Raw genomic sequence first — 121896 nt, 5'->3', positions numbered from 1 at the left:
CGAGAGCGCCGGAGCGCACATTGGGCTCAACGTCATAAAGCGACCGAGTAATTTGATTGGACAAGAGGCGTTCCACGAGTGCTGGTCGGATTTCCTGAGCGTATTTACGAACGCACCCCCAAACACTTCAGACAGTAGTCAGGAAAGGTGAACACACGCACACAATCGCGTTTGTGACCACCGTCGCAATTCACCTGTGTTTATCTGAATCCCTGCACGCGACCCACAATCCAACAGCAAACAACAATACAACCCATACCTGGCGCCTACAAGGAGTATGAAGGAGGAGGAGGAGGAGATAGGAGGGGTTGAAAGAGAGGTGATGGAGGCCCAAGAAGAGGGGGAAGGAGTGGAAGCATTGGAGGAGGTGGAAGGAGAGGACGAGCCAAAATATGGCTGGGCTTATCTCCCGGACTTGTGTCTTCTCCAGGTGTTCAGGTGTCTGAGGGACATGGACCGGACACGGGCCACCTTGGTCTGCCGCCAGTGGCACCACATCATGCGTTCCCCGTCCCTCTGGAGGGCCCGGACCTTCAGTTTCTCCGGCCGCATCTCCACGAGGGGCCGCTCCGAGCTGGATTCGGCCGTCTGCTACGCCAGTGTTTACGGCCGCTATCTGGAACACCTGGAGGTCCGTTTCTCCCACTCACTCTCCCTTGTTCTTGTCCAACTCCCCCACACCCTACGCCTCCAGCAGACCATGCAGGCGTTCCTGGCTGCTCTCCGCAAGACGGGCGGACGCCTGCGCTCGCTCACCATCCTCCACATGGAGCTGGGCAGTTCGGGCTGGGGCCGGAGCGTCCGGACCGGCATGGTCCGGAGCCTGACCTTCTACCTGCGGAGGGAGGGCTCTCACCTGGGGCACCTGAGCCTGCGAGGGGCATGTCTCAACCTGCTCCAGGGCCTGGAGGTTCTGGAGGCGATGGCGGCTGCCCAGCAGCATGTCCATCTGGGTCGGAGGCCCGGGATCACCACCCTCAACCTGGAGGAGTTCTTCTCACAGCCGCTGGCGGTGTATAGTAGTCCGGGCTTCACACAGGTCATCAACAAGTAGGTGTGTGTGTGTGTGTGTGTGTGTGTGTGTGTGTGTGTGTGTGTGTGTTTTTGAGTGGCTCCTACATACTCTTGTTTATTAGCTACTCTTTTTTGGCTTGTGTGTGTGCAACTGTGCATATGTGCCTGCAAACACACACATACTTTAAAACGCACCTTGATTTGATTTTGACCAGGTTCCGGGGCCTCTCCACCCTCACCCTCGACTACAGCTGTCTGTCCAACGAGCTCCTCGCCGGCCTGGCCGTGTCGTGCCGTAGCCTCTGCGGCGGCGGCTCCCTCCGCTCCTTCACCTTGCGCTGCCACATCCACGAGCCGCACGTCCAGGTGATCTGGGGCAACTCCTGGTCTCACCTGGCCCGGCGCTGCCCAGACATGCAGGTCCAGATCTCTGTGGAACGGATCCTGAACCTGGGCCCTCTGGGTGGGATCCTGCTCAGAGAGATCCCTCTGAGGTCACTCAGTCTCACCAGCTGCTACTTCAGTCAACAGAACTGTAAGCCAGCTCTGATCAGCTTGGTGCCCTGGTACAGCAACTGTCTACAGGTAAGGGGATTGGGAAGGGCTCCATAGAAATAGAATGAGTAGAATACTCATAATGATAATACTGCTAGACTTTGTTAGACTTTGATTGCTGCTTTTATGACATGGTTTTATGTATTTGTTTTGCTGTTGTTGTTGTTGTTGTTGTTGTTTTTTAAAGCGCTTTATAAATGTCATCAATTATAAGCATTATTATTATTCTTAGAATGGACATGGTCCCTCTAACCGACAAGGCATTGTTATATATAGTTGCTAGGGTAACCATTATTGCTGCAGGTGTAGAACACAGAGAGAAGTTAATTCAGAGGCGGGACTAATAGCAAGCGTCATTTTACTGAACATTCCGATGTCAGTTGAGTTTAGTTGGTTGTTAATAAGGCTGTGAGATAAAACTTCCAAATGATGACCACAAGATGGCCGCCACTACACCCACCATGGAATGTTGATTTGAATGAGGATGTTTCTTGTACTATATGGTATGCTCTGCTCTGTCAATACACAGTAGCAGTCAGCAGTGGAGTGTTGATAATGCTATAGGGGTGTTATTGAATATGTGAGCTCATTGTAATGAGGAACATGGGTTGTATACCATTCATTGTAATTCATGGAATGGAATGAGGACTGGTGTTTGATACCATTCCTCATTTTGTTCCATGCATTACAATGAGCCCGATTTCTACCTCCACTAGCCTCCCCTGATGTCCCTTTCCTGTTCAGGCTCCTAGGCGTCCTAGAAATCTATTTAATGTAGTGGTGTCCTTGATGTGGTTGTTTTCCCTCCCTTCAGAAGCTGACCCTGGACCTGAAAAACAGCCATGAGTCGGTGGACGAGGAGCTGCTGGCGCTGGTTCTGATGTGCTCCAAGCTCACCTACCTCAAGGTCTGGGCTTTCCTAGACATCAGCTTCCTGGACCAGCTGCTGCAGAAACGCCTGGACAAGAAGACCATACTCAGAACCATCAAGGTGGGTCAGACCGCAGCTTGGCCTGGGGGGTATTCCACCAACGTCGCTAAAGGAAAATCCAGGCTTATTTTTGATGAGTCTGGCGAGACCAGGGTCAGTGGTCTAGCGTCCGCCCTGAACACCCAGCCAGGAATGTCATCATAAGCTGTTATAAGTTATATTCTTAATCAATAGCTATATATAATTAATCTAAAAGTCTAACATTTGTTGTACCAATCCCTGATTGCCCCTTTAATGTAAAAACAGGCAAACTCAAACGTGATCTGAATCATTGCAGAATGTCACTGTGGGTTAAAACAACTGAGGACATTTGATGTGTTTGGAATATGTTTTATTGAGCAACGTCTGCCATGGTTTATACACTGCATGTGTATTAATGTAACCAGCCCAGGAGTCAGCTTCCTAAAGTAGTACTTTATCTCTTTTGACAATCCAGAGCCACTTCTCTCCTAGACCAGAGTTGTTAATTTAATCCATTTCGTTGGTTTCAGACAGAAGATTGACCTGCAATTGTTACTCTCTTATTATGGTGTTGTACTACTTGTGAAACTGACCTCAGTGTGGTTTATAAAACGCATGTGTAACAATGTGAAGTTGAACAGTCCAGTGTGGTTCATAAAATGCATACGTGCAATAATGTGACCAGTTCAGGGTGGTTTATAAACTGTGTACGTGTGTTCCAGGTGAGGATCTACAACGACAACTACGACACACAGCATGAGGACCAACAGCTGGAGGACATCTATTCTCGTTACTGTGAGCTCATCACCTCGGAGCTCAACTACTCTGCTGCCATGTCTTTCCCCATGGTCTGAACGCACAGAACACACTTGTGCTGCTTCATAGAATCCTCCACATTGCTTTTACAATCCTTAAAAAACGTATTGTATTAAAGTTGCTATAAATATTGCAAAATGAACTCCAGGTGCCTCATTTATAGAAAGTAGCCTACTTTGGATCAAATTTGATCTTACCCGTGTCGTACGTAGAAAACCACGTCAATATAGTGATTTATACAATTTCAACGTGAATCAATTTGACCGTGGAAACGATCGTACTGTAGTGCCGGAGGAAAAAGGAAAGACGTAGGCAACGTAATGATAACTGTTTAATCAAAATAACAACTTGTACACTCCGTACAGGACCAGGAAATCGATCACCAAAACTCTTGTATCTAAACAGGAAGTTGCAACGTTAATAATCCTCCCCTCTGCCCCTAGTGCCAGAACTGGTTCCCTCCCACTACACAACCAACAGTAAGAGGAGAACATGAACCCATAATGTAGTCACTACACCAGCCCCCCCAGTGTTCACCTCAATATTGGAAATCCTCACGGCGAGGAGGGCGTATGGCCCGGCCCCTACGATCGTAGGTAAAGTCAGGAGGTGCGGGAGGAGGTGTGACATCGCCCATCACGTCCTCCTGCAGGGAAGGACGGGGGGCAGTGACGACCGGGGGCTCGCGAGCTGCGGGGGGTTGTCGGGGTCGGAGGGGGGAATGGCCAGGGCGCTGCAGGGGAGGTAGGACTGGAGGCCGGCCTCTGCGCGGTGGCAGGGCCAAGTCCAGGGGCAGTTCAAGGTCCAAGTGGGCCGGTTTGAGGCGATCAACGGACACACACTCAGGCCTACCCCCCATGTCAACCATGAAGTTCTTGGCTCCGGCCTCGATGACACGGAAAGGCCCGTCATAAGGAGGACGTAGTGGAGTCCTGTGGCCATCATGACGAATGAAAACGAACCTCGCCGAGTGCAGCTCCGGGGGCACCCTCGAAGTAGGGACACCATGCTGCGTAGTCGGGACCGGGACGAAGGTCCTGGCGCTGTCCAGCAGGGAGGCGCGCTGAGCGGCGGCGGACCAGGGCTCCGTTGACTTGGGAATGAAGTCACCGGGGACCCGCAGCGGCTGTCCAAACACCAGCTCAGCGGACGACGACTGGAGGTCCTCCTTAGGCGCTGTCCTGAGCCCCAGCATGACCCACGGCAGCTTGTCAAGCCAGTTGCTGTCCGTGAGGCTGGCTCGAAGGGCGGCCTTCATGGATCGATGGAAACGCTCACAGAGCCCGTTCGCCTGCGGGTGATAGGCGGTTGTGCGGTGGAGCTTGACCCCCAGATTCTCCGCCACCGCTGCCCACAGCTCTGAAGTAAACTGTGAGCCACGGTCAGAGGAGAGATCAGCAGGGGTGCCGTAGCGGGAGACCCACACCGCGATGAACGCCCGGGCCAGGTCGGGGGCTGTCGTTGAGGAGAGCGGAACTGCCTCCGGCCAGCGAGTCGTCCTGTCCACCATGGTAAAGAGATAGGTGTATCCGTGCGAGCTCACACTTCGCCGGATTGACAATCAGCCCATGTTGGCTGAGCCGTGTGAAAAGGGCCCGGAGGTGGGACAGGTGCTCCTCCTCCGTGGTGCTTGCGACGAGGATGTCATCCAAGTAGACGAAGAGGAATGGTAGGTCCCGGAGCACCGAGTGCATGAGGCGTTGGAAGGTCTGCGCCGCGTTCTTCAGGCCGAACGGCATCCGCAGAAACTCGAAGAGTCCAAATGGCGTGATTACGGCCGTCTTAGGGACATCCTCGGGGTGCACCGGCACCTGATGGTACCCCCGTACCAGGTCCACTTTGGAGAAGAAGCGTTTGCCTGCCAGGTTCGCTGAAAAGTCCTGGACATGTGGGACCGGGTAGCGGTCAGGCTTGGACGCGTCGTTGAGGCGGCGGTAGTCCCCACATGGGCGCCACCCGCCGTCTGACTTAGGGACGATGTGCAGGGGAGACGCCCAGGGGCTGCTCGAGCGCCGAACGATGCCCACCTGCTCCATATGCGCAAACTCCGCCCTGGCGATGGCCAGCTTCTCCGGGTTGAGGCGCCTGGCCCTGGCGTGGAGGGGAGGCCCCTCGGTCTCGATGTGGTGCTCCACTCCGTGTTTCACCGTGGGCGCGGAGAAGGTGGGCTTGGTAAGGTCGGGGAATTCGGCGAGCAGCCGAAGGTACTGGTCACTTTCGGCGAGCGTATTGGACCACCCGCTGTAGACCGCCTCCCCCTGCGTACAGGCGAAGGAAGCGAAAGTCTGTGAGTTGACCAGGCGCCTGTTCCCCACGTCCACCAACAGGTTGTGGGCGCACAGAAAATCCGCACCAAGGAGGGGAAATGTGACAGCCGCTATGACAAAATCCCACGAAAAGCATTGTCCTCCGAAGCACACGTCCACCGCCCTAGTGCCATAAGAGCAGATAGGTGTGCCGTCCGCGCCTGCCAACTGCGGACCACGCTCCTCCTTCGCCACATCCGATCTCTCTGCCGGAATGATGCTCCACTGGGCACCTGTGTCACAAAGAAAACTGCGACCAGAGGCGGTGTCTTGTATGAAGAGCAGCCTGTTGGTGACGCCAGCGCTCAGGGCCACTACTGAGTGCCGGCCCCGCCGTTTCCCGTCGGTCCGAAGGTGCAGGGTGAGCGGCACCGTTTGGCCTTGGCGCCAAAAGTGGCGTGGTAGAAACAATGGCCCGCAGCGTTACCCTGCTGGCCAGAAGGTCTGGCGTCATCCTTCGCTCTCCTGCGACGGTCGGGTGGCGGGGCGGCCGCGGGAGCGAGCAGGTCGGGGGACCGTTGAGGCATGGCCAAGACGAACCGGTCCGCCTCCCTGGCCAGGGCGCGGGGCTCCATGATGGCGGTGTTGGCCAGCGCCATCCTAACTTGAGCTGGCAATGTGCGCATGAACAGCTCTGTGAAGAGGATCATGGGGTCTTCTGTACCGAGCAGGTTTAGCATCCTCTCCATGCGCGCAGAAGGCCTCTCGTCACCCAAGTCCGACATGGCAAATAGGCGACGCACCCTCTCCGCAGTGGACAGTTCAAATGTCTCTAGAAGCAGGGCCTTGAGGCGCTCATATTTGTTCGTCGTCGGGGGAGCAGACAAAAAACCTACCACTCGAGCTGCGGTGGAGCTGCCCAACATTGCCACAGCATGGTTGTACCGGTCGTCGTCGTCATCGATGTCACTTTTGTTAAAATGTGCCTCTACAATAGCAAACCATGCAGCAGGCGTTGCGTCCCAGAACTCTGGTAGCTTGAGAGTGGGAGTGTGCGCACCACGCGTTACCCTGACAGGGGATGGTGATGGCTGCCGCTGGTTTGAACGTCTTCCTCGCCCGGACATTTTGCAGGATTGTAATGTTCGCTCGCTGGTTTTTGTACACAATCACGTTAACAAAAATCCACGTCGGGGGTCACCAGTGTAGTGCCGGAGGAAAAAGGAAAGACGTAGGCAACGTAATGATAACTGTTTAATCAAAATAACAACTTGTACACTCCGTACAGGACCAGGAAATCGATCACCAAAACTCTTGTATCTAAACAGGAAGTTGCAACGTTAATAATCCTCCCCTCTGCCCCTAGTGCCAGAACTGGTTCCCTCCCACTACACAACCAACAGTAAGAGGAGAACATGAACCCATAATGTAGTCACTACACCACGCACATTACCTACTGGTTATGCAGAGTTATTACAGGCATGTGAGCCGCACTGCCTACTGTAATTCATGCAAGTGGCTCGTGTAGTGGACAATTATGGGCTGTCCCTTACCAAGTTCCCACCATTCTGCAGGCTGGGAAAGGGAGGAGGGGCCAAGCCTCCTGCCGGGATCCATCCCTCTGAGGGAGTGTCAAGCAGGGAACAGACAAAGCACATCTTCTAGGCCCACATGAGATTGACATGACAACAAATTTGAGCATGCTATACAGTACAAGCACATAATTGTAGTTATGGTTGTCTCATCACAGCTTAAATACACTTAGAAAGTATGGCGTAATTAAAACGTATACAATGTATAGTCTATTATATCTGATGATCTACACATTGTTGCAACAATGATGCCTTGTAAATCAACATTATAATGTTTCACATCAGTGTGCCTTAGCATTGTGGATAGGCATGGGAAGCTCTCCCTAGTTTCTAATTCAGACCTCTTGAGGTTTCAACCATTTCAACAGTCTGTGGCGCCACCTACAGGCATTTCTGAATGTTTTTTCTTTTTTTCTATTCAGCTAAGCTATGAACATCTAACTGCATGTTTAACACAATCACACCTGAGAGAACATCAACATGGTAAAAACACATAACTACACATAATTAGATGATCACACAGTCCTTGCTTTTGAACACGTCCTAAAACCTAAGTTTGTTTATAAACCGTGTATCATACGAAACAGGACAGCAGCGATACAGTGAATCCAATTCACTAAGTATTTATAGTGGGGGGGCAATCTATGGGTAAATTGTTGTTTTCATTTCAAATGTGTGCTAAAGTTTGTTTTTCACTTCTAAGTTGAAGATAATAGTTACCCTCTTGGCTGTGGTCTGAGCTACCAGGGTAAAGAACCTTATTTCTTGAGTATGTGTGGCAGTGTTGAACCTGTAAAAAGAGTGGAGACAAATATGACAGCTCCTCAAGGATCGCATGCTACCAAACCTTTTAGTGTGTTGGTGGATTTGTCGTCAGAGTATGACTGACTTTGTAAGCAGTAATGAGCTTGGCTTTTCCATTTGCAAATCGGTGCAGTCAAGTATTGCAAATGTATTTGGGTGGTCTTCCTTGTATTTATCTGGCATGTTTGCAGTGATGATATCTCTATGGGGCCATATTGCTTAAGAACCAAGCTTGTTATACATATAATCAACCCATGCTCCAAAAAGTCTGCTAACATTAGGTGTGTCGATATCAAACTTGAAGGCAAGGTCTTTCAGGTCCCAGTTGTTGCGTAACTTCATGAGGACCATCAGTAACTGTTGACGCAGAGGAATTGCACATATGTGGCAGTTTGTCTTTCTGTATGTCAGAGGGATATTTGTTTGTGGGCATACACTATTGTTAGGGATCTCAAAAAAAGAACAGAAAATAATAATAATAATAACAATAATAACTTTTATTTGTACAGTATAGCCTGGAGAGGGGGAACAGCTACGCGAGACTGCTCTTTGTGGACTTCAGCTCCGCCTTCAACACCATCCTTCCAGACAGGCTAGTGACCAAACTACTAGACCTGGGTCTATCACACTCTATATGTGCGTGGATCAAGGACTTCCTGACCGACCGCCCCCACACCTCCACAGCCCTCAGCCTCAGCACTGGGTCCCCCCAGGGCTGCGTGCTAAGCCCCATCCTCTACAACCTCTACACCCACGACTTCACCCCCGTCCACCCCAGCAACTACATCGTAAAGTTTGCAGACGACACCACCGTGGTGGGATGTATCTCGGGGGGGGACGAGGCGGCGTACAGGGATGAGGTAGAGCAACTGAGCAAGCTGTGCAAGGTTAACAACCTGCTGCTGAACAAGTCAAAGACCCAGGAATTCATCGTAGACTTCAGGAGGAAAAAGTCCGAGATCCAGCCCCTGCTCATCGACGGAGAGAGCGTGGAGAGAGTCTCAACCCTCCGATTCCTGGGACATCACATGCGGGATGACCTGACCTGGAAGGACAACACAAAAGGCACCATCAAGAGGGCACAACAGCGGCTATACACCCTGAGATGCCTCAGGAAAGAACACAACAAGCAGGAGATACTGGTGGCCTTCTACCGCGGCGCAGTGGAGAGCATCCTCACCTACGGCATCTGCAACTGGTTCTACAGCTGCACAACAGCGGAGAGAAATGCGCTACAGAGAGTCGTGAGAACAGCACAGAAGATCACCGGCGCCCCCCTCCCCTCTCTGGAAGAGCTGTACAACACACGCTGTCTCAGGAAGGCCTCCAAGATCTCCAGGGACCCGACCCAACCTGGGCACGTACACTTTATCAGGCTGCCCTCGAAAAGGAGGTACAGGACCCCGGCCGCTAAGACAAACAGACTGAAGAACTGCTTCTACCACAGGGCCGTCCAGGCCCTGAACACAGCAAAGACCTAAGTTCTGGGCCCTGGACAGTCTGGACGGATTGTATGGCAGCTGCTGGACTGAAAAAATCAGGTGTAGTGCTGAGGCACAAACATGTACATTTCAAGCCTGCAAACTGTGACACTTTAAATAACGTGAAAAAATACTATTGTGCAATATGACAACCCTAGTTGACTATCTGTGCAGTATAGTACAGTCGATTGTGTACACAGCCTTTATTTATGTAAACCAGCTCCTTCCCTTCTTGTGATTTTATTCTTTTTCTAAAAGTTTTTTTTTTTTTCCTTTCCTAACACCAGGGGAGCCACCCCTCCTAAATTTCGTTGTTTGGTACCTGTACTGTAGCAATGACAATAAAGTCCATTCATTCATTCATTCATTCATAGTGCTTTTCCTGCAAATGTTGCAGCTCAAAGTGCTCCAACAGACAGGACAGATCATTGTACTGTCCATATGTAAAACCTGTACAATACACAAAGTAGTTGGGTACTTTGCTTTCCTTGACTGACTCAGAGGTTAAGTAATTATGTGGATTTTAGTTTTTCTCAAGATCTCTAATGCGCTTTTTTGAGAGCCTCAATTTCTTTGTTGAAAGATAGATTCTGTTCAGTCTCCAACAGGGTGTTGCTTTCATGGTCTCCACGTCTCTCCAAGAATTGGTTGTCCTTTTACAATTCTGTGAATAAAACACAAGATCGTGTTAGGTATGCTTTTTTTTGTTACCGTTTATGCTCACTGACCTTCTTTTACAGGTCCCTCTACTTGACCAGTCATCCCCACAAACTGCAACAGCAGCAGCAGCATGTTGTGGAGATCGGAATATTCAATATCAAAATAACTAATTACAGTATCAGTCTGTGCTCCATTCACACTTATAATAATAATACATTAGACTTATATACATCTTTTCTAGACACTCAAAGACGCTTTACAAGCTGAAAAGTTCGAGTAGTAACATAAAAAGAAACAAAAAAAAGAAAAGAAAGTATAGGGGTCTAATACATTTTTTTATTACTAAATCTAAATCTAAGTGTCTTTGTAGGACAATCTACTCTGCATACTGCAATTACACCTAGATTTCGGGCGGAGAAGCGGCAGACAAGCAACGCCAGCGTCCTCTCTTGAACTTGAACTTGAACTTGAACTTGAAGAAGTCCAGCAGATACAGAGGGAAACATCAGCACAAACCAACAGTGACAAGTGACACCAAGAAAGAGAGGGGGGGGGGGGGAATAACCACATGAAGATTTGTAATGAAAAAGTAATGAATAGGAAACACAACTCAGAGAAGTTTTGTAAAGTCTGTGCACAGCCCAAGTCCATTCACATCTGAATCATCTACAAGGTATGGCTGTACCAACGAGGCTGTGGCAAAAAAAATATGCCGGTAGATGTGGGACTTTAATCGTGATGTTGTGGGTTCGTTTTGTGCACTTGTATCTTGAGATTTGCACTTGTAAAATAAATATTTGCACTTGTATCTTGAAAGTTGCACTTGCAGATTTGATTTGAGAACTTGTATCTTGAAAGTTGCACTTGTAAAATAAACATTTGCACTTGCAGATTCGATTTGAGAACTTGTACAATAAATATTTGCAGTTGTATCTTGAAAGTAGCACTTGCAGATTCGATTTGAGAACTTGTACAATAAATATGTGCAGTTGTATCTTGAAAATTGCTCTGGCAGATTCGCGACTTTCGCTGCTCGAGTTAAGTCCCATTTCTTGCAGTCGGTATGGGACAAAACAAATCTGTGACTTGTGTAAAGCAATGCGAGAGCGCAGGGAAGGGCGGGCATGCAATGATTGATTGACCAATGACAAGAGAGCATTTTCGAGCGGGCATTGAGTGATTGACTGCAGTGATTGACCAATCACAGAACATTTGAGAGAATTTCAGCACGAGGGGAGTGGTCTCATGCAATGATTTCTTGACCAATGACAAGAGAGCATTTGAGAGAATTTCAGCTGGTCTCATTACAAGACAAGATGGATGACCAGCAATCGCACACCCCTCAGGTAAGTGTAGCTAGATAGCTATATTTAGAAGAAAAAAAGTTTGTTAACTCTTAAACCTTATCAGTATTATGCTTCACTTGTTTTCTTTCATCGAAATACATGTGGAAGAGTCCCTCTGAATGGTCACTTAAGTAGTTTATGCTAGCTAACTCATGACCATCATGTAAGCTAGCTAGCTAGCATGGGTTGATTATGATTGCGCTAAGTTAGCTAGCGTAGAGCTACTGTTGTTTAACCCGATAAGCTTTTTTTAAACTTATTTGATCTATTTTCACTTACCTATTTTACTTTTATGCAACAAACAACAATACAACCCATACCTGGCGCCTACAAGGAGTATGAAGAGGAGGAGGAGCAGCAGATAGGAGAGGATGAAAGAGAAGTGATGGAGGCCCAAGAAGAGGGGGAAGGAGAGGAAGCATTGGAGGAGGTGGAAGAAGAGGACGAGCCAAAATATGGCTGGGCTTGTCTCCCGGACTTTTGTCTTCTCCAGGTGTTCAGGTGTCTGAGGGACAAGGACCGGGCACGGGCCACCTTGGTCTGCCGCCAGTGGCACCACGCCATGCGTTCCCCGTCCCTCTGGAGGGCCCGGACCTTCAGTTTCTCCGGCCTTATCTCCACGAGGGGCTGCTCCGAGCTGGATTCGGCCGTCTGCTACGCCAGTGTTTACGGCCGCTACCTGGAACACCTGGAGGTCCGTTTCTCCCACACACACAACTCCCTTATGTCACGACGCCTCCAGCAGACCATGCAGGCGTTCCTGGCTGCTCTCCGCAAGACGGGCGGACACCTGCGCTCGCTCACCATCCTCCACATGGAGCTGGACCGTCCGGGCTGGTGCCGGAGCGTCCGGACCGCCATGGTCCGGAGCCTGACCTTCTACCTGCGGAGGGAGGGCTCTCACCTGGGGCACCTGAGCCTGCGAGGGGCATGTCTCAACCTGCTCCAGGGCCTGGAGGTTCTGGAGGCGGTGGCGGCTGCCCAGCAGCATGTCCATCTGGGTCGGAGGCCCGGGATCACCACCCTCAACCTGGAGGAGTTCTTCTCACAGCCGCTGGCGGTGTATAGTAGTCCGGGCTTCACACAGGTCATCAACAAGTAGGTGTGGGTGTGTGTGTGTGTGTGTGTGTGTGTGTGTGTGTGTGTGTGTGTGTGTTAGTGTTGTCACGATACCAATATTTTACCCTGCGATACTATACCAGCCCAAGTATCACGATACTGAGTAGTATCGCGATACCGCGGCACTTTTGTAACACTTTTTATTTTTATGAACATGCAATGTATTTATACAAGTTACAATAACTTGAAGGGCCGGTTTCACAGACAAGGCTTAAGCCTAATCCTAGACTAAAAAACATCTTCAATGGAGATTTTACATTGAAAGTGTGATTTAGTCCAGGACTAGGCTTAAGCCTTGTCTCTGAAACCGGCCCAATGAGTGGTGCATGAATAACATGCATTTAATGCATTACACTGTAACTCTACAGGTAAGTAAAAGTACTGAAACCGATATTTTTGTGAATAACATGTTTATTAATAAGTAGTTTGAAACATCAAACAGACCAACTGGCCTTTTGCAAGAGTATAGCAAAGTAGGTGTGTGTGTGTGTGTGTGTGTGTGTGTGTGTGTGTGTGTGTGTGTGTGTGTGTGTCTGTGTGTGTGTGTCTGTGTCTGTCTGTCTGTCTTTCTGTGTCTGTATGTCTGTCCGTCTGTGGGGTCTTTTTCACGAACTTGAAAAGTAAAAGCAAACACTGGCATATCAAAAAAATAGAGGGCTACTTCCAAACTGTAGCTCAAGACTTAACTCAACTTAAGAAAACTCAGTGGTTTTAATTTTCTAGTTAATGCCCACTGAGCTCGCAGGAACCATAGGAACAACGTTTGAGGTTGCTAACCTGTTAGCCGACAAAGCTAACGCGATGGGTAGTCGCGAAAAAGGCTGCGTTCGTCAATTTGCTCTGGAAATCTGACCCGCACTCGCGGAACGCCTCTCGTCCAATCAAACGAATCGGTCGCTCTGTGACGTTGCACCCAGTGTGCGCTCCGGCGCTCTCGGAGCGAACTGACGAACGCAGCCGAAAGTGTTATGAGTTGCCCCGCTGGTACCGTGTTCAACACGGTAGTATAGTATTCCACGGTAGTACCGTTGTATAAAGCTTATGGTATAGTAGGCACCGTGACATTTTGGCACCGCGGTATGTCGTTGGTACCGGTATATCGTGGAACACTAGTGTGTGTGTGTGTGTGTGTGTGTGTGTGTGTGTGTGTGTGTGTGTGTGTGTGAGTGGCTCCTACATACTCTTGTTTAGTAGCTACTATTTTTTGGCGTGTGTGTGCAACTGTGCATATGTGCCTGCAAACACACACATACTTTAAAACGCACCTTGATTTGATTTTGACCAGGTTCCGGGGCCTCTCCACCCTCACCCTCGACTACAGCTGTCTGTCCAATGAGCTCCTCGCCGGCCTGGCCGTGTCGTGCCGTAGCCTCTGCAGCGGTGGCTCCCTCCGCTCCTTCACCTTGCGCTGCCACATCCACGAGCCGTACGTCCAGGTGATCTGGGGCGACTCCTGGTCTCACCTGGCCCGGCGCTGCCCAGACATGCAGGTCCAGATCTCTGTGGAACGGATCCTGTACCTGGGCCCTCTAGGTGGGATCCTGCTCAGAGAGATCCCTCTGAGGTCACTCAGTCTCACCAGCTGCTACTTCAGTCACTGGAGCGCTAAGCCAGCTCTGAGCAGCTTGGTGCCCTGGTACAGCAACTGTCTACAGGTAAGGGGATTGGGAAGGGCTCCATAGAAATAGAATGAGTAGAATACTCATAATGATAATACTGCTAGACTTTGTTAGACTTTGATTGCTGCTTTTATGACATGGTTTTATGTTTTGCTTTTGTTGTTGTTGTTTTTTTATTTTTTTTAAAAGCACTTTATAAATGTAATCAATTATAAGCATTATTATTATTCTTAGAATGGACATGGTCCCTCAAACCGACAAGGCATTGTTATATATAGTTGCTAGGGTAACCATTATTGCTGCAGGTGTAGAACACAGAGAGAAGTTAATTCAGAGGCGGGACTAATAGCAAGCCTCATTTTACTGAACATTCCGATGTCAGTTGAGTTTAGTTGGTTGTTAATAAGGCTGTGAGATAAAACTTCCAAATGATGACCACAAGATGGCCGCCACTACACCCACCATGGAATGTTGATTTGAATGAGGATGTTTCTTGTACTATATGGTATGCTCTGCTCTGTCAATACACAGTAGCAGCAGTGGAGTGTTGATAATGCTATAGGGGCATGGGCGTCACCACCATATATTTGGGGGGGGACGTGTCCCCCCCACCTTTGAAACAAGGTCGTTTGGACCCCCCCACATTTGCCATCAAAAATGTTCATGAGCATGACTGTTCAGCGTTATTTTCATTGCTTCACAATCAAATCCGTTCCACTTTATGAGTAGGGGATTGCCCATATCCAGAAGTCCACTCCGCGTTTTACTTCTGTTTTTAACACGGCAGTAGCAGCATCAGACACGCACGCAGATTCAAAACATTCAGACTGAGGCAAGACGATATTTAGATCATCCACCAAGATGGATATAAGGAAAAAAAATTCTAAGAAGAGAAAAGTAAGTCAAAGTCATCCAAGTTTTCCCGTGAGTGGCCAAACAGCAACATTGCGTTCTCCCAAGGTCAAACACAGCCAGCTTTTCTGATAAGAATGTTAGCACCTTATGAGACATTCTCTGTATTAGCAATAGAATTAGCATAGCCTACTAGCAACCAAATACGAGCTAGATCAGCTATATGGCACTAGCAGTTTTGTTAGGCATTACTAGTGCGGTTAGACATGTTTAAATGCAGAACAGACACAGGCGAAATGTCATCAAAAGCACAGAATGGCGACAAACACCTCACAGTGCTTACCTGTCCTGTCATTATTGCATCTCCTGCTCCTGTTCATTGCCCTGAGCATTTGCACTATTTAATTTGGCCATTGCACCCACCCAAAGAATCAATTTTGCATCTGATTGCTTGAGCTAGGGTTAAAAAATAAGAAGAAAACACCTGTTCCATTTATTTTTCTATTTCTAAAATGCTTGTGATTGTATTTTTTGTATTGATGATTGTATTTCTATGTCAAATGTTCTATTAGAGAAAAACAATATGAACAAGTGCTCAATGCATCCCCATTTCTCCTGATATAGGTGGTTGAGAGTGAGAGTGAGTCAGAGGCAGGGGCAGCAGGCAGGGGCAGTGGAGACAGCTCTAATTCACTCTTTGATTTTTTTTTTTGTTATAGTTGTATGTTCTGCAATGCACTGAAGAGGGCTAAGTTTGATTGTAATAGGCTCTGAGTAGCCTAGGTACATATTTTATGTTTCCTCATAACTTTTTATTCAATTTGTTGACTCAAAGTTACCTCATTCTTTTCTAATTCACTCTTTGATTCTTTTTGAATCTTCATATTTAATAAAGTACCTAAAAAGTGCCACGTGTCAGTGTCAGGCCTCTGTGAGTTAAACCAAAACATAATAGTAGTCAGTAATTGCAGACCATGCCAGCTCCAAGGAAAAACAAAGAAAGAGGGAGATTATTTTGGGTGTAAAACGCACCAGAATGCAGGAAATTGAATCTACTACTATTTAAAAAATTTCGGGGGGGGGACCCCCAGACCCCCCGAAAAATAAGTGTCCCCCCCACATTCAAAAAGCTGCTGACGCCCATGTATAGGGGTGTTATTGAATATGTGAGCTCATTGTAATGAGGAACATGCTTTGTATACCATTCATTGTAATTCATGGAATGGAATGAGGACTGGTGTTTGATACCATTCCTCATTTTGTTCCATGCATTACAATGAGCCCGATTTCTACCTCCACTAGCCTCCCCTGATGTCCCTTTCCTGTTCAGGCTCCTAGGGGTCCTAGAAATCTATTTAATGTAGTGGTGTCCTTGATGTGGTTGTTTTCCCTCCCTTCAGAAGCTGACCCTGGACCTGAACAACAGCCATGAGTCGGTGGACGAGGAGCTGCTGGCGCTGGTTCTGATGTGCTCCAAGCTCACCTACCTCAAGGTCTGGGCTTTCCTAGACATCAGCTTCCTGGACCAGCTGCTGCAGAAACGCCTGGACAAGAAGACCATACTCAGAACCATCAAGGTGGGTCAGACCGCAGCTTGGCCTGGGGGGTATTCCACCAACGTCGCTAAAGGAAAATCCAGGCTTATTTTTGATGAGTCTGGCGAGACCAGGGTCAGTGGTCTAGCGTCCGCCCTGAACACCCAGCCAGGAATGCCATCATAAGCTGTTATAAGTTATATTCTTAATCAATAGCTATATATAATTAATCTAAAAGTCTAACATTTGTTGTACCAATCCCTGATTGCCCCTTTAATGTAAAAACAGGCAAACTCAAACGTGATCTGAATCATTGCAGAATGTCACTGTGGGTTAAAACAACTGAGGACATTTGATGTGTTTGGAATATGTTTTATTGAGCAACGTCTGCCATGGTTTATACACTGCATGTGTATTAATGTAACCAGCCCAGGAGTCAGCTTCCTAAAGTAGTACTTTATCTCTTTTGACAATCCAGAGCCACTTCTCTCCTAGACCAGAGTTGTTAATTTAATCCATTTCGTTGGTTTACGCACAGAAGATTGACCTGCAATTGTTACTCTCTTATTATGGTTTTGTACTACTTGTGAAACTGACCTCAGTGTGGTTTATAAAACGCATGTGTAACAATGTGAAGTTGAACAGTCCAGTGTGGTTCATAAAATGCATACGTGCAATAATGTGACCCGTTCAGGGTGGTTTATAAACTGTGTACGTGTGTTCCAGGTGAGGATCTACAACAACAACTACGACACACAGCATGAGGACCAACAGCTGGAGGACATCTATTCTCGTTACTGTGAGCTCATCACCTCGGAGCTCAATTACTCTGCCATGTCTTTCCCCTTGGTTGTATTGTATTAAAGTTGCTATAAATATTGCAAAATGAACTCCAGGTGCCTCATTTATAGAAAGTAGCCTACTTTGGATCAAATTTGATCTTACCCGTGTCGTACGTAGAAAACCACGTCAACATAGTGATTTATACAATTTCAACGTGAATCAATTTGACCGTGGAAACGATTGTACGCACATTACCTACTGGTTATGCAGAGTTATTACAGGCATGTGAGCCGCACTGCCTACTGTAATTCATGCAAGTGGCTCGTGTAGTGCACAATTATGGGCTGTCCCTTACCAAGTTCCCACCATTCTGCAGGCTGGGAAAGGGAGGAGGGGCCAAGCCTCCTGCCGGGATCCATCCCTCTGAGGGAGTGTCAAGCAGGGAACAGACAAAGCACATCTTCTAGGCCCACGTGAGATTGACATGACAACAAATTTGAGCATGCTATACAGTACAAGCACATAATTGTAGTTATGGTTGTCTCATCACAGCTTAAATACACTTAGAAAGTATGGCGTAATTAAAACGTATACAATGTATAGTCTATTATATCTGATGATCTACACATTGTTGCAACAATGATGCCTTGTAAATCAACATTATAATGTTTCACATCAGTGTGCCTTAGCATTGTGGATAGGCATGGGAAGCTTTCTAATTCAGACCTCTTGAGGTTTCAACCATTTCAACAGTCTGTGGCGCCACCTACAGGCATTTCTGAATGTTTTTTCTTTTTTTCTATTCAGCTAAGCTATGAACATCTAACTGCATGTTTAACACAATCACACCTGAGAGAACATCAACATGGTAAAAACACATAACTACACATAATTAGATGATCACACAGTCCTTGCTTTTGAACACGTCCTAAAACCTAAGTTTGTTTATAAACCGTGTATCATACGAAACAGGACAGCAGCGATACAGTGAATCCAATTCACTAAGTATTTATAGTGGGGGGGGCAATCTATGGGTAAATTGTTGTTTTCATTTCAAATGTGTGCTAAAGTTTGTTTTTCACTTCTAAGTTGAAGATAATAGTTACCCTCTTGGCTGTGGTCTGAGCTACCAGGGTAAAGAACCTTATTTCTTGAGTATGTGTGGCAGTGTTGAACCTGTAAAAAGAGTGGAGACAAATATGACAGCTCCTCAAGGATCGCATGCTACCAAACCTTTTAGTGTGTTGGTGGATTTGTCGTCAGAGTATGACTGACTTTGTAAGCAGTAATGAGCTTGGCTTTTCCATTTTCAAATCGGTGCAGTCAAGTATTGCAAATGTATTTGGGTGGTCTTCCTTGTATTTATCTGGCATGTTTGCAGTGATGATATCTCTATGGGGCCATATTGCTTAAGAACCAAGCTTGTTATACATATAATCAACCCATGCTCCAAAAAGTCTGCTAACATTAGGTGTGTCGATATCAAACTTGAAGGCAAGGTCTTTCAGGTCCCAGTTGTTGCGTAACTTCATGAGGACCATCAGTAACTGTTGACGCAGAGGAATTGCACATATGTGGCAGTTTGTCTTTCTGTATGTCAGAGGGATATTTGTTTGTGGGCATACACTATTGTTAGGGATCTCAAAAAAAGAACAGAAAATAATAATAATAATAATAATAATAACTTTTATTTGTACAGTATAGCCTGGAGAGGGGGAACAGCTACGCGAGACTGCTCTTCGTGGACTTCAGCTCCGCCTTCAACACCATCCTTCCAGACAGGCTAGTGACCAAACTACTAGACCTGGGTCTATCACACTCTATATGTGCGTGGATCAAGGACTTCCTGACCGACCGCCCCCAGAGGGTGCGGGTGGGCCCCCACACCTCCACAGCCCTCAGCCTCAGCACTGGGTCCCCCCAGGGCTGCGTGCTAAGCCCCATCCTCTACAACCTCTACACCCACGACTTCACCCCCGTCCACCCCAGCAACTACATCGTAAAGTTTGCAGACGACACCACCGTGGTGGGATGTATCTCGGGGGGGGACGAGGCGGCGTACAGGGATGAGGTAGAGCAACTGAGCAAGCTGTGCAAGGTTAACAACCTGCTGCTGAACAAGTCAAAGACCCAGGAATTCATCGTAGACTTCAGGAGGAAAAAGTCCGAGATCCAGCCCCTGCTCATCGACGGAGAGAGCGTGGAGAGAGTCTCAACGCTCCGATTCCTGGGACATCACATGCGGGATGACCTGACCTGGAAGGACAACACAAAAGGCACCATCAAGAGGGCACAACAGCGGCTATACACCCTGAGATGCCTCAGGAAAGAACACAACAAGCAGGAGATACTGGTGGCCTTCTACCGCGGCGCAGTGGAGAGCATCCTCACCTACGGCATCTGCAACTGGTTCTACAGCTGCACAACAGCGGAGAGAAATGCGCTACAGAGAGTCGTGAGAACAGCACAGAAGACCACCGGCGACCCCCTCCCCTCTCTGGAAGAGCTGTACAACACACGCTGTCTCAGGAAGGCCTCCAAGATCTCCAGGGACCCGACCCACCCTGGGCACGTACACTTTATCAGGCTGCCCTCGAAAAGGAGGTACAGGACCCCGGCCGCTAAGACAAACAGACTGAAGAACTGCTTCTACCACAGGGCCGTCCAGGCCCTGAACACAGCAAAGACCTAAGTTCTGGGCCCTGGACAGTCTGGACGGATTGTATGGCAGCTGCTGGACTGAAAAAATCAGGTGTAGTGCTGAGGCACAAACATGTACATTTCAAGCCTGCAAACTGTGACACTTTAAATAACGTGAAAAAATACTATTGTGCAATATGACAACCCTAGTTGACTATCTGTGCAGTATAGTACAGTGGATTGTGTACATAGCCTTTATTTATGTAAACCAGCTCCTTCCCTTCTTGTGATTTTATTCTTTTTTTCTTTTCCCTTTCCTAACACCAGGGGAGCCACCCCTCCTAAATTTCGTTGTTTGGTACCTGTACTGTAGCAATGACAATAAAGTCCATTCATTCATTCATTCATTCATAGTGCTTTTCCTGCAAATGTTGCAGCTCAAAGTGCTCCAACAGACAGGACAGATCATTGTACTGTCCATATGTAAAACCTGTACAATACACAAAGTAGTTGGGTACTTTGCTTTCATTGACTGACTCAGAGGTTAAGTAATTATGTGGATTTTAGTTTTTCTCAAGATCTCTAATGCGCTTTTTTGAGAGCCTCAATTTCTTTGTTGAAAGATAGATTCTGTTCAGTCTCCAACAGGGTGTTGCTTTCATGGTCTCCACGTCTCTCCAAGAATTGGTTGTCCTTTTACAATTCTGTGAATAAAACACAAGATCGTGTTAGGTATGCTTTTTTTTGTTACCGTTTATGCTCACTGACCTTCTTTTACAGGTCCCTCTACTTGACCAGTCATCCCCACAAACTGCAACAGCAGCAGCAGCATGTTGTGGAGATCGGAATATTCAATATCAAAATAACTAATTACAGTATCAGTCTGTGCTCCATTCACACTTATAATAATAATACATTAGACTTATATACATCTTTTCTAGACACTCAAAGACGCTTTACAAGCTGAAAAGTTCGAGTAGTAACATAAAAAGAAACAAAAAAAAGAAAAGAAAGTATAGGGGTCTAATACATTTTTTTATTACTAAATCTAAATCTAAGTGTCTTTGTAGGACAATCTACTCTGCATACTGCAATTACACCTAGATTTCGGGCGGAGAAGCGGCAGACAAGCAACGCCAGCGTCCTCTCTTGAACTTGAACTTGAACTTGAACTTGAAGAAGTCCAGCAGATACAGAGGGAAACATCAGCACAAACCAACAGTGACAAGTGACACCAAGAAAGAGAGGGGGGGGGGGGGGGGGGGGGAATAACCACATGAAGATTTGTAATGAAAAAGTAATGAATAGGAAACACAACTCAGAGAAGTTTTGTAAAGTCAGTGCACAGCCCAAGTCCATTCACATCTGAATCATCTACAAAGTATGGCTGTACCAACGAGGCTGTGGCAAAAAAAATATGCCGGTAGATGTGGGACTTTAATCGTGATGTTGTGGGTTCGTTTTGTGCACTTGTATCTTGAGATTTGCACTTGTAAAATAAATATTTGCACTTGTATCTTGAAAGTTGCACTTGCAGATTTGATTTGAGAACTTGTATCTTGAAAGTTGCACTTGTAAAATAAACATTTGCACTTGCAGATTCGATTTGAGAACTTGTACAATAAATATTTGCAGTTGTATCTTGAAAGTAGCACTTGCAGATTCGATTTGAGAACTTGTACAATAAATATGTGCAGTTGTATCTTGAAAATTGCTCTGGCAGATTCGCGACTTTCGCTGCTCGAGTTAAGTCCCATTTCTTGCAGTCGGTATGGGACAAAACAAATCTGTGACTTGTGTAAAGCAATGCGAGAGCGCAGGGAAGGGCGGGCATGCAATGATTGATTGACCAATGACAAGAGAGCATTTTCGAGCGGGCATTGAGTGATTGACTGCAGTGATTGACCAATCACAGAACATTTGAGAGAATTTCAGCACGAGGGGAGTGGTCTCATGCAATGATTTCTTGACCAATGACAAGAGAGCATTTGAGAGAATTTCAGCTGGTCTCATTACAAGACAAGATGGATGACCAGCAATCGCACACCCCTCAGGTAAGTGTAGCTAGATAGCTATATTTAGAAGAAAAAAAGTTTGTTAACTCTTAAACCTTATCAGTATTATGCTTCACTTGTTTTCTTTCATCGAAATACATGTGGAAGAGTCCCTCTGAATGGTCACTTAAGTAGTTTATGCTAGCTAACTCATGACCATCATGTAAGCTAGCTAGCTAGCATGGGTTGATTATGATTGCACTAAGTTAGCTAGCGTAGAGCTACTGTTGTTTAACCCGATAAGCTTTTTTTAAACTTATTTGATCTATTTTCACTTACCTATTTTACTTTTATGCAACAAACAACAATACAACCCATACCTGGCGCCTACAAGGAGTATGAAGAGGAGGAGGAGCAGCAGATAGGAGAGGATGAAAGAGAAGTGATGGAGGCCCAAGAAGAGGGGGAAGGAGAGGAAGCATTGGAGGAGGTGGAAGAAGAGGACGAGCCAAAATATGGCTGGGCTTATCTCCCAGACGTGTGTCTTCTCCAGGTGTTCAGGTGTCTGAGGGACAAGGACCGGGCACGGGCCACCTTGGTCTGCCGCCAGTGGCACCACATCATGCGTTCCCCATCCCTCTGGAGGGCCCGGACCTTCAGTTTCTCCTGCCGCATCTCCACGAGGGGCTGCTCCGAGCTGGATTCGGCCGTCTGCTACGCCAGTGTTTACGGCCGCTACCTGGAACACCTGGAGGTCCGTTTCTCCCACTCACTCAACTCCCTTGTTCTTGTCCAAGTCTCCCACACCCTACGCCTCCAGCTGCAGACCATGCAGGCGTTCCTGTCTGCTCTCCGCAAGACGGGCGGATGCCTGCGCTCGCTCACCATCCTCCACATGGAGCTGGACCATTGGGGCTTGTGCCGGAGCGTCCGGACCTGCATGGTCCGGAGCCTGACCTTCTACCTGCGGTGGGAGGGCTCTCACCTGGGGCACCTGAGCCTGCGAGGGGCATGTCTCAACCTGCCCCAGGGCCTGGAGGTTCTGGAGGCGGTGGCGGCTGCCCAGCAGCATGTCCATCTGGGTCGGAGGCCCGGGATCACCACCCTCAACCTGGAGGAGTTCTTCTCACAGCCGCTGGCGGTGTATACTAGTAGTCCGGGCTTCACACAGGTCATCAACAAGTAGGTGTGGGTGTGGGTGTGGGTGTGTGTGTGTGTGTGTGTGTGTGTGTGTGTTTGTTTGAGTGGCTCCTACATACTCTTGTTTATTAGCTACTCTTTTTTGACTTGTGTGTGTGCAACTTTGCATATGTGCCTGCAAACTAGTGTTGCACGATATACCGGTACCAACGATATACCGCGGTGCCAAAATGTCACGGTGCCTACTATACCATAAGCTTTATACAACGGTACTACCGTGGAATACTATACTACCGTGTTGAACACGGTACCAGCGGGGCAACTCATAACACTTTCGGCTGCGTTCGTCAATTCGCTCCGAGAGCGCCGGAGCGCACACTGGGTGCAACGTCACAGAGCGACCGATTCGTTTGATTGGACAAGAGGCGTTCCGCGAGTGCGGGTCAGATTTCCAGAGCGAATTGACGAACGCAGCCTTTTTCGCGACCTCAAACGTTGTTCCTATGGTTCCTGCGAGCTCAGTGGGCATTAACTCGAAAATTAAAACCACTGAGTTTTCTTAAGTTGAGTTAAGTCTTGAGCTACAGTTTGGAAGTAGCCCTCTATTTTTTTGATATGCCAGTGTTTGCTTTTACTTTTCAAGTTCGTGAAAAAGACCCCACAGACGGACAGACATACAGACAGACAGACAGACAGACAGTCTGTTTGATGTTTCAAACTACTTATTATTAAACATGTTATTCACAAAAATATCGGTTTCAGTACTTTTACTTACCTGTAGAGTTACAGTGTAATGCATTAAATGCATGTTATTCATGCACCACTCATTAAGTTATTGTAACTTGTATAAATACATTGCATGTTCATAAAAATAAAAAGTGTTACAAAAGTGCCGCGGTATCGCGATACTACTCAGTATCGTGATACTTGGGCTGGTATAGTATCGCAGGGTAAAATATTGGTATCGTGACAACCCTACTGCAAACACACACATACTTTAAAACGCACCTTGATTTGATTTTGACCAGGTTCCGGGGCCTCTCCACCCTCACCCTCGACTACAGCTGTCTGTCCAACGAGCTCCTCGCCGGCCTGGCCGTGTCGTGCCGTAGCCTCTGCGGCGGCGGCTCCCTCCGCTCCTTCACCTTGCGCTGCCACATCCACGAGCCGCACTTCCAGGTGATCTGGGGCGACTCCTGGTCTCACCTGGCCCGGCGCTGCCCAGACATGCAGGTCCAGATCTCTGTGGAACAGATCCTGAACCTGGAACCTCTGGGTGGGATCCTGCTCAGAGAGATCCCTCTGAGGTCACTCAGTCTCACCAGCGGCTACTTCAGTCAACAGGACTGGAGCGCTAAGCCAGCTCTGAGCAGCTTGGTGCCCTGGTACAGCAACTGTCTACAGGTAAGGGGATTGGGAAGGGCTCCATAGAAATAGAATGAGTAGAATACTCATAATTAGGGGTGTAACGATACATCGATTCACATCGATACATCGATTCATTGACTAACGATCTGATTACATCGATGCAATGTAAAAACATCGATCTATATCGTCGTATTTTTTTTTTTTTTTTTTTTAGAAAAACCTCCCAAAGAAGAACACTGGAGGATATACTTAGTGATCTGTCAATATGCACTAAGAATGCGGAATTGTTTACATTTGTTTTGTTCTCCAGCTGAAATTGCGTTTGGTTAAAGAAGAATGTATATAAGATGTACTGCACTGTACTGCATTTGCACTTATTATTTATTATTATTTTATTATTATTTATTATTATTGCACAAATATACTGTAGGTTAAATGGTGACCTTGTTTCAGTTCTAACTGTTAAAAATACTGTGTTTATGAGACAGTAAAAAAGTGAACGTTTACAAAAATCCTGCCTTAAAAAAGGGGGGACAAGTTCTTCCAGTTTTGTTTCATAGGACATTAATGTTTTAAAGCTGAATATCTCTTGTTTGTGAGACTAGTGAACGGGTCTATTTTTCTTTTTGTAACAGAAGAATACTGTATAATACAATATGATTTAAATGCTGGATACCTGGAAGAGCTCACAAATAAAATGGTCAAATCATATTCTAGTTGTTTTTGTGAGTTGATAATTGTGTTAGATTGGCATATGATATCGCGTCATATCGATCATATCGTCATATCGATCTTGAATCGAATCGAATCGAAATCGTATCGTGACTGACATTGTGATATCGTCAAACATTGTATCGTCATACAAACAAATCGATATAATATCGTATCGTGATGAAGCTGGTGATTTACACCCCTACTCATAATGATAATACTGCTAGACTTTGTTAGACTTTGATTGCTGCTTTTATGACATGGTTTTATGTATTTGTTTTGCTTTTGTTGTTGTTGTTTTTTAATTTTTTTAAAAAGCGCTTTATAAATGTAATCAATTATAAGCATTATTATTCTTCTTAGAATGGACATGGTCCCTCAAACCGACAAGGCATTGTTATATATAGTTGCTAGGGTAACCATTATTGCTGCAGGTGTAGAACACAGAGAGAAGTTAATTCAGAGGCGGGACTAATAGCAAGCGTCATTTTACTGAACATTCCGATGTCAGTTGAGTTTAGTTGGTTGTTAATAAGGCTGTGAGATAAAACTTCCAAATGATGACCACAAGATGGCCGCCACTACACCCACCATGGAATGTTGATTTGAATGAGGATGTTTCTTGTACTATATGGTATGCTCTGCTCTGTCAATACACAGTAGCAGTCAGCAGTGGAGTGTTGATAATGCTATAGGGGTGTTATTGAATATGTGAGCTCATTGTAATGAGGAACATGCGTTGTATACCATTCATTGTAATTCATGGAATGGAATGAGGACTGGTGTTTGATACCATTCCTCATTTTGTTCCATGCATTACAATGAGCCCGATTTCTACCTCCACTAGCCTCCCCTGATGTCCCTTTCCTGTTCAGGCTCCTAGGGGTCCTAGAAATCTATTTAATGTAGTGGTGTCCTTGATGTGGTTGTTTTCCCTCCCTTCAGAAGCTGACCCTGGACCTGAAAAACAGCCATGAGTCGGTGGACGAGGAGCTGCTGGCGCTGGTTCTGATGTGCTCCAAGCTCACCTACCTCAAGGTCTGGGCTTTCCTAGACATCAGCTTCCTGGACAAGCTGCTGCAGAAACGCCTGGACAAGAAGACCATACTCAGAACCATCAAGGTGGGTCAGACCGCAGCTTGGCCTGGGGGGTATTCCACCAACGTCGCTAAAGGAAAATCCAGGCTTATTTTTGATGAGTCTGGCGAGACCAGGGTCAGTGGTCTAGCGTCCGCCCTGAACACCCAGCCAGGAATGCCATCATAAGCTGTTATAAGTTATATTCTTAATCAATAGCTATATATAATTAATCTAAAAGTCTAACATTTGTTGTACCAATCCCTGATTGCCCCTTTAATGTAAAAACAGGCAAACTCAAACGTGATCTGAATCATTGCAGAATGTCACTGTGGGTTAAAACAACTGAGGACATTTGATGTGTTTGGAATATGTTTTATTGAGCAACGTCTGCCATGGTTTATACACTGCATGTGTATTAATGTAACCAGCCCAGGAGTCAGCTTCCTAAAGTAGTACTTTATCTCTTTTGACAATCCAGAGCCACTTCTCTCCTAGACCAGAGTTGTTAATTTAATCCATTTCGTTGGTTTACGCACAGAAGATTGACCTGCAATTGTTACTCTCTTATTATGGTTTTGTACTACTTGTGAAACTGACCTCAGTGTGGTTTATAAAACGCATGTGTAACAATGTGAAGTTGAACAGTCCAGTGTGGTTCATAAAATGCATACGTGCAATAATGTGACCCGTTCAGGGTGGTTTATAAACTGTGTACGTGTGTTCCAGGTGAGGATCTACAACAACAACTACGACACACAGCATGAGGACCAACAGCTGGAGGACATCTATTCTCGTTACTGTGAGCTCATCACCTCGGAGCTCAACTACTCTGCCATGTCTTTCCCCTTGGTTGTATTGTATTAAAGTTGCTATAAATATTGCAAAATGAACTCCAGGTGCCTCATTTATAGAAAGTAGCCTACTTTGGATCAAATTTGATCTTACCCGTGTCGTACGTAGAAAACCACGTCAACATAGTGATTTATACAATTTCAACGTGAATCAATTTGACCGTGGAAACGATCGTACGCACATTACCTACTGGTTATGCAGAGTTATTACAGGCATGTGAGCCGCACTGCCTACTGTAATTCATGCAAGTGGCTCGTGTAGTGCACAATTATGGGCTGTCCCTTACCAAGTTCCCACCATTCTGCAGGCTGGGAAAGGGAGGAGGGGCCAAGCCTCCTGCCGGGATCCATCCCTCTGAGGGAGTGTCAAGCAGGGAACAGACAAAGCACATCTTCTAGGCCCACGTGAGATTGACATGACAACAAATTTGAGCATGCTATACAGTACAAGCACATAATTGTAGTTATGGTTGTCTCATCACAGCTTAAATACACTTAGAAAGTATGGCGTAATTAAAACGTATACAATGTATAGTCTATTATATCTGATGATCTACACATTGTTGCAACAATGATGCCTTGTAAATCAACATTATAATGTTTCACATCCGTGTGCCTTAGCATTGTGGATAGGCATGGGAAGCTCTCCCTAGTTTCTAATTCAGACCTCTTGAGGTTTCAACCATTTCAACAGTCTGTGGCGCCACCTACAGGCATTTCTGAATGTTTTTTCTTTTTTTCTATTCAGCTAAGCTATGAACATCTAACTGCATGTTTAACACAATCACACCTGAGAGAACATCAACATGGTAAAAACACATAACTACACATAATTAGATGATCACACAGTCCTTGCTTTTGAACACGTCCTAAAACCTAAGTTTGTTTATAAACCGTGTATCATACGAAACAGGACAGCAGCGATACAGTGAATCCAATTCACTAAGTATTTATAGTGGGGGGGCAATCTATGGGTAAATTGTTGTTTTCATTTCAAATGTGTGCTAAAGTTTGTTTTTCACTTCTAAGTTGAAGATAATAGTTACTCTCTTGGCTGTGGTCTGAGCTACCAGGGTAAAGAACCTTATTTCTTGAGTATGTGTGGCAGTGTGGTAAAAAGAGTGGAGACAAATATGACAGCTCCTCAAGGATCGCATGCTACCTAACCTTTTAGTGTGTTGGTGGATTTGTCGTCAGAGTATGACTGACTTTGTAAGCAGTAATGAGCTTGGCTTTTCCATTTTCAAATCGGTGCAGTCAAGTATTGCAAATGTATTTGGGTGGTCTTCCTTGTATTTATCTGGCATGTTTGCAGTGATGATATCTCTATGGGGCCATATTGCTTAAGAACCAAGCTTGTTATACATATAATCAACCCATGCTCCAAAAATTCTGCTAACATTAGGTGTGTCGATATCAAACTTGAAGGCAAGGTCTTTCAGGTCCCAGTTGTTGCGTAACTTCATGAGGACCATCAGTAACTGTTGACGCAGAGGAATTGCACATATGTGGCCGTTTGTCTTTCTGTATGTCAGAGGGATATTTGTTTGTGGGCATACACTATTGTTAGGGATCTCAAAAAAAGAACAGAAAATAATAATAATAATAACAATAATAACTTTTATTTGTACAGTATAGTGCTTTTCCTGCAAATGTTGCAGCTCAAAGTGCTCCAACAGACAGGACAGATCATTGTACTGTCCATATGTAAAACCTGTACAATACACAAAGTAGTTGGGTACTTTGCTTTCATTGACTGACTCAGAGGTTAAGTAATTATGTGGATTTTAGTTTTTCTCAAGATCTCTAATGCGCTTTTTTGAGAGCCTCAATTTCTTTGTTGAAAGATAGATTCTGTTCAGTCTCCAACAGGGTGTTGCTTTCATGGTCTCCACGTCTCTCCAAGAATTGGTTGTCCTTTTACAATTCTGTGAATAAAACACAAGATCGTGTTAGGTATGCTTTTTTTTGTTACCGTTTATGCTCACTGACCTTCTTTTACAGGTCCCTCTACTTGACCAGTCATCCCCACAAACTGCAACAGCAGCAGCAGCATGTTGTGGAGATCAGAATATTCAATATCAAAATAACTAATTACAGTATCAGTCTGTGCTCCATTCACACTTATAATAATAATACATTAGACTTATATACTATCTTTTCTAGACACTCAAAGACGCTTTACAAGCTGAAAAGATCGAGTAGTAACATAAAAAGAAACAAAAAAAAGAAAAGAAAGTATAGGGGTCTAATACATTTTTTTATTACTAAATCTAAATCTAAGTGTCTTTGTAGGACAATGTACTCTGCATACTGCAATTACACCTAGATTTCGGGCGGAGAAGCGGCAGACAAGCAACGCCAGCGTCCTCTCTTGAACTTGAACTTGAACTTGAACTTGAAGAAGTCCAGCAGATACAGAGGGAAACATCAGCACAAACCAACAGTGACAATTGACACCAAGAAAGAGAGGGGGGGAGAATAACCACATGAAGATTTGTAATGAAAAAGTAATGAATAGGAAACACAACTCAGAGAAGTTTTGTAAAGTCAGTGCACAGCCCAAGTCCATTCACATCTGAATCATCTACAAGGTATGGCTGTACCAACGAGGCTGTGGCAAAAAAAACAAGTACCTTGAGAGACACCCTGAAAGGCATATCCACAACTGTGGACCATTGTTCTCTGCGATGACCTCTCCAGCGTTCTCCGTCATCGTCATGGCCTCTTCAGCGTTCTCAGTCGTCATGACGATGACCTCTCTAGCGTTCTCCGTCATCGTCATGGCCTCTTCAGCGTTCTCAGTCGTCATGACGATGACCTCTCCAGCGTTCTCCGTCATCGTCATGGCCTCTTCAGCGTTCTCAGTCGTCATGACGATGGCCTCTCCAGCGTTCTCCAACATGCTGCTCTCTGTACTTGTCTCTCCTGTGCAGCCCTCTCTCTGTGGATCTAAGCTGCATCCAAAAATGATAGGGAAAAGAGTAAGTAAAGTAAGTAAAACTTTATTTATATAGCACCCTTCTCAGCACGAATGCACTGGGTGCTTTACATATACAGTGCACATTTGAAACATCAATGATTAGACAACATAAACAGAGCAAGAACAAAGTGTTGACTACTATTTCTTATGGCAGACATTCATGGTTTCTCGATGCGCACAGAGCTTGCACATTACAGCAAGCTGCGTACCACAGGGGGGAAAAAATCAATATGTGTGCATCACATTGTGGACTCATTCACTTCAATACAGAATGACTGAGATCTACACATTACTGTATGTCTACCATTGTAATGTTCAAGAGCAATATTTGTTATACAGTATTCTGTCATACTGTTTGTTATGAGATTGTAATTATATGGCACATTTTAAAGTTGTTTGGGCCTGTTCTTTGTAATAATAAAATCATCATTGCCAAACTCAACAGGTTTTATGCTGATGTTTTTTTTTTTTATACCTTTTTCGATCAAGTCTGCAAGGCGTGGCAGCTGTTCCTGTTCCTGCCGCATCCACTGGGTTTGGAAATCGATCGCTTGGTGCACCATCAACAAAGTGCTTGTTTTGGAAAAATAAATACATTTTAATGTTATAGATGTATTATATCTGGCTTGCTAGGGCCATCACTGACGCAACGTGTCGTGTTATCTAATGATGACGTCTGACGTTACGTTACACGACGTGAACGTTATATTGAGAGTGTTTACAAGTTTAACACCACAGGTAGTTACTAGTTAGCACACCAATGATGGTGTTAAAGATGTTGGTCACTGTGGCTGTGCTACAATTAAACCTTGTTGCAAGGTCTACGTGTCCGCAATTAAGTTTTAGCTTCATTAGGGTCAGGAGCAATTGATCAACTAGGGGCATAATTTGGACAGTCCAATCAGAATGATATTGTAGCTCAAATTTAGAAATAAGCGCTTCCAAAAACAGGATGGTGGCAGCATCTGGCAATCCAGAGAAATATTTGACTTTGTCAGGATTGGAGGAAATTTGACTGAAGGAAAAGGTTTGCTTCTGTTTCTCCAACAGTGTTTTCAATTTTTCATTCTCTTCTTTCAGCATGTACAGTACAGGCCAAACGTTTGGACACACCTTCTCATTCAATGTGTTTCCTTTATTTTCATGACTACTGACATTGTAGATTCTCACTGAAGGCATCAAAACTATGAATGAACACATGTGGAATGATGTACTTAAAAAAGTGTGAAATAACTCTAAATATGTCTTATATTTTAGATTCCTCAAAGTAGCCACCCTTTGCTTTTTTGTTGTTAATAAAATAAAAATGTGTTGTTGTTAATAAAATATATAATAATATTATTATATATATATATAATAACATATTATTATTAACACATATTATATTTAATATTATTATTATATATTTTATTAACAACAAAAAAGCAAAGGGTGGCTACTTTGAGGAATCTAAAATATAAGACATATTTAGAGTTATTTCACACTTTATTGTTAAATACATAATTCCTATGTGTTCATTCATAGTTTTGATGCCTTCAGTGAGAATCTACAATGTACCAAATAGTCATGAAAATAAAGGAAACGCATTGAATGAGAAGGTGTGTCCAAACTTTTGGCCTGTACTGTAATTCTGTACCTCAAGCACCACAAGACTGTTTGAAGTACAAGGGGTCTGTGCAGTTGCATTGTCATCATTGTGTTGATCTGTTCCTTCCTTCTCAACACCACTGGTAAGGACCATTAGTTTCTTCAGTTTAGGGTGGCTGCGGTGGTCAGGGAATTGGAAGGTCTTCCCCTCGTTCCATGCGAATCGTGATGGCCCAGCAGCTTTGCCATTGGGAAAATGCCAACTGCACACCCTTGAGTTGCAGTTTGGGGTGAAGTTTTCACGCCTGTAAAAAATAAAATAAATGGATCACCATTGATTAGTCATTGTGCACAAGTTTCAATTATAGTGAAGCAGTCATTATTACATCTCAGGCTCCCTCCAACAATGCTCAAACGCTATGTATAGAAAATAAAACAATATAATGGTTGTTGGTCAGACAAGCCAAGGATGAAAATATAGCTAGCTAGCTAAGATTTAGCTGGACTGCTCAGATAAACGGCCTGACAACCGAAACACGAAGATGTGGGTTTATTCATAGCGAGCAAGAAACGGTAGTTCTGACCTCGCTAGCTAGGTTAGTATCCACTGGCGCCAATACATTTTTCATTACATCACTTGTAACTTACCTTATCACCTGCAGCCATTTGCTCTTTTCTTTCTCATCACAAGGAAAGCGGTGGAATGACAGTTTAATCGTTTTTTTAGACTCGTAACTATTATTACAACAAGTAAAGGGACACAGCACTGTACTACCCATCTTCCGTCGTAGACTGAAGACCCATCTCTTCAGGTTACACCTTAACTGCTCCTCCTGAGACATCTACTGCACCCCAGCACTGCATCTCCACAAGACACCTGCCTTTCCCCTCTACTGTGTCCCCTAAAAACTTCTATTGACACCCTTGTACTGTTTCTCTGTTTCTCCAGTGTCTATATATATATACATATATATATATACTGTATATATATTTTTAAAAAAATAAAAAAATCCTAGGTTTAGTATCTCCTTACCCTCCCAAGCAGATTGTTCATTGTATCCCATTTTTAAGCGGTGCAACCACTTCTATAAGTGACGCGTGTATGTGTGTGTGTGTGTGTGTGTGTGTGTGTGTGTGTGTGTGTGTGTGTGTGTGTGTGTGTGTGCACAGTATATGTTGATTGCGATAGTATGTGCAATAACTTTCTTTTTGTTGTCTGTAGTAAACTGATCAGTAATTTCTAATGAGAATGAAACATTACCTGGGCAAATGGACTTTGGATGTGGGTTGAGCTGAATGACCACTACTTAACATTCAAATTTGCATTTAGAAATAGTATTATTTTATTTGGTTTGCCATTTTTCAAACTTTTTTTGTTTTCATAGTGCAGCAGAGGAAAAAAGCAACTTTGGATGACTGACTAACACACCTGCCTACTAACCTACTAACCCTCTGACTGTCTAACACAGGGGTAGCCAACACGGTGCCCGCGGGCACCTGGTCGCCCGCAGAGTCCACGCGAGTCGCCCGTAGGGCAAGTTCTAAAAATAGCGCTATTTACCATGAAGGTCCCTTTAAAACACGGGTCTCCAACACGTCGCTTGCGAGCTACCTGTAAAAAAGATGCAGCCTTCCCCCCAAAAAATCACCCTGGAAACCTTTTCCAATTTCAATCCCTTACTAATGTCCCACCCCCTCCAACACAAAAAAATTATATCAGCTGTCAATCAAATTGCTACCGTCTGTCAACACGTCGTCACGTCACTGTATCAGCGCTGGAGAATTTTTTAAAAATGTGCAAGTGTGCGCGCGCGAGACGCAAGAGTTTTTGCAGGGTGAGATGTCTGCAGATGAAAGTAAGCAAGTTGAAAACGTTAGCAAATATACTTGCTGAGTGTTCTGACAGAGAAAGGTTGTTATTATTGTGACTAGTGTCTGATTATAGTTCCATGGTGTCAAAGAACTAGCTAGCTAGCTCAGAGGTGATGAGATGAGCTAGTCTGCTGCACACTTGCCAGCTAAAGAGCTAACTGGAGGCACTTTATTATTTTACTTAAAGTAGATAAACAATCTTTCTTATTCTGCTAGAATTGGGCTTCATGGTAATACCATAATGGTATATTTACAGTACATGGACAGTGGATTGAAGCATTGGCACAACCCTCACTCATGGGAAATGTCAGTTTTCTATAGATGGATATACAATTTATTTTTCAGCAACCCAATATTCAATTCGAATTATGTTATGAATTGATATGGATCAATGTATACCTCTTATTAAATTATAAATACTCTGGTTGTTATGTTTGCCTTTTGGTTGACAGCAAAAGAGGAGGATAGAGAAGAAGAGAAGGAGAGAGAGCAGGATGGTGTCGGCACACCAAAGAGAGAGAGCAAGAACCAGGTGAGAAAGTGGACAGGTAGTCAAGACCACATGCCACAGTCCATGCCACCCCCTCCCCAAGGCAGCAAACCTAGGGGAAACACTGAGAGCAGATAGCTGAACTGTTCAGTGTCAAGCCTGGAGAAATGGAGATGGAGGTTATAAAGCTCCAGAATAATGTCCAGCTACAATCGCAACAACATTCACAACATTTCTGGAGCCTGGTAGACCCAGAAAACTATAAGAATATTCACCAAGCAGCCCTGAAAGTATTTGTTGTATTTGGCTCTACATACATGTACCTTTGAGAATCAGATTTTTCTGATATGAATGTAATGAAATACTACTACTATTTCTGAACAAGACTGACAGATGAGCATCTAAATGACTATAAGAGTGAACCTAAGTGGATACACTCCAGCATACACAACTCTTGTAGACTCCATGCAGTGACATTCATCTCAAGTGTAGGAATGAGTGAATGCATTATTACACACATGCACACATTTTTTTGAAAGAGACAAAAGAAGAAAAAAATACTAATGTTTTCTGACTGAAAAAACTAGAAAAGGTGAATGCACTTATTACACACATGTGGACCATACAATTATAAGCTTCTGATATGTGAATGGAGGTGATGTGATACACATAATGATAATGATAATATACTGCTACTACTATAGTGAGCTTACACATTGACATTTGAAACAGAGCATGCTAGTGAAGAATTTCAGAGTGTTTTGATACGTTATGTGAATGAATGTAAGTAATAAGCTCTCGGCCACTTACATTTTTTCAAAGTAGCTCTCGGATGAAAACAGGTTGGAGACCCCTGGTCTAACACACCTTGTGATGAGGCAAACAACCTTCCCCAGCAGGTAATCAAACTCATCTTCTGTCATCCGTAGCAGCTCCCTGAACCCAGTCCTATCATTCATCTATTATTGGGAAGATGGGAGGGAGGGGGTGAGGAGCACAATATAGCCTATTAGAGCTAAAAATGTCAGCTGGCAATAAACTGTTAATCCCAACCAACATTTGACTGAACGACACCATGTCAATCCAACACAACCATCGTACAGTGTCCGTTTGGTTCGTTTTTGGACTGTTGCACGGTGACACGCTGAGAAAAGCCCACGGGTTGTATATCTCTCTGTCTCTCTCGCTCTCTCTCTCTCTCTCTCTCTCTCTCTCTCTCTCTCTCTCTCTCTCACACACACACACACACACACACACACACACACACACACACACACACACACGCACACACTTTATCATAGTAGTGCTCCTGAGTTTTTACAGACCACAGAACCCACCAGGAAAGTTTCAGGATGTTCCAGATGTTCCATTCCATTTACCTATGAATATAACGGTATTACGTGTGCAATATTTGTATATGACTCATCCTCTCCCAGATTATGGTGATTCAAATGCATGTGACTCTCTCGAACCAGTGTCTTAGGGCATCGACCATGTTGGTCACACTGTGCCATTGCAAAGGGTATGAAGACTTATGCAGATGAGGTATTTCTGTGTTTCAATTTGACTACATTTGCAGGATACAGTTAACATGTATATAGAGCATGTACTCACAGTTAACATCAATGATTAATGATGAATATGATCACATTTTGTCTACTAACAGTGTAGAAGTACGCAAATGCGATTTCAAACTTCTTGAACTAACAGACCAGACCCAGCAGGGGTGGGTGTTGAGCTGCTTTGAACATAAAGGGCCGTCACAGAGTAACGTAATTGTGTATAGCTAGCTAGCTTTTTCTTTTTTACGTCAGGAAAGTACAAGGGTCTGTAACAGGTCTGGGGCCTCATTTATAAAAAAGTACTTGAACGTCATCTTTGACTTTCACGTAAGCACATTGTTCTAAACGGACGTAAGCATTATTTATAAAACGGGCTGAGATGGTTTAAAGTTGCGTACGACATGAGCAGTCGCATCTCTCAACGCTCCTGCTGCTGCTTCGACAACAATGCAACGGCGAGGATTATTCCACACTTTCTCCTGTTCCTTCTGTGGATTACGGATTTATACATTAAATCACCACAGAACTTACATCTTATGGAGAAGGAGACAAACTTTATTGGAAAAAATGAGACCCATAGCGACTTTTATCTCCACGCCGCAAATAAGTATTTAAACTTCGGAGCGGCAACTATTCACACTACGCTGACTGCTGACCTGACGCGGAAGAACAAGCCCCCGGCAGGTAGAATGGACCGAAGGACCATGATCTGTCTCTATCTACTTCTCTCGGGAGACATTCAGCTGAATCCCGGTCCAATTACAACCAGGCAGGCTACACGTTTGGCCAGAGAGCAGCTGTGCCTTTCCCAGGCAACTGTTGCTAGCGACCCCATTGTCGTCAAACCGGCACCAGCAGCGGACTTCCTGGATTCAGACGAGGCTATCAAAACAAAGGGTAGCTATGCTAACAACATTAGCCCCCCACCTAGCTTCCACCAGCTATCCAGTGAACACAGAGGCGTCACCACCACCACCGCCGCCTCGGGCGAGACCGAGGACCCCCAGCCCCCTCACACAACCCCCATTGATGTCCCATCTCCAACCACCGAGACCTGGGGAGACTACGGCTACTTCCCGGCCTTCAATGCAGTTTTCATGGCTCGTTTCACCGAGTCCTGGAGGCAGCTTACGGCCGGTATAAACACCACCAACGACGTCCCCCTCCACCACCCGGCGACGACCCCCCCTCCCCCCTCCCTCCCCCACCCGGCGACGACCCCCCCTCCCTCCCCCACCCGGCGACGAACCCCCTCCTCCACCCGGAGACTCTCTACCGAAACCGTTGAACAATGGGCAACCCACCCCATCCCCCAATCCTCAACTTGACGATGAACTGAATGGAGACTATTTCCAAGTCAAGGACATGAACACTCTTTTTGGACACAGCAGTAAGGGCCTGCATATTGTTCACCTTAATGTGAACAGTCTTGTGCCTAAACTGGACCAAATCAGAGAAATGTTCCATGACAGCAAGGTTCACATTTTGAGCTTCTCTGAGACCAAGTTTGATGAATCAATCAAAGACCCAGAGATTGAAATAGTAAACTACTCAGTCATCAGAAACGACAGGAACAGGTATGGGGGTGGTGTCTGCATGTACATTCACAACGATATTATCTTTAACACCCGGTATGACCTGAATCGTGACAAATTAGAATCTTTTTGGGTTGAAATTATCTTTAACAAAGCAAAACCGGTGCTGGTTGGTACTATCTACAGACCTCCCGATCAGAATGATTTCTATGATATTCTTGAGGGGTGCTTGGATGACGTTGACTGTGTGGAAAAGATTCTTATTGGGGATTGGAACACGGACATGCTCAGAAATGAAGCATCCGGCTTCAAATCCTTCACTAGGTTTTCTGAATTACACGGTCTCCGCCAACAAATTACCAAACCCACTAGGGTGTGTATTTCTACTCAAACCACCATAGATCTCATTCTAACATCGGATGAGTCCAAAATCTCCAAGAGTGGGGTTATTGTATGTGGGCTAAGTGATCATTACATGATCTTTTGCACTCGTAAAAAGCATAAACCCAAGGCTGGCGGTCATAAAACTGTAACCACTAGATCCCTTAAATCCTATTCTAGTGAGGCCTTAAACCATAAACTGGAGAATCAAGACTGGTTAGATGAACTAAAAAGCACACAGGTTGAGGAGGCATGGCTAGGTTTCAAAACCAAATTCCTAAATATTATTGACAGTATAGCCCCCATGAGAACCACCAGGGTTAAAGCCCGATCGGAACCATGGATGAATTCGGACATTCTAAATGCTATGAAAGTCAGAGACCTAAAATGCTCTGAAGTTCAAAAATGCAAATCAAAATTAGTGAAACAATTAAACGAAGATCTCAAAACCCACTTTGAGAAAATTAAAAAACAATGCAACAAACTATGCAATCAGGTAATTACCATGACCAAATCTGCTAAGAAAAAATACCTCGATAACAAAATCGAAGAAAACTTAAACAAACCACGTGACCTTTGGAAGCTACTTAATAGCCAACTAGGTTGCAGTCAAAAACTCAAAACCAGGTCTACAAACATCAGCATAAAATCTGGAGATTCTCTCTTTACAGACAAGCTGGATGTGGCTAAGTGCTTAAACACTTTCTTTACAAACATAGCCCCTAAATTAGTTAACAATCTACCACCCCACTCAGGGCGTTATGGTGTAGAGCACATCCGTGCGTTCTACAATAAACTGGGTGTACGCAAAGATGATTTTAAACTCTCCATGGTGTCAAACGATGAGGTGTTTAAAAAATCTGGGCGCTCTACACTCAGAAAAGGCCACGGGCCATGACAATATTCCAGCCAGATTTCTAAAAGACTCAGCTGCCTCCATTACCCCAATCATCACCCACATAATAAACCTCTCCATCAAACAGGGACACGTCCCCCTTGACTTTAAAATAGCAAGGGTAACCCCACTGTATAAAAAAGGAAGCAAATTAGACCCAGGCAACTACCGACCTGTTTCTATTCTTAATTCCATCTCGAAACTTATGGAAAAAATAGTTTATGAACAGGTTGATAGGTACCTTACCGAAAAAAATCTGATATATGAATTTCAATCAGGATTCAGAACATCCCATTCCACTGACACATGCCTTCTCTATTTGAACGACCACATCAACCATGAGGTGGACTCGGGCAAGTACTGCGGCATGGTCATGCTGGACCTCCAGAAGGCCTTCGACACAGTAGATCACCACATATTGTTAGATAAACTGAAAGCAATTGGGTTCGATAGAACATCGGTGAGCTGGATGCAATCCTACTTAGAGGGGAGGGAACAGGTGGTTAGTGTGAACGGAACACTGTCCCCCCCCCTCCCAGTGACCTGCGGCGTTCCACAAGGAAGCATATTGGGACCTTTACTGTTCCTAATATATGTGAATGACATGTCATCAGCATGTGATTGCAATTTGTTCCTGTTCGCGGATGACTCGGCTCTGCTGGTCTCTGACAGGGACATATTGCAGGTGGAAAAAGCGCTAAGCACTGAACTGAGTAGAATCTGCATCTGGCTAGCTGACAATAAACTATCAATACACCTAGGTAAAACTGAAACCATCCTATACGGATCCCCATCTAAACTCAGAAAGGCTGTACATTTCAAAATAAAAGTGGGTAACATTAATATCACAAGAAAAGAGGATATTACATACCTGGGCTCCATCTTAGAGGCAAATCTCTCCGGAGATAAAATGGCAACAAAAGTAATCAAAAAAGTGAACCATAGAACTAGATTCTTGTACAGGATATCCTCACTTGTCAGTAAAAACACACTGAGGACCCTATCAGGAGCTCTCATTCAATGTCACTTCGACTATGCCGTAACATCATGGTACTATAGAACCACAAAGGCCCATAAAACAAGACTCCAGACAGCCCAAAATAAACTGGTTAGGCTTCTGCTAGGCCTCAACCCTAGGACACATCTAACCGCTGCTCATTTTTTGAGCCTTGATTGGCTACGAGTAGTTGACAGAGTGCAGCAGCTTGCACTGGGCCTGGTCTTCAAGATACGCTACACCACAAAGACACCCAAGTACCTGTCAACATACTTCCAAAAAGTGAACAACGTCCACACATACAATACCAGAGGAAGCTCCACGAACCACGTTCAACCGCGTTGCACCACAAACAAGGGGTTAAACTCGTTTGCAAACTATGCAGTAAAAATGTGGAACGCCCTTCCTATAATCTTAAAGGAGTGCAAAACACTGCCCACCTTCAAAACCACTCTCAAAAAACATTTACAGGAGGCTGCAATCCGTAACTGGACTCTCTAAATCAAAAATCAGATTAAAAGACCCGAACTACCCACTGTACATACTTTGTGTTTTGTCCCCCGCCCCCACCTGTGGTGTATGTCCCCACCTGTCCTACCCGCTGTACATACCTGTTGTAATGTTTTGTTGTAATGTTTTGTTGTAATGTTCTTCCCATGATGGATGTATGTTTATCTTGTAGATAGTACTAGTTATTTGTCTGTATTATCTTGTAGATAGTACTATTTTTTATTTTTTATTATTTTTCGGTCTTACATGTAACGATGAATTGAGAATCAAGGACCCCATTTGAAATAAGCCAGTGGCTTTCTTGGGTTTTTATCCTGTTAGTTGACCTTGTATGTAATATGTACTTTCATGTACCTACTTCTGCAAATCTTCTAATAAAGTTTTCAATCAATCAATCAAAAACACGTGCTGCGCTAGATAAAGCAGGGGATGACGCCATTTCTGTGGCTCCAGCTGCAACACAGCGAGGGCTGCGTTCGTAAATTCGCTCCGAGAGCGCCGGAGCGCACATTGGGCTCAACGTCATAAAGCGACCGAGTAATTTGATTGGACAAGAGGCGTTCCACGAGTGCTGGTCGGATTTCCTGAGCGTATTTACGAACGCACCCCCAAACACTTCAGACAGTAGTCAGGAAAGGTGAACACACGCACACAATCGCGTTTGTGACCACCGTCGCAATTCACCTGTGTTTATCTGAATCCCTGCACGCGACCCACAATCCAACAGCAAACAACAATACAACCCATACCTGGCGCCTACAAGGAGTATGAAGGAGGAGGAGGAGGAGATAGGATTAGTTGAAAGAGAGGTGATGGAGGCCCAAGAAGAGGGGGAAGGAGTGGAAGCATTGGAGGAGGTGGAAGGAGAGGACGAGCCAAAATATGGCTGGGCTTATCTCCCGGACTTGTGTCTTCTCCAGGTGTTCAGGTGTCTGAGGGACATGGACCGGACACGGGCCACCTTGGTCTGCCGCCAGTGGCACCACATCATGCGTTCCCCGTCCCTCTGGAGGGCCCGGACCTTCAGTTTCTCCGGCCGCATCTCCACGAGGGGCCGCTCCGAGCTGGATTCGGCCGTCTGCTACGCCAGTGTTTACGGCCGCTATCTGGAACACCTGGAGGTCCGTTTCTCCCACTCACTCTCCCTTGTTCTTGTCCAACTCCCCCACACCCTACGCCTCCAGCAGACCATGCAGGCGTTCCTGGCTGCTCTCCGCAAGACGGGCGGACGCCTGCGCTCGCTCACCATCCTCCACATGGAGCTGGGCAGTTCGGGCTGGGGCCGGAGCGTCCGGACCGGCATGGTCCGGAGCCTGACCTTCTACCTGCGGAGGGAGGGCTCTCACCTGGGGCACCTGAGCCTGCGAGGGGCATGTCTCAACCTGCTCCAGGGCCTGGAGGTTCTGGAGGCGATGGCGGCTGCCCAGCAGCATGTCCATCTGGGTCGGAGGCCCGGGATCACCACCCTCAACCTGGAGGAGTTCTTCTCACAGCCGCTGGCGGTGTATAGTAGTCCGGGCTTCACACAGGTCATCAACAAGTAGGTGTGTGTGTGTGTGTGTGTGTGTGTGTGTGTGTGTGTGTGTGTGTGTGTTTTTGAGTGGCTCCTACATACTCTTGTTTATTAGCTACTCTTTTTTGGCTTGTGTGTGTGCAACTGTGCATATGTGCCTGCAAACACACACATACTTTAAAACGCACCTTGATTTGATTTTGACCAGGTTCCGGGGCCTCTCCACCCTCACCCTCGACTACAGCTGTCTGTCCAACGAGCTCCTCGCCGGCCTGGCCGTGTCGTGCCGTAGCCTCTGCGGCGGCGGCTCCCTCCGCTCCTTCACCTTGCGCTGCCACATCCACGAGCCGCATGTCCAGGTGATCTGGGGCAACTCCTGGTCTCACCTGGCCCGGCGCTGCCCAGACATGCAGGTCCAGATCTCTGTGGAACGGATCCTGAACCTGGGCCCTCTGGGTGGGATCCTGCTCAGAGAGATCCCTCTGAGGTCACTCAGTCTCACCAGCTGCTACTTCAGTCAACAGAACTGTAAGCCAGCTCTGATCAGCTTGGTGCCCTGGTACAGCAACTGTCTACAGGTAAGGGGATTGGAAAGGGCTCCATAGAAATAGAATGAGTAGAATACTTATAATGATAATACTGCTAGACTTTGTTAGACTTTGATTGCTGCTTTTATGACATGGTTTTATGTATTTGTTTTGCTTTTGTTGTTGTTGTTTTTTTATTTTTTTTAAAAGCGCTTTATAAATGTAATCAATTATAAGCATTATTATTATTCTTAGAATGGACATGGTCCCTCAAACCGACAAGGCATTGTTATATATAGTTGCTAGGGTAACCATTATTGCTGCAGGTGTAGAACACAGAGAGAAGTTAATTCAGAGGCGGGACTAATAGCAAGCCTCATTTTACTGAACATTCCGATGTCAGTTGAGTTTAGTTGGTTGTTAATAAGGCTGTGAGATAAAACTTCCAAATGATGACCACAAGATGGCCGCCACTACACCCACCATGGAATGTTGATTTGAATGAGGATGTTTCTTGTACTATATGGTATGCTCTGCTCTGTCAATACACAGTAGCAGTCAGCAGTGGAGTGTTGATAATGCTATAGGGGTGTTATTGAATATGTGAGCTCATTGTAATGAGGAACATGGGTTGTATACCATTCATTGTAATTCATGGAATGGAATGAGGACTGGTGTTTGATACCATTCCTCATTTTGTTCCATGCATTACAATGAGCCCGATTTCTACCTCCACTAGCCTCCCCTGATGTCCCTTTCCTGTTCAGGCTCCTAGGGGTCCTAGAAATCTATTTAATGTAGTGGTGTCTTTGATGTGGTTGTTTTCCCTCCCTTCAGAAGCTGACCCTGGACCTGAAAAACAGCCAAGAGTCGGTGGACGAGGAGCTGCTGGCGCTGGTTCTGATGTGCTCCAAGCTCACCTACCTCAAGGTCTGGGCTTTCCTAGACATCAGCTTCCTGGACCAGCTGCTGCAGAAACGCCTGGACAAGAAGACCATACTCAGAACCATCAAGGTGGGTCAGACCGCAGCTTGGCCTGGGGGGTATTCCACCAACGTCGCTAAAGGAAAATCCAGGCTTATTTTTGATGAGTCTGGCGAGACCAGGGTCAGTGGTCTAGCGTCCGCCCTGAACACCCAGCCAGGAATGCCATCATAAGCTGTTATAAGTTATATTCTTAATCAATAGCTATATATAATTAATCTAAAAGTCTAACATTTGTTGTACCAATCCCTGATTGCCCCTTTAATGTAAAAACAGGCAAACTCAAACGTGATCTGAATCATTGCAGAATGTCACTGTGGGTTAAAACAACTGAGGACATTTGATGTGTTTGGAATATGTTTTATTGAGCAACGTCTGCCATGGTTTATACACTGCATGTGTATTAATGTAACCAGCCCAGGAGTCAGCTTCCTAAAGTAGTACTTTATCTCTTTTGACAATCCAGAGCCACTTCTCTCCTAGACCAGAGTTGTTAATTTAATCCATTTAGTTGGTTTACGCACAGAAGATTGACCTGCAATTGTTACTCTCTTATTATGGTTTTGTACTACTTGTGAAACTGACCTCAGTGTGGTTTATAAAACGCATGTGTAACAATGTGAAGTTGAACAGTCCAGTGTGGTTCATAAAATGCATACGTGCAATAATGTGACCAGTTCAGGGTGGTTTATAAACTGTGTACGTGTGTTCCAGGTGAGGATCTACAACGACAACTACGACACACAGGATGACCAAAAGCTGGAGGACATCTATTCTCGTTACAGAGAGCTCATCACCTCGGAGCTCAACTACTCTGCTGCCATGTCTTTCCCCACAGTCTGAACGCACAGAACACACTTCTGCTGCTTCATAGAATCCTCCACATTGCTTTTACAATCCTTCAAAAACTTATTGTATTAAAGTTGCTATAAATATTGCAAAATGAACTCCAGGTGCCTCATTTATAGAAAGTAGCCTACTTTGGATCAAATTTGATCTTACCCGTGTCGTACGTAGAAAACCACGTCAACATAGTGATTTATACAATTTCAACGTGAATCAATTTGACCGTGGAAACGATCGTACGCACATTACCTACTGGTTATGCAGAGTTATTACAGGCATGTGAGCCGCACTGCCTACTGTAATTCATGCAAGTGGCTCGTAATAAAATTAACGATATTGTTGTTATCAGCCAAGAAAATTTGTTTAATTCAAGATTTAAAGGGAACTGATGTTTATGATTGTATTTCAGTCTTTTTTTATATTCCTCCGGAGCTGTCTATCTCCCCTTCAACATGCCTATAGTATAGTGCCTTCCACAACGGACCTTGCCCGGCCACATGCTAAATTATACTGGATTTTCTCTGGTGTCTGGAAGTGAAACAATGAGAAGAGAGAAAATGGGTTTGAAATGGAAATTACCAACTGCCACTCTTTGAACAATAGCAATAGAATTCTGGGAAACCTGCACTGCTTACTTCACCACCTGGGTGTGATTTCTTTTCTCTTTCTTTCTCTGTCCCCTCTCTCTCTCTTGGCTGAGTGCAGTTCAACTGCTAACTCCTCTCCTATTTGTCAAACATATGAATAATAATTACACGCCGTGCTAATTCATTGTTTTTCTCTCCTAGTATTTTCTTGAATTGATGCATAGTTAAACTGCTATTATTCTGGTATGGTTTATTTCATGCCAATAGTGTAGTGTACAAAGTCTGCAGTTCCCCCTTCATCTCTCCTAGCCTTCTTGCTCCCTGCAGTGGTCTCTAGAATTATCTCACTATAGGTAGACAATACATATAATGACTATAGTAAACATGTACTTCAGATTAATTTCAGTACATATGATGGATGTTAAGAGTTGTGAGAGTTTAATGTAAGAAGGTTTTTCCTTCTATCAATGGCCCCGGGCCTGAGCTGGATTATTCTTCCTGCTACGACTGGTGGATTGATGATTCTTTGGAATAAGGTGTCTGCTAAATGCTCCCAAAAATAAAAAAATAAAGAAAGTAAAATGTAAATGGAGCTTGCACATCCGCTGCACATAGATGCGAGATATGAAATGATAAAAACCTTTCATTACAAATATATTGCAAGAAAACAAACCCACTGGTTCATCTTGACCCACTTACCTGTATGCATCTATGGGTTAAGAATTTCCTTTTACACACATATAGTACTGCATCCAACTCCATGTCTCATGTAAAACAGTTTCTGGGTGATTGTGGACAGTATTGAACACTTTATGTGGACATCAGACAAGAAGACGTGCATAAAAACATTATTTAACATGGGCGTCAATGGGAAATTGTGGCATCACCAGTTTCAGTATTTTTCAATACTTTCCACCACTTGGATTTCTTAAGACTTTTGATATGTTATGAAGGACATATCCATGAGACTAGGACAGTTGAAAGAGTTTCTGTTGCAATTTGTCTGAGGTCATATTGTATAATGCCTGTACTAAAACGCCATAATACTGTTAGTTCAAATGTAACATATTAATGAACAAGTCCATGTCATGTTATGTTAATACAAACATGTTCTAATGGCTGATGTGCTGTGGACAGAAATAAACCAAAGGCCTAATCTGATTATTTGTCAGGCTAATAAATAGCATGGACTGACTTATTGTACTGTAGCATTGATACTTCTTCAAATCAGTCAATGCACATAATAAAGTAGGCTACTATGCACTTAAACACAATTGTGCTGTTGTAAGGCTACTAAGGCTAAATATGTTACTTAAACTAAACAGCACAATGGTAACCTAACCACTTTACCACATTGAGATTAGAAACAAACATTTTCTGGTGAGAATAACCAATTGGTAGCCTTATTATTAGCACATGTCCTGTAATTGTTGCTCTAAAGGTGCATTGTAGATGCTACTCAGTTCACATTTTTGGTCTGTAAAGTATTTGGAGACTTCTTTTGATCTGCCTGGTTTTGGGATCTGAAGTGGTATCAATAATTTACGAGGCTAATGGGCCTATGATATTTATTTCATGAGGTTAAAACCATCCCTGGTGATTTTGTTATGGAGGTGTGCCAGTTGTGCTCAGTTATTAGCTTGTCAGCATATCCATTCCTGAGTTATGACATCTTAAATGGAGCCATTGCTTGTTTGACCTCAAGTACTGGCCAGCCCAACCACTTAGTCTGGGGCTATTACCTACTTAAAATCCTCCTAAGAAGCAAGAAAGCACATCCACTCAGAATTCAACATAAGATGTCTGGGTGCAGTCCTCTTGCGGTCAATGCATATGACCATAACACCGTTGCAGTGAAGATCAGCATTGTTTTATTTCCTCAATGTATTAATATTTTGGATATCAATGACATCATCGCAAAGCATGTGTGTTGTTAGTAAAATATTAAACAAACCTATGACCCGGCAATTCATTTAAGTCAAGCACCATTTATGCATCTATTTGAGTCCTACTGTCCTGTAAAGAGGACATCCTGGGCTTTCTAGTGATGCCACATGTGTGGGGGGGTGGCTAACAGAGCACATGGAGTTTTTTTCTAAATGGCTTGTATCCCATGTTCCATATTTTATGGCAACAAGGGAGGTAAGTGATCATTGTTTTGCAGATATTATATTTCTTCTGCTAATAATCAAATTGTTCCTTCAATATGAGAGTCTTAACTTAAATTTCGCAAGATTTCAGAAATATACAGTAATTTTAACTGTTTCAAAACACAACTTTTATTCAATGTCCTCGGTAGGGGACAACAGGACTTTCTACCTCCCGTTTTTAACCAATTTCCAGTCCCAGTTCAGTTCTAGCCAATTCAATAAGTTCGGGGACAGATTCTTCAAGATTATGTAGTCCAACAAAGTCACAAATGATCTTGATGTCTCTGATGAGAAAAATAATGATCAACGCCCTTTGGAAGTTGAAACCTCTCTTAAACAGTGCAAAAATGTTCATGAGATGAAAATAATTTTAACAGAAATCCACATGAAAATGTATGCAATCATTACATTACATCATTACATTCTGTGATCAAACCAAGACCCGATGTTCACTACAAGGGACATATGATGATTTTTTATTTTTTTTATGTTGCAACAACCCCAATGCTTAAGTTATCTAAAACAAATCTGAATGTTTTTTCTTCTCGACAAGTTCATTCTTATATGACAAGTGTAGCTGCTGAGACTGTGCTATGACCAGTTCTAACGCCAGATTGCGAAGTGTGGAGCAGATTTGTTTATCCTTTCATCTCTAATACAGGCTATTGGATAGTGATCCCTGATGTTGTTTGTAAAAACACCACTCTTTATATATATGTACAGTATAGGGCCTATTTGTTAGGATGATGTCTAGCAGGGTGGATTTATCTGGAGTTTATATGGAGTTTTCAAGTTAGGCCGAGTTGTTTTTGTGATAAGCTTTGATAGTTGTAAGCCAGCACACAGGTGTTTGATTTTAGATTTGAGACAACCAGTCAAGATTAAAATAAATCACCTATTATTATTATTACTTAAAAGTGTACATAGGAGGATTTAAGTGCAGCTAAATTATCATGGGTACTATGATGAGCAGATGGTGGGCGATAGACTTTGAGTTATTTCCAAAACATACACTTAGGACTAAACATTAATATTGATTTGGTCTGGTGGAGAACAGCAGAACAGATACAAAAACAGTTTTTGACAAAAATAGCCACCCCTCCTCCTCTCCCTTCTCTGTCTGTCCTAAATGTGGTATAGTCATTAAGGACGCATCATTGTTAGACACTGACAAATTTCGCCATGTTTCAGAGATCACAAAATGTCTGTGTTTGTCTGTTTGTATGTAACCCATGTGTTAAAGTCCACTTTATTTATTATGCTTCTGGCATTTAAATGTAATAGTCTGAGCCTATTTCACAGGATCTCTGCTCCTCTTCTGTTTGGGTGCACACCGTCACGTCCAAGATGCACTACAAATGGAATATCCTCTATGTTAAAGAATGCTTTCACCAATGGAGCTGCCGTAGCCTGCTGAACCTCATGTCACCTGGGCGTAACAGGGGTAGTGGACCAGTGATCACTGTCTGTAGTCCTGATTCCTTAAGGGTTGTGGAGAGCTGTATAAAGTCCGTTTTCAGTTTCTCAGAATAGGCTAGTTTGCGGTTGTTTGACTCAACATGAACCACAACAGTTTTTGCCTCCCGGTTACGTTCCAGGACTGAGGGAAGCATCTGGTTTATGTCCTGGACACATTCTTCCGGTTAACAGAAAGTTTTGTGGGCCCTCAGGTTTGCATAGGAGCAGCAAGAACATCACCTGTGTGTGCTATACAAATTGAGGCTGAGGAAATGCCTCTGAGTATAGAAAGCAGATCCGAGTGAATTATTGGACACATTTGAGAGGGCACAGTGAAGAATCACCCAACCAAAACAGTGCTACAGGCCTGCTGGCGAAGGGAGGGAACAGTACAATCAAGTTTTGGATGGACAGGAGATGAAAAATTGGTGTTGGATTTAGATTACTTCAAGTCAAGGCAAGGAAAGAAAGTGTGGATTTAGTTTATGAGTATTATAGGTATAGCCTACAGAGGGTAAATATGCTGAATAAATCCAGGTGTTCTGGTCTGTACAGGAAATAGGAGGAAATAGAAAAGAGGAGGTGGTGATTACAAGACTAACAATAGGGCACAGTTAATTGTACGGAACTCTCCACATTATGGGAAAGCATCCAACTGGACTATGTGACTATTGTCAGGTAAAATAAACAGTAGAACATGTACTTGTGAACTGCAGGAAATATACATCAGAAATGATGTCCAATGATGGAGGGACCGAAAAGATCAGGACTGACAAGAGAAGGGTTTGGAGGGCGTATTGAGTGGAGTTGGACAGGGCAGGAAGTGTCTGGTCAGCTTTCTCAAGAGAACTGGACTGACAAAACCCAGACAATGTAGGAGTTTGCTCATTCCAGAGGATGGCAGTAGTGCCACGCTAAGGATGTTAAGCTGCCATTAAATCCAACAAGAAGACGAAGAAGAAGAAGGGAGGACCGATTCACATATCAAAGTCTGCGCATGCGCACAACACACCTTTACTTTTCCTCTGAATTATTTTGGATCCAGCTGTGTCGCAGTACTTCGTAGTTTCTTCGACTGATTTTGATCAAATTTGATTTCGGTGAGCTGTCGTTCATGGTTGTGTAGTGAAGGTTAACGCTAAATCGACGTCGGACACACTATTCGGTGTGCTTTTTGATTGTGAATGTAGAATATGACAGCCTTAGTTACGCCTGTTGCTAGCTAACTAGCTGTAGCCACCTCTCAGGGTTCTATCAGCTCTTCTGCTGTCTGATTAGCACATGAACGTGTCGCTCATTTATCAATATAACGTCGTAATATTGATCAATATGTGTCAGTTGATGTGTTTGTATTTACCCGGCCAGTGTGTCTTTAGCCGCCTACGTTGGGTCGCTTTGCTGATCAACGAGGCTCCATCATGTCAGACATGAGCTAGCTTAGCTCTTTGGGTTGCTACAGTTAGCTTCCCGGGGCCTGTGAATTATCAATAAAGTTAGCCAGCAAACAGATCATCGCACAGCTAGCTAACTCAAGACAGTAGCTCCACATTAGATAGCCACATATGTTAGCTTAATTATTTGGAATAATGAGTAACTGTTAATTTGATGGTAGGCTATGTTTGAATGGCAGCTGATAGAAATGTGACACATGGAGTGTCACAGGAGGTTGCCTGGTGGTGGTGTGGCAGATCGCTGATGAGGCGCGATGTTAATCTGTTTGGTCAAGTGGATCTTTTGTGCTGTGGCCATAGTTAGACATCCGTTAGATGGCCTCGCAGAGACAGTCACTCACCACATGAATGTATCTACTTCCATGATAAACACAGCTATGTGGCCACCAACCTACGCAAAAAACTCTTGTCACAACTTTCTTTCTCTGAAGCTACACTAAGCTAGCTACGTGATCTGTGATCTGTCTCATCACACACGTCCACTTGACCTCCACATACAGTATATGGCTTATAACAGCTCTCCTTTTGTCTCACACAGGGGTCTTTTATGAGTAATCAAAAGCAGCAGAAGCCAACGCTAACAGGCCAGCGTTTTAAAACTAGGAAAAGAGGTGGGTCTATTGCAATCACTGACTGGTATGATTATTTACATATAACAGTATTGACCGATACACTCTTGCACTGTCAAGACAATGTCATGCTATCGGAGTTTCTTAGTCTTTGATTAATGAAGTGATGGTCTTTCAACAGATGAAAAGGAGAGGTTTGACCCTACCCAGTTTCAGGAAAGCATTGTACAAGGTTTGAATCAAACTGGCTCTGATTTGGAAGCTGTTGCAAAGTTCCTTGATGCCTCTGGCGCCAAACTTGACTACCGCCGCTATGCTGAGACACTCTTCGACATCCTGGTGGCCGGCGGAATGCTGGGTAAGGGGGCCTTAAAGTGGATCCAAACTGTTTTACTTGAATAGGAGAAGGGACTGCCATAGGTGAGTGTAAAATAGGTTGCGCAATTTTTAATGAAATCTTTCTTTGTATTTCAGCCCCAGGGGGTACCTTGTCCGATGATATGACCCGCACAGAGTTCTGTCTCTTCACAGCACAAGAAGACCTCGAGACCATGCAAGCATATGCTCAGGTACATTTGAATGTACACTTGCATGACTGCAGACGTTTTGCTACCATATCAAACAGCATTCCATTTTTGCTGCTAACTGTCACTGTACTGGACCTCAACCTCCCACCCATGTCATCCTTCGAATACCTCGCCTTTTCACTCCCCAACTCCATAACTGCACTCCTACTCTACCGCCCACCGAAGCCACACCCCTCTTTTCTTTCTGATCTCTCTGAACTCCTCACCATTGCCTCTTCCCTTTCTACCCGTCTCTTACTCACCGGTGACTTTAATATCCATGTCGACCAACCCAACTCCAACCTCACCTCTGACTTCCTCTCTCTCCTTGATTGTTTCCACCTCACCCAGCACATCAACTTCCCCACCCATGTAAAAGGCCACACACTCGACCTTGTCTGCTCTGCCTCCCTACCCATATCCAACCCCCACCCTCTTCCATTCCCACTCTCTGACCACCACTGCATCCTCTTCTCTGCCCCCCTGCCCCTACCGCGCCACCCCATCAAACGCACCATCTCTTTCCGTAACATAAAATCTGTCAACCCACTCACTCTATCTCAGTCCATATCCTCTGCCCTCCCCACTGACTCCACTCCCACCAACCCGGAAGACTATGCCACCATGCTGAACTCCATTCTCTCTGACTCCCTTGACTCACTGGCCCTACTGAAAACCATCACTGTCTCCTTCACCACCTCCTCCCCCTGGTACACCCCTGAACTACGCACCATGAAACAGCCTCCCCTACCCCTAACCACCTCCCCTGTCTCTACCACCCCCCACCCCCCCTCCCCGTTCGCTGACTCTGTGTTCCATGTTACTTGTTGTTTTTGTGTTTTCCGTATCTCCTATATTGTCAGCGTCTTTGAGCCTCGGAAAAGCGCTATATAAATGTAATGAATTATTAATTATTATTATTATTATTAAAGTGTACACTAAAACTAATTGAATTGGATGGTTTTCAGAAAAGTGATTTAATGTTTTCTTATAACTTCTAGGTTTTTAACAAGCTGATCAGGCGTTACAAGTACCTGGAGAAAGGGTTTGAAGAGGAGATTAAGAAGGTTGGTAAATAGTTGATCTTGTGCAAAATAATTCGTCAGTCATTTGTCATAAAAAGATATAATTTTACCATGGTAATGATTGCAGCAATGTTGTTCAATGTGTTAAATACATTTAGTTAAAATATGTATTTTTTTCTTATTCTCTGCTCTGCAGTTGCTGCTGTTTTTGAAGGGGTTCACTGAGTCTGAGCGCAACAAGCTGGCCATGCTGACTGGGATTCTACTGGCAAATGGGAACATTTCGGCCTCTATCCTTAAAAGCCTCTACAATGAAAACCTTGTCAAAGAAGGTTTGTTGCACAAGCATATATAGACTTATAAGTTCTTATCCTGACTAACTTGTGAAAATGTCAAGAGTTATGTTTCAGTAGTTATGTAATTTGCTTCCCTGAAACAGGAAATTCAAGTCTTTTTACCTGGTAGATAAACTGAAATGAACGCCGCCTTTTGCTTTGCCCAGGTGTCTCTGCAGCCTTTGCTGTGAAACTTTTCAAATCCTGGATCCATGAGAAGGACATAAACTCTATCGCTGTCAGTCTCCGAAAGGTCGGCATGGATAACAGGCTTATGGTGAGTGTGACTACTGGGTGATGGGACTTCTTATTTACTGTGGTGTGAAGTGATGGGTCAAGTAGGATTTAGTCAATTTATGAGTTATATATGGACATAAAACATTAAAGTTAAAAGTTACAACCCAGCATATTGGTGTTTTATAATCGCAAATCATGTTGACATTCCATGGGTCAACGTAAAAGTGTCTAAATCAGCAAATTAGTGGGGTGCAGTGGGGGGGAGGTATATGATGGGGGAAAGCCTGCCTTGAAGTGCCACAGAAGCCATCTGTTAGAGGGAGGTTAAGCCTGTTCTCTCCTGTGTCTTGCAGGAGCTGTTTCCTGCCAACAAGCGGAATTGTGACCACTTTGAAAAGTACTTCACTGAAGCTGGGCTCAAGGAGCTGTCCGACTATGCCAGGAATCAGCAGTCCATCGGGGCCCGGAAGGAGCTTCGGGAGGAGCTTCAGGAGATGATGTCTCATGGTGATCCATTCAAAGATGTGAGTCTAAGTCCCAAAACCTTTTCTTGGAAACCACTCTGTAAGTGAATTGTGCTGTTCAGTAATGGTCTTTTAACAGTTCCACATTTTATTTTAGCTTGGGGTGGAAATGAACTGCACTTTTATTAAGATGCCTGTTCTCATTTATCTGCAGATTATTGCCTATGTCAGGGAGGAGATGAAGAAGACCAACATCACAGAGCAGGCAATGATTGGAATTGTGTGGTCCAGTGTGATGAGCTCTGTGGAGTGGAACAAGAAAGAGGAGCTTGTCACAGAGCAAGCCATCAAACACTTGAAGGTAAGACGGGACTATATTCAATCTAGATCCCTTTAAAACATGACAACAAGACATCTCTTCCCCTTCTTTCTGGTTATTTTGTAGGTGTAGAGACGGTTCTGCCTTTTATGTCACAGATTAAGCGTTTCAAATGAGTCTCCCCGTTTGTTCAAGTTGCCAGTTTACTTTGCTCACCTGGACCATAGCTTTTCATTGATCACTTGTTTCTCTGTTTCCAGCAATACAGCCCTCTCCTGAAGGCGTTCACCTCCCAGGGCTTGTCTGAAGTCACCCTGCTGCTGAAGATTCAGGAGTACTGCTATGACAACATCCACTTCATGATGTCCTTCCAGAAGATTGTGGTACTGCTCTACAAAGGTAAGGATAACCATGAGTGGCATCTCTCCTCTCTGTGCGAACATTGGCGAATTACAACTATACCAATTTGTGACTGCACCTGACTGCATTGTGGATGGTCTCATGTTCTTTTCAGCTGATGTTTTGAGTGAGGAAGCCATTCTGAAGTGGTACACCGAAGCTCATGTTGCCAAAGGAAGAAGTGTTTTCCTGGAACAAATGAAAAAGTTTGTGGAATGGCTCAAGAATGCAGAGGAAGGTGAGTCTTAATCCCCTTTTACACATAGTTCCCTGTAAATTACATGGAATCCCAACCCGGGTCCGCCAGTGATTTTTGCCGTTCACACATGAGCTAAATGCCCGACAGTTACCTGGTTGCTTCCTTTCACATGGCTCTGACCCGGGTCTGCGCAATCTACTTGAGTCATGCATTCAACTGGATGCAGAACTGGGACGAGACAGGCGTGTGAGACTGCCATACACCATATATATCTGCCATTTATCATACCTCCGTTTTATGTATTTATCATCCTATTTTTGACATTAATTTAACAGCGAGTCAACTCGTATTATGCTTACCATCACCAAGTTCGCTCCCCAACTAAAGCACTTGATTACCGTAGATATAAACATACTATACTAGTCCAAAAGCACAGTATGGGAGAACTCAATGCTATGCACTCTGCGCTGTGGGCTCTCCTTACTGACTGCGTGATGCAGGACAGCTGGGAGGAGATGGTGTGTGCTCCGTAATGCATCTATATCGCAGAATGTGATATGTCCCTGGTCAGTCGCGTTCACACACGCCAGACCAGGGAAATTCCATGGAATATACTGGGAAGGCACGCATGTGTGAAAGGGGTTATATACTGTGCCCTCCATAAGTATTGGGAAAAGGAAGCATGTTTTCTTCTTTGGGGGAAATCATAATGTCCAAATGAATCACTTAGTTTAGTATTTGTTAAAAAATCCTTTACATGCAAGTCTGTGACCCATTGACCCCACAAGACACTAGGTATCGTCTGTGGTGATGCTCTACCAGACCTTTATTGCAGCTGTCTTGATGTTTTGTTTTGAGGACTTGTTTCCTTGGGTTCATTCTTAAAAAAAAAAAAATGCATGTAGCGTTAATCATTATTTGTGGAGGGCACTGTAGTTGAATGTGTTTGAGCCTGTAGTTTTAGCTCTACTCAGTGGCAGAGTTTGATTTAAAAAATATATATAATTATATATTCCAATGGCATAACATTGACACATCTTGTATTTGTCTCTACTATAATTAAGGCTAAAGTAAAGCTTTTCCTCAAGTTTAATTGTATCCTTTTTCCTGATTTGCAAGGTTGACTTATTTCTCTATAAGCTTGTTAGGGTTTTGATACTGGTGTTGGAAAATGGTTGTGGACATGTCTGTATGTGGTTGACCGCCATCTCTTCTGTTTTCCAGAATCCGAGTCTGAGGAGGAAGAGACAGACTAAAGACCTCAAGCCAACCAAGACTTCATTTTTTTTTTTTTTTTAAATAAAGTAGCACCAGGAGCAGTAGAATGTTTTGTTACAGAAGTGCTTGTCTTTCTATTTTTTTTCTATTCTACCTCCTCCACTCAAACCATAACGTCTAGATGTAATGTAAGGGCTTTTGCATCCTGTTCATTTTAAAACTTTTTTTTTTCTATCTGAACTAATAAAGTTTACACTTATAGCATGAATCATAATTATAGCCTTCTCATTTTATGGGAGGAAATATTGCCAGACATTGGGAAATCTCCTCCAACCGGACCCATCCCCTCTGTTTGTATCATGTTTTTTGAAAGACTGTTCCCTTTTGAAATTGACCATTCCACTGGCATTCTTTATAGCCATATTTTATGGCAGTAAGCCTGTTTGCCAGTGGTTCATGCAGATTTTAATAGTTTGTCTTGCCACAAAAGGGTTCACAATTTTCTTGACCACATTAAGCCTTTTCATTTTTTGCCAATGTGACATTCATTTGTTAATTAATGTTAATATATGATATTTTTGAGACAGACTTTAGCTCTCCTTCCACCTGCTTAGGATGGAGCTATATCAGTCTACTACATTGAAGGTGCTCGTGGCATTGCCTATTGAAATGAGCTGTAATCACTCTTAACATCTTCTGTAACATACTGTGCCAGCTTCTAGATTCAATAGTTTTATTTCTTTCCCCTTATTTCAATTTGACTTTTTAAAATAAAAGTAAATTACTGTTTTTTTGTGTTTGTCATTACTCTCAGATCTGTAAAACGTAATGATGTTTTTCTTTTTTACTCTTGAGGCTGATGGATATGAAAAGCCTACAAATGTCACTCAGATGCGAGATCTTACCCTGAGATTTAGGTGACTGCACTCTATTATATTTGTCATACATTACTTTATGATTAACAAACATAATTGATGAAGTCCAGGAATATGGGATTAGCCAGCATAGTAAGAATGATCTCAATAGTGGAGGAAGTTGCCTTAGAGAGAGCCTACCCTATTTGGCAGAGAGAAGCAAATTCCTATAAACATTATGGGTAATTTGCAAGGTGTGATGGGTAAAAAAAGTAATAATAATAATAATACATTAGATTTATATAGTGCTGTTCTAGACACTGTAGTATATTTTGGCACAGGCACACTCACATAAACCATATAAACTAAATAGTTTGTCTTTTGCTATAAGGATCCTCCTGACTGGGGGCTAGGGTAGGGTAGACCCTTTGTTAAAGCCATGTGCTCATCTCAAAATGGTTTGGTGATCTGGTTGGCATGGGGAAGGAACTGGAGGGTGGGGTCAAGGATGATGCCAAGGTTGCAGACGTGGTTGGAGGGGGTTACAGTGAAGCCATCATTGTTGAGTGAGAATGTCTGGGTGGAACGGGTGAGGGAGTTTGGGCCGATGATGAGGATTTCAGATTTATTGCAGTTGAGTTTCAGAAAAGTGTTGCATCCATGATTTTATTTCGCTTAGGCAGGTAGTGAGGGTGGAGTGGGGGTTAGGGAGATGGTTTTGGAGGAGAGGTAGAGTTGGGTGTCATCGGCGTAGCAATGGAAGCGGAGGCAGTGGCGGCGGAGTACCTTTCCAAGGGGAAGGATGTACAGGATGAAGAGGAAGGGGCCTAGCACTGAACCATGGGGGACACTGTGGGTGACTGGAGTGGTGGAGGACTTACAGTTATTTATTGAGATTTATTGATGTCTGTCTAAGAGATAGGAGTTGAACCAGGAGAGGGTGGTGCTGATTATGCCAATGGAGTGTTGAAGACGGGTGAGGAGGATGGAATATAATAATAATAATACCGTAGATTTATATAGCGCCTTTCTCAAATCCAAAGACGCTTAACAGATTTCATAGACAGTCAGACAGACAGAACAGAAAAACAAAGCAAAGAAACAAAGACAACAAGATTGACAGAACTAGACTAGGGGCCAAAGGCCTTGGAGAACAGGTGGGTTTTGAGGGCTGATTTAAAAGTGTCCAGGGTAGGGGCATTGCGAATCGCTCTGGGGAGAGAGTTCCAGAGGGTGGGAGCTGCCACACTGAAAGCTCTGCCCCCGAAGGTCTGTAGGTTGGTGCGGGGGGTGGAGAGTAGACCCATGTCTGAGGACTGCAGGTTCCGGGAAGGGGTGTGTTGACAGAGAAGGTCAGTGAAGTACGGGGGGGCGCAGGCGTGGAGGGATTTGTAGGTGAGGAGGAGGATTTTGTGTCTATGTGATGCGGGACTTGACCGGAAGCCAGTGGCGGTGGTAATAGCAGTGAGCTTGAGGGACAAAGCAGTGGACAGGGAGGAGTTAATTATGTTTGTGATGAGTGAGGAGAGTGTGAGGAGACAGGCCTTGAATAGGGACGAGGGAATGGGGTCCAAGGCGCAGGTTGAGGACTTCATGCTGGTGACTGTGGAGTAGAGTTAGAGTAGAGTTATTCATGGCCTGAGATACAACTCAGAGGTCAACTTCTGCTTCACTTTAAATGGCAATTATAGCTCAGCCAAGCATGAGAGAAATGGAATGAGACAGTAATTCAACACATAAAGTAAACGCATTCATATCACAAGGTTGTTGTGAAAATGGATACATTTATGACAGTAATTTGGAACATATAAAAACAAATCCCCAACCATTGTAGGTATGCTAAGGCCAGAGCAGGGCCATAACATGTTGGGTGCCTGTCAGAATATCTCTCAATTAGCAGCGACTTTACTTCGGATCACCGGGTAAGGTGACTTACAGGTTTGATTGACTGAATTAATTAAACAAGTACATCTGTGATGCACTAAACAAGCAGAACCTCTCACCCTACAGGCATGGAACTGCTCATCCTTGACATGGTTTTTCAGCCAGCAGAAATACACTCACCAAACACTTTATTAGGACACTTTACAAGGCCTCCCTTGGCTCTTAAAACAGCCTCAATTATTCGTGGCATTGATTCCACAAGATGTTGGAAATATTATTTTGAGATTCTAGTCCACGATGACATGATTGCATCACACAATTCCTGCAGATTTTCAAGGTGCACTTTCAACCTGTGAATCTCCTGTTCTATGACATCCCAAAGGTGTTCTATTGGATTCAGATCCAGTGACAGGGAAGAACACGGAACTCATTGTCATGTTCATGAAACCAGTTTGAGACGACTTTTGCTTTGTGACATGGTGCATTATCATGCTGTTATGATTAAAAACAAACACTTCTGTCTTTTTTGTTGTTGTCACAAATGTCTTTTTTACATTAACTATTGTCTTTTTAAATGTTTTATCTATTTACTTCTTATATTTGCTTTTATTCATTGTAATTTTTATTTTCTTATTCTTACTCTTGCTGTATTTTTAAATAATGTATGTAAAGCACTTTGAATTGCCCCTGTTGTATGAAATGTGCTACACAAATAAACTTGCCTTTCCTTGCCTTGCCTTGGAAGTAGCCAGAAGAAGAGAGGATGAGGGATAGAAGGGATGCACATGGTCAGCAAAAATAATAAAATGTTCAGTGAGTGTATATAGCACAACATGTCATGCATTCACCTCAGCCACAAATGCAACAATAAGAGAATAACTAGGGGAAGCGGAGTAGAGTACATTTATATTTCAGTCAATACTTCACTGAAATGTAGAATTAAAGTAAACGTCACACCTGATGTGCCTATCTGATCATATTTGATTATTGGTGTTAAAAGTGCTTAATGTTGAGAAATGTGTACCTTCTTCAGAGGCAATCTTTACTTAACACCAATAGATGGCAGTAAGTCCTGAGGAAATATTCCATGCCTCCCTTAACCATAGTTAAACGGGGATAGCTTTAAAGTGTTATCAAAACTAGAACGTATTAGAAGAAACGGTACAAGGTTTTCTCAACCTCCTAGGAGGCTTCGTTGTTTTTGTTTTGTTTAGTATTTCTAAAGAACATAAAACTATTCAAAAGACTGACAAGCCTGTATAGGGAAAAGAGTGCTCAGAGTGCAATGTGTGACAGCAGCAGAAGCAGCAGCCATGGATAGCTGTGATGTCCTCCCCCTTATTGTAAACAACACCAGTGGCAGAATTGTGGTGGGACTTTGCTAAACCTGTCACTGGTATAGTCTAGGCAAGCTGTCACACTGTGTGCTCCTCCCTGGGTGTCAATGTAACAGCATAGAATACTGGTAGATACTAAGGTATGGTAGGTACTAGGCTAAGGCTATAATGCTAAATAGGGGGGGACCATAGGCCCATTATTAAAATGTTCTGCTTTAATTCTTCTTAACACCCTAGCATACATTTTCAATTGTCAGGAGGAAGTTAGATTCTCAGCAGTCTTCTGCTAACCTTTGACTGCTTTTAAGTCCCTTGTCTGCTATGAGATACTAAGATGTATGAGTTTATTCAATAATAGTTTCGGGGGGATTTGTGAATTATGTTCCCTATCCATTGGTGTTCCAACATCACTCTTTTTGGGGAGAAATTGAAACCTCAACTTTATTTTATTTTGAAAATTGTTTCTCTCTCAGTCGAACTTCCAACGTGAACTGAATGTGCCAGAGGACTTGAGAAAGTAATTATTCTGGATTTCACACTTCTGCTTTGGTCAATAAACATGAGTCAGACTGCAATGCTTCTGAATAATACTGTCGGAATACAGAGGGACACAGGACAATGGTTTCTCTGAAAGAAAAGAGAGGGTTTGGAATAATTGCTGGAAAGTCTGCAGAAGCGCAAACCATGCAAATTTAACCTATGAGCACAAAGGCACAATGTTTTTGTTTACCACGAATTGCCTAAAACGTATTGCCACGATATTTATGCTTTGCATAGTTAACACAGGGTGATAGGCTAGAATACAAGTTACACTACTCTTGTTCTGCTGTGGCAAGAGTGTACAATGTACCACTGTTTATTACTAAGCAAGCACATAATACAGTTTTTCCTCAATTGCTAAAACACATTTCACAAAACTTTCCTCCATTTTCCCAAAACTCTAAACACAACACACTTTTCTAAAGCTCCATAAACAAAACCACACCTTCTCTCTTCAAAACTCAAACTTTCACACCAAAACAGCTGCTCAAAGCCTGCAAAAACGTAAACACTATACGCATCATTACAGACTACAACAAAACAACTGAAAACACAATGTTCAGTGTGTGAGAATGTTCTTTTTTTTCACAACTGCCAAAGCACATTTTTAGAAACCTTACAGTATCTGTTCTCAGAATATATCACTGTGGAGTATTGGGCATTCATAGATGTGTGTGTTTCATATGAACAGTATGTAAATCTACAGAAAATACAGTATGTATGTTACGGTACATGTGGGAATACGGTACATGTGGGAAAACTAGGGTTAGGGTTAGGTGCTAGGGTGACTTGGTACATGCTGGCATGTCTAACCCTAACCCTAACTTTAACCCTAACCCTACCCCTAATCCTAACCCTAACCTTAACCCTAGCACCCTAGCACCTAACACTAACCCTAGTTTTCCCACATGTACCGTATTCCCACATGTACCGTAACATGTACACTACTGTACTGTATCACAACTCAATGCAAACACTACAGAGGATCCATTACACACAACAATACTCACTGAAAACAATGTTCAGGGTGTGATGTTTATTTATTTATTTATGGAACTATACCACACACACACACACACACACACACACACACACACACACACACACACACACACACACACACACACACACACACACACCACAATCATTTGCAACAGGTGTCTTACATTTTGAGTCGTTATGTTTAATGAATGAAGCTAGGTGTGTTCGATGTGTTCAAACTTTGCTGACTGTGGCAAGCATTTTGCATCACATGAGCTTTAATTTGAGAATTTGAGCAGAGTTTTTTGCAACTTGTGTTTTAGCAAGACAAAATGTGTTTAGATTTATGAGAAAAGGAGGATGGTGTTTTGTGAATTGTGTCTTCATGTGAAATGTGTTTATGGTTTTGGCAAATGGGGGCTAGTTTTAATAAATGTGTTTAGAGAACTGGTCATTTGGTTTAGAGAATTGGCTTTTGTGTTTTAGCAATTGGGAAAAACTGTAAGATCCCAGCTGCTCTAGGAAAGGTTCAGGACATCTAGCTGAATATCCTAAAACAATGACCAGCAAAGTGAACACAGCTCCACCACTAACTCGTAATGGGGACCATTCAATGTGCATTTAAAGCCAATGGGGCTGAGGTACTTAAGGGGTTATAGGGAGGCAATCAGTGTTGCTGGTCAACCCCCCCCCCCCCTCTCTCCATAACTAATCATCAGATTTTTAATGTGGGGTGTATACACACACACACACACTCACACTCACACATACACACACACACACACACACACACACACACACACACACACACACACACACACACACACGCCAAATCATTTTACAACTTACCCAGAAATCTGCATTCTAGTGTAAGAACTATAGCATACAATATACGTGGAACTTATAAACTGAGGATTGAAGGTGGATTAAGATGGGCATTTGGGGGTGGCTGGAGTAGTTCATTCAAGTCAAGCTACAGCCAAAGCTTCAGCTCCAATAACTGAGCATATCTACGCGTGGCTCCTCCTGGCAGCTTACTGTAATAAGACCACACCAGTTGAGTGTAATGGCCTGGCTGTGAGGGTGTAGGGATATAATACCTAACCCTGAGTCCACACTGAGAGTCATCACAAACATCATTACTGTGGCCCAGACTGCCGTGCCTCACCGCTGGCTCATATCTGTGTTTGTGTGCAGAGGGAAGTGACCAGAGAAATGGATTGCCTGATGTGATAGAGCTCTCTGGATAAGGATTGAAGGGGCACGGTTTGCACTGGGTTTGGCCGATCTCTGGTCTCAGAGCTTGGTATCCAGGGATAAGGGTCTTAAGTAAGAGCATACAGCACTCAATTAATATCTTGATACCTGCCTGGTTTGCTGATCTTGGAGGTTTCGAAGGGCTATTCTGCCTCAAACCCTCAGCCTTCATCATCAACAGCATAGGGGCTTAACAGGCTGCAGCTAAAGCTAAATATGTTCATTTGGAGCGCAACTCCAAAGAGAAAGAGAAAAAAAAATATGTGGCAGAATCCCCCACAGGGCTACATTGCAGCGCTTTGGCTGTAACAAACCTCACTGATAACGTACAAATGAAATGAAAGTTTGGATCCCCAGAATGTTTTAACGAGTCTCCCTGGAGTGTGGCTTAATGACTGTGTAACTGTGGAATGGAGAGAGAGTGGAGGAATCTACAGAAGTGTGTTGGGTCTACACACCACACTCTGCATTAATTTACCCACTTATGCACCAATGGCTCTGGGGACACTGGCAGGCTGTAGAGGCACAGGAAAAATCATAGACAAAACTGTTTGTTTTCGCAAGGAATTGTTGAGTAGGAAGAATGCATTTAATATTAAATAACCCAGAGGGTTCTCCATATTACACAACAACAGAAAAGTAAGACTTAATAAAACATACATTCTCAGTGACAAAATAACCAAAATCAAGATTGCCCAAGAATAAGATCCAAATACTGTACAAAGATGAACATGGCTGTTTGATAGCAACAGAATGAGCATCAAAATACTGACAGGAAAGTTTCAGAAAGTTATTTTAGCAGCATTTTGTGAGTGACTAACTCTACCAGTGTGTTTCAATTCAAACGATATTTGAATATCTAGAACATAGAAGAAATGAGCTCCCAGAGGAGTCTCTTACTGTTTCTGCCCACGGCAAAAGTGATACAGTTGCATGCATTGCATGCATGTTGGAGTAAGGTCGAATAATATAGACAAAACTATCAAAAATGTATTGACACGTGACAAGTACTAGACAAGTCATTTTTTCCCAGGCCAAAATATATTTCTGATTGACAGGCTGGGGAGCGTTGATACTAATAGGCAACTCAAATAATAATCAAATTATTGTACCTCATCTAGTCCTGTTCAAACATAACTGAATACAATATCAAATTAAGTTTATCAACCAGCACAAACAACTCCATCTAATGTGGGGACGAGATGAGAGCTATCCGTATTATAAATTATGTTTTTCCTCCCTCTGTTTTCACCCAACCAAGCTTGTCTTTTTAAAGTTGAAGACTTTGATTCTGTTGACAGAGTAGCCAAAGCCCTTTGGAGATTATGTGAAATGAGTAGACGTGTTCTGAAATGAGTGATGGTGGAGCTTATCATCTACTTTATAATTCAAAAATATGTATAATTTTGGTTACAGAGAAATGTGTTCAAGAAAAGATATTAAAGATATTAAAATGTGTTGTTGGGTTGACCTTCCAAATAGCTTTGCATCAATAGTCAATGTGTGTAATGTGTGTGCACGGTAATGTGTGTGTATATTTTATGTGCCTAATTTAAAGGTTATTGGAATGTCTGCATGTTTTTGTTGCGGCTTCCAGCATTACACACATACACATGTTTACCCTTAACCATACATGCCTGCACACAGCTGAGTAAACAGGCCATAAATTATTCCAGTTAAAAATGGGTTTTACTGACCTCTGACCTTCATTACTATCATGCAATGAAATGAACAAAGATAACTCAGATTTTTTGTCTCAAAATGACACAAATGTCCTTTAGTGTACAGAATTACGGGTAAAAAGAGTAGTAACATTAATAGTGTATCATAATAATATTATGTTACTTTGCTACTTTGTACATGTTACTTTGCCTAAGTAGGGAAATGCTGTCTTTTTGTGCATGGGTGTTACGTCCACACCAGTATATGTGTCCTTGTTGTGTCTTGTGTTTCCTTCTGTCTGTCCCCTCTCACTATCCCTCCACATTCAGGTGTCCGTCTGCAATAGGTCATTCATCCCCGTCATTCAACATTCATTCCCCATTCCTGTCCAATCAGCAGGCTGTCCGTCTGTTTAAATACTCCACCAGATTTCCCATTGTCAGTCGACCAATTTGTGTTTGGGTGTGTTTGTTCTGTTGACTCTTAGATTCATTGTGCAAAGTCAGATTCCAACTTCTGATTGTGATCACTTAAAGTAGTGCCTTTGTTAGTGTTAAATCGTCCTGTCTCGTTTGTTTGTCTTATATTGAACATTGTGTCTTTTGTGTTAATTTGTTTTGTCACACACATACGCCATAGGAAACAGGTGAGTCTATGAGATACCCTTGGGTGTACATTTGCATCACGTAGGATACCTCTGTTATTTCACTAGGCAAGTAGCGGATGTCCCATGTATTTATTAAATAAGGTTGTATGTAGAGATCTGAAAAATGTGTAAGTAAACAGAAAAAGAGTGTATTTTCTTTTGTTAGTGAGTTAATAAGAATGCATTTTGTAATTTTCTTGTTACAGTTCATTATTTTGTATTTTTGAGAAAATACTGTGGAACCGGTCTTGTTTTGTTTGAGTGATGTTCTCTAAGCCAATCAGATCACTTTAGAATACATAATAGAGTTTGAGGAAGTGCACGCCACGACGCCAGACGAGAGTGACACAAATGAATGAATGAGTGAGAGGTACACAGGCACCTGTGGCAGAGGGGCTGTGTTATACATATATATATTACTATCTTGCTATTTAAAAACACACATAGTAGGCCTATAGCACACAGACAAACCCAAACACATAGCATGTATAAAATAAACATATTTTTGCTATTCCCTTTAAATTGTTGTCCTTTGTATTTTGTTTGTATAAGGGTTTATATACTTACTTGTTTTCTGGGGACTTACAATTACATTTGTATATACACTTGTATATCTGATCTATTGTGGTGACCCACTGTACATAGACATTCCCTAGACACTATGGAGGCTCCTTAAGATGGAGAGTTGAGAGTTCAACCCAGGGGCTTACTGGCTAGTGTTTAGGGTTAGCAGTTCCTGTTGATACACGAGAGTCTTTACGTTAAGTTGTTATCCTTGCTGTTGCACTGTGATACTACTGCTACTGTTCTGTTATTCAAAGTTGGAAAGTAAAACGTCTGACTCTACAACCTGTCTACCGTCTCCTCGTTTCTACTCACTCCCACACTATTATATAAACAAGAAGAGTTAGTCAGTTCACCATCAACAACTAAGACTCTGAATCTGAGTTATATCTTAATTAATTGAAATAGTACCTCAGGAGAGGGTTACATGTAGGCTATATGTACTAGATAGTATAACACTTTATTTTTGATTCCCCTTTGTTGGCACCGCTCGTAGTAGGCTAACTGTTGTCCTTTGGCGTGTATATTGTAAACTCACCACCAGACAAGTAGGATTGTATGCTCCATCCAATATATAGTTGAGTTGGGTCTGCTGAAGATCCCACACCATGTACAAGCTGTAGTAGGCATACAGTAGGCATGTGACACGGTCTGGTGAAACGGGGAACAAGTCGAAGCAACCAATCGAAATGTTCCGACTTTTATTTTGAAACACAGAAATACATTTCAACGTTGTTGAAAAACACAACATCCACAGTCGCTAGTCAAGCCAAAATATTGCAATGGATTCGGTGAGTAATCCACACTGCTACCTAGTTAACTATAACACTACATTGTTAGCAGGCTCACTAAACAACCTGCGTTAGTTGACTAGCGAGTGTGTCATTTCAACAACCCTGAAATGTATTTACATTTTTCTAAATAAAAGTTAAAATATTAAATTGGCTGCTGACTTGTTACCCCTTTCACCAGAAAGGGTGATCACATATGGTAGTCCTACGGGGTTGATAATGCATCCAATTAATGGACACAATGGTGTCTTTGTTTATTTGGCAAATTATGTAAACACTAAATCAAGAATTCTTGGCACCAAATTATCCATTGGCAGACCATTGACAGTATGTTGAAGGGCTGGTTCCCAACCGTTAACTTCATTGTTGTAATTTACCACAACAGAGAGTGATTAAATGTCGCTAAACATTCACTGCATTACCAAAACTGTCACACCATGCCATATCAGAAGAACAACAAAGGCCTTGAATCAGCTGAACAAAGATATCTGAAGCTTGGCACTTTCTTCAACTCTGAGAAAGGGATTTGAATTAGAAAAATGGTGGCAGGGTAAGATGGATGAATATGTTGACAATCAGACAACAGGCATTGTCAATGCCTCAGTAGCAAGCACCCAACAAGCTCTGATTTATATCCTGTGGCTGATAGGAGCCAGCGGGACTGAATCATGCAGGGGATGTGTATTAAAACAAGCACACCGTGACTTCATAAAACACTCATAAGTGTACACACACTACTGGAGGGAATGAAATGTATTCATTCATGCAGGGAAGGTTGGTTGGTGTCTGGGGGGATCTGCCAGGAGTCAACACTGCACATTCTGTCCTGAAATGTCTAAGATTGACAACTGCATCTGGATATCAACAGTCAAGTTGAAGTCAAAAGTTGACATACGTAGATTGTCATTTTTAAACCACTCCACAGATTTCAGGTTAACAAACTATAGTTTTGGCAAGTCGGTTAGGACATCTACCTTGTGCATGACACAAGTCATTTTTCCAATGATTATTTGACTTATAATTCACTATATCACAATGCTAATGGGTTAGATTATGTCATGGCTTTAGAAACTTCTGAGGCTAATTGACATCATTTGAGTCTATTGAGCTGTACCTGTGGATGTATCTTTTTTATTTTTATTTTATTTGTTTTTCAGATTTTATCCCTTTTTCACCCAATTTGGTAGCCAATTGAACCCAACCTAGCATCCAATTATCCCCTGCCTATTGCGAAGGATCCGCCGCACGACCCCGTGGCCGGCAGTCCCAGAGGAGGCCGCCAGGCAGACTAGCTGACTGGCTCCTCGAGCCCAGCACCGTTATTCCGTCACCCCGGGGGCGCTGTTGCGCGATGGATCCTTGTCCGGAAATACTCCTATACCGCCCTCGGGAGCGGCCGCCCAATATGCCACTCCCCGTGTCTGGCGAGCTGGGATTCGATCCCAGTCCCCGGTGGGCAGCTTGCACTAGTGGCCAGTGCTTAGACCGCTACACCACCTGTGGATGTATCTTAATAGTCTAGCAGGAAGGGCCCTCAGATTTTGAGATACCCCTACCCGAGGTAGAGCAAGTTACAACAATGATTTTTCTTATCTTTAGGGTCTCCCATTAATGAAATTGATTGTTGTAAAATTTTATTTTTGGGGAAAAGATGTTTTTTTGGTTGTTCTTTAGAGCTACCCCAATCCCTGAAAAAGAGCCAAATTAGACCAGGCCGAATATGGGGAAGGTGACAAAAAAGCCCATAACTTGAGAATGATCACTCTTTTCCTCTTCAGATTTGCTGAGGTATGAACCAGGTGGTTGTCCTACATCACCAAATAGTCAGACAACTATTTACCTAAATAAATACTGAATTATAGTCCTGTAAACTTAGCTTTAGTTTAGACGGAAATTGTACTTTTTGGTGACAGGAACATAGGACTCCATCACTTTTCTCTCATTTATCAGAAAAACAGAAATCCCTGAAAAATATATCATTACTGAATTGTCTAGGGTGCTATTGAACAATAACCAGTAGTTGTATGGAAATATCTCATACAGTTCTATTGCAAATGAGATTTCTTTAGACATAGGCCTACCTCTTCTCTGATACAGTCAAATTCCGAATGGGGGATAAGTGGCATAATAGCCTATAAGTTAAGAATGCTCACTCTGATGGTCATCATATTTGGAGAGGGAAATACCAGGTGGCTGAACTACATCACAAAATAGTCAGAATAAGAGTAACCCAATAAAATAAAGTTTATTAGTTCTAAATTACAAGCCTCTAAAACATAGGTGTAAATAGTACAGGTTTTATTAAAACTGGAACCTTAATTCAAAGTACAATTAAATACAGTCCTCAAACATTAGGGGACACATTTTGACATTCTGCACAGCAGGTGCAGAACTCTGTACAGGGAAGGCCAACAGAGAGGCACTGGCACTTTCCACTCTCTCCACACTTTGCATCTTTGCAATATAAATGAGTGATGTCTCTCACTTCTGTAGGTGCTGGGGGTTTTGTAAAAAGGACAGGTTGAATGGCCCCATCTCTGATAATCCACCCCTTGCCAATAGGACTCCATAACAGGGGTTTGGGCATGTGGCTGTGACACCATACCGCTGTCTGGAACATTGCTCTCTGCACATGCTGCTGAAATGCATCCTCTGTTGGCGGCAGATTTGCAGAGGCTGTATCAGATGTTGATGCAATTATGAACCTCAGTTCATCCAGGTTTGTGCACATCAATCCATTTTCCATTTTCTTTTTTCCATATAGGAGAAGCGCAAATTCTCTTGCGACTGGCAAAGACTCTTCCAAGCTGGCAGAGAGTCCAAAATGGGCCAGATCTTTGAGCTCGCTGAGATGGGTCTTGAGTTTGTTGAATGCTGTTGTCTTTCCTATTCTGTACAAACTACTTGTTGTGTCACAGCCAGTGAGTGCATGACATGCTGGTAGACAGTTAGACATGTCTTTTCCAATCTTCTCAGATATGGTGTTGATGGGGACATATCTCTCTCTCATTCCATGGCCTGTATGCATGTACACCAGAGATGAACCAAACATTTCTTTGCTTGCATAGTATATGAGCAGTACTTCCACATCCACATTACACAAGCTGTGTGAGCTGCAAAAGAGCTGTATAGATTGTAGATAGGTCTGATGGTGAAGCTCTTATGAAGGGCATATATTGTACTGTTGTTAATGGGATGTCTGACGTGGATACATAGGCATTGAATGCAGACCATCCTGGGATTCTCTGTTCTTCTTCTTTCATGATACGGCTCACCTTCCAAAGTAAGTCTTGGCCTTCTGCTGCCTGAGCTTTTGTGCTGTCTGATTTGAGGACCTGTGGTAGAACTGCTGGTGGTTCAGATCGCCTACCTGGCTTGATGTATCTGAAATTCAAGAACAAGTCATTAGGCATCTTTTGTCATAAAATTCAATCTTTAACAAAATTCCCTTACAAACAACAACACTCCAGATTCCTTAGATTATGATGTGTGACCTCACAAATAATGTGTAACTTGAATATTGGACAAATGCTAGTCTGACTTACACAAGTGTAATGTGAAACTTGAAGCCTCCAGTGCACATTACACATTTAACATTTTAATATTGGATTATATTGCATTAACATACAGTATATCCGAGCCATTTCAATCAAGTATTGCATGTGTCTGGCAGATAGTTGGTCTATAATATTTACCTCTGAACCTCTTCATTATCCAAATCACAGCTGTCCAGGGCATGGAGAGATCTCTCCGGGATTCTCAGGATGGGGTTGTGTGCTGTGGCAACATCACCTCTTCTGTATACAACAATTGCCATGGAATGTGTTGTATTTTTGCCATCCAGCGTCTCTTCATTCTGGTCAAAGTTGTCAATGGCTGCATCAATTATCCCATGTTCTGTGGTTCTTGTCAGTCCATTTGGAATGTAAACACCTTTGCTTCTCTGTAATTGATCTGCTGCTACTGATGTGAGAAATTGACGCACTTCATCATACGACACACAATGACCCATCATGTGTAGCTTGTTGATAAGGGCCTTGCTGCCAAACTCATGATGGATCATAATCCCAAGTCCTAGTGTGATAGGTGTACGTCTGCTGCAGCATTGTGCAATTAGATCATGGCAAAAGGTTATAACACTTGTGTTATTCTTCAGAGCTGGGTCCTCGTCACAGGTCTGCACATTTTTAAATGCACCTGCATTGACACACCAGTTCACAAAATCATACAGAGTGTTTGGCACATATTCACTACACTGGAGAAGGGAAAGCTTGTCACTGCTTATGTAGAATTGAGGCTCATGCTCAACCTTTTCCATAGTTTTCCTCAATATATGTGCAGCCTGGTGGAGGATTTGAGTGTCAGTGAGGGTCTCTGTTCTCTGTGGAGGCATTGTCTCCCTGTCTTCTGTTATGTTTTCTCTGAGGAGAGAAGCTTCTCTCATTGCATGGCCAACAGTCATGGCACCAGAACAGATCAGATCAGATTTTCCAGGACGTTCAATGAAGATGAGTTTATCCCCATAATGCTGGATCAACTTTTCTTTGAGTTTCCAGGATTTATACATTGTTGGTTCTGTAGCTGTACTCAGTTTTCCTATATAGCTCTCAGTTACAGCACTCAGTGTTGTGACAGTCATATGCTTTGAAAAAACTGTCTTAGTTAATTCTTCAGTTAGCTCAATGAAAGCTCTTTCATGTTCATTTAACTTCTTTTCTGTTAAATGTTTGTTTCGAGCTGATAGAATGTTCCTTTCTGAAAGATAGTGTCCTAGGCAACTTCTGTGATACTTTGCATCATAGGCAAAAAGATCTTGATAGGTCAGCATACGGTGATGTATTATTTCATCAAACCTCTCTGAGGCTGCATTGAGGACCTTTGACCTTGTACTTTCACCTGTACCGGTACAGATAGGGGTCAGGCCTTCTCTCTTTGTGAATTTCTGGCTGCAATTGAAACATTGGCTGCAAATGAAACACTGGCTACGGATGTCAAATATAGTGTCTCTGGACAGTCTAAGTCTTTTACTTTGACACTGATCCTGGGGTGGTTCTTGATCACTGGTTGTAGGCATATAGTTAGTTGTGCTTGAATAACTGGCCCGACATGACTTGTGATATGAAACCTTGACCTTGAAGGACAGTATGTCATCTGAGTGGGGCGATAGTCTCTTATGAACTTCATCATCTCGTCCTTGAGCAACGTTCAGTATGGTTCTGAGTCCTTGTAAAGTGGGATTCTTGACATATGGATTATTTTGATGTCCTTGTAGAGCTTTTTCACATAATAAGCAGACTTTTTCATCCAGTGTCTGTAAATATGGCTGGCTAGCTGTCTGCGTTGGCCCTGTTGGCTCCATTGTTACAGTGAACTCTGGTAAATATGGAAAACACACACACACACACACACAATTAATTTATGCTAGCCTCTGTTAGCTAGCCTCTGTTAGCTAGCCTCTGTTAGCTAGCCTCTGTTAGCTAGCCTCTGCTAGCTAGCCTCTGCTAGCTAGCCTCTGCTTGCTAGCCTCTGCTTGCTAGCCTCTGCCTAGATCAGAATGCCTGCACTATAGTTTAAAAGCTCACAAATCTAACAACATATTCAACAACATATTAATATCATAGTTGGACATATGTGTTACCTGTTATCTGTCATTAGATTGGTGATCATCTGAACAGAACTGTCAATCCACAGCCCCTCTCCCTCTGAGATGGAGAATGTTATGGCTGCTGCTGACCAGTTGGCTACAATGTTTTGAAACATGCAGCTGTCACTCAAACCAGAGTGGCAGAGAGTGTTCCACTGTCAAGCTTCACAATTATTTCCATACTGTACTTTGAATTAAGGTTCCAGTTTTAATAAAACCTGTACTATTTACACCTATGTTTTAGAGGCTTGCAATTTAGAACTAACACACTTTATTTTATTGGGTTACTCTTATTCTGACTATTTTGTGATGTAGTTCAGCCACCTGGTATTTCCCTCTCCAAATATGATGACCATCAGAGTGAGCATTCTTAACTTATAGGCTATTATGCCACTTATCCCCCATTCGGAATTTGACTGTATCAGAGAAGAGGTAGGCCTATGTCTAAAGAAATCTCATTTGCAATAGAACTGTATGAGATATTTCCATACAACTACTGGTTATTGTTCAATAGCACCCTAGACAATTCAGTAATGATATATTTTTCAGGGATTTCTGTTTTTCTGATAAATGAGAGAAAAGTGATGGAGTCCTATGTTCCTGTCACCAAAAAGTACAATTTCCGTCTAAACTAAAGCTAAGTTTACAGGACTATAATTCAGTATTTATTTAGGTAAATAGTTGTCTGACTATTTGGTGATGTAGGACAACCACCTGGTTCATACCTCAGCAAATCTGAAGAGGAAAGGAGTGATCATTCTCAAGTTATGGGCTTTTTTGTCACCTTCCCCATATTCGGCCTGGTCTAATTTGGCTCTTTTTCAGGGATTGGGGTAGCTCTAAAGAACAACCAAAAAAACATCTTTTCCCCAAAAATAAAATTTTACAACAATCAATTTCATTAATGGGAGACCCTAAAGATAAGAAAAATCATTGTTGTAACTTGCTCTACCTCGGGTAGGGGTATCTCAAAAACTAAAGCCTTTTTTGAGGACTTGCTGCTAGACTATAAGGCCTACCTTCAAACTCAGTGCCTCTTGACTCAACGTGAACGGTCGCAGTTGCATGGTGTCTGACTAGAATTACAAATGAGTGATTATTCATGCCCTTATATCACTATTTGCACATTTGGTTGGATGCTAAACTGCATTTCGTTGTATAGAACTCTGTGATGACAATAACATTGAATCCAATCTAATCTTTGCTTGACATCATGGTAAAATCTAAATAAATCAGCCAAGACCTCAGGGAAAAATGTTGTGGAACTCCACAAGTCTGGTTCACCTTTGGGAACATTTGCCAAATGCCTGAAGGTACCATGTTCATCTATACAAACAATAGTACACAAGCATAAACACCATGGGGCCACGCAGCTGTCATGCCGCTCAGGAAGGAGACGTGTTCTGTCTCATAGAGATGTATGGACTTTGGTGCGAAAAGTAACAATCAATCCCAGAACGACAGCAAAGGACCTTGTGGCGATGCTGGAGGAAACACAGTGTTTCCCCTTCAATTGCCTTGGGAGGGCGGGCCGCCCCCCCAACGGAACCCCCCGCCTCCCCAAGAAAGAGGAATTATTACGGACGTAGACCCCAAACAAGCAGGCTAAAATATCCACGTTTTTAAACACACCCAACCCGAATCTGGCAAGTGGCAAGCCCATGGGCTCGTTGGTAACGTAAGTCCGCCGTAGTCTCGCATAGCCAGACCTATCTCCACACTTCACATAGCCAGACCTATCTCCACACTTCACATAGCCAGACCTATCTCCACACTTCACATAGCCAGACCTATCTCTCCACACTTCACATAGCCAGACCTATCTCCACACTTCACATAGCCAGACCTATCTCCACACTTCGCTTCGCACTGTGCCAGTGCTGGAGAATAATACAAGATTTTGCGCGAGTGTGCGCGAGTGTGTTTTTGCCGGGTGCAATGTCTGCAGATGGAAAGTAAGCAAGTTGAAACGTTAGCAAATATACTTGCTGAGTGTTCTAACAGAGCAAGTTGCTTCAAATTGGTTGTTATTATTTTGACTAGAAAGTGTCTGATTTATAGTTCTATAGTGTGAATAGTGTCAAAGAACGAGCACACTAGCTAGCTAGCTCAGAGGTGATTAGACAGCAATCCAATATTCAATTATAATTATCTTATAAATTGATATGGATCAATGTATACCTCTTATTAAATTGTAAATACTCTGGTTGTTATGTTTGCCTTTTGGTTGACAGCAAAAGAGGGAGAGAGAAGGAGAGAGAGGGAGAGAAGGAGAGAGAGCAGGATGGTGTCGGCACACCAGAGAGAGAGAGCAAGAACCAGGTGAGAAAGTTCGATTCCGGCCGGGGACATATCCTGCATCTCTCACCCATCCTTCCTGTCTAAATCTCTACTATATCTGTCAATAAAATGAAAAATATGAGTGGGACTGCCCCACTCAGAAAAAAATAAAAAAGACCACTTTAGAGCCTATCTCCTGTTTCCGTTTCCTAAAACAAAAAAAACTAAGAAAAAATATATCCATAGTAAAACAAGTCCTATACTGACATAACCTGAAAGACCGCTCAGAGAGGAAGAAGCCACGGCTCCAAAACCGCCATCAAACAGCCAAAACCCAACAGCCAAAGAACACCATCTCAACTATGAAGCACAGGGGTGGCAGCCTCATGTTGTAGGGGTGCTTTACTGCAGGAGGGACTGGTGCACTTCACAAAATGAATGATGAGATGGAATCATGAGGAAGGAAAATTATGTGGATTATATTGAAGCAACTTCTCAAGACAGCCAGGAGGTTAAAGCTGCACAAAGCTCAATATAAGGTATGTTGCAATTGATGACACTGTGGTATGTTTTCCAGGTTTTCCAGTGTGTTACAGTAGGCCTATGTAATGAGTTATCTTACATCGGTGCTGTCATTTGCCAAAAATAATCACAGTACCCTTTAATTCAACATAATGTATTGCCTCAATGACAGATTCAGAAGCTAACATGAGAACATAATGAAAACAATACAATTGAGTTTGACTGACAAGTCAAATGGTGAAGCCATTAAAAAATGTCACAGCCTGTGCAGGAAAAGTGTATCTATTTCCATAGAGAAGCTAGCATTGGTTAAAAAAAGAATAGCATGGCACATCTGAGACAGAGAGCAATATTAAAGATGTACCAGTTCACAGACACTCATCCGTGTGGCCCACTGTAATATCTTTGTGACTACAGAGAAGCAAAACTTCAGTCTCTTTGAATAAAACATTTCCTTTCCAAAGTACTGCACTGTAACTATGTGCCCCGGGTGACATCAATGAACCTATGGATTCAGGCGCCTAGGGTTTAGACATGTATACATCTTTATTTCAATGCATCACCTTTTCCTGTCTGGTTTGATCCTATCAGATATAGAAGAGAACTTTTTTGCACACATGATTTATGCATTCTTTTCTTTTAATATCAGATATGACACAATTAATGTATGGCTTTATACAGGATAGTCTACTGTTGTTCCAATACCAATAAGAAATGCATTTGAGCAAACAAGCTGCTGTTTTTTTTATGATTCATTATGCCTTAATAACTGAGCCATGAAATAAAGCTTTTATTTTGTGTGTGTATGTGTATAAGCAATTATTATTTATACTGGATATGTTCAAAGTTACTGATTTTCCTCAAAAGCAAAATCCACTTTTAATGAATCAACACTAAACTCTCGCTGATGCTAGTGATGCTTTCCAAGTGATTCTCACCCATACTACTCTGATCTTAACTCTGAGCCATACTCTCGTTTTTAAATAGCTCATAGCATCAGTGAAGTGATTCCTATGATTAAGCCTGGCTAAATCATGGGACAAGGCATAAACGCTGTGTAAAGCACTAACACAGTGGTTGCTAATTGCTTGATGACTTTAATTAAACTTCAGGCTCTTACAATGACAAATCATCCCATTTACAGTAGTTCTCAAAGTTTTGCTCATGTAAGCATGACATTAATAGCAATGTCTGTTCAACAAGAGCAAACAAAGCATGACTCGAGAGGGATCATACAAACCAAGCAGTGCACAGATCAAACTATGGCACACCGTTATACAAATATATGATTTATTTTATTGTATTCAGGCTATAGCGCTGCATTTGTTTGGAAGATTCCAATACAAATGTTCTCCCCTAGAGAGAATTCCTATTCTGAGGGAATGCTTTTATTTTCAGAGGTATTAGGAGTTAATGCCTGCCTTTATGTGTATTGTAACCTTTAGAATGATGCCATCTTTGTGACTATTCTGCACATAAATGTTTCTGTTCCACCCATAACCTTTAGAAAATAGCAAACCTTGAGCTAGAATCATTCAGATTGGTATTACCTAACTTGAGAGCTTGTGAATGAGTCTTGGCAATAATGGACCAACATCTGAGTAATGTTAATGGGTTGTGTTGACTTAATGGAGACAGTCCACATTCATTTGTCAGTTTTAACACAATTACATTTCATATCTTTTAAGTCCCTCCTGTAGATCCTTATCATACAGAAAAATCATGGACACTCTCCAATTAAAAAAGGTACTATTAAAGTAAAACATGGCACAATTACCAGCTGGGTGCCTTCATCAGAGTGCATACCTTGTGTACATTTTTTTGCAATGTACATCGTGCAGCAGAGGTGATTTGACCTCTTCCATGTGGGAGGATGAGTCGAACCCCACCCATCACAACTGCATGAGTAATATACTGTACAGTATTACGTTTTATTACTGTACTGTACAGTATTATACTTTTAAAATGACTCCTAAAATGACTCATCATAGTAGGTTACTGATGTGGAAGATAATTGTATAGCCTCAGCACAAGGCAAATAGGTTAAACGAGCCAGTGAAGGAAGACAGATTCACTTACAAAGGTAATTGCCACTTTGAATACACCACAATCTTCCTTCTTAAGCAACTGCCTGAAGAACAAAACCTACTTGAACTGTAAATGTCACCGCTTCATCAGCTAAACAAACACTCTTTCATGTAATACTTATTCTGGTATTGACAACTGGTTACACTGATGCTGTGTCTCTGATAAGTCTATTGTACAGTATATTGTTTTTTCTTGAGAAGTAGACATAACAACATAACACCCTTATGAAAGCCACAGTATTCAAGTAAACAGACAGTCAGTGGCCCCTTTATGGCAAATCAACATCACAGTTACTGTCGGCCTATACTGTCACATTCAGGTGTGAGACGAATGCTGCTTTTAACCGACAATTATTTTTTTGTGTGCTTACTGTCATGATCAAGAGGATCAATGTATCAAGAGGCAATCTGAATAATAATGAAAGGCTTAAGAAGGTACTTATTGCTCTGACAATAGGGAAGGTGTTGTTTCACCACCTGGTGGCGGCCACATCATTCTCAAGCAGAATGCGGCACTTCCTCTCTTTCCTTCTGATCCTTCCTGAATTGTGTAGATTCTGTCACTAAACTGAATGTATATTGTATTATAGATACAAAGCCGCAGAAACAATTATAGAATCAGAGAGAAGCTGGGTTAGATCTTATTGGCACCAACCAACCATGATGAGTAGCACAATTGGTGCTAAATTGTTGATTGGAAACATTTGATCTCTTAGATAAAGAGTGATACTGTAGTGTACAAAATACCAAAACATTGGATCAACCCAAACAAAATGTAAACTGTAACTCGTTCATGTCTATTTCATTTTTGCAGTCCATCAGTAGATCTACAGAACACTGGGACCCTCTGATTTCCCAAAACGACGCAGCAGCTGAACTTAGGTGGGGAAATGAACATTGTCCAAGGCCAAGTGATTATTCCTACACAGTCAGTCAACACCAGCAGCCCAGAGACAAAGCATTCATTATTCATGCCATTGCAGTGCTCTTAACATATTGCAGGGACAAACGATGTGATGGAATATAGCCTAAAGCCTGCATAGAGCACTTTTGCGCACGTTGTGCTAACTCCTGTGTTCCATGGAGTAGTCTATCATGACTCTGACAGGCAGCCTGGGTTATTGATTTTATAGAAGACCCTTGCTGGGGAGATTTCTATGGGTGCCATTGAAGATCCAAAAAGCTCATGCTGCTTAACATTTACAGGCTCACTTACTTCATGAAGTGCTGTATAAGGCTCCCTGTGGGTTTGGTCTTATTAGAGGCAGGGCACCTAAAAAACGGGGGAAACATTTTGAGCAGGAATGTTCGTTGTAAGTAATGTTCGTTTCATACTTTGATGTAATGAACACTACTTTCTTGAACCTGAGAGTAAGTAAGTAAGTAAGCCTTGAGAACCAATGGTTCTCGAGCCTAATGACCCTTAGGCAGCCAGAGCCTCCATCTCCTGTTTCCGTAGCGTGAGGCAGCTTGATGTACATGGACATGACACTGGTATGTCGCAGGATCTTACCCCCAATCCAACCCTTAATGCTGAGTACCAAGCAGGGTGGCATTTGGCATTTTTATAGTCTTTGGTATGACTTGGCCAGAGATCGAACTCACAACCTCCCAATCTCAGGGCGGACACGCTAACCGCAAGGCCACTGAGCTGGTGCTCTTGAACCTGAACATATCATGTAAACTGGCCGAGTAGAGCCAATTCCCTTATCAATTCCTTTTTCCTTCCATCATCTTATCAATGATGCATGTTCCTTAGTGCCTGCCTACTGTCATTAAAATGAGTGGAATCTGTACATATAGTTAGGCTGCCTTAACACGTGAAAAAGTCTTCAAGTGGGGCATTTTTCCTGTTTTTTTACAGATTATGAAAGTGCAGTATGTGAGTTTTCAAAAGATGTGTCATACAAAATGAAAAAGATATATTTGAATGTTGGTACACCTCAAATGAAACTAACCGAGAAAAACCCCTTCAAAGTTTTCACACTTTTCACAGGCAGTTAATGGGCAGGTAATGGGTGCGAACAATATTGCTGCCATGTAGGCCGGACCCCCTCTGACGATGATTAGAGAAGCAAGAGGCAGACATGCTCTTATCTGTTGAGGTATACAGTAGAGCCATGGCATGGTAGGTATATCACAGTCCTACTATCAACAGAGACAAGGATTAAAGGGGCTTATGCTAAGCCTTACTTTCCATACACTGGGGTTAGATGTACTCCCTGGCTTTATATCACTGTTTACAGCAAGCTGAATAGTAATGTGCACATTTCATATAGGTTAGCTTCAAATGGTTACAGAGATTTTTTAGACAATCCAAAATTACTTTGTTTGACTATGGCTAGATATAAGGGCAAATGTGAGTTTTTGTTGAATTGCTTTTTGGCTAAGGAGCTTCAGACAATTGCTGGGATAGTACACTGTATATATATTCTTATGGTATCATACTATGTCATGCATTTTTAAGGGATGGTTGATTAGATGCTGGGCCCGTGAAAGGGGACTGTCAGATAAGACTCATTGATGCGTTTGGCCCTGGATGTCAGAGGACTTTGTGATGGGAGCATGGAAGGGGAGGCAGTTCTATTTCCTTTGGTGATTGCAGGGGAGTGAGAATGAGAACAATAGTAGGGGCACAGAAATACTCTCCATATTGATCTGCAATGAAGTGTGTGGCGATTGCCTCGCCATTGCCTCAGAAGAAAATAGGAGATGAGAAAAAATGAACCTGACCAAGTACACTGCCGCCTCAAGCCTGAGGATCCATTTTAATGATTCAATAATGTCAATATTTATTAGTGTTGTTCCATTAGTAGCAGCAGAAACTCGTTAATATGCGCACAGTGTCTCAAGATGACCTTCACAATTACAGTTTCCTTTGGGGCCTGACTCCTGCATTTAACAACATTAAACGTAAAGAATTATTTCAGAAAGTTGTGCCCTTCATGTGGCACAGTTTCACCATTTCCTGGTTTAATCGTACTACCTGATATTGTAATGTCCCCAATGTATTTAAAGTGTAGGCTTACTGTACATCAAGGATGCATGTACAAAAATGCAATTTGGCAGCTCAGTTATGCTTTGGTTGGGTTAGGCCCATGGCTAGCCCATTAGTCCATGGCTAACTGCAGCCACAGTTAACATTTTTACATTCAAGTCCAATCCGTGCTTTGTTGTGTGTGATGGCAGATGATCTGATGGGAGGTAATTTTCAGACAGGTTTCCTGAGGTAACAATAGGCTAATCAAGGCTATCCTCGATGTGGCCATACTTCAGTGGAAGAAGCTTATCCACTCATATCCTCAATGTCTCCGAAAAGTTGCCATCATCCTGCCTATCTAAATGGAAATGACCTCGAGAAACAGCCACAATAGCGAATCTGCAGGTGAGGGATTGGATGCACATGAGCCATATTTCCATTGGGATCACTGTGTAACACACCACACCACGAGAAGTCTGATACTCCTCTTGCATTCATGCCCTTTATCCCCTGTATCGCATGGAACAGGACAGAAGGAGTGATGGTCAGGAACAGTATAAATCCATAACTAAAGACTGTAGACATGGTTGGGCCTGCCTGATGCACTATGAATGTGTTAGAATGTTTGATGAATAGAACCGGAGGCCCCGAGTCAATCACTGTCTATGTACACAGATGGCTGCCTGGCCGGAGATGTTAATTAGTGATGGCTCCCCTTGCTGCCTCTGGCAGGGTACAGGTGAGAGAGCTACTGTAGGTGAGTGAGAGGGCTGCACCACTTCAGAGATGTGCGTCAGTGTTTGATCAGCTAGCATTATGCTCATCGACTGCTCTGTTCCATTGAGGAACACAACACAGTGATAAAAGAGCACCCTTTGAACAGGAGCTATGATCCATCTAGACATCACACACTCACAAACCTGTAGTCACTCAGTAGATGTAGACCAGGTCTCTCTTTTAACATTTATTTTATCTCAATGAGACCAACCTTCTATCGACTATGAATGGACATGAAATAAACATGTGACATCTCTCTGAATCCTATATTGGGGATCAGAACCCCACATTGCTGATCACAATATTAGTGGGTTCAGTCAGGCATCTTGATTAGGAGTGAAGAAGAAACTCCCACAATGCTGTAGTGGAAAGTAGGGATATCACAGAGTCTGTAAAGTCAGACAGACTGACCTTTCATCACAGAAAGGGCCCTTTGTTTGTATACTTACAGGGGCATTGGAAAGCTCTTGAGACTCCAACAAGAATGGTTAGAGGCTCAGTTCTTCATTAGAGTACACTGCTTCATGTTGTGCGGGAACCATGGTGATGAGCCAAGCCATGAGCCAAGCCATTTATTTTGGCAAGTATCATAGTCGTTTTATCCACTCATCTCAGCATGGATATTGTCACAAGAAGAGAACGTATTATATGGATCTTTATGGAAGTAGATGGAAAAAGGCTTTGACGAGGGTGAAGGTCAAATGGAGTAGTGGAATTCAACTGGAATTCTAAATAGTTGCTTAATTAGGCTACACCTTTCCAATGATCACTTGTCTGTTGTCCATGAGATTCCGCAGTCCACCATCTGTTAAGCCTAGTTACCGGAAGTGAAATGTCAGTTAGTCATTTAGGTGTCAGAGTGAGACTGGTGAGTGGCAAATGTTAAACATGGTGGCCAGTGGTGAGACTTATAGCCCAAAGGACACAGTGACAATCACTTTGGCACTGCTCGTAATGGCTGGAAAATACCCCCTGTCGCGTATGCATGGGTTGGCTTTGCATAAAATTGCATATCTTTATGTTCTTTACTCACTGAAAACTGTGAGTATGTGGCTGGAGTGGCAGGAGAAAACCATACCTTTCAGCTTGATTTAATGTAATCCTTTATTTAATGTAATCCTTTTATTCCATGTGACGGTCATCTGTTGAGATTTTGTTGGAGCCTGGGCAGATTGAGCTCCATAGTTTTGTTCAGCACCATCTGCCTGGTGCTGCGCATCACCTGTTAGAACCAACATGATCGCATCATCTCACCTCAACATTGAACCTGTGTTACTTTCATATTACTATTGTTACATATGTATTATGTATTACGATTGTACTGAAACCATTAATTAGCTACTTTAGATTTTCTTTCTAGATTAATCCTAGGGTAATCTCAAGGCCGTGGACACACACTTACAATTTTGACAGAAGTAAAAAATCCCATTAAATGTTCTCTGTACACAATGCAAACAATTATGCAATTGTAAAACAATTATAATGCAAACAAACATTACATTTTTTTAATGATAACTATGTAGGAGGCGTTTTCTGCCATCATATCTGCCTGAATGGGAGGGAGCAAGTAGGGTTGGGCTCAATTAAAGTTCAGTTCAGTCAGTTCAGGAATTGATTTTAATTTACATTTGATTTAAATAGTGTCTTTCAAAAAGCGTTTTCTGTTGATTGAGAAAATAAACACTCAATTCACAAGCATACAGTACCATTGTAATTTTAATGTACTTCCTGAATTGAAATTCCTACAGCCCCAATCCTAGGAGACCAGCATGGTTTGTTTCCTGACCCAGCCACATCATTTATGAAACATCAAAACAGATGTATGGTTTTAAGACTAACCTTTCTTCCTTTTTGAAAATGTGGTACTATAAAAACATGGAACAGCTCCCTTTCCTAAAAATAAGCTCCATACGCTTGCAGTTACTATAAACGAAAGGGGGAGTCAAAAGACCAGAATAAAGTGTGTTTGCAGAGGAAAAGGCACCCTGAACATGAACTATTTCAAAGGAGACAAATGTAAGCCATTCTTCACATGAAACTGCTCCCTGCTGCTCCAAAGACTCCTAATTTTGCAGGCCAAGGGCATAACTGTATAATGAGGCAAATCGTATTATGCTCACTGAGTACTGAAGTATGTATATGTATTGTGAATTCAAGAGGAGACAATGCAATACAGAATCCACCAGACACATCATTATACAAGGAAAGTCATTTCCAAGACCACGGCCAAAGAAGAATCATTCTTTATTATGGATGTCATGAATTTCAAAAATATTCAAACCATGCAAACTTGGACTCAACATTCACAGTATAGTGTAGACTGTTTTAGAGTAAAACAAGTCAACGTCAGTAATTGGGATGTTGCATTAAGTGGTGTGTGTATGTGTGTTTTACGGCACATGAGGTGTTTTTTGCCTTTCTGAACATTTTGAGTTTCATTTTCACTGACAGTGGGGATATTGCAATGTGCTCTCAGTGTTGCAAATGATTAATGTTTAAAGCAATCAGAGAGGCTCTGGCTCTGGCTGGACCTCAAATTGTCTTCATTTTTATGCAGGTCTTGTTTTGTCCATATTATATTGTTGCAAAATTACACTGTGGGGGTAAATGATAAATAATTATAATAATAAAAAGTCAACAACCAGGCAAACTTTTCAACAGATTTCATACACAATGTTTGGAATGTATTGGTCTACCAGCGTTTCCTCAAACAATTCCAGATGGCATTAGAGGCAGTTGAGAGATATAATGTATGCAGATTGATATGCAGTCCAGCATTTTGACAATATGTCTGTTCCCTTTGTGGAAGGGGAACGTCATCTGGATCAATTGTTCATGTGGAATACATTGCATATGTGTGAAGTGCATGCATATAGCTTATAATGTAGATTTTTTTCTCATTATTATGCTCTGTTATATCCTCACATCAGATCACGTGCCAGATAATGTAATACTTACACTCACACAGAATTTCAACATTCATCACATATGCAAGTAAACACCAGATAATTATAATGATAAGTCTCCTCTCACTCAAGAATCAATGAATTACATTTATTTGAAGACCTTTGTCAGTGTGCAAACCACCATACCATATACTGTAATGTACACTAACAGTCGTAAATAATATACTGTATAGAGTCATATGTACACAACTTTATTAAACGAACATTGTATTAACATCTGTATTACCAATGGTATTATGGTAAAAAGTATGCGGGACAATATGGGACATAAGCTTTAGACATATACAGTAGAAGCTGGCAGGGCATGAAAGCTCCTGTAGGTCGGAACTAGATAGTAAGACTGAAAAAGGAAGATAAAACCATTGACTTGTCAGATTGCCACCTGATATAACATATGAGAGGGGGGATGAGGCTGAAATTCTCATAAACCACAACCCCCCCTAATCTATCATCGAAGTGAGATGGGAGAGAATGCTTCATACAAGGTCACAGTGAAGCAAATGTGACGTTAAAAACATCTCAAGACGTTAATTCATTCTAAATGTGCCATCTATATGCCACAGCAACCTTATTTCACAATATATGCCTAGTACAGCTGTGTGCAAAGGTCATTTGAAGAATCCCTCCAAAGTTTTCTGACATCACAAGAAACTTAAAGAGATACTACTCTGTTACAACATAATATTCGGATAGTATCGGAGGGATGACCAGACATTTCAGAAAACTATTTTCAACATGATGGCATTACTATACAGTACTATGGCATTACTATACTATATGATACTATAGTATAATGTTGGCAAGATTGTTCATTTGATCAGTAGGCATACTCATATAGTCATATGATCAATTACTCTATTGATGGCTGCAAATAACATTGCTGAGCTGTGTTACTCTATTTTGATTCTGCAACAGTTTTTCCAAGAGCATGGACCTGTGTATGGCTGATAGAGGGGGAAGAGAAGTATTGCAGATGCCATCCGCTCCTGTAATGGGTTAGTATTCAGCACGAGCTTCTCAGAGCAGGGTGAGGAAAATGAAGCTGGGATTTGTATTTCCAGTCCTCTTCCCCACAGCAGTCTCACTCTCCCTCCTTTCCACTGATAAGGTTCGGTGGGGCAGGCCCCTTGATCTTGCATGGTCCCCGCTCCAACAGGGTTCAAAGACATTAGTAAGGGGGGCAGTCAGGTGTGAGGTGTGAGAGGTTGAACTTGAGAACTCCTGTATGTATGAGCAAGACAACACCTGACCTTGCTCCTGCTGTGTGAGCTGGGCTATATGCTCTACGTGTATGCTCTGCTCTGAATTAGAATGAGGGTGATAATGGAAGAGGCAGACATATACAATCTGGTCGGTTCAAATGTTCAGTCAGTATGTCTTTGAATCAAACCAGACTCCTTCTCAAAAGGCCTTTGGCTATTCTCATTTGTCTCATTTAGATCAGAGTGGCACAGTAGTCTGAAACATTCTGTAGCCGTTGTACAACATGTTTAATGTGAAATGGTTATAAAACCAGACCACTGTGTTTTCCTTATGATGAAACAACTCTATAGCTATACTGGAGCATACGTTATACTGTCACGCACAGAATACTGACGTAACCAAGTAGTGCTTGTCTTATTGATTCCCCGCAGAAAACATGTGAGTAATCATTCAGTAACAATCATTGTTACCTCTTGACCATTTCATTTAAAATAAATACCAACGCAATCTTTTTTTTCTAATAATTTCTACATCTACTGTAACAGGAGCTTTAATTCTCCATCATTTACTCATATAATGTAACTTGCGTAATAGTTTTGCCAATCTTAAAAGTTTATTACTTATTAAGTCAACATGAAGGGAACAAAGAGGTTTACTTGTGAGATGTCTTAATGCGTATTAAGAGATTATCAGAACAGAGAAGAGAATTTGCGTGGAAACGGTACTCAACAAAGTATTGATTATACAGTGGAATTAAATTGGATTCATGAGCAGGATTAATCCCTGTATTCCTCAACATTACAGGCACGCCCACAGTCTTTAGGGATTTGATATGGCATTTACAATTGGCAAGTGAACAAAAGCGTTTTGTGCCTGAACTATAATAACTGCCACACAATGACATTTCTAGATCGGGGTATGGATGAGTTCCTTGCAGTTTTACATTCAAAGCACAGCTTGGAATCCCATTGTGGCTGTTGATCACCAAGGGAGGACAGTTCTACTGTACATACTGCTGCTTCGCTTATATAACTCATGCAGAATTTTTTGGGGGTTCAAGAGAAAATTATACAATGACACTATATTGACATTCTACAAGGTTTATTAGATTATAGAGGCACTAACTAGTTAGCTACTACAATAGTTCGAGTGGTTATTGTACAGTGTATTGGAATTCTGTATTTAATGGGTAAGGATAACACATAAAAAGATAAATCTTATTCCATGTGATGAAGACTAAAGAGACCATGGCATTCTAATTTTGAAATACTTGAATTCATGTCATATTTTGGTACTATTAAATCTTGTTTAATCTTATATCTACATTGAATGCAAAGAGAGGGGCTATGCATTTACTTGCTCATTAGCATATTGCTAAGCTTGGGGATGTACCTGAGCAAATTTCACATTGTAATTAAAATCACAGACTGTAGGGACATTTTAAATGCATAACTCTAAACATCAATTTCCGGACTTAATACAATTCTTCAGTGACTAACTGGCACTGGAGAAATGGTCTTGAAGCCGGAAGAAACTCATTATCCATATCGAATTCTTGTAAATTATTAGATTGCAAATGATCAATTCCATTAGTTTATATTTCTACTTTCAAAGCTTGCATAGGGTTTTACTCCATGGTATTGTGGGGGACATAAGGGTTAAGATTGGGTATGAGGTCACCATGAAGCTACCTGGTGAGTATGAGGCTGATTTGGCGAGAACATAATGCCCCCTCCATGGCCATTTCCCATTGTCCATCATATGATTGCTTCTCCACTCCTGTGACCTGTTATTATGCAAAGCCAGGGCGACAAATCTGTGTAGCGTTCAGCCCAGTACTCTATTTCTGGAGGTCATGGATATTGATGCAATCAGAAAGCTTCCCCACATTACTATACGTAGTTGAAAAGTCCTGCTCTGTGGGAAGAGTTTTGACCCATTCACTGGAGGGCATAACTGCCCAGCATTACTCTGTAGACCTGCTACATGGTAAACTGCAGCGAGAGACCCAATATAAAATAATTTCCAACAGCTCCCTATGCAAAGCTATACAATTTGTGTTTGAATTATATAGCTCAGAAGGGAGCCATAGGCCCACTACTGTTACTTTGTGTAATGTCATGTCCACTCTCTGCAGAAATACATACATTATGTCCCTAAGTAATAGCCAAAAGTCGCATTCAGCAAACTGATTTTGTAACCATATCAGGATTTGTTCACATTACCACGCTTGGCAATTTTGACTTGATATTATCACAGCAATTAATCCAGTGTTGTGGGAATTAGAAAGAGAGTGTAGATAATGTGTTCAAGGGATTTCAATGTCACCTTCATTGATCGCCTACACGGCTTTTAGGGGGCAGCCAGGCAAAGTTGATGAGATGCTGTAAAGGTTAGCAAATGTTCAATTGCTTTCCGCAAATGACGTCAGCGTTGTTAGTGTAACACTGGATGCAGGTGTACCGTAGTTAATTCTTCTTGGGTACAGTTGTCTTTTATCATGTACCTTTCAACAAGATGTCTCTGTCCTAGCCTTTTGCAGTATGGATATCGATGGCAATTTTGGGACAGTAACTTGTATTACACACAGGGACTAGAAAGCATACTGTATGATGCATGCTTTATATGCAAGCTTAGTTTACCTACCCATCTGTTCCTGGAGAAGTTACTTTCGGTGAAAAACAACAATTACAGATGATGATGGGAAAACAGAAGTCTTCAATAACAAATGTTATGGCTTCTCATAAGACAAAATAACTTTGGCTGTTAAGTTTCTTGTGTCTGCTCCCCTGGCTCCCTGGTTTCTCTCCTAGTGCTCCTTGAAGCTGCCTTTTGTATTCCTGGTGGCATCTGTACCTCCGATAGAGAAACACTCAATGCCTTGTTGTCTTAGCACTCCGCTATAAAGTAGGGACAATCTCTCTCATTCTATCTTTTTGTTGTTGTTTGTAATTATTGAAAACCATTACCACAGAAAGAAGGTTGAGTTTCTTGAGTCATTCTCTCTAGATGGAAAATTATTCCAGTATCCATAGTGTACATTTTAGCCTTGTGCTTTGTCCACACACTTTTTCATTGGACAATTTCCTTTCAGATTGTGGTTTGAATAATGTGGCTCTGAAGAAAAGGTTGTGCTTGTGAAATAAATTCTCATGACTTTGATTATAAGGTCTTGGGAGCAGTAGTGTATATATAGGTACAGTATGTCTGTGTGAGCTATTGAACAGCACACACTTGAAATTAAATGATCTGACATGAGGTATGAAAAGGAAGTGGGCCCTTTCATGGGGATTGTCATTCAATGTCTCCAAGCAAAATCAACCTTGTAGAGGGATGGGGGAGTCCGAAGTCGATTTCTGTGTGGAAATTAGAATGACTCTACTTGCAGTAAATCCGAAAACCTCCTTTCTATTGTTCCCGTTTCCTCCTGCTGTCATTGGGAATTGATGGAGTGCCGTGCAGTTTAAAAAACGGGGGGAAATACTGCAGATAAGAAAACGATGCCACTTGCAGTGAAGCAGTGAGGATTCAGTCTCTGTAGAATGCATTGACAGACTGAAATCTCAAATCCAAAACTATTTTCCTTGACCAATTGAATTACATCTCACTAGTGGATTCCACATGGAAAATGTCAGCGATGAGACAATATGACCACTATCTAACTATAGGTGACAATGTGAATTCTACACATCGACTTTTTGGTTCTTGGTCAAATATTAGTTGTTTCCCTCAATGCATTTTGGCAGGTAGGTAAAGCGTCGTCAAGAAAACTTGGTTTATTTGTATTATTGTTTAATGTAAATATGTTATTCTGTCTTCACATCATAAGCCTGTTTACAACCCCCTCTGCAGACTACCGGTAGATGGTTTTAGTGTCAAAGTGTTGATTGCTTTGAGAGTAATTATTCTGCCCTAATTAGAAACCTGGATGAAGAACCCTAGTTCTATAAATAGGGCTTTTCTAGGTAAATATGAACAATAGGATATTATAACAGGTACCATTACTATTTATTTCTAATTGGAAATAAACACACAGTAACATATTAAACAATGGATGTAGGTTGAAATCAATTCCTGCAATGAAAGTACCTTTGGCATCCGATTCAGGGTGCTTAGAATGTGCCTGGGTGCGATAAGCATTAAGCTCTCCTGTGCACAGGTGTAAAACTTGGTTCTTACTGCTCTGACAACCTTATTCTGAGGTGATTTGCACACTGTTTAAAATTCTGGGAAGGTTTGGATACAAGAATTAGCCATAGAAAAGATTCCTGGCTTGCCTCATTATTCTCTGCCTCAATACCTCATTAGAAACGCCTGGGCTTTCAGGGGTGAAAAAAAGGGGGGAAAAGGCATAATGCATCTGCACATTCTTTCATTACCTGCCAAGGCCGTTCAGGCCACATAAACATTGACAGCAGGTAATGAGGTGCTGATGGAGAGACCTGACCAAATAGTGGAGTGATTGCTGTGACAGCCAGGCTAATACAAGGGATGAGACCTCAGGATGGAAGCCAGGGCTCAACGTAAACACTTACAGAATTCTGATGTAAGAAAGAGTTGATTCTCTCTCTCTCCCTTCTCATCGCCACTCTCTGGCTCGTCTGACTCATCATGGTACAGTATAACTTTCCTTTCCTGGCCTTTTTCAGTTAAGCTGTTACCTGATAACCGTGTTTGATTTTTATATAAATCTGTGAGGTACATTCTCCAAAACAAGGGTTAAACTCCAAACTGTGAATGTGACGCCAGAATGGGTCATAATCACTAGCTTTTGAGGTTGAAGCTCTCCGTGCATGATATAAATGTATCGCTGTCCATGGTACTGAAATCCCCTCTCCATCTCATGGGTGTCTTCCAGATTGGTTCGGCCGTGCTCCACAGGTGCAGCAGAGGCCCAGCCTGAGTTTCATTAACTGATAGGAGCAGAGATGGAGACATCAGCATGGGAAGAGAGAGAGAGGATCGAGCTAACTGAGTCAGAGATAGCCCCCCACAGGACAACATGTTGCAATAGGGGTCATCGTGGGATGAGTACTTGTTGGAAGTTGGATTTATGACCTGTACACAAAGATCTTTTTCGCAGGTTAATGCAGGATAGGTAGTACACTGATATATACGTGTACCTTTACAGATTGTCTTTTTCTCTTGCACAGAATGACATGGAACTAAACATTTTAATATTATTCTAATATTATTCTAATATTAGAATACTCAATGCTAGTTAATAACTATCTGAGTAATTATATTTAAAGAACTAAGACTATAAAGAGATGGAAAAGGATCAATGTATGGTAATATAATAGGCAAGGGTGATAGCAAGACTAAACTGGCAGTCCTTACTGTGGTGTACACAGTGAAATAAAGAAGACGATTTACAGTGATGCAGGGAATAACTTAAAGATCAACAAACAGCTGTACAGGGAATTTTACAAAATGTAAAATGCAGCACTGCAAAATGCTTACTGTTCATGCACTGTTCATGCACTGGAGTGTTCAAGCTATTTATCAGTTAATCAGTGTATGCATGATGCTGGTTTCTTGGGGACATTACAGAGGATTAAATATGACCTTTACCAGACATAAGCAGTAGTCGTGTCATTCAATATTCAGTGCATTTAAATGAAGTCAATCTACCTGCCTAGTCCACCATACTAATAACAATCCTGCCATTTAATAAGGGTGTTTGTAATGAGTAAGTATTCTTTATTCATGATATTGTTGTATATTGATTTTAGCTTTCATGAATAGCGCAGCAGAGTGGTTTATGAAGGAGCCAAGTATCAGTCTGATAGAAAACCTGCGTAGAGTATTATCATGTCTCAAAAGCCGCACTCACTACTGGGAAGAGGAATGGGGAATTTAATTAGAGGAGCTTAATGCTGCCTTTTATTAGGCCTGGAGGGGATCCTCTTCTCCTACTACTGCATATTCATGATCCTGCCCTCTTTTGCTTTGAGGACTAAGAGAGGAACATCCAGATCACAGCACTGCGAGCTTTGAGGTAACTATTGCTACCTAAAGTATTATAGCAAGATAACAGTAACCGTTTAGAAAACCTCTAGTTACACAATATGTAATGATGTAAATATGTAATGATGATCGTTATGATGAATATTTATGTGACACATAAACATTTACTGAAAAATCTAATGGTGTTGGACTTGTTTGAATAATGACTTTTATTTCTCTCTGTAGCCCATAGTGAGATAAGGCATACGAAGCATGGCTCATCAAAATATTACCATAATGACTATCATAAAACCAAACACTAAATAAGAGGTCACTTTCATGACCTCAGTATTACTTTTTCACTCGAAGAGGTCCAGACTTCCTAAGTAATAGAAATTTAAAATTACTGAACGTGAGCACATTTATTAAAAAAAAATCTGTTCTGATTAGGATACTGTACAGTGTACAGTCATACATTCAAATCAATGTGTTACTTCTCAGGGGGAAGTGACCATATATTCATTTTAGATTCATTACCCAGTCATAACACTACTGTATAAAGCACCTTTCCCATTGCATCATTGCAATGCTATTTATAACTGCAGAACAAGTCAATGAATACTCAATCTCATGTGGACAGTAGCTCTTGCCAGATTTGTCAAGGGTAAAGGGTAGGAGAGGAGTGATGTTAATTTGGCCACTGTCATCTTTAATTTCATAACTAAACAAACAAGTCATTTATATCATGTGAAACTGACAGTGTATCCTGATGTTCTGTTTTTAGTAACAACCTTATCGCAACAAGATGATTATATTAACATAAACAAACTGGGGGGATGTCAGTGGGGTTGCCTCATGCCAGACAGATGACAGCCAGACATGATTCTAATGGATTCCAATGACTTTGTTGGATTTGTACTTAATCAACAGGGAAGTACACTGAGAGCATCTGAGGATGCAGTTCTTTCTCAGAGTAATCTGTTTTGAATATAATGGCTCTATGTGACAGATAATGAATGCGGAAAGCAGAGTTCTCAGAACTGGATGGGATATTGTAAAAAGAAAGAAAGAAAGAAAACATGTAGGCACTGGACTGTAGGAGTCTAGACACTGACATTCAGCGCATGATTAGAATGAGAAAACAGGTTACAATGTTACCACTCCTCAATGTTCCCAGTCCAGGGAGGCAGGAAAACATACTCCCAACCTGTCCAAGGCAATAATAGCAGTGATAGTGCCTGACCATGTATGCTTAACACAACAGAGTTTTCTATTTATTAATGATTTGTTTCAAGGTGCAGCATATCGTTTTTTGTGTTGCTGCCCCTGCTGGCCACACTATCCACACACGCATACTGTATGCTACGTTTTCTAAGAGAGGCAAACAGTCATTGATGCCCGGATGCTATGGAGGTCGGATCGTGCCACAATCAAATACAATACACACATCGAAATGCAATACACACATCGAAATGCAATGCATGTGTAACACTAAATACAATACAGAATATTTGTGCCAAAATGAAATCAATACAGCCGTATTGTATTTCGAGATGTGTACATTGCATTTTGACGTGTGCATTACATTTCAATGGGAGTTTTGGCACTATGTACATTCTAGTCATGTTATAGGCTGGTTTCCTCCTTAGGGGAGTGGCTGTTTGGAACTTGGCTAGTTAACTAGCAAACAAACCCACATCACATCAGCCAAAGTAGTGATACATATAATTCCACAACTGGATACTACTTCATTTCCAATCATAGTTAGCTGGCTTATTTACTTAGCTGGCTTACTTACTTATCAGATGTACATTTGTGATAGACGCATATCTCAGGCTTTTCAGCCTCCTCTACCCCCTGGTCCGTACGATGTCAATCGGGGCAAGGTGCTCGATATGTTGGCATGGCCTTTAAAACACCTGCGTATTGCATATGTAACTTTTGGACTATAGGATAGTAGTTATAGGATATGTACATTTATGAAATGACCAGTACAGTATGGGAGAATCTTTCATAACTGTACAACTATTGCGTAAGTGCTTTAATGGCCATGCCAACATAAACCAAGCCTCTTGCCACTGATTGACATAACTACTAATACTACTTAATTTCCAATCATAGTTAGCTAGCTTACTTTGCTTCTCTGTCTGTCAGTCTCGATAGGAGAACTGTATCGAGTCCATTCAAGGTTGGTTATCTCACCCATTTTCATATGGGCACTGAGGTGTGTCTTTTCAAAGAAGCGCACCCCCCCCCTCCCCCCAGGTAGCAGGTGTCTCTGCCAGCAACAGACGCACCTCTCTGGGGCCTGAAAGAGCGCACCCACCCCCGCCCGTTGCGCATCTCTCTACTGGGGAAAAGCTGACGGCCCCGGGGATTCCCAGGTGGTCTCCCATCCAGGTACTAACCCGGCCCAACCCTGCTTAGTTTCCGAAGTTGGACGAGAGAATAATGTCACAAATCATCCATATAGAACAGGGGTGCTCACACTTTTTGAAACCAAGATCTACTTTTCAAGTAGCCAGTCTGCCAAGATCTACCAGTCTAGTTTCAACATCGCAAACGTACATGCACGTACTACAACACACACACACACACACACACACACACACACACACACACACACACACACATTTGCCAGTCTGCATAGGGAGCCATAGCACAAACCCTCCCTCTCTCTCCCTCTCTCTCTCTCACTCTCTTACACACACACACACACACACACACTCACTTTCTCTCACTCACACACTGACAGCCAGTCTGCAGTACCATAGCCAACTACTGATCCAACAAACAGAAAAGTAAACCAGATACAAAACAGGTAGTTCCCTAGTTTGAAAGGAGGAAATAAATGCATTTCTCTACCTTAGTGGGAGACCTGGCACTGGGAGGAGGCAGCTAGTTTCTAATAGTCAGGGCTGTAGGAGCTGGTTGCAAGGTGTCATCAGCCACTGTGGATCTGTCATCGAAAAGGCAATCTGCAGCCTCGAGAAACTTTTTTCACAATTTCGCCGTCTTTGAATGACTTCTTGTGTTTAACAAGAACGTGACTGACGCGATAAGAAGCTATCGTTGCAGCCATACGTTTTCGCTCTTTTGCCACATTTCCCTTCTTCGAAATAGCCATCGTAGATTTGCTGATCAGACAGACGCATTTCCAATATCACATCGTGTAAAAAAGTCCTCCTCCCATTCTGGATGGAAGTTATACGTTATTGGTTTCTTACTTGGTCCAGCTTCCCCACTCATTTGTATAGCCTTTATTTAGTATTATATAGTAAATAGTAGAAATTGGAAGGCTAACTAGGTAATTAGTCTCGCCGGTATTTTGTATTTTGTAGTTAGTGCTGTTGACTGCGCATGCGTGGTGAACCGTGTGTTAGGTGAAAAGATCAGATCTCAGACTGGCTTACCTGTACGTCAATCAAGTGGCAAAAGCCATAGTGAGGATGGATGATAGGCGAACTTTTTTTTTCTTTTTCGTATTATTATTATTATTATTATTATTTTTTTTCCGTTTTGTTCAATGCCATGCGATCTACCCATACTACCTGCGATCGACGTATTGGGCACCCCTGATATAGAACAACCGTGGGCACCTCCACACGCTGTCGGCGAGCGAGACTGCCCTGCCCGATCGGACCCTTTTTGTGCGGGGAACATAGGACCCTTTATCGGGAGTGGGGAACCTTAGGGAGCGGGGAACATAGGAATCTTTTTCGGGAGGGAGCTAAGGTACCAGGGAAGATAGGACCCGGGGAACATAGGTACATGCTGATACTTGCAAATGCCTGCTTCTTGTCGGGGCATACAACATCACATACCTTTTCAATGCAATTTTGAATAAACTCATCCTCTGTAAACGGCTTACATGCTGTTGCTATGTCCTCAACTATTATAAACCTTCACAGCTCCCTCACACGGACTGTTTATGCGAGTAAACATGTTTTTCTGTTGAAGGTTGCGTTTTAATTATTTTACTTTTTGCTGAACTAAAAAGCACAATGCCTATTTTGCTTAGACTTGGAATTATAGGCCCTATTGTTGTATTCAAGTTTCCAAAGTAAGCTTATTTGTTGTTTTGTTAAAGGCAAAAGTACTGTGATTAACTGTGCAGTTATCATTTTTATACAAAATCATTGTTCAGAATAAATACTATTTTGCCTTATTAATCAGTTTTGCAACACAACTGGTAACAAAGACCATATTTGATGTTTTATTAAAGACAATAGTACTATAATGCATTTTTTTTTAAATTGTGAAGCTATTTTATACAAATAATTGTTAAGCATTTCATAAATGCTATTTTTCTTTATTAATCAATGCTGGTAACAAAGACAGTATTTGTTATTTTGTTACAGACAAAAGTAGGCTACTGTGATGCAAATGTAATTGTGCAGTTATCATTTGATAAAAAAACATTGTTGCTTTATTTTATTTTGCTTTATTAATCAGTTTTGCCGGTAAGAATTACCCACAAACATGGAAAAAGCATAATATTTGATGGTTATTTGATCATATCTGTGCATCCATGCAATATTTTTAAATGTAATACAGTTACTAGCCTACTTACATTTCTTTGATATCATTGTACTAAATGTCTGGCCCTAGATTTTATTCACAAACCTCAGCCTGGCCCTCAGTAAGTTTGGATTTGACACCCCTGTTCTAGATCATGACCATAGGTATCCTGCAGTGCCATGGAACTGAACTGGGATTCTGGGAATTGGCAACAGTAGATTGCACTGGGGCTCCTTAACCACAGTATAACACTGTTTTCATTTCCCATTGTTTTTCTTAGTTTTTTACAGGAGTATACAGGCCCCATTGAAGAATTTGCTATATATTTTATGAGGAACTTCCAGGTATTGATTGCATTATGAAAATGCAATTTGAGATTGTTTTGTCAGTCCGTTGAAGCAAATATCACATGTCTTGAAATACACAAAAATACAAATCAAAAGTTCACAACCAGCAAGTGAGTATTATGCTCTAATTTGAGAGGAAGAAACAGTGATATTCTATACATGACTGTTTATTGGACTGTGCTCCCTCATGTTGATATTGTAATTACATTTTGAAATAACCCGCTTGCTTGTCAAGGGTACCATTGATGACTACTTCATCCCTCAAAGATTAATGTCAAACGTCCCTGTGTGGTCCTTCAGTCCTCCCTGTGAGTCAGGAAGGATGACACATAAGCTCCTCATAATATAAGATTGCACTTACCATGTTTACAAGTTTATCCTGTAGTTGACACAATATGGCATCTCCAAAGTATCATTTATTTCAATAGGTAGGCCATCTCTGTTACTGTATCTCTTCTCATCCCTTGAAATGATGACAGAGCCAACAAGTTTGTATCTGGTGTATACATGTAATCCCAGAAACATAAAGCACAGCAAATGCCAATGATTGTTCATCTAAAGTTTGGAGGAACTCTCTTCATATTATTTTTGCATTATATCAACTGAAACGATTTTCACTCAAACCTTGAAGGTCCAGAGATTACATACTGTAAGCTCAGGCTTTGAGCTCTTCTGATGGAAGCTTTAGACAAAACAAAACATAGAACAGGACAGGTTCTCCTGGTATTCTGACAAGCTTGAAAGAGGAGGATTACACCGTCTGAGACAGAACTTTGATAAACTGTCAAACTACACATGGCGCTGAGAGAAAGTGTCAGCTTTGAAAGGCTTTTGGACAGACCTGTCTGCATTCCAGACATCATTTAGGAAATAAATAAGTATTTGAATCATGTCATCATGTCTCTATCCAGAAAGGTTAACGCTGACTTAAGGCCATATATCAGAGGGACGAGATGAAGGTCACAAGTGGAAGTTGTTATCAGGCGGTGCAAATCTCTCTATTTTGAGGCCATCTTGGATGTTTACTGTAGTGTTAGTGTCACTGAGACCCGACTTCCCTAGTTTCAAAAGCCTTAGGAAATCATTTGCAGAAAGAAGCTACTAAGGGGTGGAAACCCATTTAAAATGAGTGTCAAACCAATCAAATTCCTTGCTTGAGTGGAGTAAAAAAACGATTCAGTTTTTCCATAAGGTTTTCTTCCATTTTCTTCAATGTTGCAAGCAAGCATCAACTGCCTGCAAAATAGTCCTACTCGGTGGAAAAAGATGACATCATAACAAGCAACCATTCTACTGGCATGGGGGATGGTTTTTGGAATGTACTGTAATCTCCAATGAAATTGCAAGCACATTCTGACATCACTCCGTCCAGTTCAGTCCAAGCCAGATCAGCTAATAAAAAAATCTAAATTCCCAAGGAAGCGTGAGAACAACGTGATTTGGCTACTAAACTAAGATAATACGATGGTTATCATCATTTGTTTTATCCTTTATTAACTAAGAAAATAATTACATTTGTGGTTTTCTCTTCCTGCTTGTTTTCCTCATTCCACTATCGTGCCGATGATTCGCAAGGCATTCTGGGATTTCATAACCCTCTGGTTATGGCTCTCTTCGGAGTCTGGTACTTAAAAAACTTCGTTCGGAGGGCTATGTAGCCCTACCACTTGGCCCTACCCCTACATGAAAACAAGAATTAGGACACCCCTACCCGACACGTGAACGTGCAAAACAGAGGGGTAAGGCTAAAAAGGAGGGCCAAGGGGTGATTTGGAATTGCGCCTTGGTGTTCCTTCTTCACCCACCCCACCTCCTAGCCAAGCATTATTTGTAGCTTCCTTACCATTGCCTGATGCATGAATGCACACAAGTTTAGCTGGTAACTACTATCATGTAGATAGACTATTCTATATCTGTACACATGGCTTGCACTATCGCATGTCCTACTGTACATACCTTGCCTCTGTCTGTACATATCTGTACACATCTATGGCTTGCACTATTGCACTCTGGCTGGATGCCAAATGAATTTCGTTGTCACTACTTGTTTTATGCCAATGACAATTAAATTGAATCTGTGTGTGTGTGTGTGTGTTGTGTGTTGTGTGTGTGTGTGTGTTGTTGTGTGTGTGTGTGTGTGTGTGTGTATGTGTGTGTGTGTGTGTGTGTGTGTGTGCCATCAACTAGTGGCAATGCAAAATCTACGCCACGACCAACCTAGCGCAACCTTCAAAATAACAGCCTGATTGTGCTGCTTGAGAGATTTTTCATAGAGGAACATTGTCTAGGCATTATTTCACTATGCATGTCTGTTTGAAAAGTGGCCTCAGGGTGAGTCTCTCCTGTGGTTCTGATTGGTTCTTTGTCTGCCCCCTCACAGCCACCTGTGACGTGTGCATGAAGACGACAAGGCCCCTGAGCTAGATAGAACAGAGACCTGCTGTTTAGTCTCAGATGCTGGGCCGGATTATCCATATACTGTACGTCATCAGCCAATGGGAGGGCACCAAATAAACATTAAGATTAAGACAATGAGCAACGAACAACCTTTATTTAGTGTTTGTCATATTTTCTATACATGTTAATTACTGCAAGAGATGCAAACAGTACGCAAAAACTTCGGTTCGGTACATACCGCGTTTTTTAAGTCACGGTTCGGAATGTTTTCGGTACAGCGGGGTAAAAATTCACAAAACATATATCCCCCCCCCCCATTATTATTAAACAGTGGTTTACTATGTTTGAACTGTACTGTACTTGTATAATAAAGTAACATGTGTGATGTAGTGCGCAGTTACTGTTAAATAACTCGGTGGCCCTAGATGTCCACCGATCGGTCGTGAGAGCGACAGCAGGTGCCTTGGATAAGTCGTGGACAACTGCAGTTTGTGCTTGTTTATAAAGGGCTGGTATGATTTACTGGCTGAAATGCGCACGAGAGGGAGCTATGTCACGAGGCTCGATTACTTTCAACATGTGTTCTCGAAAACAGAGTATAGTCCGCTGCTATGAAAACACTTTTACATGCTTGCTATTGCTCCATGGAGCGATTCGTTTGCAGTGAGAACGCACGTTACCCACAAACCGAATACTGATGTTGATAAAACTCAATTGATGTACCCTGCACTTTCGAAACTTCAACACACAATCAACTTTTGATTGTCAAACACACTATATAATATGAAAATAAAACACTGAAAATAGTCAGGTCAAACATAAGACATACATTTATTCCCAATGATTATTTCTAACAGTCATGGACACAATCAAACAAACTCATACAAGTGGTCACATGACCAACTTACAAAAAGTTTACAACAATTATGTTATATCTGACTTCAAAAGACATTTCCAGTCATTTCAATAAAGATTGACATTGCTTTGCTCATCCCTGTGTGACAATCGATCATATCAGATCCTAGATTCCATTAAGAATACCCAAAATGCAATTTCACCATGCCCTCACGTTAAGATAAATCGGTTTGCAAGGAGTTTGCACTCATGCCAATAGCTGTATAATCCATCTCATTAACAATGCATGTGAACATTAGACATTGATGGTAAACTGGAAAATCCAGGCTGATTTTGATAAGTCTCGCAAGACTTGAGACTGACAATCTCTATGTGGCATGTGTGCGCATGCATACTGGCTCAGATTATTGAAACACACTTGTTGTTATTGCTTTGGCCCAACACACAACACAGTTCTGCATGTGCATAAAAGAACACTGCATTTGTTTGGTACACACGCAAACTGAACCGAAGGACCCGTACCTAAAATGTTCAGTTGAAATACGTGTACCGGGTTGTCAATGTTAACGCTTACGAATTTCGAATTACACATTTCCAGATATGAATCTGGAAACTCTAGCACGTAAAAAAAAAAACTTTTGTTTTTGCTCCAACTTTTCACGAGTTTAAATCAAAGATCTAAAGCCCAATGCCCAATGCACACGGCGTGCGATTTTGTCGCAACGCGAATTCGATTCCATTGTTTTGAATGAGACAATGCACAAGGCGTGCGATGCGATTTTGGCGCACGACAACATTCGATTCTCCATTCACACCCACACACTTCGGTGGTGTGACTTGAGAATCGAATGTTGTCGTGCGACAAAATCGCACGCCGTGTGCATTGGCCTTAAGACTTTTTCTATAGATATTATAAGATATTAATTCCAAAATTACATAAACTATTATGCTTGCATTAAGATGGACTCAATTCAACTTGTTGAGTGATTTGTTGATGACATTTTAGCATTTTAGCTACATTTCAATTTGACCGGTAGTGTATTGTTGTTTTGGTAGTGTATGTATTAATTTACTGTAGGCCTATGTATGTTTGAGCATGTATGGCATTTGTAGGCTCATGTCTAACTGGGTTGGGTCTTACATTTTTCTGTAGTATGTGTGGTGAGCCTGTACTTCATTCAGTTCATGTAAATCTATGGTCTTTACAGCCATAGCAAATGTCACTTTTTTACATGTAAAGTGGGAGGAGGGGGTTACTTCAAGTGTGGTGACCCTAGGGCACCACACTGTGTTAATTCAGGCTTGCTCAGGTGGCACATTTCCATTAACAGTATGCCCATTTTCTTTAATGGTCTCTTTTTGAAGATGCTGTTTTACGAGTAAGACTGTGGTGAAGTGTAACAGAGAAAATCAGGATGGAAGTAATCTAATTACTTGAAATGGGCAATCTGTAATACAAACAACAGCCAAGTGTGCTCTCTATAACTGCTCCCGAAGGTGTTCTTCTGATAGACAAGCAACCCACGATTCTGATACTGATGTTCTTTATTTTGTGTGCACACCGTACACACAAACACCGTGAAAAACTGCAATGTGAAATAAAGTATTAATTATACATTGAAACCAAAATGAGGCTACGTCGAGTCGGCTACCCACTCAACATACTAGCCACCTCTCTAGCTAGCATGGCGTTCCGACATCACATACATGTGAGAAATTACTAGAGAAAACGGCAAATCAAAATGTACAGTCAAACAGTAACAAACAAAACAACAACATACCGTGTGCGCCTTCTATTCAGAACCTCAGGAGTAGCTAGAATAGTTAAATACAGACTTAAACATCAAACTTCTCTTCCGACCGTGACGGAAACCCTTTCTTGAACAGTGAGCAGTGAGGTGTCGTCAACAGTGAGGTGTCGTCGTGAACAGTGAGCACCAAGGGTACATGTCACAAGAGTGCATCAAGCTACCACCCGCATACACTCAAGAATACATACCATTGGAGCAAAATAGTATACCCACTCGTGAAAGTGCGAAAGAGTGGACGCACCTTCTCAGCATAGCAGAAGATATGCCAGATCTGCTGAACTGTCCTGTAGGACTCCTAATTGGCTATGACTGTGCAAGGGCCTTGAAACCAAAACAAGTGATATCAGGGGAAGACTACGATCCATACGCAGTCAAGACGGATTTAGGCTGGAGCATAGAGGATCAAAAACACCTCGCACAAGCTCAAGGGATGCGACAGGGTTCTGCCATCGAATTTCTGTAAAAGAACTTCCGCCTATCACACCTGCCTCTGTGATTAAGACATTGGAAACAGATTTCCTGGACACGAACCCCAAAGAAAAAAGCATATCCCAAGAAGATAATCAGTTCCTACAGCTCCTGAATGGGAAATTAGACAACACTAACAAGTCACTCTTACAAGCTGCTAATATTACAGAGGAGCTACTACCCTCATTAACGAGGGAAGACCTGAGGGACCTTCTACCGGGGCTAGAGAACTTCCTCAGAAGGAAGTCAATTTGGGAAGCAGTGCATCCAGAGGAGGGAGTGAAGACGGAGAACAACGTCCCCATCAACCTGAAGGTGGCGGGACAGGACGGGTCTGTGGTCCGTTTCAAGATCAAGAGACACACGCCGCTCAGCAAGCTGATGAAGGCCTACTACTGTGAAAGACAGGGATTGACCATGACACGGATCCGGTTCAGGTTCGACGGACAGGCAATCAAGGAGACGGACACACCTGCACAGTTGGAAATGGAGGATGAAGATACAATCGATGTTTTCCAGCAACAGACCGGAGGCCTATACTAAAAGTGTCATGTAGGATGAAGATACAATCGATGTTTTCCAGCAACAGACCGGAGGCCTATACTAAAAGTGTCATGTACCCCTATCACACCTGCCTCTGTGATTAAGACATTGGAAACAGATTTCCTGGACACGAACCCCAAAGAAAAGAGCATATCCCAAGAAGACAATCAGTTCCTACAGCTCCTGAATGGGAAATTAGACAACACTAACAAGTCACTCTTACAAGCTGCTAATATTACAGAGGAGCTACTACCCTCATTAACGAGGGAAGACCCGAGGGACCTTCTACCGGGGCTAGAGAACTTCCTCAGAAGGAAGTCAATTTGGGAAGCAGTGCATCCAGAGGAGGGCAGTGAAGACGGAGAACAACGTCCCCATCAACCTGAAGGTGGCGGGACAGGACGGGTCTGTGGTCCGTTTCAAGATCAAGAGACACACGCCGCTCAGCAAGCTGATGAAGGCCTACTACTGTGAAAGACAGGGATTGACCATGACACGGATCCGGTTCAGGTTCGACGGACAGGCAATCAAGGAGACGGACACACCTGCACAGTTGGAAATGGAGGATGAAGATACAATCGATGTTTTCCAGCAACAGACCGGAGGCCTATACTAAAAGTGTCATGTACCCCTATCACACCTGCCTCTGTGATTAAGACATTGGAAACAGATTTCCTGGACACGAACCCCAAAGAAAAGAGCATATCCCAAGAAGATAATCAGTTCCTACAGCTCCTGAATGGGAAATTAAACAACACTAACAAGTCACTCTTACAAGCTGCTAATATTACAGAGGAGCTACTACCCTCATTAACGAGGGAAGACCTGAGGGACCTTCTACCGGGGCTAGAGAACTTCCTCAGAAGGAAGTCAATTTGGGAAGCAGTGCATCCAGAGGAGGGCGTGAAGACGGAGAACAACGTCCCCATCAACCTGAAGGTGGCGGGACAGGACGGGTCTGTGGTCCGTTTCAAGATCAAGAGACACACGCCGCTCAGCAAGCTGATGAAGGCCTACTACTGTGAAAGACAGGGATTGACCATGACACGGATCCGGTTCAGGTTCGACGGACAGGCAATCAAGGAGACGGACACACCTGCACAGTTGGAAATGGAGGATGAAGATACAATCGATGTTTTCCAGCAACAGACCGGAGGCCTATACTAAAAGTGTCATGTACCCCTATCACACCTGCCTCTGTGATTAAGACATTGGAAACAGATTTCCTGGACACGAACCCCAAAGAAAAGAGCATATCCCAAGAAGATAATCAGTTCCTACAGCTCCTGAAGGGGAAATTAGACAACACTAACAAGTCACTCTTACAAGCTGCTAATATTACAGAGGAGCTACTACCCTCATTAACGAGGGAAGACCTGAGGGACCTTCTACCGGGGCTAGAGAACTTCCTCAGAAGGAAGTCAATTTGGGAAGCAGTGCATCCAGAGGAGGGAGTGAAGACGGAGAACAACGTCCCCATCAACCTGAAGGTGGCGGGACAGGACGGATCTGTGGTCCGTTTCAAGATCAAGAGACACACGCCGCTCAGCAAGCTGATGAAGGCCTACTAGTGTGAAAGACAGGGATTGACCATGACACGGATCCGGTTCAGGTTCGACGGACAGGCAATCAAGGAGACGGACACACCTGCACAGTTGGAAATGGAGGATGAAGATACAATCGATGTTTTCCAGCAACAGACCGGAGGCCTACCGTATTTTCCGGACTATAAGTCGCGGTTTTTTTCATACTTTGGCTGGTCCTGCGACTTATAGTCAGGTGCGACTTATATATCAATAATTCATAATCTCTGACTGACATGAACTGACATACGGTAATCTCTGACTGACATGAACCAAGGAGTAAACATTACCGTCTCCAACCACGAGAGGGCGCTCTAGGCGTGTGACAACGAGTAGGCCTACCACTGAAAAAGACAGCTGATGACACACACAAACAAAATGCAGTCAAAGAGAAAGTCCTATTCTGCAGATTACAAACTGCAACTCGTAAAATATGCAGCCGAAAACGGTAATCGAGCAACAGAAAGAAAGTTTGGAGTGAGTGAGAAACTTGTGAGGGACTGGCGAAAAGCAGAGGTTACACTCACTGCCATGAAGAAAACTAAGAAAGCCAATCGCGGACTGAAAGCACGATGGCCAGAGATGGAGGAACGAGTCCACAGATGGGTGCTTGAACAACGTGCTGCCGGGAGAGGCTTGTCAACGGTGCAGTTACGTCTCCACGCCCTGGCAGTGGCCAAGGAGATGGATATAAATGACTTTGCAGGCGGGCCTTCTTGGTGTTACCGATTCATGCAACGTAACCGCCTCTCTATCAGAGCGCGGACAACGGTGTGTCAGAAACTACCGGCAGACTTCCAAGCCAAGATGGACGGTTTCCGTGAGTTTGTAAAAGAGCAGGTAACTGAACACAACGTGTCACCGGATCACATCATTAACATGGACGAGGTCCCGCTCACGTTTGACATCCCCATGGGCCGAAGTGTCGCAGAGAAAGGGGTGAAAAGTGTAAATATCGTGACAACTGGTCATGAGAAATCACACTTCACAGTGGTGCTGGCATGTTGTGGAGATGGATCGAAATTGCCACCGATGGTCATTTTCAAACGGAAAACCATGCCAAAAGAGGAATTCCCCCCCACAATTGTCGTGGCCGTGAATGAGAAAGGGTGGATGGATCAACAAATGATGAACGTTTGGCTTACAAAGTGCTACACTAAGCGTCCTGATGGTTTCTTTAAAACACGCAAAGCCCTGCTTGTGATGGACAGTATGCGAGCACACATAACGCCACAGTGCAAAGAAAAAATAAAAGCTTGCAACTCCATACCTGTCATCATTCCTGGAGGTTTAACCAAAGTACTCCAGCCACTCGACATCTCAGTGAACCGGAGCTTTAAGGCAGTCTTGCGTCGCCTGTGGGAGGAGTGGATGGTGGATGGAGAGCACAGCTTCACGGCAACTGGAAGGATGCGCCATGCAACTTTCCAGCAAGTCCTTGGATGGATCGACAAAGCATGGACTTCAGTGACAACCGGAACCATCCTGTCGGGATTCAGAAAGGCCGGAATAACTGGAACTGATGCTGAGTCTGACGACAGCCCTGCAGAAGAGGAGACGGCGCTTCATCTTCCTCCGGAGTTGGCAGAGTTGTTCAGAAGTGACACAGAGGATGACGAATTCAATGGATTCAGTGATGTGGAATGAGATCGTGAGAACTTGCTTGTTGGACTCGCTGGCTTGTTATGTCCGTTTTCGCCTATTCAGCCTCCCAGGTAGTCCTATGTTCTTTATTAATGTGTTCATCTTTATTCATTAATGTGTTACGTTAACATACCGGACACCTATTGAGCCTGTTGTTCTGTGTGCTATAATATGTACGGTGGTTGAATAACTGTTGTGTTACGTTAACATACCGGACACCTATTGAGCCTGTTGTTCTGTGTACTATAATATGTACGGTGGTTGAATAACTGTTGTGTTACGGTACGTTAACATACCGGACACATTACATTTTTGGGCATTTAGCATACCGTAGGCCTTATTCCATAGCGACTTTACAACCAATTTAGCCTATTCAGCCTCCCAGGTATGTTCTTTATTAATGTGTTAATATTTTTATTTATTTAATATTCTGTTGCACCTTTATTATTTATTTTTGTATTCATCACATACCGGACACCGGTATTCAGCGGCATTCAGCCTGAGCCTGTTGTTCTGTGTGCTATTGTGTAATTGAATAACTGAATGTTTTTGAGAAATACATTTCTACGGTAAATAAATGCGACTTATAGTCCAGTGCGACTTATATGTGGTTTTTTCCTCTTCATGGCCCGTTTTTGGCCTGCTGCGACTTATACTCGGGTGCGACTTATAGTCCGGAAAATACGGTATACTAAAAGTGTCATGTAGGATGAAGATACAATCGATGTTTTCCAGCAACAGACCGGAGGCCTATACTAAAAGTGTCATGTACCCCTATCACACCTGCCTCTGTGATTAAGACATTGGAAACAGATTTCCTGGACACGAACCCCAAAGAAAAGAGCATATCCCAAGAAGATAATCAGTTCCTACAGCTCCTGAATGGGAAATTAGACAACACTAACAAGTCACTCTTACAAGCTGCTAATATTACAGAGGAGCTACTACCCTCATTAACGAGGGAAGACCTGAGGGACCTTCTACCGGGGCTAGAGAACTTCCTCAGAAGGAAGTCAATTTGGGAAGCAGTGCATCCAGAGGAGGGAGTGAAGACGGAGAACAACGTCCCCATCAACCTGAAGGTGGCGGGACTAGGACGTGTCTGTGGTCCGTTTCAAGATCAAGAGACACACGCTGCTCAGCAAGCTGATGAAGGCCTACTGTGAAAGACAGGGATTGACCATGACACGGATCCGGTTCAGGTTCGACGGACAGGCAATCAAGGAGACGGACACACCTGCACAGTTGGAAATGGAGGATGAAGATACAATCGATGTTTTCCAGCAACAGACCGGAGGCCTATACTAAAAGTGTCATGTACCCCTATCACACCTGCCTCTGTGATTAAGACATTGGAAACAGATTTCCTGGACACGAACCCCAAAGAAAAGAGCATATCCCAAGAAGATAATCAGTTCCTACAGCTCCTGAATGGGAAATTAGACAACACTAACAAGTCACTCTTACAAGCTGCTAATATTACAGAGGAGCTACTACCCTCATTAACGAGGGAAGACCTGAGGGACCTTCTACCGGGGCTAGAGAACTTCCTCAGAAGGAAGTCAATTTGGGAAGCAGTGCATCCAGAGGAGGGAGTGAAGACGGAGAACAACGTCCCCATCAACCTGAAGGTGGCGGGACAGGACGGGTCTGTGGTCCGTTTCAAGATCAAGAGACACACGCCGCTCAGCAAGCTGATGAAGGCCTACTGTGAAAGACAGGGATTGACCATGACACGGATCCGGTTCAGGTTCGACGGACAGGCAATCAAGGAGACGGACACACCTGCACAGTTGGAAATGGAGGATGAAGAAACAATCGATGTTTTCCAGCAACAGACCGGAGGCCTATACTAAAAGTGTCATGTACCCCGCCACCCTGTATCTACCCCCCCCCCCCCTCACCCCGTATTTAAAGCCCCCACCCCTGTCAAAGCTCCACCCCTGTCAAAGCCTGGTTTGTTCTCTACATTGTTTTATTGGCAGAGTGAACGAGTGTTGAGCTTCCCCCCCCCACACACACACATCCTGCTGTTGATCTCTTCGATCTGATTGAAAAATCATAAAGTTATTCTCTCTTTAAAAAAAAAAAAAAAAAAAAAGAAGAGGGTACATGTCACAAGAGTGCATCAAGCTACCACCCGCATACACTCAAGAATACATACCATTGGAGCAAAATAGTATACCCACTCGTGAAAGTGCGAAAGAGTGGACGCACCTTCTCAGAAGATATGCCAGATCTGTTGAACTGTCCTGTAGGACTCCTAATTGGCTATGACTGTGCAAGGGCCCTGAAACCAAAATGAGGCTACGTCGAGTCGGCTACCCACTCAACATACTAGCCACCTCTCTAGCTAGCATGGCGTTCCGACATCACATACATGTGAGAAATTACTAGAGAAAACGGCAAATCAAAATGTACAGTCAAACAGCAGGGTTCGACAGTGCGACTGTTTTGGTCGCATTTGCGAGTGAATATATTTCTGTGCGACTTGGAAATACATTCAATCGCACCAGTGCGAGAAAAAAAAAAAAAGCTGAACTACTGTCATGAACTACTGTCACAGCGCATCTAAACCAATGCAATCCTTTGAAAACAGAAGATTTGAAAATCCTGTCAGAATGAATCCGATTACGGCATACTTTAGCAAGGCTAATGTTAGCACCGTTCCAGACAGAGAGGAGGTAGAGGGGTTAGTGGAGTCAACATTACAGCTGGAGACGAGAGTGACGAAGAAAACAGAGACGGGGAAAGCGAGGAGGAGAGCGCCCGGTCAGAAAGTGTGTCAGGGGAGGGGGAAGGTCATTATCCACGCGGTGATAATGGCGGTGCCACTGCCAACGCGAAGTCTGGTCTGACAAAAGTAACAAAGGTCTACAGGTACAGTGCCGAGTGGCAAACATCTTTCCCGTGGCTGTTGCTGAAGGAAGGGAAGATGTATTGCAAGTGGTGTGTCGCCCACATGAAGTTAGCTGGAAAGACTGCGTTTGTGTCAGGAGACGCACAGCTGAAACGCGACACAGTGAGCGAGAACTTCAGCGACAAAAGCTATGGGAGGTTCTCCTCACAAAGGACCCCTATAAGAAAGACTACCAAGTAGGGCAAAGTAGATCCAGATAGCCCTACACTTAAACACATTCATGTTTATTGTATGTATGTTGTTTTTGAATAGTGAGAGGTGAGGGTTAAAAATTAATTAAAAATGAAAATTGTTCTCCCCTTAGAACATACTGGAACTGGTCCAAATTATGTTGGTGCTCCCAATCTCGGCTGCCCAATGTGAGAGGGGGTTTTCAGCCCAGAACCGCATTAAAAGTGCAACCAGAAGTAGGCTGGCCGTTTCTACCACAGAAGACCTAATGCGAATCAGTTTGGAGGGGCCTCCGCTTGAGCAGTTTGATCCAAGTCCAGCGGTTGAAAGATGGCTTGATAGCTCTAAGCGGGCCAGGCGACCAGATTATCAAGACTGCTGGACCACAGACATTCTTTGCATTTAATTGCTCAGAATTTATGAATTTTATATGAAAGCCTGGGCTTAATTATTTATTTATTCATGAATCATTTATTAATAAATGAATATTCTTACTTCCCCTTTACATTGTGTGAGTCTCCATTTTTATTACGGCCAAGAGCCGGTTATGATAATTCTGATATGTTATGATTATGATAATTTGTTGTCGTCATACGAAAATTGCGCAATTTTCATTGTGCTACTGAAATTCTTGGTGTGCTATTACATTTTTTGACATGGTAGCGCAGTGCTACCTGGGGAAAAGGTAAGCGTCAAACCCTGAACAGTAACAAACAAAACAACAACATACCGTGTGCGCCTTCTATTCAGAACCTCAGGAGTAGCTAGAATAGTTAAATACAGACTTAAACATCAAACTTCTCTTCCGAACCCTTTCTTGAACAGTGAGCAGTGAGGTGTCGTCGTGAACAGTGAGGTGTCGTCAACACTAGGGCTGTCCCAAACGACTATTTTTCTAACGATTAATCTATCGATTATTTGTTCGATTAGTCGGTTATTCTAACGACTAATTTATCGATTAGTCTAACGATTATTTTTTGCTGTTCGGTTAATGTATCACTTAATTTCCCCCAAATAAATGTCAAAAACTTCTCTTATCAACATTTCAGTATTTTATTCAATTATTCTTGCACTGCAGGGCAATATTCCACACAACAAAAAAGATCCTCTCTTTCTTACAGTCCAACATAAAATATAATATTATAAAATATAAAAGTTAACTTCAAGTAAAAGGAAAAGTGCAAGTAATGCAGTAAATTCTGTAAAAAAGCGAAATTCTAACCGGAATACCGTATACCTCTCAGTAACAATCTTTAACAATAACAATCTCAATAACAAACATAACATTCTCCCCCTCTCTCTGCTCTCCCCCTCCCCCCTTAGCTCTCTCCCCCTCCCCCCTTAGCTCTCTCCCTTCTCCCCCCTCCACCTTAGGCATTACTGTGGAGGAATGTGAGCATGTCACACTCACACACAGACACACAGAGACAAAGATACACACACATGCGTGACACATACACACACACACACACACACACACACACACTGACAAACTGTTCCGTTGTGAGACAAGCATCACTTACGGCCCGCGACCAGTCAGAACAGGACTGTGGTAAACACAACAGCTTAGCTAGTACTGTTTTAGGAGATAAATATGGAGATAATAGGGCTATGCCCCGGGGTAGAAACACAAGACTATAGCTGGATAAGGTCTACAGGTCATCACGGTCATTTTAAGCCGTCAGCCAGCCCGCTACGACCACGGGAAGTAATGTTAAAAGTGAAGTTACTTCTGTTAAACTGGCTATAAGCTAACATCGCTAATCGCTAACTCTCTCCGTGTTTGCACTGGTCGCAGCCATTTTGTTTATTTACGACTAACCGACGCATATTACGCAAACCGACGTATTGACGTAGTCGATGACGTCGATGACGTCGAATAATCGTAACAGCCCTAGTCAACACCTCACAATTACAAAGTTTAAATAAACAAAATAAACAATAATTGTACAACAATAACATATACATTTCTATAAAGAATCTTTTTACATTAAACAAAATAAGAAAATTGATTCTTTTCTATGACCGTTACACTGCCACCAAAATTACAAAGATTTTCTTAACCAAATTGTTTACCTTATCAATAAATCCTGTAATTTTCCTATAAGATGGAAATTAACATTCAAATAACCAACCCATTATTTCTAAATGTTTACGGCTTCCGTTTTGTTACTATTTCAATGATAGTTTAGGAACTTATTGTTCGTTTACCGGAGTTTTATTTACATAGCACGTGAACCAACGACATACAACACAAGAGAGGAAACCGGAAGTACTACTTCACTGTTTACAACACAGGTGGTATACGACATAGCGCCATCCATGGTAAAAGTACTGTATTACAACACTCCCACTTAATTTTACAATGGCATTAAGTCCCCTTAAATAATATTACAGAGCCGTGCTCTCCTTCACAAAAATGTCAAGAAAAAATATCTTTAAACAACAACAACAAAACTTTACATTGCTTTTACTGGAACTCTTTTTCACATGTTTTTCAAACTTGCTTCCTTTATACATTGCTTTAACTGGAACTCTTTTTCACATGTTTTCAAACTTGCTTTGACTAGGCAGCGTTCGGCGTTCACCTGTCAAGCACAAACAACCACTCTACCTAAACAAAGAAAAGTCCAATCTCTCTCCTAAGATACTCAAACCTCTGTTTCGTCAGTGGCTTGGTAAAGATGTCCGCTTTCATGTCATTTGTTGGACAATATTGCAGTTCTATTTGTCCATTCTGCACACATTCACGGATGTAGTGGTAGCGAATGTCTATGTGTTTAGTCCTGGAGTGGTTCACGGGATTCTTCGCGATTGCGATGGCTCCTTGGTTGTCTTCCAGGATCACTGTGGACGTAGCCTCCACTCCGAGATCACTCAGTAATCGTCTCAGCCAGACACTTTCTTGAGCCGCTTGACTGAGTTCGATGTACTCAGCTTCTGCTGTTGACAGTGCAACTGTTGCCTGTTTCTTGCTGAGCCAGCTCACTGCTCCTCCACCCAGTAGGAATATGTTGCCTGTTGTTGAGCGGCGGTCATCCTGATCCCCAGCCCAGTCAGCATCTGAGAATCCGATCAAAGCTCCAGAGTCTGACTGCTCATACTTGAGAGCAAGGTTCACTGTCCCTTTCAAGTATTGAAGTATCCTCTTCACAGCAGTCAGATGTGCAACATCGGGATTTGCATTGAACTTTGACACAGCACTCACTGCTTGAGCTATGTCTGGTCGTGTGGTCATTGCAGCATACAGCAGACTTCCTACCATTGACTGATAGGTAGGGATGCTCCGATTTATCGGCCACCGATTTAAATCGGCCGATTTCACTCCAAATGACTCGATCGGTGATCGGCAAAAATGGCCGATCGCAAAAACCGATCTTTTTTTTTTCCCTGGGGAAGACAGATAACTGAACAGAAAACATAGGAGGACGTAACAGTATGTAAACCATGAAGGCCACGTTTATGATGTCTTTTATACAGCCATATCGACTGACTTGGGCTTCAGGCCCTAACTGGGTGATAGGCCAGACCTTTACTATGCCATAAAAATGGGTCTGCGTTTGCTTGGTGCCTAATGGATCAAAACTTTTGTCTAAAAAGCAAAAAATATGTAGGCTATCCAGTCAGTAGGCCTACAGTTATGTATTTAAAAAAAAATCGGTATCGGTATCGGTTGATCTTGAGGAAAAAAATCGGTGATCGGTATCGGCCCCAAAAATCCAGATCGGAGCATCCCTACTGATAGGTATGTTGGTGCACTGGCTTACTGACACCATCACTTTTCCTCAATTTGACATTGACATCGGCAGGAGTTGCTACAGGATTTGCATTATCCATTCCATATTTCTGAAGTATGGCTTCAATGTAATGCTTCTGATGAAGGACAACACACTTCTTTTCTTTGTCTTGGATCACAGAGATGCCCAGGATATAGGACAGCTCACCCATGTCTTTCATCTTGTAGCGCTCCTTGAGAGCAGTTTTCAGCTCGTTCATGCTCTCAGTCGACTCTGTTATCAGAATGAGATCATCCACGTAAACTGCGAGTATCTCAAGTTCTTGCCTTGATCTCACAAACACACAGGGGTCTGATGTGCTCTGTTTGAATCCAATTTCCATCATGAACCCTGTGAAAGCCTTGCTCCAGCAGCGAGGAGACTGCTTCAGTCCATAGATAGATTTCTTCAGTTTGCACACCAGGTGTTCCTGCCCTGGTTTGATGTAGCCCTCTGGTTGCTCCATGTAGATTTCTTCTTCCAGGTGTCCATTAAGGAATGCAGTTACGACATCCATCTGGTGCACATGTAGATTGTTTTGAATAGCAAAGGACAGTAATGTACGAATGGAGGTGAATCGTACCACTGGTGAAAACGTTTCGTCATAGTCAGCACCATACAGCTGTGAGTAGCCCTTGGCGACGAGTCTGCATTTGTATCTCTCCACTCGTCCATCACTATGACGCTTGACTTTGAACACCCATCTTGATCCTACTGCCTTTCTCTCTCTTGGTAAATCCACTAAGTCCCATGTCTCATTTTCCAGCAGCGACTCATATTCCAAATCAGCCGCCTGCTGCCATTCCTTTGCATTAGGACTCACCATTGCTTCTTTCAGTGTGATTGGCTCTGTCACACGACACATATTGGCATGATGATCAACAGTCACTGTATCAGCAAACTCATCATATCCATATCTCCTTGGAGCATTTCTGATTCTGCCGCTTGTTCTGACAGTGCTATCGACAATGACCTCATTGGTTGTCTCGTTCTCTGAGCAGGGTACTTTTGCTTCCTGTTTCCAGTTGAAGTTTGATTCATCAAAGATGACATCACGACGGATTAGAATCCTCCTTTTCTCTTCATCATACAGGCGATAGCCCTTGGCATTGTTTGCATATCCCACGAAACGAAGCTTCACAGCCTTTTTGTCCAGCTTCCTTCTCTCTTCATCTGGGATATGTGCATAAGCAACACAGCCAAACACCTTCATGTGGCTCATGTCAGGTTTCTTTCCACACCATCTCTTGTAGGGTGTCTCTTGCTTCAGGACAGACGTAGGCAGCCTGTTCTGTATGTAAGCTGCGGTGGCTACAGCCTCTGCCCAGTACATCTTTGGCAACTTAGCATGTGACAGCATGCTTCTAGCTGCTTCAACTAATGTCCTATTCTTCCTTTCTGCAACACCATTTTGCTGTGGTGAGTGAGGTACAGTCATTTCATGGTGGATGCCTTGAGTCTTCAAATATTCTTGAAACTCCTTTGATGTGTACTCACCACCATTGTCTGTTCTCAGTCTTGTGACGCTCTGCCCACACTCATTTGAGAATGTTTTCTCAAATTCCTTGAATTTGTTTAAGACCTCATTCTTCTGTTTCAGAAAGTATACCTTGCAGCATCTTGAATAATCATCAATGAAAGTCACAAAATATTTTGCTCCACTTATAGATTCAGTCTGCATGGGACCACAGACGTCACTATGAATCAGCTGCATCTTGCGTTTGGACCGGATTCCTCCAATCGACTTGTATGGCTTTTTAGCCAGCTTGCCTTCCACACATCCTTCACAGAAGGGAACCTCTTTCTCTGCAGAGAAGTCCACTCCGTTCACCAGATCTTTTAGTTCCTTCAGCTTGGTGGTGTGACCAAGGCGCTGGTGCCACAGGCTGGCTGCTACTGACGCACTATGACAGACAGATGAACTTCCTTCAACATCCAGCTGATATAGCCCGTCAACTCTTTGTGTTCCCATTCCTCGAAGAGTACCATCTTTTCCACGTATGTAACAGCGAGACTTCCTGAACTGTACTGTATTTCCCTTTTTGGTAGCTGCTCCCACTGAGAATAGATTCCCAGATAGCTTCGGAACATACAGCACGTCGTACATTGTGACATTCTTTACTTTACTTAACTTGAAAGTCATTTTCATGTTGACATTTCCAATTCCCAGGGCGTCCACTACCCTGCCGTCACCAAGTTTCACAGACTGTGCTTTTGAGAATTGCTGGTAGTCTTGAAGCACTTCTTTATCACATGTCATGTGCTTTGATGCTCCAGAATCAATTAACCATTCCACCTGTTGTGGTCTGTCGGTCAGGTTTGTCTCTCTGGCTACAAAGGCACTTTCAGATGAATCCTCATCATAGTCACACATCATGCTTTTGGCCTTGTGGGTTTTCTTAAAAGTTTTACTTTTTAAGCTTGGACAGTCACGCTTAATATGGCCTTCTTTCCCACATTTGTAACATCTCCACGTGCTTGGCCTTTCTGCTCCCACTAACTTGGAGTTATCCTGCACATTTCCCCGACATTGTGATGACATGGCTGATGCACCACCTGATGTACCACTGGAGTTAACATTTGCATTCACTCGCTTTTGCTCTTCATTTATTAATGCTTGCTGAACAAACTGCAGTGTCAGATTGTCAATCTTTGTTTCTAGTGCAGTGACAATTGTAGCATAACTTGGTGGCAAGCTACCCAAAAGTGTTACAATTTTGTCTTCTTCTTCAATCACAGCTCCTATTGCTGATAGCTGATCAGTCAACTCCTTCATTTGTTTTAAATGCTCAGTTAAACGGTCTCCTTCCTTCATTTCACATCGGAAATATTTTTTCTTAAGGAACAGTTTGTTTGCCAAAGTGTCTCTCTCAAAATGACCTTTCAGCGTGGTCCACGCCTCTTTGGGAGTCTGACAGCTTGTTATCAGGTATAACTGGGTTGTACTCACATTTAGCGCCACCATAGAGAATGCCTTCTCTTTTCGTTTTGTGAACTCAGCTTGTACTTGTGCGTTAGCATCCGCGGCTAGCGTATCTGTCTCCGTTAGCATACCCCATAGTCCTTTAGCCTTCAGCAAGTGTTCCAACTGAAACTTCCATGTTGCCCAGTTCTCTGGTCCGCTCAGCCTCTCAATAAACAGCTTATCTTCCATTGTGTAATCCCACAACACTGTTTATATCACACAAATCTCCGTGTAAAAACAGCTTTTAGCGTCGACCTGGGCCCATAACCTATTGTTCGTTTACCGGAGTTTTATTTACATAGCACGTGAATCAACGACATACAACACAAGAGAGGAAACCGGAAGTACTACTTCACTGTTTACAACACAGGTGGTATACGACATAGCGCCATCCATGGTAAAAGTACTGTATTACAACAGAACTCTCCACTAGTACCACTAATTTTTGAACTGGACGCTCAAGAAAAGATGGTTGCGTCAAGCGTTCACCTTTCTTTCCTAAGTTACTTTGACCTACTTGGATTTTAACCTTTCGCACCAGACCATCATCATCTTCACTTGTCTCAACAATTCTGGCTAGCTTCCACTCATTTCTGGGAACATTGTTAACACAGTGATAAGAGAATCATGAAGCACTGTTATTTATTTTCTTATGTGCAGTCTCTTGAGGTTCAGTCCGTAGGCCCTCAGCCTCTGTCCGCTGAACTCTCGGCCCCCCATCTTCACCCTGAAGGGCCCCGGCATGAGGCGTCCTCCGGACTGCCTGTGTTTCTTCTTGGGCCATTTTGGCCTTTCAGTCCTAGGCTTGGCTGTTGCTGTTGTCTCCTTGACGACGGTCTCGGCTGTCTCCTTGACGACGGTTTCTGCTGTCTCCTCGACGACGGTTTCTGCTGTCTCCTCGACGACGATCACCGTCTTCTTCTCCTCCTCCAGTTTCATCTTCTTCTTGGGGACCAGGAAGTCATCCTCGCCCTCCTCTCCTGCCTGTCTCAGGGCCTGGACCACAGGGCCTTCAGCAGAGTCTAATGAGGTGGCCAGGCTGGGTCCAGCCTCACTGTTCTTGCCTTCTGCCTGGTCTTTGTCCTCCTCGGAATAGAAGGAGCTCAAGATTTCTTTCTTTTTGCTTTGATTTTTGGCTATAACGACCTGCTTGTTGTTCGGAAGCTGAGGACGCTCTCTGAAGGGTAGGGGCATTTCCAAATGTCCTTCCTTGTTGTGTTGAACTTTCCCATTCAGGAGCTGTAGGAACAGTTTTTTTAAAAGAGAGAATAACTTTATGATTTTTCAATCAGATCGAAGAGATCAACAGCAGGATGTGTGTGTGTGTGGGGGGGGAAGCTCAACACTCGTTCACTCTGCCAATAAAACAATGTAGAGAACAAACCAGGCTTTGACAGGGGTGGAGCTTTGACAGGGGTGGGGGCTTTAAATACGGGGTGAGGGGGTAGATCCAGGAGGGGGGGGGTAGATACAGGGTGGCGGGGTACATGACACTTTTAGTATAGGCCTCCGGTCTGTTGCTGGAAAACATCGATTGTATCTTCATCCTCCATTTCCAACTGTGCAGGTGTGTCCGTCTCCTTGATTGCCTGTCCGTCGAACCTGAACCGGATCCGTGTCATGGTCAATCCCTGTCTTTCACAGTAGGCCTTCATCAGCTTGCTGAGCGGCATGTGTCTCTTGATCTTGAAACGGACCACAGACCCGTCCTGTCCCGCCACCTTCAGGTTGATGGGGACGTTGTTCTCCGTCTTCACTCCCTCCTCTGGAGCCCTTCTTTATTTGTTTCTAAATCTGCATCAATTTCCCTTATGCGATCTTCAATTGTTTGTATTTCTGAGTCGTCGATTTCGGTATCTAATCTCTCCTCTAATTGTGCCTTTTCAATTTCTAGAGACAGAATTATTTGCTCTAGTGTACACATTTCTGATATACTCTGGTCCATTTTTGTTCAACTACTTTGAAACTATATTATTTCAATCCCAAATGACAAGGCAAACTATAGAACCATTAGGGAAATGCACACTATCAATTATCAAACAAGTTACACATTTCTCTGATCAACTTACAGAATTATCAATATGCAATAACTACATTTTCTACATGTATTATTATTATTATTATTATTATTATCAAATATAGAAGATACTTTGTTTCCAAACTCAAAAGATACATTCTGCCCTGGTATCCCAAAGGTGTAATGACTTATTGCTACTCAATTGTCCAAGGGTGTTGAAATACTGCCTCCTTGTGGCTGTCCTTGGCAATGGCAGTCTTTTATTCTTCAAATGGCGCAAACAGTCACGTCAACGAACGCTGGGATATGTAGGCAGGTCTTCCACGTGGAATGCGGCGATGGAGTCTTTCAGGGACGCAGGTCTTGCTCTATCCTGGCAGGAACGCTGGCGAGCCTCGGTGCTCAGTCCATGGCTGATGAGATGATTCTTTCACTCGTCCTAGGCTTGGCCACGTTTTCACTCCATGCCATGCGACGTTACGTTTTTCACTATAACTGCTCCCGAAGGTGTTCTTCTGATAGACAAGCAACCCACGATTCTGATACTGATGTTCTTTATTTTGTGTGCACACCGTACACACAAACACCGTGAAAAACTGCAATGTGAAATAAAGTATTAATTATACATTGAAACCAAAATGAGGCTACGTCGAGTCGGCTACCCACTCAACATACTAGCCACCTCTCTGGCTAGCATGGCGTTCCGACATCACATACATGTGAGAAATTACTAGAGAAAACGGCAAATCAAAATGTACAGTCAAACAGTAACAAACAAAACAACAACATACCGTGTGCGCCTTCTATTCAGAACCTCGGGAGTAGCTAGAATAGTTAAATACAGACTTAAACATCAAACTTCTCTTCCGACCGTGACGGAAACCCTTTCTTGAACAGTGAGCAGTGAGGTGCCGTCAACAGTGAGGTGTCGTCGTGAACAGTGAGGTGTCGTCGTGAACAGTGAGGTGTCGTCAACACCTCACAATTACAAAGTTTAAATAAACAAAATAAACAATAATTGTACAACAATAACATATACATTTCTATAAAGAATCTTTTTACATTAAACAAAATAAGAAAATCGATTATTTTCTATGACCGTTACACTCTCCCCGCCACTTTTTTTGGTAACCAGCTACGGGATGGGACTGGATAGATGTAACCACTTCATAACACTTACATTTCATAGACAGAGCTATGGGTGCAAGGACTGACCATCCATTAGATCCAAATTATATTTTAACCATGTTTTGAAACTATACATTGTTCGTTTACAATTGAATTGTTTATAAAAAAAACAAGCTTAGTTATGATGGGGTAAGACAGTTGAAGCTCATGAGGAAAGTTAGATTTTTCAAAAATCAATATATATCATTCATTAATATGTCTATATATCATTCAGTCTATATATCATTCATTTAAAAGTCAAAACATATATGTAGCCTACCAATTAAAGATTGCTCCTTTAAAATCGCCGTAGGTTGTCAGTTCAGATAGGTGGAGGGATTTATAAAGTTAGCTTTGCAAGTCAATGCTACTGTATACATTACATCCTGTTCAGAGAGAGCAGTACACTTTCAACATCTAAACCGTCTGTTGGGTATTTGAAATTCAGATCAAGTCAGCTCTTTTTTCTTTTTGCAGTAGACTAAAGTTCAGTGCAGCCATTTTCAAAGGAGAGAGAAAGTGCATAGTCATTGTGGGTTCTGAGGGATGGAAATAGAGGTAAGGAATATGATTAAATTGTATTGAACATACCCAACACCTGTTACAGTATGGTCAATTTCTATTTCATTAATACTGTACAGAAGTAAATAAGTATAATGTTGTTTGGAAAAAGGCTAGCCTAAATGTGTATCATATCCACAAATCGTCCTCTTTAACTTGCCTGTTGATCACCTAGCTATTTCATTTACAGTATCACACAGTATACCATTCATACCAGGACACTAAGACAAAGCAATTGAGAAAAGACTTCTATTTGTGAATCAGTGCAGTCTCTAAACCTGTGTTTACAGCCAAGCATTTATACCCTTGGAATTGCAGATATTGGCGACACGACCCAGGGATATATTTGTGGAAATGCCATTGTTTTGGATAATTGTGTCTGGAAACAAAGAGCTTAGAACACAATGATGAATGTGGAGGCTCTTTTTCATTGAGTAACATGGCAACAAGGGAAGACTGGGTTGACCCACTTAAGACACATTTGAAAGTGATGTATGGAGCATGTTGGAGAGCCAAGGAGGTAGACATTGAGTGAGGGGAAGAGGGCATGAAAGAAAGCTTCTGGGATTTTCCTCCTACGTTTAATTGCTCAAGTTTTTATTGTCAATGGAACATTAAGGTGCACATCATCCTTTTTCTCCTTCTTGTCCATGTTTTTAAACCAACAGTTGACATGAAGACCATGCAGGCTTAAATATTGTCAGTTCTCTTCACAAAGATAAAAGCCTGGCCGGGGTTAACAGCGACCAGACGTTTCCTGATTCCACAGTGTAAGCAAATAATGGATCAAAATACAGTTAAGCAACTGGATAAGGGCAAGGATCTGAGCAATAATTTAATTCCATACAGCCAACAAGAACATCTCTCAGGTAGTACATGTGATGCTCAAATATTTTAGAGGGTGTGCACCGACAGAGCTGTGGCCTGTCTAATCCATTCGTCATTGGATTTCCATGTGGGATATAGCACATACAGTATTTGAGGTCAAACTAATGTGGTGTATTTGGCTTGTTTAGTTCAACTTGGGGTTTGGGAGGTCCACAGATGGTTTCTGGGAGTCAATGATGCATGATACCTATATGGATAAAGGGTAATTGCCAGTTACTTTGTGAACATGACAAATTGCTTCCACTAAAGCGAGGTCTCTCTAGTGCTTTATGTGTAACCGTTGGGTCACACTCAGGTTAGGAGTGATATAGGCTGTTGACCTTGACGGCACTGTTTCATACACATGGCAAAGGTTCCACAGAAGTAAAGAAGTAAGAGTAGTGTGGAAGTCAACTGTCGACATTCAATTTGGTTATCGTGCTTGATGCTGATGATTCCTCTACATGTGAATGAATGAATGAATGAATGAATGAATGGTCTTTATTGTCATTAATACAGTACAGGTACCATACAACGAAATGTAGGAGGGGGGGCTCCCCTGGTGCTTGTAAAAAAGACTAAAAACAAGAGGGCCAAGGGTAAAATAAAAAAGGGAAAAGAGCTGGTTTACATAAATAAAGGCTATGTACACTATCTACTATACTATACTACTATACTATACAATAAAACACTGTGCTGTACTCTATGCTATGCTATAAATATCCTAACTTTTCCTATATCTGAACCTTATGTACACAAGGGTTGTCATATTGCACATAGTATTTGTTGCACATTCATTTAAAGTGTCGCAGTTAGCAGGTTTGGAATGTTCACAGTTGTATTTCAATATTGCACTTATGTTTACAATCTGGTAGCTGCCATCAAATTGTCTAGAAATTGTCCAGGGCCTAGAACCTAGGTCTTTGCTGTGAAAAAGGGGCGTGGACATTACGGGAGGGGAAAGTACCCGGATGCGTTGCTCTGATGAATGAGAAAGGTGCTGACCCACTTGTAGAGTACAGACTGCAGACCAATCAAAATGAAGCACCAAAAACAGTTGAATCTTCTGTCTTTCTTTGGAGAGGGGATGAAAAGAACGAAGGAGGATGTGAGTTGGTTCATTATTGTTTGTAAAACAGCAGGATTTTTCTATTACCCTTGGTCCTAGGTAACTTGAAAACGTGTTGTCCATCATAACCCTCATGAAAATCACTTTTGTTAGCTAGCCTATATTTCAAGTTGTCATCGATGAATCGGACAATGTATCTGGTGTGGTGACACGGAGAAGATGATTCCCCCCCGGGTTTAGTTAGTTAGTTTAGTCCGGCGCGTTTATAAGAAGCTTCTGGAAGCTGTCGATTGTGTGTGATCTGACTCGCTGTGTGTGATGGAAGTGAAAACGTGAAGTTTTTGGAAGATCACCTCTCAAACAGCGGCTGCCTGGCTGTCACCGCAGAGATATTATTATTATTGTTGCAAATGAGTACAGAAAGCACGTGTTTTGTACAGTGTAGACAGTATATAAAGTTGCGCAAGTAATGTTTTGAAGGGAGAGATGAAGGAGGAGAATAAAGAAATGTTCTTTATATTCAAAGTTTTAATTTAATTAATCTTTTATCTTAAAGGGTAAACAATGACTATGTATGAATACATAAAGGTAAGAAGGGTCATAAAAAAATGAATTACAAAAGGCATACAGTTATGTATGTAGTTCTTCATAGATCTAGCCTCTTCATTTTGCCCTCAACGTGCACCAAATTGATGCATTTTACTTTTAAAAGTTAAAAAATATATCTTAGGGGGGGGCATGGCCCTGGACCCACCTAGGGGGTCTGTGGTCACCCTTTTATTGTGTGTCCCCCACTTCCCAAACCAAAGTTTCACCCTTGCTGACTGGGATATGCTCCCTCAGCCCTATGTTCGACTATTTTCCTCAGCTAACCTAGCTAGTCTAAACCTAATCTTAACCCTTACCTTATCCTACTCGTTGTTAATGTCTCACCTCCTAAATAATTGTTTTACATGCAACATAACCTAAGCTGCTAAGATTCCACTCTCCACTATTCTCCACTCTTCCACTATCTATACAGTGGGGTGCAAACATGTGGGCACCCCTAGTAAACATTTCTTTTACAATTAATATCTAAGTGAAAAGAAGCAAACCTAACCTCTAAATGGAACAAAGTTAAACATGACACATTTCATGGGGAATTTTTCCCCATTCTTCCTGGCAGAACATCTCTAGCTCAGAAATATTCTTCGGGCCATTCTATCTGAAAATGTTCTTGGTCTTCCAGATCTTGCCTTGACTTCAATTGTTCCATTTATTTTCCATTTTCTCATAATGTTTCTGACAGTGGAAATGGGTAGTTTTAATAAGCGTTGCCAGAGTTTTTTGTAACCTTCTCCTTGACCTTGATGGTGGAAGTGAACTGTCTTGATTCTGGCATCCTTAGACAACTGTTTAGAGGAACCCATGGTTTTTTAACACCAGATACAACAGCCACCGCAGTCGGATATTTTAGAAGGCATAGAGTTACTTCAGAATATGTAGTTCAACCCTGGAATTATATTCACCTGACTCATTGAAGCCCTAATGAGTAAATCACCTTGGTCTGGGCTTTAGTAATCATCTTCTCAAAAGGTAACAAAGAACAAGTTCCCAAACTTTTGCACAGGGCCCTTTTCTTTTTTTATAATTTAAAAACTCTTTTAGCATTTAGTGTTCAGGTTTGCTTTCAATCACTTGGAGATTAATTGTAACAGACATTTAAACCAGGGGTGCCCAAATGCTTGCACCCCACTGTAGCTATATGCTAATTGAAATATCAACCCTTGTTCAAAACACAATTTCAGATAGCTACTTGTCTTTGATCACCCACACTCAGTGTACAGTGTAAAAGCAACTGAGTTAGTGACGATGAGCTACTACCTTTCAGGGGACCCTGTTGGGGATTGCCCTAAGTGGTATGGTGCATTAGCTACCTAGATACAATAAGATAAAAACACTTGCTAAAGGAATTTGACACGTTCACTGTCACGTTCAAAGCAGTTAGGAAGGGAGGAGAGATAATATTTTCTTCAGGGCATAAATAGCTGTGTGTGTTACATTGCTCAATTCTACTGGTATTAGTTTGGCCATGAAAAACAGGCGCAGCTCACGTAAAGCTACATTTCCAAGACACACCCATAGCATCCCCATTTGTTGAGTCAAAGACCATTAATACATGATGTGACGGCTATGAGTAGCCTGGTTGTCTGTCTATATGTTTGTGTCTGTAGTAGTGTCTGTTCTGGTTGTCTGTGTGTGTTTGTGTGTGTCTCTTTAAAACCTAAATCGGAGATGAGTCCTAGTCCAGGGGATCCACCCCCCCTTGATAATTGGTAAATCATCCAGCCAATCATCAGAGGCCACGCCAGCCAATCATCAGAGGCCACAAGATTCAAAAGACACTGAGGGATAACCAGCAGCAGCTGTTGTGTCTCACACAACAGGCTCCCACCATTTAGTTGTATGCCATGCGGGTGGTTTACTTTGTAGG

General features: G+C 42.7%; 7 protein-coding genes across 7 annotated transcripts; 6 read left to right on the top strand and 1 right to left on the bottom strand.

Annotated features, from left to right (window-relative positions):
• Positions 1 to 277: 277 nt before the first annotated feature.
• LOC308162648 (F-box only protein 39-like) lies at positions 278 to 17455 on the top strand (the record flags this gene model as incomplete). The annotated part of the gene is made up of 4 exons (XM_080536792.1): positions 278 to 1050; positions 1230 to 1599; positions 2384 to 2560; positions 17318 to 17455. The coding sequence occupies 4 exons, from the start codon at positions 278 to 280 to the stop codon at positions 17453 to 17455; spliced, it is 1458 nt and encodes a 485-aa protein (XP_080392918.1).
• On the top strand, positions 11437 to 16900 carry LOC308161848 (F-box only protein 39-like; the record flags this gene model as incomplete). The annotated part of the gene is made up of 5 exons (XM_080535926.1): positions 11437 to 11466; positions 11801 to 12564; positions 13871 to 14240; positions 16457 to 16633; positions 16880 to 16900. 5 exons carry the CDS (start codon positions 11437 to 11439, stop codon positions 16898 to 16900), a joined length of 1362 nt encoding a protein of 453 aa, XP_080392052.1.
• A 4583-nt stretch (positions 17456 to 22038) lies between the features above and the next one.
• On the top strand, positions 22039 to 27171 carry LOC308162647 (F-box only protein 39-like; the record flags this gene model as incomplete). Its single annotated transcript, XM_080536791.1, has 5 exons — positions 22039 to 22068; positions 22403 to 23190; positions 24177 to 24552; positions 26173 to 26349; positions 27034 to 27171. The coding sequence occupies 5 exons, from the start codon at positions 22039 to 22041 to the stop codon at positions 27169 to 27171; spliced, it is 1509 nt and encodes a 502-aa protein (XP_080392917.1).
• Positions 27172 to 35583: 8412 nt separating this feature from the next.
• LOC308162646 (F-box only protein 39-like) lies at positions 35584 to 43837 on the top strand (the record flags this gene model as incomplete). The annotated part of the gene is made up of 6 exons (XM_080536790.1): positions 35584 to 35612; positions 36422 to 36775; positions 40698 to 41510; positions 41692 to 42061; positions 42848 to 43117; positions 43709 to 43837. The coding sequence occupies 6 exons, from the start codon at positions 35584 to 35586 to the stop codon at positions 43835 to 43837; spliced, it is 1965 nt and encodes a 654-aa protein (XP_080392916.1).
• A 5209-nt stretch (positions 43838 to 49046) lies between these two features.
• On the top strand, positions 49047 to 55606 carry LOC308161686 (eIF5-mimic protein 2-A-like). The gene is made up of 12 exons (XM_080535732.1): positions 49047 to 49135; positions 50025 to 50097; positions 50237 to 50413; positions 50530 to 50624; positions 51623 to 51688; positions 51843 to 51978; positions 52149 to 52258; positions 52572 to 52742; positions 52897 to 53043; positions 53262 to 53400; positions 53516 to 53638; positions 54824 to 55606. Exons 2-12 carry the CDS (start codon positions 50034 to 50036, stop codon positions 54853 to 54855), a joined length of 1260 nt encoding a protein of 419 aa, XP_080391858.1. The 5' UTR covers positions 49047 to 49135; positions 50025 to 50033; the 3' UTR covers positions 54856 to 55606.
• A 45567-nt stretch (positions 55607 to 101173) lies between these two features.
• LOC308162645 (small ubiquitin-related modifier 2-like) lies at positions 101174 to 101850 on the top strand (the record flags this gene model as incomplete). Its single annotated transcript, XM_080536789.1, has 2 exons — positions 101174 to 101206; positions 101341 to 101850. 2 exons carry the CDS (start codon positions 101174 to 101176, stop codon positions 101848 to 101850), a joined length of 543 nt encoding a protein of 180 aa, XP_080392915.1.
• Positions 101851 to 115238: 13388 nt separating this feature from the next.
• Positions 115239 to 115687, bottom strand: LOC308162644 (small ubiquitin-related modifier 2-like; the record flags this gene model as incomplete). Its single annotated transcript, XM_080536788.1, has 2 exons — positions 115239 to 115507; positions 115678 to 115687. The coding sequence occupies 2 exons, from the start codon at positions 115685 to 115687 to the stop codon at positions 115239 to 115241; spliced, it is 279 nt and encodes a 92-aa protein (XP_080392914.1).
• Positions 115688 to 121896: the final 6209 nt, after the last annotated feature.

This window comes from Nansenia antarctica, assembly GCF_963989245.1.
Source record: "Nansenia antarctica genome assembly, chromosome: 7".
NCBI lineage: Eukaryota > Metazoa > Chordata > Actinopteri > Argentiniformes > Microstomatidae > Nansenia > Nansenia antarctica.
The sequence above is the reverse complement of the archived record's forward strand: the minus strand, read 5'-3'. Positions and strand labels throughout refer to the sequence as shown.

Coding starts and splice junctions, on each gene's coding strand:
- LOC308161686 (XM_080535732.1), top strand. CDS start 50,034: ATGAGTAATCAAAAGCAGCAGAAGCCAACGCTAACAGGCCAGCGTTTT. Junction 50,098..50,236: donor TTTTAAAACTAGGAAAAGAG/GTGGGTCTATTG, acceptor GTCTTTCAACAG/ATGAAAAGGAGAGGTTTGAC. Junction 50,414..50,529: donor GGTGGCCGGCGGAATGCTGG/GTAAGGGGGCCT, acceptor TTTGTATTTCAG/CCCCAGGGGGTACCTTGTCC.